At 55.0% G+C, this 141006-nt stretch overlaps 10 non-coding genes and 2 pseudogenes across 10 annotated transcripts; 7 read left to right on the top strand and 5 right to left on the bottom strand.

Annotated features, from left to right (window-relative positions):
* The first annotated feature begins 25550 nt into the window (after positions 1-25550).
* Positions 25551-25725, top strand: LOC144273078 (U2 spliceosomal RNA; annotated as a pseudogene).
* A 1572-nt stretch (positions 25726-27297) lies between these two features.
* Positions 27298-27371, top strand: TRNAN-GUU (transfer RNA asparagine (anticodon GUU)). Its single transcript has one exon. It is a non-coding gene; the product is annotated as a tRNA-Asn (tRNA).
* Positions 27372-33474: 6103 nt separating this feature from the next.
* TRNAS-AGA (transfer RNA serine (anticodon AGA)) lies at positions 33475-33556 on the bottom strand. The gene has a single exon. It is a non-coding gene; the product is annotated as a tRNA-Ser (tRNA).
* A 6210-nt stretch (positions 33557-39766) lies between these two features.
* On the top strand, positions 39767-39840 carry TRNAN-GUU (transfer RNA asparagine (anticodon GUU)). The gene has a single exon. It is a non-coding gene; the product is annotated as a tRNA-Asn (tRNA).
* A 4557-nt stretch (positions 39841-44397) lies between these two features.
* Positions 44398-44471, top strand: TRNAN-GUU (transfer RNA asparagine (anticodon GUU)). Its single transcript has one exon. It is a non-coding gene; the product is annotated as a tRNA-Asn (tRNA).
* Positions 44472-54438: 9967 nt separating this feature from the next.
* TRNAS-AGA (transfer RNA serine (anticodon AGA)) lies at positions 54439-54520 on the bottom strand. Its single transcript has one exon. It is a non-coding gene; the product is annotated as a tRNA-Ser (tRNA).
* An 8500-nt stretch (positions 54521-63020) lies between these two features.
* On the bottom strand, positions 63021-63093 carry TRNAF-GAA (transfer RNA phenylalanine (anticodon GAA)). The gene has a single exon. It is a non-coding gene; the product is annotated as a tRNA-Phe (tRNA).
* Positions 63094-67393: 4300 nt separating this feature from the next.
* TRNAQ-CUG (transfer RNA glutamine (anticodon CUG)) lies at positions 67394-67465 on the bottom strand. The gene has a single exon. It is a non-coding gene; the product is annotated as a tRNA-Gln (tRNA).
* A 4141-nt stretch (positions 67466-71606) lies between these two features.
* TRNAS-AGA (transfer RNA serine (anticodon AGA)) lies at positions 71607-71688 on the top strand. The gene has a single exon. It is a non-coding gene; the product is annotated as a tRNA-Ser (tRNA).
* Positions 71689-81190: 9502 nt separating this feature from the next.
* TRNAS-CGA (transfer RNA serine (anticodon CGA)) lies at positions 81191-81272 on the top strand. The gene has a single exon. It is a non-coding gene; the product is annotated as a tRNA-Ser (tRNA).
* Positions 81273-90361: 9089 nt separating this feature from the next.
* Positions 90362-90434, top strand: TRNAF-GAA (transfer RNA phenylalanine (anticodon GAA)). Its single transcript has one exon. It is a non-coding gene; the product is annotated as a tRNA-Phe (tRNA).
* Positions 90435-129548: 39114 nt separating this feature from the next.
* LOC144273066 (C-type lectin domain family 2 member D-like) lies at positions 129549-138157 on the bottom strand (annotated as a pseudogene).
* Positions 138158-141006: the final 2849 nt, after the last annotated feature.

Below are 141006 nucleotides of genomic sequence, written 5' to 3'. Positions count from 1 at the left end.
AGCCGCTCCTCAGACCGCCCCACGAACTCCAACTGCCGGAGGAGCCAGAGCCGCTCCTCAGACCGCACCACAAACTCCAACTGCCGGAGGAAGCAGAGCTACACCTCAGACCGCCCTGCGAACTCCAACTGCCGGAGGAACCAGAGTCACACCTCAGACCGCCCTGCGAACTCCAACTGCCGGAGGAGCCAGCGCCGCTCCTCAGACCGCCCTGTGAACTCCAACTGCCGGAGGAACCAGAGCCGCTCCTCAGACCGCCCTGCGAACTCCAACTGCCGGAGGAGCCAGAGCCGCCCCTCAGACCGCCCCGCGAACTCCAACTGCCGGAGGAGCCAGAGCCGCTCCTCAGACCGCCCTGCGAACTCCAACTGCCGGAGGAGCCAGAGCCGCCCCTCAGACCGCCCCGCGAACTCCAACTGCCGGAGGAGCCAGAGCTACACCTCAGACCGCTCCGCGAACTCCAACTGCCGGAGGAGCCAGAGCCGCCCCTCAGACCGCCCCACGAACTCCAACTGCCGGAGGAGCCAGAGTCACACCTCAGACCGCCCCGCGAACTCCAACTGCCGGAGGAGGCAGAGCCGCTCCTCGGACCGTCCCACGAACTCCAACTGCCGGAGGAGCCAGAGCCGCTCCTCAGACCGTCCCACGAACTCCAACTGCCGGAGGAGCAAGAGCCGCTCCTCAGACCGCCCCACGAACTCCAACTGCCGGAGGAGCCAGAGCCGCTCCTCAGACCGCCCCACAAACTCCAACTGCCGGAGGAACCAGAGTCACACCTCAGACCGCCCTGCGAACTCCAACTGCCGGAGGAGCCAGAGCCTCTCCTCAGACCGCCCTGTGAACTCCAACTGCCGGAGGAACCAGAGCCGCTCCTCAGACCGCCCCGCGAACTCCAACTGCCGGAGGAACCAGAGCCGCCCCTCAGACCCCCCTGCGAACTCCAACTGCCGGAGGAGCCAGAGCCACCCCTCAGACCGCCCCGCGAACTGCAACTGCCGGAGGAGCCAGCGCCGCCCCTCAGACCACCCCACGAACTCCAACCGCCGGAGGAGCCAGAGCTACACCTCAGACCCCCCGGTGAACTCCAACTGCCGGAGGAGCCAGAGCTACACCTCAGACCGCCCCACAAACTCCAACTGCCGGAGGAGCCAGCGCCGCCCCTCAGACCGCCCTGCGAACTCCAACTGCCGGAGGAGCTAGAGCCGCCCCTCAGACCGCCCCGCGAACTCCAACTGCCGGAGGAGCCAGAGCCGCTCCTCAGACCGCCCCGCGAACTCCAACTGCCGGAGGAGCCAGAGCCGCCCCTCAGACCGCCCCACGAACTCCAACTGCCGGAGGAGCCAGAGCCGCTCCTCAGACCGCCCCACGAACTCCAACTGCCGGAGGAGCCAGAGCCGCTCCTCAGACCGCACCACAAACTCCAACTGCCGGAGGAAGCAGAGCTACACCTCAGACCGCCCTGCGAACTCCAACTGCCGGAGGAACCAGAGTCACACCTCAGACCGCCCTGCGAACTCCAACTGCCGGAGGAGCCAGCGCCGCTCCTCAGACCGCCCTGTGAACTCCAACTGCCGGAGGAACCAGAGCCGCTCCTCAGACCGCCCTGCGAACTCCAACTGCCGGAGGAGCCAGAGCCGCTCCTCAGACCGCCCCGCGAACTCCAACTGCCGGAGGAGCCAGAGCCGCCCCTCAGACCGCCCCACGAACTCCAACTGCCGGAGGAGCCAGAGCCGCTCCTCAGACCGCCCCACGAACTCCAACTGCCGGAGGAGCCAGAGCCGCTCCTCAGACCGCACCACAAACTCCAACTGCCGGAGGAAGCAGAGCTACACCTCAGACCGCCCTGCGAACTCCAACTGCCGGAGGAACCAGAGTCACACCTCAGACCGCCCTGCGAACTCCAACTGCCGGAGGAGCCAGCGCCGCTCCTCAGACCGCCCTGTGAACTCCAACTGCCGGAGGAACCAGAGCCGCTCCTCAGACCGCCCTGCGAACTCCAACTGCCGGAGGAGCCAGAGCCGCCCCTCAGACCGCCCCCCGAACTGCAACTGCCGGAGGAGCCAGCGCCGCCCCTCAGAGCACCCCACAAACTCCAACCGCCGGAGGAGCCACAGCTACACCTCAGACCGCCCAGCGAACTCCAACTGCCGGAGGAGCCAGAGCCACACCTCAGACCGCCCCACAAACTCCAACTGCCGGAGGAGCAAGCGCCGCCCCTCAGACGGCCTTGCGAACTCCAACTGCCGGAGGAGCCAGAGCAGCCCCTCAGACCGCCCTGTGAACTCCAACTGCCGGAGGAGCCAGAGCTACACCTCAGACCGCCCCACAAACTCCAACTGCCGGAGGAGCCAGCGCCGCCCCTCAGACTGCCTTGCGAACTCCAACTGCCGGAGGAGCCAGAGCCGCCCCTCAGACCGCCCGGCGAACTCCAACTGCCGGAGGAGCCAGAGCCACACCTCAGACCGCCCCACAAACTCCAACTGCCGGAGGAGCAAGCGCCGCCCCTCAGACCGCCTTGCGAACTCCAACTGCCGGAGGAGCCAGAGTCACAGCTCAGACCGCCCCGCGAACTCCAACTGCCGGAGGAGCCAGAGCCGCCCCTCAGACCGCCCTGCGAACTCCAACTGCCGGAGGAGCCAGAGCTACACCTCAGACCGCCCCGCGAAATCCAACTGCCGGAGGAGCCAGAGCCGCTCCTCAGACCGCCCCGCGAACTCCAACTGCCGGAGGAGCCAGAGCCGCCCATCAGACCGCCCCATGAACTCCAACTGCCGGAGGAGCCAGAGCCGCCCCTGAGACCGCCCTGCGAACTCCAACTGCCGGAGGAGCCAGAGCTACACCTCAGACCGCCCCGCGAACTCCAACTGCCGGAGGAGCCAGAGCCGCTCCTCAGACCGCCCCGCGAACTCCAACTGCCGGAGGAGCCAGAGCCGCTCCTCAGACCGTCCCACGAACTCCAACTGCCGGAGGAGCCAGAGCCGCTCCTCAGACCGCCCCACGAACTCCAACTGCCGGAGGAGGCAGAGCCGCTCCTCAGACCGCCCCACAAACTCCAACTGCCGGAGGAACCAGAGCTACACCTCAGACCGCCCTGTGAACTCCAACTGCCGGAGGAACCAGAGTCATACCTCAGACCGCCCTGCGAACTCCAACTGCCGGAGGAGCCAGAGCCGCTCCTCAGACCGCCCCACAAACAACAACTGCCGGAGGAACCAGAGTCACACCTCAGACCGCCCTGCGAACTCCAACTGCCGGAGGAGCCAGAGCCTCTCCTCAGACCGCCCTGTGAACTCCAACTGCCGGAGGAACCAGAGCCGCTCCTCAGACCGCCCCGCGAACTCCAACTGCCGGAGGAACCAGAGCCGCCCCTCAGACCCCCCTGCGAACTCCAACTGCCGGAGGAGCCAGAGCCACCCCTCAGACCGCCCCGCGAACTGCAACTGCCGGAGGAGCCAGCGCCGCCCCTCAGACCACCCCACGAACTCCAACCGCCGGAGGAGCCGGAGCTACACCTCAGACCCCCCGGCGAACTCCAACTGCCGGAGGAGCCAGAGCTACACCTCAGACCGCCCCACAAACTCCAACTGCCGGAGGAGCCAGCGCCGCCCCTCAGACCGCCCTGCGAACTCCAACTGCCGGAGGAGATAGAGCCGCCCCTCAGACCGCCCCGCGAACTCCAACTGCCGGAGGAGCCAGAGCTACACCTCAGACCGCTCCGCGAACTCCAACTGCCGGAGGAGCCAGAGCCGCCCCTCAGACCGCCCCACGAACTCCAACTGCCGGAGGAGCCAGAGTCACACCTCAGACCGCCCCGCGAACTCCAACTGCCGGAGGAGGCAGAGCCGCTCCTCAGACCGTCCCACGAACTCCAACTGCCGGAGGAGCCAGAGCCGCTCCTCAGACTGCCCCACGAACTCCAACTGCCGGAGGAGCCAGAGTCACACCTCAGACCGCCCCGCGAACTCCAACTGCCGGAGGAGCCAGAGCCTCTCCTCAGACCGCCCTGTGAACTCCAACTGCCGGAGGAACCAGAGCCGCTCCTCAGACCGCCCCGCGAACTCCAACTGCCGGAGGAACCAGAGCCGCCCCTCAGACCCCCCTGCGAACTCCAACTGCCGGAGGAGCCAGAGCCACCCCTCAGACCGCCCCGCGAACTGCAACTGCCGGAGGAGCCAGCGCCGCCCCTCAGACCACCCCACGAACTCCAACCGCCGGAGGAGCCAGAGCTACACCTCAGACCCCCCGGTGAACTCCAACTGCCGGAGGAGCCAGAGCTACACCTCAGACCGCCCCACAAACTCCAACTGCCGGAGGAGCCAGCGCCGCCCCTCAGACCGCCCTGCGAACTCCAACTGCCGGAGGAGCTAGAGCCGCCCCTCAGACCGCCCCGCGAACTCCAACTGCCGGAGGAGCCAGAGCCGCTCCTCAGACCGCCCCGCGAACTCCAACTGCCGGAGGAGCCAGAGCCGCCCCTCAGACCGCCCCACGAACTCCAACTGCCGGAGGAGCCAGAGCCGCTCCTCAGACCGCCCCACGAACTCCAACTGCCGGAGGAGCCAGAGCCGCTCCTCAGACCGCACCACAAACTCCAACTGCCGGAGGAAGCAGAGCTACACCTCAGACCGCCCTGCGAACTCCAACTGCCGGAGGAACCAGAGTCACACCTCAGACCGCCCTGCGAACTCCAACTGCCGGAGGAGCCAGCGCCGCTCCTCAGACCGCCCTGTGAACTCCAACTGCCGGAGGAACCAGAGCCGCTCCTCAGACCGCCCTGCGAACTCCAACTGCCGGAGGAGCCAGAGCCGCCCCTCAGACCGCCCCCCGAACTGCAACTGCCGGAGGAGCCAGCGCCGCCCCTCAGACCACCCCACAAACTCCAACCGCCGGAGGAGCCACAGCTACACCTCAGACCGCCCAGCCAACTCCAACTGCCGGAGGAGCCAGAGCCACACCTCAGACCGCCCCACAAACTCCAACTGCCGGAGGAGCAAGCGCCGCCCCTCAGACGGCCTTGCGAACTCCAACTGCCGGAGGAGCCAGAGCAGCCCCTCAGACCGCCCTGTGAACTCCAACTGCCGGAGGAGCCAGAGCTACACCTCAGACCGCCCCACAAACTCCAACTGCCGGAGGAGCCAGCGCCGCCCCTCAGACTGCCTTGCGAACTCCAACTGCCGGAGGAGCCAGAGCCGCCCCTCAGACCGCCCGGCGAACTCCAACTGCCGGAGGAGCCAGAGCCACACCTCAGACCGCCCCACAAACTCCAACTGCCGGAGGAGCAAGCGCCGCCCCTCAGACCGCCTTGCGAACTCCAACTGCCGGAGGAGCCAGAGTCACACCTCAGACCGCCCCGCGAACTCCAACTGCCGGAGGAGCCAGAGCCGCCCCTCAGACCGCCCTGCGAACTCCAACTGCCGGAGGAGCCAGAGCTACACCTCAGACCGCCCCGCGAAATCCAACTGCCGGAGGAGCCAGAGCCGCTCCTCAGACCGCCCCGCGAACTCCAACCGCCGGAGGAGCCACAGCTACACCTCAGACCGCCCAGCCAACTCCAACTGCCGGAGGAGCCAGAGCCACACCTCAGACCGCCCCACAAACTCCAACTGCCGGAGGAGCAAGCGCCGCCCCTCAGACGGCCTTGCGAACTCCAACTGCCGGAGGAGCCAGAGCAGCCCCTCAGACCGCCCTGTGAACTCCAACTGCCGGAGGAGCCAGAGCTACACCTCAGACCGCCCCACAAACTCCAACTGCCGGAGGAGCCAGCGCCGCCCCTCAGACTGCCTTGCGAACTCCAACTGCCGGAGGAGCCAGAGCCGCCCCTCAGACCGCCCGGCGAACTCCAACTGCCGGAGGAGCCAGAGCCACACCTCAGACCGCCCCACAAACTCCAACTGCCGGAGGAGCAAGCGCCGCCCCTCAGACCGCCTTGCGAACTCCAACTGCCGGAGGAGCCAGAGTCACACCTCAGACCGCCCCGCGAACTCCAACTGCCGGAGGAGCCAGAGCCGCCCCTCAGACCGCCCTGCGAACTCCAACTGCCGGAGGAGCCAGAGCTACACCTCAGACCGCCCCGCGAAATCCAACTGCCGGAGGAGCCAGAGCCGCTCCTCAGACCGCCCCGCGAACTCCAACTGCCGGAGGAGCCAGAGCCGCCCATCAGACCGCCCCATGAACTCCAACTGCCGGAGGAGCCAGAGCCGCCCCTCAGACCGCCCTGCGAACTCCAACTGCCGGAGGAGCCAGAGCTACACCTCAGACCGCCCCGCGAACTCCAACTGCCGGAGGAGCCAGAGCCGCTCCTCAGACCGCCCCGCGAACTCCAACTGCCGGAGGAGCCAGAGCCGCCCCTCAGACCGCCCCATGAACTCTAACTGCCGGAGGAGCCAGAGCCGCTCCTCAGACCGCCCCACAAACTCCAACTGCCGGAGGAACCAGAGTCACACCTCAGACCGCCCTGCGAACTCCAACTGCCGGAGGAGCCAGAGCCTCTCCTCAGACCGCCCTGTGAACTCCAACTGCCGGAGGAACCAGAGCCGCTCCTCAGACCGCCCCGCGAACTCCAACTGCCGGAGGAACCAGAGCCGCCCCTCAGACCCCCCTGCGAAATCCAACTGCCGGAGGAGCCAGAGCCACCCCTCAGACCGACCCGCGAACTGCAACTGCCGGAGGAGCCAGCGCCGCCCCTCAGACCACCCCACGAACTCCAACCGCCGGAGGAGCCAGAGCTACACCTCAGACCCCCCGGCGAACTCCAACTGCCGGAGGAGCCAGAGCTACACCTCAGACCGCCCCACAAACTCCAACTGCCGGAGGAGCCAGCGCCGCCCCTCAGACCGCCCTGCGAACTCCAACTGCCGGAGGAGCTAGAGCCGCCCCTCAGACCGCCCCGCGAACTCCAACTGCCGGAGGAGCCAGAGCCGCTCCTCAGACCGCCCCGCGAACTCCAACTGCCGGAGGAGCCAGAGCCGCCCCTCAGACCGCCCCACGAACTCCAACTGCCGGAGGAGCCAGAGCCGCTCCTCAGACCGCCCCGCGAACTCCAACTGCCGGAGGAGCCAGAGCCGCTCCTCAGACCGCACCACAAACTCCAACTGCCGGAGGAAGCAGAGCTACACCTCAGACCGCCCTGCGAACTCCAACTGCCGGAGGAACCAGAGTCACACCTCAGACCGCCCTGCGAACTCCAACTGCCGGAGGAGCCAGCGCCGCTCCTCAGACCGCCCTGTGAACTCCAACTGCCGGAGGAACCAGAGCCGCTCCTCAGACCGCCCTGCGAACTCCAACTGCCGGAGGAGCCAGAGCCGCCCCTCAGACCGCCCCCCGAACTGCAACTGCCGGAGGAGCCAGCGCCACCCCTCAGACCACCCCACGAACTCCAACCGCCGGAGGAGCCACAGCTACACCTCAGACCGCCCGGCGAACTCCAACTGCCGGAGGAGCCAGAGCCACACCTCAGACCGCCCCACAAACTCCAACTGCCGGAGGAGCAAGCGCCGCCCCTCAGACGGCCTTGCGAACTCCAACTGCCGGAGGAGCCAGAGCAGCCCCTCAGACCGCCCTGTGAACTCCAACTGCCGGAGGAGCCAGAGCTACACCTCAGACCGCCCCACAAACTCCAACTGCCGTAGGAGCCAGCGCCGCCCCTCAGACTGCCTTGCGAACTCCAACTGCCGGAGGAGCCAGAGCCGCCCCTCAGACCGCCCGGCGAACTCCAACTGCCGGAGGAGCCAGAGCCACACCTCAGACCGCCCCACAAACTCCAACTGCCGGAGGAGCAAGCGCCGCCCCTCAGACCGCCTTGCGAACTCCAACTGCCGGAGGAGCCAGAGTCACACCTCAGACCGCCCCGCGAACTCCAACTGCCGGAGGAGCCAGAGCCGCCCCTCAGACCGCCCTGCGAACTCGAACTGCCGGAGGAGCCAGAGCTACACCTCAGACCGCCCCGCGAAATCCAACTGCCGGAGGAGCCAGAGCCGCTCCTCAGACCGCCCCGCGAACTCCAACTGCCGGAGGAGCCAGAGCCGCCCATCAGACCGCCCCATGAACTCCAACTGCCGGAGGAGCCAGAGCCGCCCCTCAGACCGCCCTGCGAACTCCAACTGCCGGAGGAGCCAGAGCTACACGTCAGACCGCCCCGCGAACTCCAACTGCCGGAGGAGCCAGAGCCGCTCCTCAGACCGCCCCGCGAACTCCAACTGCCGGAGGAGCCAGAGCCGCCCCTCAGACCGCCCCATGAACTCTAACTGCCGGAGGAGCCAGAGCCGCTCCTCAGACCGCCCCACGAACTCCAGTTGCCGGAGGAATCAGAGCCGCCCCTCAGACCGCCCCATGAACTCTAACTGCCGGAGGAGCCAGAGCCGCTCCTCAGACCGCCCCGCTAACTGCAACTGCCGGAGGAGCCAGCGCCGCCCCTCAGACCACCCCACGAACTCCAACCGCCGGAGGAGCCAGAGCTACACCTCAGACCGCCCGGCGAACTCCAACTGCCGGAGGAGCCAGAGCCACACCTCAGACCGCCCCACAAACTCCAACTGCCGGAGGAGCAAGCGCCGCCCCTCAGACCGCCTTGCGAACTCCAACTGCCGGAGGAGCCAGAGCCGCCCCTCAGACCGCCCTGCGAACTCCAACTGCCGGAGGAGCCAGAGCTACACCTCAGACCGCCCCACAAACTCCAACTGCCGGAGGAGCCAGCGCCGCCCCTCAGACCGCCTTGCGAACTCCAACTGCCGGAGGAGCGAGAGCCGCCCATCAGACCGCCCCGCGAACTCCAACTGCCGGAGGAGCCAGAGCCGCTCCTCAGACCGCCCTGCGAACTCCAACTGCCGGAGGAGCGAGAGCTACACCTCAGACCGCCCCGCGAACTCCAACTGCCGGAGGAGCCAGAGCCGCTCCTCAGACCGCCCCGCGAACTCCAACTGCCGGAGGAGCCAGAGCCGCCCCTCAGACCGCCCCACGAACTCCAACTGCCGGAGGAGCCAGAGCCGCTCCTCAGACCGCCCCACAAACTCCAACTTCCGGAGGAACCAGAGCTACACCTCAGACCGCCCTGCGAACTCCAACTGCCGGAGGAACCAGAGTCACACCTCAGACCGCCCCACGAACTCCAACTGCCGGAGGAACCAGAGAGGCTCCTCAGACCGCCCCACAAACTCCAACTTCCGGAGGAACCAGAGCTACACCTCAGACCGCCCTGTGAACTCCAACTGCCGGAGGAGCCAGAGCCGCTCCTCAGACCGCCCCGCGAACTCCAACTGCCGGAGGAGCCAGAGCCGCCCCTCAGACGGCCCCACGAACTCCAACTGCCGGAGGAGCCAGAGCCGCTCCTCAGACCGCCCCACAAACTCCAACTTCCGGAGGAACCAGAGCTACACCTCAGACCGCCCTGCGAACTCCAACTGCCGGAGGAACCAGAGTCACACCTCAGACCGCCCCACGAACTCCAACTGCCGGAGGAGCCAGCGCCGCTCCTCAGACCGCCCTGTGAACTCCAACTCCCGGAGGAACCAGAGCCGCTCCTCAGACCGCCCCGCGAACTGCAACTGCCGGTGGAGCCAGCGCCGCCCCTCAGACCAGCCCACGAACTCCAACCGCCGGAGGAGCCAGAGCCACACCTCAGACCGCCCCACAAACTCCAACTGCCGGAGGAGCAAGCGCCGCCCCTCAGACCGCCTTGCGAACTCCAACTGCCGGAGGAGCCAGATCCGCCCCTCAGACCGCCCTGTGAACTCCAACTGCCGGAGGAGCCAGAGCCGCCCCTCAGACCGCCCTGTGAACTCCAACTGCCGGAGGAGCCAGAGCCGCTCCTCAGACCGCCCCACAAACTCCAACTTCCGGAGGAACCAGAGCTACACCTCAGACCGCCCTGCGAACTCCAACTGCCGGAGGAACCAGAGTCACACCTCAGACCGCCCCACGAACTCCAACTGCCGGAGGAGCCAGCGCCGCTCCTCAGACCGCCCTGTGAACTCCAACTCCCGGAGGAACCAGAGCCGCTCCTCAGACCGCCCCGCGAACTGCAACTGCCGGAGGAGCCAGCGCCGCCCCTCAGACCAGCCCACGAACTCCGACCGCCGGAGGAGCCAGAGCCACACCTCAGACCGCCCCACAAACTCCAACTGCCGGAGGAGCAAGCGCCGCCCCTCAGACCGCCTTGCGAACTCCAACTGCCGGAGGAGCCAGATCCGCCCCTCAGACCGCCCTGTGAACTCCAACTGCCGGAGGAGCCAGAGCCGCCCCTGAGACCGCCCTGTGAACTCCAACTGCCGGAGGAGCCAGAGCTACACCTCAGACCGCCCCACAAACTGCAACTGCCGGAGGAGCCAGCGCCGCCCCTCAGACCGCCTTGCGAACTCCAACTGCCGGAGGAGCCAGAGCCTCCCCTCAGACCGCCCCGCGAACTCCAACTGCCGGAGGAGCCAGAGCCACTCCTCAGACCGCCCTGCGAACTCCAACTGCCGGAGGAGCCAGAGCCGCCCCTCAGACCGCCCCGCGAACTCCAACTGCCGGAGGAGCCAGAGCCGCTCCTCAGACCGCCCTGCGAACTCCAACTGCCGGAGGAGCCAGAGCCGCCCCTCAGACCGCCCCGCGAACTCCAACTGCCGGAGGAGCCAGAGCTACACCTCAGACCGCCCCACGAACTCCAACTGCCGGAGGAGCCAGAGTCACACCTCAGACCGCCCCGCGAACTCCAACTGCCGGAGGAGGCAGAGCCGCTCCTCAGACCGTCCCACGAACTCCAACTGCCGGAGGAGCCAGAGCCGCTCCTCAGACTGCCCCACGAACTCCAACTGCCGGAGGAGCCAGAGTCACACCTCAGACCGCCCCGCGAAGTCCAACTGCCGGAGGAGCCAGAGCCGCTCCTCAGACCGTCCCACGAACTCCAACTGCCGGAGGAGCCAGAGCCGCTCCTCAGACCGCCCCACGAACTCCAACTGCCGGAGGAGCCAGAGCCGCTCCTCAGACCGCCCCACAAACTCCAACTGCCGGAGGAACCAGAGCTACACCTCAGACCGCCCTGTGAACTCCAACTGCCGGAGGAACCAGAGTCATACCTCAGACCGCCCTGCGAACTCCAACTGCCGGAGGAGCCAGAGCCGCTCCTCAGACCGCCCCACAAACTCCAACTGCCGGAGGAACCAGAGTCACACCTCAGACCGCCCTGCGAACTCCAACTGCCGGAGGAGCCAGAGCCGCTCCTCAGACTGCCCCACGAACTCCAACTGCCGGAGGAGCCAGAGTCACACCTCAGACCGCCCCACGAACTCCAACTGCCGGAGGAGCCAGAGCCGCTCCTCAGACCGCCCCACGAACTCCAACTGCCGGAGGAGCCAGAGCCGCTCCTCAGACCGCCCCACAAACTCCAACTGCCGGAGGAACCAGAGTCACACCTCAGACCGCCCTGCGAACTCCAACTGCCGGAGGAGCCAGAGCCTCTCCTCAGACCGCCCTGTGAACTCCAACTGCCGGAGGAACCAGAGCCGCTCCTCAGACCGCCCCGCGAACTCCAACTGCCGGAGGAACCAGAGCCGCCCCTCAGACCCCCCTGCGAACTCCAACTGCCGGAGGAGCCAGAGCCGCCCCTCAGACCGCCCCGCGAACTCCAACTGCCGGAGGAGCCAGAGCTACACCTCAGACCGCTCCGCGAACTCCAACTGCCGGAGGAGCCAGAGCCGCCCCTCAGACCGCCCCACGAACTCCAACTGCCGGAGAAGCCAGAGTCACACCTCAGACCGCCCCGCGAACTCCAACTGCCGGAGGAGGCAGAGCCGCTCCTCAGACCGTCCCACGAACTCCAACTGCCGGAGGAGCCAGAGCCGCTCCTCAGACTGCCCCACGAACTCCAACTGCCGGAGGAGCCAGAGTCACACCTCAGACCGCCCCGCGAACTCCAACTGCCGGAGGAGCCAGAGCCGCTCCTCAGACCGTCCCACGAACTCCAACTGCCGGAGGAGCCAGAGCCGCTCCTCAGACCGCCCCACGAACTCCAACTGCCGGAGGAGCCAGAGCCGCTCCTCAGACCGCCCCACAAACTCCAACTGCCGGAGGAACCAGAGTCCCACCTCAGACCGCCCTGCGAACTCCAACTGCCGGAGGAGCCAGAGCCGCCCCTTAGACCGCCCCGCGAATTCCAACTGCCGGAGGAGCCAGAGCCGCTCCTCAGACCGCCCTGCGAACTCCAACTGCCGGAGGAGCCAGAGCCGCCCCTCAGACCGCCCCGCGAACTCCAACTGCCGGAGGAGCCAGAGCCGCTCCTCAGACCGCCCTGCGAACTCCAACTGCCGGAGGAGCCAGAGCCGCCCCTCAGACCGCCCCGCGAACTCCAACTGCCGGAGGAGCCAGAGCTACACCTCAGACCGCTCCGCGAACTCCAACTGCCGGAGGAGCCAGAGCCGCCCCTCAGACCGCCCCACGAACTCCAACTGCCGGAGGAGCCAGAGTCACACCTCAGACCGCCCCGCGAACTCCAACTGCCGGAGGAGGCAGAGCCGCTCCTCGGACCGTCCCACGAACTCCAACTGCCGGAGGAGCCAGAGCCGCTCCTCAGACTGCCCCACGAACTCCAACTGCCGGAGGAGCCAGAGTCACACCTCAGACCGCCCCGCGAACTCCAACTGCCGGAGGAGCCAGAGCCGCTCCTCAGACCGTCCCACGAACTCCAACTGCCGGAGGAGCAAGAGCCGCTCCTCAGACCGCCCCACGAACTCCAACTGCCGGAGGAGCCAGAGCCGCTCCTCAGACCGCCCCACAAACTCCAACTGCCGGAGGAACCAGAGTCACACCTCAGACCGCCCTGCGAACTCCAACTGCCGGAGGAGCCAGAGCCTCTCCTCAGACCGCCCTGTGAACTCCAACTGCCGGAGGAACCAGAGCCGCTCCTCAGACCGCCCCGCGAACTCCAACTGCCGGAGGAACCAGAGCCGCCCCTCAGACCCCCCTGCGAACTCCAACTGCCGGAGGAGCCAGAGCCACCCCTCAGACCGCCCCGCGAACTGCAACTGCCGGAGGAGCCAGCGCCGCCCCTCAGACCACCCCACGAACTCCAACCGCCGGAGGAGCCAGAGCTACACCTCAGACCCCCCGGTGAACTCCAACTGCCGGAGGAGCCAGAGCTACACCTCAGACCGCCCCACAAACTCCAACTGCCGGAGGAGCCAGCGCCGCCCCTCAGACCGCCCTGCGAACTCCAACTGCCGGAGGAGCTAGAGCCGCCCCTCAGACCGCCCCGCGAACTCCAACTGCCGGAGGAGCCAGAGCCGCTCCTCAGACCGCCCCGCGAACTCCAACTGCCGGAGGAGCCAGAGCCGCCCCTCAGACCGCCCCACGAACTCCAACTGCCGGAGGAGCCAGAGCCGCTCCTCAGACCGCCCCACGAACTCCAACTGCCGGAGGAGCCAGAGCCGCTCCTCAGACCGCACCACAAACTCCAACTGCCGGAGGAAGCAGAGCTACACCTCAGACCGCCCTGCGAACTCCAACTGCCGGAGGAACCAGAGTCACACCTCAGACCGCCCTGCGAACTCCAACTGCCGGAGGAGCCAGCGCCGCTCCTCAGACCGCCCTGTGAACTCCAACTGCCGGAGGAACCAGAGCCGCTCCTCAGACCGCCCTGCGAACTCCAACTGCCGGAGGAGCCAGAGCCGCCCCTCAGACCGCCCCCCGAACTGCAACTGCCGGAGGAGCCAGCGCCGCCCCTCAGACCACCCCACAAACTCCAACCGCCGGAGGAGCCACAGCTACACCTCAGACCGCCCAGCGAACTCCAACTGCCGGAGGAGCCAGAGCCACACCTCAGACCGCCCCACAAACTCCAACTGCCGGAGGAGCAAGCGCCGCCCCTCAGACGGCCTTGCGAACTCCAACTGCCGGAGGAGCCAGAGCAGCCCCTCAGACCGCCCTGTGAACTCCAACTGCCGGAGGAGCCAGAGCTACACCTCAGACCGCCCCACAAACTCCAACTGCCGGAGGAGCCAGCGCCGCCCCTCAGACTGCCTTGCGAACTCCAACTGCCGGAGGAGCCAGAGCCGCCCCTCAGACCGCCCGGCGAACTCCAACTGCCGGAGGAGCCAGAGCCACACCTCAGACCGCCCCACAAACTCCAACTGCCGGAGGAGCAAGCGCCGCCCCTCAGACCGCCCCGCGAACTCCAACTGCCGGAGGAGCCAGAGCCGCCCCTCAGACCGCCCTGCGAACTCCAACTGCCGGAGGAGCCAGAGCTACACCTCAGACCGCCCCGCGAAATCCAACTGCCGGAGGAGCCAGAGCCGCTCCTCAGACCGCCCCGCGAACTCCAACTGCCGGAGGAGCCAGAGCCGCCCATCAGACCGCCCCATGAACTCCAACTGCCGGAGGAGCCAGAGCCGCCCCTCAGACCGCCCTGCGAACTCCAACTGCCGGAGGAGCCAGAGCTACACCTCAGACCGCCCCGCGAACTCCAACTGCCGGAGGAGCCAGAGCCGCTCCTCAGACCGCCCCGCGAACTCCAACTGCCGGAGGAGCCAGAGCCGCTCCTCAGACCGTCCCACGAACTCCAACTGCCGGAGGAGCCAGAGCCGCTCCTCAGACCGCCCCACGAACTCCAACTGCCGGAGGAGCCAGAGCCGCTCCTCAGACCGCCCCACAAACTCCAACTGCCGGAGGAACCAGAGCTACACCTCAGACCGCCCTGTGAACTCCAACTGCCGGAGGAACCAGAGTCATACCTCAGACCGCCCTGCGAACTCCAACTGCCGGAGGAGCCAGAGCCGCTCCTCAGACCGCCCCACAAACTCCAACTGCCGGAGGAACCAGAGTCACACCTCAGACCGCCCTGCGAACTCCAACTGCCGGAGGAGCCAGAGCCTCTCCTCAGACCGCCCTGTGAACTCCAACTGCCGGAGGAACCAGAGCCGCTCCTCAGACCGCCCCGCGAACTCCAACTGCCGGAGGAACCAGAGCCGCCCCTCAGACCCCCCTGCGAACTCCAACTGCCGGAGGAGCCAGAGCCACCCCTCAGACCGCCCCGCGAACTGCAACTGCCGGAGGAGCCAGCGCCGCCCCTCAGACCACCCCACGAACTCCAACCGCCGGAGGAGCCGGAGCTACACCTCAGACCCCCCGGCGAACTCCAACTGCCGGAGGAGCCAGAGCTACACCTCAGACCGCCCCACAAACTCCAACTGCCGGAGGAGCCAGCGCCGCCCCTCAGACCGCCCTGCGAACTCCAACTGCCGGAGGAGATAGAGCCGCCCCTCAGACCGCCCCGCGAACTCCAACTGCCGGAGGAGCCAGAGCTACACCTCAGACCGCTCCGCGAACTCCAACTGCCGGAGGAGCCAGAGCCGCCCCTCAGACCGCCCCACGAACTCCAACTGCCGGAGGAGCCAGAGTCACACCTCAGACCGCCCCGCGAACTCCAACTGCCGGAGGAGGCAGAGCCGCTCCTCAGACCGTCCCACGGACTCCAACTGCCGGAGGAGCCAGAGCCGCTCCTCAGACTGCCCCACGAACTCCAACTGCCGGAGGAGCCAGAGTCACACCTCAGACCGCCCCGCGAACTCCAACTGCCGGAGGAGCCAGAGCCGCTCCTCAGACCGTCCCACGAACTCCAACTGCCGGAGGAGCCAGAGCCGCTCCTCAGACCGCCCCACGAACTCCAACTGCCGGAGGAGCCAGAGCCGCTCCTCAGACCGCCCCACAAACTCCAGCTGCCGGAAGAACCAGAGTCACACCTCAGACCGCCCTGCGAACTCCAACTGCCGGAGGAGCCAGAGCCTCTCCTCAGACCGCCCTGTGAACTCCAACTGCCGGAGGAACCAGAGCCGCTCCTCAGACCGCCCCGCGAACTCCAACTGCCGGAGGAACCAGAGCCGCCCCTCAGACCCCCCTGCGAACTCCAACTGCCGGAGGAGCCAGAGCCACCCCTCAGACCGCCCCGCGAACTGCAACTGCCGGAGGAGCCAGCGCCGCCCCTCAGACCACCCCACGAACTCCAACCGCCGGAGGAGCCAGAGCTACACCTCAGACCCCCCGGTGAACTCCAACTGCCGGAGGAGCCAGAGCTACACCTCAGACCGCCCCACAAACTCCAACTGCCGGAGGAGCCAGCGCCGCCCCTCAGACCGCCCTGCGAACTCCAACTGCCGGAGGAGCTAGAGCCGCCCCTCAGACCGCCCCGCGAACTCCAACTGCCGGAGGAGCCAGAGCCGCTCCTCAGACCGCCCCGCGAACTCCAACTGCCGGAGGAGCCAGAGCCGCCCCTCAGACCGCCCCACGAACTCCAACTGCCGGAGGAGCCAGAGCCGCTCCTCAGACCGCCCCACGAACTCCAACTGCCGGAGGAGCCAGAGCCGCTCCTCAGACCGCACCACAAACTCCAACTGCCGGAGGAAGCAGAGCTACACCTCAGACCGCCCTGCGAACTCCAACTGCCGGAGGAACCAGAGTCACACCTCAGACCGCCCTGCGAACTCCAACTGCCGGAGGAGCCAGCGCCGCTCCTCAGACCGCCCTGTGAACTCCAACTGCCGGAGGAACCAGAGCCGCTCCTCAGACCGCCCTGCGAACTCCAACTGCCGGAGGAGCCAGAGCCGTCCCTCAGACCGCCCCCCGAACTGCAACTGCCGGAGGAGCCAGCGCCGCCCCTCAGACCACCCCACAAACTCCAACCGCCGGAGGAGCCACAGCTACACCTCAGACCGCCCAGCGAACTCCAACTGCCGGAGGAGCCAGAGCCACACCTCAGACCGCCCCACAAACTCCAACTGCCGGAGGAGCAAGCGCCGCCCCTCAGACGGCCTTGCGAACTCCAACTGCCGGAGGAGCCAGAGCAGCCCCTCAGACCGCCCTGTGAACTCCAACTGCCGGAGGAGCCAGAGCTACACCTCATACCGCCCCACAAACTCCAACTGCCGGAGGAGCCAGCGCCGCCCCTCAGACTGCCTTGCGAACTCCAACTGCCGGAGGAGCCAGAGCCGCCCCTCAGACCGCCCGGCGAACTCCAACTGCCGGAGGAGCCAGAGCCACACCTCAGACCGCCCCACAAACTCCAACTGCCGGAGGAGCAAGCGCCGCCCCTCAGACCGCCTTGCGAACTCCAACTGCCGGAGGAGCCAGAGTCACACCTCAGACCGCCCCGCGAACTCCAACTGCCGGAGGAGCCAGAGCCGCCCCTCAGACCGCCCTGCGAACTCCAACTGCCGGAGGAGCCAGAGCTACACCTCAGACCGCCCCGCGAAATCCAACTGCCGGAGGAGCCAGAGCCGCTCCTCAGACCGCCCCGCGAACTCCAACTGCCGGAGGAGCTAGAGCCGCCCATCAGACCGCCCCATGAACTCCAAATGCCGGAGGAGCCAGAGCCGCCCCTCAGACCGCCCTGCGAACTCCAACTGCCGGAGGAGCCAGAGCTACACCTCAGACCGCCCCGCGAACTCCAACTGCCGGAGGAGCCAGAGCCGCTCCTCAGACCGCCCCGCGAACTCCAACTGCCGGAGGAGCCAGAGCCGCCCCTCAGACCGCCCCATGAACTCTAACTGCCGGAGGAGCCAGAGCCGCTCCTCAGACCGCCCCACAAACTCCAACTGCCGGAGGAACCAGAGTCACACCTCAGACCGCCCTGCGAACTCCAACTGCCGGAGGAGCCAGAGCCGCTCCTCAGACCGCCCTGTGAACTCCAACTGCCGGAGGAACCAGAGCCGCTCCTCAGACCGCCCCGCGAACTCCAACTGCCGGAGGAACCAGAGCCGCCCCTCAGACCCCCCTGCGAACTCCAACTGCCGGAGGAGCCAGAGCCACCCCTCAGACCGCCCCGCGAACTGCAACTGCCGGAGGAGCCAGCGCCGCCCCTCAGACCACCCCACGAACTCCAACCGCCGGAGGAGCCAGAGCTACACCTCAGACCCCCCGGCGAACTCCAACTGCCGGAGGAGCCAGAGCTACACCTCAGACCGCCCCACAAACTCCAACTGCCGGAGGAGCCAGCGCCGCCCCTCAGACCGCCCTGCGAACTCCAACTGCCGGAGGAGCTAGAGCCGCCCCTCAGACCGCCCCGCGAACTCCAACTGCCGGAGGAGCCAGAGCCGCTCCTCAGACCGCCCCGCGAACTCCAACTGCCGGAGGAGCCAGAACCGCCCCTCAGACCGCCCCACGAACTCCAACTGCCGGAGGAGCCAGAGCCGCTCCTCAGACCGCCCCACGAACTCCAACTGCCGGAGGAGCCAGAGCCGCTCCTCAGACCGCACCACAAACTCCAACTGCCGGAGGAAGCAGAGCTACACCTCAGACCGCCCTGCGAACTCCAACTGCCGGAGGAACCAGAGTCACACCTCAGACCGCCCTGCGAACTCCAACTGCCGGAGGAGCCAGCGCCGCTCCTCAGACCGCCCTGTGAACTCCAACTGCCGGAGGAACCAGAGCCGCTCCTCAGACCGCCCTGCGAACTCCAACTGCCGGAGGAGCCAGAGCCGCCCCTCAGACCGCCCCCCGAACTGCAACTGCCGGAGGAGCCAGCGCCACCCCTCAGACCACCCCACGAACTCCAACCGCCGGAGGAGCCACAGCTACACCTCAGACCGCCCGGCGAACTCCAACTGCCGGAGGAGCCAGAGCCACACCTCAGACCGCCCCACAAACTCCAACTGCCGGAGGAGCAAGCGCCGCCCCTCAGACGGCCTTGCGAACTCCAACTGCCGGAGGAGCCAGAGCAGCTCCTCAGACCGCCCTGTGAACTCCAACTGCCGGAGGAGCCAGAGCTACACCTCAGACCGCCCCACAAACTCCAACTGCCGTAGGAGCCAGCGCCGCCCCTCAGACTGCCTTGCGAACTCCAACTGCCGGAGGAGCCAGAGCCGCCCCTCAGACCGCCCGGCGAACTCCAACTGCCGGAGGAGCCAGAGCCACACCTCAGACCGCCCCACAAACTCCAACTGCCGGAGGAGCAAGCGCCGCCCCTCAGACCGCCTTGCGAACTCCAACTGCCGGAGGAGCCAGAGTCACACCTCAGACCGCCCCGCGAACTCCAACTGCCGGAGGAGCCAGAGCCGCCCCTCAGACCGCCCTGCGAACTCGAACTGCCGGAGGAGCCAGAGCTACACCTCAGACCGCCCCGCGAAATCCAACTGCCGGAGGAGCCAGAGCCGCTCCTCAGACCGCCCCGCGAACTCCAACTGCCGGAGGAGCCAGAGCCGCCCATCAGACCGCCCCATGAACTCCAACTGCCGGAGGAGCCAGAGCCGCCCCTCAGACCGCCCTGCGAACTCCAACTGCCGGAGGAGCCAGAGCTACACGTCAGACCGCCCCGCGAACTCCAACTGCCGGAGGAGCCAGAGCCGCTCCTCAGACCGCCCCGCGAACTCCAACTGCCGGAGGAGCCAGAGCCGCCCCTCAGACCGCCCCATGAACTCTAACTGCCGGAGGAGCCAGAGCCGCTCCTCAGACCGCCCCACGAACTCCAGCTGCCGGAGGAGTCAGAGCCGCCCCTCAGACCGCCCCATGAACTCTAACTGCCGGAGGAGCCAGAGCCGCTCCTTAGACCGCCCCGCTAACTGCAACTGCCGGAGGAGCCAGCGCCGCCCCTCAGACCACCCCACGAACTCCAACCGCCGGAGGAGCCAGAGCTACACCTCAGACCGCCCGGCGAACTCCAACTGCCGGAGGAGCCAGAGCCACACCTCAGACCGCCCCACAAACTCCAACTGCCGGAGGAGCAAGCGCCGCCCCTCAGACCGCCTTGCGAACTCCAACTGCCGGAGGAGCCAGAGCCGCCCCTCAGACCGCCCTGCGAACTCCAACTGCCGGAGGAGCCAGAGCTACACCTCAGACCGCCCCACAAACTCCAACTGCCGGAGGAGCCAGCGCCGCCCCTCAGACCGCCTTGCGAACTCCAACTGCCGGAGGAGCGAGAGCCGCCCATCAGACCGCCCCGCGAACTCCAACTGCCGGAGGAGCCAGAGCCGCTCCTCAGACCGCCCTGCGAACTCCAACTGCCGGAGGAGCGAGAGCTACACCTCAGACCGCCCCGCGAACTCCAACTGCCGGAGGAGCCAGAGCCGCTCCTCAGACCGCCCCGCGAACTCCAACTGCCGGAGGAGCCAGAGCCGCCCCTCAGACCGCCCCACGAACTCCAACTGCCGGAGGAGCCAGAGCCGCTCCTCAGACCGCCCCACAAACTCCAACTTCCGGAGGAACCAGAGCTACACCTCAGACCGCCCTGCGAACTCCAACTGCCGGAGGAACCAGAGTCACACCTCAGGCCGCCCCACGAACTCCAACTGCCGGAGGAACCAGAGAGGCTCCTCAGACCGCCCCACAAACTCCAACTTCCGGAGGAACCAGAGCTACACCTCAGACCGCCCTGTGAACTCCAACTGCCGGAGGAGCCAGAGCCGCTCCTCAGACCGCCCCGCGAACTCCAACTGCCGGAGGAGCCAGAGCCGCCCCTCAGACGGCCCCACGAACTCCAACTGCCGGAGGAGCCAGAGCCGCTCCTCAGACCGCCCCACAAACTCCAACTTCCGGAGGAACCAGAGCTACACCTCAGACCGCCCTGCGAACTCCAACTGCCGGAGGAACCAGAGTCACACCTCAGACCGCCCCACGAACTCCAACTGCCGGAGGAGCCAGCGCCGCTCCTCAGACCGCCCTGTGAACTCCAACTCCCGGAGGAACCAGAGCCGCTCCTCAGACCGCCCCGCGAACTGCAACTGCCGGAGGAGCCAGCGCCGCCCCTCAGACCAGCCCACGAACTCCAACCGCCGGAGGAGCCAGAGCCACACCTCAGACCGCCCCACAAACTCCAACTGCCGGAGGAGCAAGCGCCGCCCCTCAGACCGCCTTGCGAACTCCAACTGCCGGAGGAGCCAGATCCGCCCCTCAGACCGCCCTGTGAACTCCAACTGCCGGAGGAGCCAGCGCCGCTCCTCAGACCGCCCTGTGAACTCCAACTCCCGGAGGAGCCAGCGCCGCCCCTCAGACCAGCCCACGAACTCCGACCGCCGGAGGAGCCAGAGCCACCCCTCAGACCGCCCCACAAACTCCAACTGCCGGAGGAGCAAGCGCCGCCCCTCAGACCGCCTTGCGAACTCCAACTGCCGGAGGAGCCAGATCCGCCCCTCAGACCGCCCTGTGAACTCCAACTGCCGGAGGAGCCAGAGCCGCCCCTCAGACCGCCCTGTGAACTCCAACTGCCGGAGGAGCCAGAGCTACACCTCAGACCGCCCCACAAACTGCAACTGCCGGAGGAGCCAGCGCCGCCCCTCAGACCGCCTTGCGAACTCCAACTGCCGGAGGAGCCAGAGCCGCCCCTCAGACCGCCCCGCGAACTCCAACTGCCGGAGGAGCCAGAGCCACTCCTCAGACCGCCCTGCGAACTCCAACTGCCGGAGGAGCCAGAGCCGCCCCTCAGACCGCCCCGTGAACTCCAACTGCCGGAGGAGCCAGAGCCGCTCCTCAGACCGCCCTGCGAACTCCAACTGCCGGAGGAGCCAGAGCCACCCCTCAGACCGCCCCGCGAACTCCAACTGCCGGAGGAGCCAGAGCTACACCTCAGACCGCCCCGCGAACTCCAACTGCCGGAGGAGCCAGAGCCGCCCCTCAGACCGCCCCACGAACTCCAACTGCCGGAGGAGCCAGAGTCACACCTCAGACCGCCCCGCGAACTCCAACTGCCGGAGGAGGCAGAGCCGCTCCTCAGACCGTCCCACGAACTCCAACTGCCGGAGGAGCCAGAGCCGCTCCTCAGACTGCCCCACGAACTCCAACTGCCGGAGGAGCCAGAGTCACACCTCAGACCGCCCCGCGAAGTCCAACTGCCGGAGGAGCCAGAGCCGCTCCTCAGACCGTCCCACGAACTCCAACTGCCGGAGGAGCCAGAGCCGCTCCTCAGACCGCCCCACGAACTCCAACTGCCGGAGGAGCCAGAGCCGCTCCTCAGACCGCCCCACAAACTCCAACTGCCGGAGGAACCAGAGCTACACCTCAGACCGCCCTGTGAACTCCAACTGCCGGAGGAACCAGAGTCATACCTCAGACCGCCCTGCGAACTCCAACTGCCGGAGGAGCCAGAGCCGCTCCTCAGACCGCCCCACAAACTCCAACTGCCGGAGGAACCAGAGTCACACCTCAGACCGCCCTGCGAACTCCAACTGCCGGAGGAGCCAGAGCCTCTCCTCAGACCGCCCTGTGAACTCCAACTGCCGGAGGAACCAGAGCCGCTCCTCAGACCGCCCCGCGAACTCCAACTGCCGGAGGAACCAGAGCCGCCCCTCAGACCCCCCTGCGAACTCCAACTGCCGGAGGAGCCAGAGCCACCCCTCAGACCGCCCCGCGAACTGCAACTGCCGGAGGAGCCAGCGCCGCCCCTCAGACCACCCCACGAACTCCAACCGCCGGAGGAGCCGGAGCTACACCTCAGACCCCCCGGCGAACTCCAACTGCCGGAGGAGCCAGAGCTACACCTCAGACCGCCCCACAAACTCCAACTGCCGGAGGAGCCAGCGCCGCCCCTCAGACCGCCCTGTGAACTCCAACTGCCGGAGGAGATAGAGCCGCCCCTCAGACCGCCCCGCGAACTCCAACTGCTGGAGGAGCCAGAGCCGCCCCTCAGACCGCCCCGTGAACTCCAACTGCCGGAGGAGCCAGAGCCGCCCCTCAGACCGCCCCGCGAACTCCAACTGCCGGAGGAGCCAGAGCCGCCCCTCAGACCGCCCTGCGAACTCCAACTGCCGGAGGAGCCAGAGTCGCTCCTCAGACCGCCCTGTGAACTCTAACTGCCAGAGGAGCCAGAGACACACCTCAGACCGCCCCACGAACTCCAACTGCCGGAGGAGCCAGAGCCGCCCCTCAGACCGCCCCGCGAACTCCAACTGCCGGAGGAGCCAGAGCCGCCCCTCCGACCGCCCTGCGAACTCCAACTGCCGGAGGAGCCAGAGTCGCTCCTCAGACCGCCCCGTGAACTCCAACTGCCGGAGGAGCCAGAGCCGCCCCTCAGACCGCCCTGCGAACTCCAACTGCCGGTGAAGCCAGAGCTACACCTCAGACCGCCCTGCGAACTCCAACTGCCGGAGGAGCCAGAGCCGCTCCTCAGACCGGCCCACGAACTCCAACTGCCGGAGGAGCCAGAGCCGCCCCTCAGACCGCCCCGCGAACTCCAACTGCCGGAGGAGCCAGAGCCGCCCCTTAGACCGCCCCGCGAACTCCAACTGCCGGAGGAGCCACAGCCGCTCCTCAGACCGGCCCACGAACTCCAACTGCCGGAGGAGCCAGAGTCGCTCCTCAGACCGTCCCACGAACTCCAACTGCCGGAGGAGCCAGAGCCGCCCCTCAGACCGCCCCGCGAACTCCAACTGCCGGAGGAGCCAGAGCCGCCCCTCAGACCGCCCCGCGAACTCCAACTGCCGGAGGAGCCAGAGCCGCTCCTCAGACCGCCCTGAGTTAAGCAGGGCTGTCCCCTCAGCCCCATCATCTTTAACCTCGCCATGGAGTCGTTGCTGCGAGCGATCTCCAATGGCGCACATGGCTTCAACCTCCACGGTGAGAGGGTGAGCATCCTGGCTTATGAGGATGACCTGGTCCTGACCGCGGATGACCCAGAGAACCTCTAAAGTATTCTAGATGCCACCAGTGAAGCTGCCGATTGGATGGGGCTCCGCTTCAATGCAAAGAAGTCCGTATCTCTCCACATCGACGGCAGCAAAAGGGACTCGGTGCAGACGACAGGGTTCCAGATCCAGGGCGAGCCCGTCATCCCCCTGGCAGAGGGGCAGGCCTACCGGCACCTCCGCACGCCGACAGGTTTCCGTGTCCGGCAGACACCCGAGGACACCATCCAGGAGATCTTGCAGGATGCCGCCAAGTTCAACGCCTCACAGCTAGCACCGTGGCAATAGATAAATGCCCTGAACACCTTCCTGATCCCCTGCATCTCATTTGTCCTAAGGGGATCCGCCGTCGTGAAGGTACCCCTCAACAAGGCAGACAAGATCATCCGGCAGCTGGTGAAGAAGTGGCTGTTCCTTCCCCAGAGAGCCAGCAACGAGCTGGTGTATTTCACCCGCAGGCATGGCGGTGCCAATCTCCCCCACATGGGTGACCTGTGTGACATCGCGGTGATCACCCACGCCTTCCACCTGCTGACGTGTCCCGACGCCATGATAAGGAACATCGCAGCAAACGCCCTCCATGATGCAACAAAGAAGCGATCGGCAGAGCCCCCTCCAACCAAGAAACCGCCAGCTCCCTGAGCGGTTCCCTGGATGGCGAATTCGGACGGGATGGGCGCGACATCGCTTCACTGTCGTCCCGCGCTCGCAGTGCCACGCATCACCTGGGGAAGCGCATCGGCTGCCGCTGGGAGTGGTGCGAGGAGCGCCAGGAGCTGGGAGTCCTGGGGCCGCAGATCAGGTCTGAGGACAACACCATCGTCACCCCGAACGCCAGGGGCATGCTGGAGAGGACCCTGAAGGCGGCCATCCACTCACTGTACATAGAAGCTCTGAAGCATAAACCAGACCAGGGTAAAGCCTTCGACTGACCAGTGGGACGCCAGCAGCCACTTCCTTGCCTGGGGGCGGCTTCACCCGTTTCCGTGACTGGCGGTTCAGCCACTGCACCCGGCTCAACTGCGTCCCGCTCAACGGAGCTGTCCACCACGGGAACAGAGACAAGCGTTGCAGGAAGTGCGGCTACTCCAACAAGACCCTGCCCCACATCCTGTGCAGCTGCAAGCCCCACTCCAGAGCCTGGCAGCTGCGCCACAACGCCATCCAGGACCACCTGGTGAAAGCCATTGCACCAAGCCTGGGGGAGGTTGCCATGAACTGCGCTGTCCCCGGCACTGACAGCCAGCTGCGACCCGACGTGGTAGTCACCGACGAGGCCCAGAAAAAGATCATCCTCGTCGACATCACGGTCCTCTTCGAGAACAGGACCCCGGCCTTCCGAGAAGCCCGAGCTCGTAAGCTGGAAAAATACGCCCCTCTGGCCAACACCCTGAGAGCGAAGGGCTACGAGGTGCAGATGGACGCCCTGATCGTCGGAGCCCTGGGCGCTTGGGACCCCTGCAACGAGCGTGTGCTGCGGACCTGTGGGATCGGTCGACACTACGCGCGGCTCATGCGGCGCCTCGTGGTCTCGGACACCATCCGATGGTCCAGGGACATCGACATCGAACACATCACCGGCCACCGACAGTACCAGGAGGTGTGAGCTGGTTCGACATCGTGCATCCACTATGGGAAAGGGACTGAGAGGCTTTTTCCATTGGACCGTATGAACTGGAATCATAAACTCCCTGAACATTAAATCCCACCAAATGAGGGTAGATCCATCCCCATCATCGTATCCGCTCATTATACTCCACACCTGAACATAGCCATTATATGGACAACATACCCCCATATCTCGATGTCTGTACTTTGATCAGTTAAACTTTTACCCCCAATCAGAGAGATTGCAGATTATGTATTCCTTATGCCACCAGCTCCTAAACCGAATTTCGCACCCCTTGATAATCTGTACCTTATCCCCTCATAACCAGAAAGTTCTATGCTTGAACCCTGTACCGTTTTCTTTTTATTTCAACATTATCTTAATAAAATTATTAAATCTGTTCTTATCAGTTTAATAGCTGATATGTCCTTTATTTGAGGACTGTCTATTAAATTGATTTTTGAAACAGGGGGATGGACTAGGAGCTTGCTCTGTCCACCCCACGCATCGGCCTGGTATTGCAGTGTCTCCAGGAACGGTGCAGCTCCTTTTGGGGAGAATCTTCTGGTTAGAAAAGCAGAAAGTTTTACTGTGACAAGGCTTCTTGAGAGCAGATTTCTTCAAGGGGCTGGAAAAAATTGGAACCTTCTAGTGCTTTACTTTCTTTATGACAAACTATTGTTACAATTTCTTGGGAGTGTTTTGCGAATCGATAGACGTGAGGTTCTTTGTCTTGCTAGAGGATTGTTTAAGAAGTTGGGATCTTTCTCTCTCATAACACTCAGACCTGGGGCTGAGAGTTTTGAGAAAGACTTGGAGAGTTGGAGGGCAGAGAGTGAAGAGTTGGAGGGCATAGTCTCCCCACCTTTAAAAGTTGGGGGCCAGGCCCCACTCCCTCCCCTGCATTCCAGCACCTCTGCTTCTGGGACTATTTTATTCTTCAGCAATCTCTCTCAATTAACCATTTCCCTCCTTCAGCTCAGTGACAGCCCCACACTCTTTGCTTCCTACACGCAAAGATTGACACAGAGACCTTGCAAGGAAAACCTCCCCAAGGAGTCAGAAGCACCTGAAGTGCTGGAAAATAGAGGAGATTTGACAGTGGGACCCAGAGAGGTTCCCCAGCAGATGAAGGGGATCCCCTGCTGCCCAGGATCACCAATTGTAGGGAAGAACCAATTGGGTTTGCTTTTGGGAAGCTGCCAGGAATCAGATCTAAAATCATTTTTCAGTCTGAGATGTGGTTACAGCATTCACAACCCCAGTGTCACAACTCTTCAAATAGCTAGAACCTTATATTTTACCAGCCACAGAATGAAAGGGATTTGAATTAAACCCCTGTTCAGAGTCAAAGAGGAGTGAGGGATCTTGGGGCTTTTCATTTCTTAGCCTCTGGCACCATCGCATGGCCATTTCAGTTTACTCTTTATAACAGTGGTCACCACCCATCGATTGCGATCAACTGGTCGATCCTGGAGCCTCAGCCAGTCGATCCCGATCTCTGGGCCGCTAAAAGTCCAGCAGCGCAGCGGGGCTCAGAGGCTGCCTGCCTGCCCTGACCCCGGGCCCCTCCCAGACCCGGCTGGCTGCTGGCACATCTCTGGGGCCTGTGGGGAAAGTGGGGGGTTAGGCAGCTCCATGCCCTGCCCCCACTTCCAGAACTGTCCCCGCAGCTCCCATTGGCTTGGAACCGGCCAATGGCAGCTGTAGGGGCGGTGCTTGCAGGTGTGGTCAGCGCATGGAGACCCGCTGCCCCCCTCCCTCCCAGGTGTCGCATGCACAGACGTGCCAGCAGCCAGCTCCTGACTGGGAACCACCTGTGGTAAGCACCTCCTAGCCGGAGCCTGCACCCCAAACCCCAGCCCGGGGCTCCCTCCAGACCCTGCACCCCAACACTCTGCCCCGGCACGGAACCCCTCCTGCACCCAAATTCCACCCCCAGAGTCCACACCCCACAGCTCCTCCTACAACCCAACACTCTGCCCCAGCCCGGAGCCGGCTCCTGCACCAAGCTCCCTCCCAGAGCCTGCACCCCTCACTGCCTCCTGCACCCCAACACTCTGCCCCACACACGCACGCTGCTAGGCACCAGCTTTGGTAACAGCACATCAGTCTCTAGGTGTCTCTGTGGCGCAAGGGGTCAGCGCGTTTGGCTGTTAACCAAAAGACTGGTGGTTCGAGCCCACCCAGGGACGGTGATAACCCTGTGCTACTTCTTTGCTCCTCAAGACCTGCTGGGAGCCTCAAAGTTTCCCTTTTGCCACCTGAAAACTGCCCCTCTTGGCCTCAGTGGTTTCAGCTGGTGGCCCTCAGAGTGCACTGGATGTGACCCAGAATCCCCTCTCCCCGCAGCCATACCAGGAGCTTGGGCTCAATCCTCACAGCAGAGTGCAAAACCTTGAACCTGGTATGTTTCGCTCCCTTCCCACCTCCACTCAAGCGGCAAGTGAGAAACGGATGAGACGCGCCGGCTCGAAGACGCCTCTCTCCCACTTCCCTGTTGGCCCCCGCCTCAGCGACCTCCGGCCTCATGGCCTAGGCTCTTGGCGCTCTGCTGGTTGCTGCCTCGCGTGAAGGCCCAGAGCAAAAAGAAACAAGTGCAGCCCTAGCAGAGGATGGTTTCGATCCACCGACATCTGGGTTATGGGCCCAGCATGCTGCCGCTGCGCCACTCTGCTGTGCCTTCAACCACAGCCCCCAGCATCTAGATTTAGGGGCACATTAACCTTTTGTGGGCCCTGGTGCCAAGCATATTTGTGGGCCCCTATGTCGTCATTGTGGGCTCCGAGCATGGGCCTGGTGTGGCAGGGCCATTGGTGACCTAGTGTCCCCGGTCCTGAATCTCAGAGACATTTTTCATTTTGATCACACACCTCTACATGACTAGCTGCATTGCCATACACAGCTCCCTCAGCCCCCAGTTCTTCTCACTGAGCTCTACCCATGTGGGTTTACCAGTGTCCACAGTGAACAGAACTTTCAGAGTGATCAGGGAAGCTCCCCACAGATTTATCTCCTTCCTCATTCAGAACTTCTATAGCCACGTCTCCAGTGCCACCCCATGTCACCAGTCACTGTGTGTGGTCCCACTCTCAGCTCAAAGATCCAAAGCCAGCAGATACCTGGTCAGTTCTGACAAATCCCCTCCCCAGCACCCATCCTGCCATTCGAGCAAGCCCCTTGCAAACACCATTTCCCCAAAGTGAAGACTTAGCCCTTGGGAATCTGAACACACCAGCCTTTCTCCCTCTGCTCCCATCTACAGGCTAGTCTACTGCTTGGTCACCACCACCTCTCCCTATGCTTGTTTCCTTTTTACTTTGGACATGCTCCCCAACCAGCTGGGACTATTCTCCCACTGCAAGCCTCACCTGCTTCCTCTTTCCCTAATCCCCTTGACATTCCTTTCCTATGGGTGACCTCTGTTCCTTGAGGTTAATTTCAGTTTCTTTATCCGCTCCTAGCTTAATGTCCCCCAGTAGTCACAGAGCCACCTGCAGCTTCTCTGACTATAGCCATGGGGCCAATTGTCAGAGGCCAGCCTTAGATAGCCGCAGCTACCAGTCAAGGGAGAGGTGGCAATTCCAAGGCTGAGCATGCTTTAACCTAGCAACGGCCGCACTAGGGCCTCTAAATCCTCAGCACTGGCCCTAGGCAGCTGCAGACTCTGCAGTTAAGCGCTTCCCTCCTCTAGGCCATGGCTTTAAGTAGCTGAGATGCCCATCACCTGCAGCAGAGGCCACCAATTCCCACACACCCCTCAGCTAGCACGTAGTCATGCAGAAAGTGCAAGCTGGATGATTTTGGAGGCTGGGGTACCAGGAAGTTCCCATCCCTGAGCAGCAGCTCTGCAACAAGCTCACATGGCCCCCCTCCGCTGTGGGCCCAGGACCCTGGGAAGACAGCAGAGTTACCCTGTGTATAACCAGTTCTGTCCAAAGCTTGTTGAAGTGAGTGGGAGTCTTTTCATTATCTTTAATGGGCTGCGTACAGAATCAAAGGACCCCATTCTCGACTCTGGGAGCAAAGCGCATTCTGTGCTGTACTGGTTTACTATGGTAACAGGAAGGTCTCACACTCCCCAGTGAATAAGCAACACCTTCTACAACACCTAACTTTTTCTGAGAGGCCTCCTGCCCAATTACGAAATGTAAACCTGCTTCGCTTACAAGGGCTGAAAATATCTGGTAGTGTGGTCACAAAAGCAAGGCCCTTCTGAATTCAGGAGGAATTTTTGATGTGCACAGAACACAGACGGGACTGGTCCCTGCACGGTTACAGAACTGTGGTAAAGTGGAACAATTTTCAGCTTGTGTGTTTGGAGGATATCTGGATCCATATGATAAGACCGTCCTACATAAATGAGGAAAAAGTGAGGTGCTTTTGTTATTCTCTTGTTCCACTCTTTGTTTCTGTGGGGAATTTGCCAGTGCAATATTACTGTCTTCCCTTTCAACAATCAAAACTAAAACAAATGAGAATGGCTGTTGAAAATAGCAATTCCAGTCCGAGTTAGCACTGGGGAGATGCCAGCATTTGTTGCTCAATTTTATTCTACTTTTTCCACAGCACGTTTCAGTGGATCAGCATATTTGATTGAGGAGAAATGAAGTAACAAGCACCCCAAATTGAGCTTGAGCACTCCTGAGTTTTGAGAATGTTCAAATGTGGAAGGCAGGTGCTCGATTCCCTTTCTGAATATTGGATAAATCAAGAAAGGAAAAGCCAATTTCTGCTTCCCTGGTGTAAGCAGTGTCAGGATGAGCTCCACCCTGACATCTGGTGGTGAGGTGTGGCAAGTTGTGGAAAAGAACTTCAGGGGCCGATCTCATTTGCATAGGCACACCCACCACGCCTAGAATGAGACCATAGCTGCTCAAATGGTCACTTTGGCTGCTGTGGGATCCCCAGCGTCTCTGTTATTGGGGCAGGAAGAATAAATTGTTATTACCCTGATTATGGGAACTGTGCTTGGAACTGTACGTGGCCTTTTGTTATGATGGAGGGATTCACCATCAACTAAGTAGCACTCGCTAGGCAAGGGTCATGGGTTCCAAAACTGTGTGAATAGAGAGAGGCTGGGGGCAAGTATTAATACTTGGTGGCATGGGCCCCTTGGTGAGGGCCTTACATGCTAATTGCATTTCCTCCTCTCTCCACTGTGGAATATCAGAGCTAATTTTGATTTCATTAGAAGTTTAGTTATAGGCTGCTGAGCTCACTTTGGGCTGACAGTGCACCAGCACTGGGGCTCCCCTACTACAAGCTGAATTCACCTAAGAGCTGAAATCACTGAGTGTTGTGTTAAGTAGTGGGGGAGCCTGAAGATATATTGTGGAGCAGTTTGACGCGGAGCAGTGTGTGGATGGCAGGAGCTGCTTGTGGGTCGTGGAGCTGAGCGAAGGAGTTCGTGGGGCAGCTGGCGGAGCGGAGCGCCGCTGAGCGAAGGAGTTCGTGGGGCGGCTGGCGGAGCGGAGCGCCGCTGAGCGAAGGAGTTCGTGGGGCGGCTGGCGGAGCGGAGCGCAGCTGAGAGAAGGAGTTCGTGGGGCGGCTGGCGGAGCGGAGCGCAGCTGAGAGAAGGAGTTCGTGGGGCGGCTGGCGGAGCGGAGCGCAGCGGAGCGAAGGAGTTCGTGGGGCGGCTGGCGGAGCGGAGTGCAGCGGAGCGAAGGAGTTTGTGGGGTGGCTGGCGGAGCGGAGCGCCGCTATGGAGCTATGGGGCGGTCAGCTTCAGATCATGTAAGGTGCCTCTTACCCCCGTCCCATTTCCACCCAGGTTGGGAGGTAAAGCTCCGCAGATAAACTTTCGAACTCTGGGGCTGCCCTGACCAGGGACAGAGACTTTTGGGGCATTGGACTTTTGGGACTTTGGGTGATTTGGGGTTGCTGGACTCAAGAACCAAAGGGAAAAGGGCATGCCCCAATTTGCCTGGGGTGGGTTTTTTTTTGCTCATGGGTTGTGTTATGAATCCTGTTGGTGGTGTTTCCCCAACATAATGCCACATTGTTTCTCTCTGTTATTAAAAGGCTTTTGCTACACTCAGACTATGTGCTTGCAAGAGGGGAAGTATTGCCTCTTGGAGGCGCCCAGCGGGGGTGATATATATTTGTCCCAGGTCACTGGGTGGGGGCTCGAGCCGGTTTGCATTGTGTTATTGGAATGGATCCCCTAGATATTGAACCCGGCTCTTGTTGCTGCCAACTCTGACGGGCAGAAGGGTTACACTGGCTCAGAATGGAAATCCTCCTACGGGCCTGGTACTGTATCTACAGCTGCCCAGGTCCTCGAGTAGAGCCTCCCCTCCCTTACTTTTCATTTTCACTTCTTGTGGGATCCACAGACCCCCCCTTGCTAGGCTTCAGACAGAGAGGGGCACTGTCCATTCAGTCCACCCAGTTCCTCCTTTGGGGGCTGCCAGGCGAGGTCACACCAGCATCCCTCATCCAGCCTGGGGAAATCTTTGAGGGTGATATTCGGACCAAAGCCTTCTACTCCTTGGGCACACTTGTTCCCCATTCACAGCGCCACCCCCTTCGAGCAGCCAGCTCCCCATTCACAGCAAGCTGCAGTGCATGGGGTCTCAGCTTCCCCACTCCCCCCACTCCCTTTTCTGTGGATAGTGGCCAAGGGAATGCTGGGAAATGTAGTTCCTTCCCTGCTCCAGGGCTGGCTCTCTAGGCAGGGAGCTGGCCAAGGAACTACAGCTCCCAGGGTCCCGTGGGCTCTCAGCTCCCAGGCTGGATCCCTGCTGCTCCGAGGCTCCACTTCGGCAGCGCTGCGAGAGGGGAGGAAGTGAGTGTTATGGGCCTGTCTGAGCTTGGGCCTGGCACGGTGGAGCCATTGGTGCCACGGTGAATCCGGTCCTGTCCGGACTAGTGCCTTGCAAGCTCTAGCATGGGCAGGAGATCTGCAGGCTGCACAGCCTTGGTAACAGCAGCTAGGTGTCTCTGTGGCGCAATGGGTCAGTGCATTCGGCTGTTAACCGAGAGGATGGTGGTTCGAGCCCACCCAGGGACGCTGGTAACCTCGTGCTATTTCCTTGCTCCTCAAGATGTGCTGGGAGCCTCAAAGGCCTCTTTTTGCCACCTCAAACCCGACTCTCTTGGCCTCAGGGGGTTCAGCTGGTGGCCCGCAGAGTGCGCTGGGTGCGAGTCAGAAACCCATCTCCCAGCAGCCATGCCAGGGGCTCAGGCTTAATCCTCAAGGCCTAGTGCAAAACCTTCAGCTGGGCACGTTTCGCTCCCTTCCCGCCTCCCCCCAAGCAGCAAGGGAGAAACGGACGAGACGCGCCAGTTCGAAGACGCCTCCCTCCCATTTCCCTGTTGGCTGCACACAGCCCTTGGCGTGTCTCATGGCTCACCAGGGAAGCACGGCCATGCTGCCCCAGCCTGAGTCCCGGCCGCAGCCTGGCGCTTTCCCCAGGTCAGCTCCAAAAGTTCTTCTAGAGACGCGCTCGGTTCCCTCATGCCTCGCTGGGAACTAAAGTGAACCTCCCCTCCCCCGCCAGTGCTGCCCTTAGCTCCAGGCTGATTTTTCTGGGGAGGGGACGTGGAATTGACTCGTTTGCTGCTGAGAAGTGCGTCAGGCCAGTTCTTTGGAAGGCGAATGCAGAGCAGTTACACTGAAGGTGCACAGACCTGCAGTGGGGGCACAGTGGAAATTAATAATGGGAAGATCATTTGTTAAATTAGTCGTCACTGACAAGATTTGTCTGTGTTTCTATTTCAAGTAATGGTGTTATTTGGAGGAATCAGTACATATTTTTACTGTAGTAATGAAACCCTTAACTTTATTTAATCAAGCCAAAAATTTAGTTTCACTTATTTTTTCTCTGTCCTAGCAGGAATGAATTCAATTTTGTGACTTTCTTGAAAGTGCAGAGAGATTAACTGTGGGGAATTCAGTCTCTGTGTTTGTGAGCTGATGTTTTCCTCTCACAGTTCAGTGAATGCACTGCAATACTCAGAGGGATCTAAGGGCTGGTGTACGCTGGTCACTTAACTGGCAGAGCTATGTGTCTCAGGGTGTGAAAAATCCACACCCCCAAACCAATAGAGTTAAGCTGACCTAAGCCCTGGTTAGATAACGCTAAATAAAAGGAAGAATTGTTCTGTCCCTGTCGCTATTACAGGGATGGGAAAACCCCTCCAGTCAGTGTAGTGACTGTCTACCCAAGGTGCTAGAGAAGTGTCACAGCAACATTTTAAGTGTAGACAGCCAAAGAGACCAGAACTGCCTTCAGTTCACACTGTGGATGCTCAGGCACTAAGACTACAGTAATAATAACAGCCCAGTGCTTCCGTAGTTGGCAGGATTTGAACCTGCGCGGGGCGACCCCAATGGATTTCTAGTCCATCGCCTTAACCACTCGGCCACAACTACTGGATGTACAGCTGTTCCACTACACTATGATTCAGTTCTCCCAGAATTGTCACTTCAAATGGTTTGCTCAGACCAGCTTCCCCAGCACACTCAAGGCTGTGCATTAGTGTAAGTGTGTCCATGGCTGAACAGCGAGAATTCCTGCCCATTTCCCTTCCGGCCGGAGCATGATGAGAGCGTGTTTGTGTTAACGACATTGCTGTAGATCATTGTTCATTCCCCACGTTGACAAGCAAACAGTCCCTTTCCTAGTCAAATCTCCAGCACATCGTTCCAATAGCAGGGGTCAGGTTTTCTCTGGGGCATGGAAACTTTTCAGGGGGTTGGTGCGTGAACTCAGCCTTGCATTCCATCCTTGATGTTTCATGGACTAACAAGAGCAGCATAAAGAAAGAGCCGAGCCAATGTCTCCCCGGCAGGGACGCAGGTGGCTACGTCCCTCTGTCTGACCATTGCTATTGCAGGTTCACTGGAATTGAGTGCCCTGGCTCAGACAAGAGACACAAGGAGGTTTTGCTGTTCATGGAACTGTGCAAAGGAAATAGAATCATAGAATCATAGAATATCAGGGTTGGAAGGGACCTCAGGAGGTCATCTAGTCCAACCCCCTGCTCAAAAGCAAGACCAATCCCCAATTAAATCATCCCAGCCAGGGCTTTGTCAAGCCTGACCTTAAAAACTTCTAAGGAAGGAGATTCCACCACCTGCCTAGGCAACGCATTCCAGTGTTTCACCACCCTCTTAGTGAAAAAGTTTTTCCTAATATCCAACCTAAACCTCCCCCACTGCAACTTGAGACCATTACTCCTTGTCCTGTCCTCTTCTACCACTGAGAATAGTCTAGAACCATCCTCTCTGGAACCCCCTCTCAGGTAGTTGAAAGCAGCTATCAAATCCCCCCTCATTCTTCTCTTCTGCAGACTAAACAATCCCAGCTCCCTCAGCCTCTCCTCATAAGTCATGTGTTCCAGACCCCTGATCATTTTTGTTGCCCTTCGCTGGACTCTCTCCAATTTATCCACATCCTTCTTGTAGTGTGGGGCCCAAAACTGGACACAGTACTCCAGATGAGGCCTCACCAATGTCGAATAGAGGGGGACGATCACGTCCCTTGATCTGCTCGCTATGCTCCTACTTATACATCCCAAAATGCCATTGGCCTTCTTGGCAACAAGGGCACACTGCTGACTCATATCCAGCTTCTCATCTACTGTCACCCCCAGGTCCTTTTCCGCAGAACTGCTGCCTAGCCATTCGGTCCCTAGTCTGTAGCTGTGCATTGGGTTCTTCCGTCCTAAGTGCAGGACCCTGCACTTATCCTTATTGAAGCTCGTCAGATTTCTTTTGGCCCAATCCTCCAATTTGTCTAGGTCCCTCTGTATCCTATCCCTGCCCTCCAGCGTATCTACCACTCCTCCCAGTTTAGTATCATCCGCAAATTTGCTGAGAGTGCAATCCACACCATCCTCCAGATCATTTATGAAGATATTGAACAAAACCGGCCCCAGGACCGACCCCTGGGGCACTCCACTTGACACCGGCTGCCAACTAGACATGGAGCCATTGATCACTACCCGTTGAGCCCGACAATCTAGCCAACTTTCTACTCACCTTATAGTGCATTCATCCAGCCCGTACTTCTTTAACTTGCTGACAAGAATACTGTGGGAGACCGTGTCAAAAGCTATGCTAAAGTCAAGAAACAATACATCCACTGCTTTCCCTTCATCCACAGAACCAGTAATCTCATCATAGAAGGCGATTAGATTAGTCAGGCATGACCTTCCCTTGGTGAATCCATGCTGACTGTTCCTGATCACTTTCCTCTTCTCTAAGTGCTTCAGGATTGATTCTTTGAGGACCTGCTCCATGATTTTTCCGGGGACTGAAGTGAGGCTGACTGTCCTGTAGTTCCCAGGATCCTCCTTCTTCCCTTTTTTAAAGATTGGCACTACATTAGCCTTTTTCCAGTCATCCGGGACTTCCCCGGTTCGCCACGAGTTTTCAAAGATAATGGCCAATGGCTCTGCAATCACAGCCGCCAATTCCTTCAGCACTCTCGGATGCAACTCGTCCGGCCCCATGGACTTGTGCACGTCCAGCTTTTCTAAATAGTCCCTAACCACCTCTATCTCCACAGAGGGCTGGCCATCTCTTCCCCATTTTGTGATGCCCAGCGCAGCAGTCTGGGAGCTGACCTTGTTAGTGAAAACAGAGGCAAAGGTACTCACTGTTGCAGCAGGGCAGGAGATTTTACTCCAAGAGGCTTTTACCCAGCTGGGGAGAAGCAGAGAAACACCCAGCTCCCAAGGCGCTATTTAGCCCCCTCAAGCACAGGGACAACCGCACATTTGGAGGAGGGAAACTGCTCTACACGCTAGCCCGGGCATCTGCCCATTTACTTTGGCAAGTCAGGAATGGCAAAGGCTAGACTGGACGCACCTGGGGCTCACGCCCTAGCCTTTGTGACGCCCAAACCCAACTCCTTCCCGGGGGTCTAGCTGAAGCCAGAGCATTGGCCTGAGCAGCCAAGAAGAGGATCCAGCCCTGAAGAAAGCAGGACTTTCAGCACAAAGGGAAAACTGCACAAGTCCAACCGCGAAGGGACTCGAACCCTCAATCACTTCATCCAAAGTCAGATGGCTTATCCATTAGGCCACATGAGAGAAGCCTCTCCATAGAGTTCTTTGGAAAAGGTGGACACTGAGTGTCATAAATATAAAGGGAAGGGTAAACCCCTTTAAAATCCCTCCTGGCCAGAGGAAAAATCCTCTCACCTGTAAAGGGTTAAGAAGCTAAAGGTAACCTCGCTGGCACCTGACCAAAATGACAAATGAGGAGACAAGAGACTTTCAAAAGCTGGGAGGAGGGAGAAAAACAAAGGGTTTGTGTCTGTCTGGGTGATGCTTTTGCCGGAGACAGAACAGGAATGGAGTCTTAGAACTTAGTAAGTAATCTAGCTAGCTAAGTGTTAGATTATGATTTCTTTAGATGGCTGAGAAAATAGCTGTGCTGAATAGAACGAATATTCCTGTCTGTGTGTCTTTTTTGTAACTTAAGGTTTTGCCTAGAGGGATTCTGTATGTTTTGAATCTAATTACCCTGGAAGGTATTCACCATCCTGATTTTACAGAGATGATTCTTTTCTTTTTACTTCAATTAAAAGTCTTCTTGTAAGGAAACTGAATGCTTTTTCATTGTTCTAAGATCCAAGGGTTTGGGTCTGTTGTCACCTATGCAAATTGGTGAGGATTTTTACCAAACCTTCCCCAGGAAGTGGGGTGCAAGGGATGGGAGGATTTTGGGGGGAAAGACATGTCCAAACTCCGTTTTTTCAGGAACCCAGATAAAGTTTGGTGGTGGCAGTGGAAATCCAAGGGCAAAGGGTAAAATAATTTGTACCTTGGGGAAGTTTTAACCTAAGCTGGTAAAAGTAAGCTTAGGAGGTTTTCATGCAGGTCCCCACATCTGTACCCTAGAGTTCAGAGTGGGGAAGAAACCTTGATACTGAGTTTTTCAGGTCAGTTACTGAGGGGGGCAGAGGCTCTCTGGGCACAAGAAGTCGAGTTCCCAGCGAGATGTGAGACTTAATTCTATGGAGCCAGGTGCAGGACTTTGGCAGGAAGGCTTAGGCATGGGGGATTGGGGTGCAGCAGATGGGCTGGCTGTCTAGGTGTAGAGATTTATTGACCCTGAGGTGCAGGAGGGAGGAAGAGGAGGAGGAATTGGCAGTGGCCGTGGAGGAAAAAGCGGACGGGGAGAGGCTCTCAGCAAGCCTGGCCAGCTCAGTCCACAGAGCATCAGGCTCTTAATGGGTGGGACCAGGGTTCAAGCCCCTGTCCAGGCAACTCAGCCCTTGTGTGCCAGGAGCCAATCATTCCTGGTGCTGTCCAGAGCCATGTGTGGGAAAGGGAGGCTTAGACTTGTGCACCCTGCTCTGTGGCAGGGATCCTGGTAGCTCAGACTCAGGTGTTGTATCATATTAAAGAAGTTCTGTATTAAAATCACAAATGAGTTTGATTCCCCATAGTTTAAATTCCAGGGTATTACTAATTAAGAGGTGTCTTGGTTTCTGGTACTGTTTCTCTCCCTCTCTGTGTGAAACTTGCAAGCTGCTAATTGTGTTAGTACATTCTAAGACAGAGTCTATTCTCAAAGCAATTCTTTGTAACAACAACTACTCACACAGAAAAAGACTCAAAGCAATATTCTGTAAGAACAGAAACAGCACCCAGAGACTCCCAGCCCTTTTGTTGTATTCATCTCGCTTTGTTAACAATTGTGATTAAAATAGAGATAGAGGATGTATGTGGATGGATGCTTGGTGTGGATAATAACTGAATGATCAGGGAGGTGCCAGCCTAAGAATCCAGTGTCCATCGGCTGAAGAAGGCGTCAAGTGGAAATAACCAGAGGACCCCCGGAGGGCAGACTGGAATCCACCCAACAGCCTCAAGGATGGGAGAACCAAAGAACAAGATAACATCTGGCAGCACGAAGCCATCAGGAATGTGCCATCTGCTGATTGATTCAGCAACAGCATGATGAAGCAATTCCCATAGACTGGCATAGGAAGAAATTCCTATAAAAATGGACTCTAGAAAGTGAGAACTTTGGGGTCTGATTCTGCAAACCAACTTCCAGGAGCGTCAGATGAGCATCTGACAAGGCCCTGCTCCCTTCTCATGTCCAGGCCACCTGGCCAGTGGCTTGGCATGAGCAACTCTAAGGCTGGTAACTATGATAACAACCTTGCAGAACCTCTGTGTGTGGGGGAGTGTGTGTGCGTATGAATGAATGTGTGAATAAATATGAAATTGAATGGAATGTTATAGCTATAACTAACTGCTTACTATGATTCTTTCTGTATTCACAATAAATGTGGCATTTTGCCTTTTCCCCTTTAATAAGATCCTGCTGGTTTTTATTTTACTGGTATAACACAGGGAAGGCTTCTGTACTCAGAGTGCTGACTTTGAGAGTTCCTGGGGTTTGCTTGACTCCTGCTCCATCTCAGGCCCTGCTCCCCACCCCTGTCCAGTCTCTTGCCATGCCGCCCTATTTCTTCCTCTCCCCCCTCCTCCCACACACCTGATCAATGGCAGGTGGGAGGAGCTGAAGGAGAAGAGGAGGAGGTTGTGAGCCAAGCCGGCTAGCAGGTGGGGGGTGCGGGCAGGAGCTGGCTGCCAGTGGGCGCTGAGTACCTAAAACAGTAGCCTGCTAATTTTTTGTCATCCTTGTGGGCCGGAGGTGCAGAAGCCCCCTAAAAGTGTGCGGGCCACAGGCACCCAAACTATGGCCCAACCCTTCCCCCTGACCCCCCCATTCCCCCAAGATCCCAACCCCGCATCGCCCCATCTCCCCAAGACCCTGGCCCCCGCTTGCTCATCTCCACCCCCTCCTGCAGTCCCTTGTCCTTAGGGCTGGTAAAGAGTTTGAGGGCATAGTCTCCCCAACCTTTAAAAGTTGGAGTCCAGGCCCCACTCCCTCCCCCGCATTCCAGCACCTCTGCTTCTGGGACTATTTTATTCTTCTCCCACCTCTCTCAATTAACCATTTCCCTCCTTCAGCTCAGTGACAGCCCCACACTCTTTGCTTCTAAAAGTCCAGCAGCGCAGCGGGGCTCAGAGGCTGCCTGCCTGCCCTGGCCCCAGGCCCCTTCCAGACCCGGCTGGCTGCTGGCACATCTCTGGGGCCTGTGGGGAAAGTGGGGGGTTAGGCAGCTCCATGCCCTGCCCCCACCTCCAGAACTGTCCCCGCAGCTCCCATTGGCTTGGAACCGGCCAAAGGCAGCTGTAGGGGCGGTGCTTGCAGGTGTGGTCAGCGCATGGAGACCCGCTGCCCCCCTCCCTCCCAGGTGTCGCATGCACAGACGTGCCAGCAGCCAGCTCCTGACTGGGAACCACCTGTGGTAAGCACCTCCTAGCCGGAGCCTGCACCCCAAACCCCAGCCCGGGGCTCCCTCCAGACCCTGCACCCCAACACTCTGCCCCGGCACGGAACCCCTCCTGCACCCAAATTCCACCCCCAGAGTCCACACCCCACAGCTCCTCCTACAACCCAACACTCTGCCCCAGCCCGGAGCCGGCTCCTGCACCAAGCTCCCTCCCAGAGCCTGCACCCCTCACTGCCTCCCACAACCGAACACTCTGCCCCACACACGCACGCTGCTAGGCACCAGCTTTGGTAACAGCACATCAGTCTCTAGGTGTCTCTGTGGCGCAAGGGGTCAGCGCGTTCGGCTGTTAACCGAAAGGCTGGTGGTTCGAGCCCACCCAGGGACGGTGGTAACCCTGTGCTACTTCTTTGCTCCTCAAGACCTGCTGGGAGCCTCAAAGTTTCCCTTTTGCCACCTGAAAACTGCCCCTCTTGGCCTCAGTGGTTTCAGCTGGTGGCCCTCAGAGTGCACTGGATGCGACCCAGAATCCCATCTCCCTGCAGCCATACCACGGGCTTGGGCTCAATCCTCACGGCAGAGTGCAAAACCTTGAACCTGGTATGTTTCGCTCCCTTCCCACCTCCGCTCAAGTGGCAAGGGAGAAACGGATGAGACGCGCCGGCTCGAAGACGCCTCCCTCCCACTTCCCTGTTGGCTGCACACAGCCCTTGGCCTGCCTCATGTCTCGTCAGGTAAGCGCGGCCATGTTGCCCAGGCCTGAATCCCGGCCACAGCCTGGCCCACCCCAGCTGACAGAGTGCAGAGCCCCGTGAGTCAATGGCAGGTCAAGTCGGGAGCCTCGGCTCTTTCCCCTGACAGCCGCACAGAGCTGTGTAGTGTCCCGAGAGCCTCACTTCTGTTCTACGAAGAAGCCGCCTGCCGGTGCGGGTGGGAGAAGGGGACGAGGAAGCACGGCTGTCTCAGGCTGGGACAGGAGCCCTCACCACATGCAGGCCTCTTGCCTTCAGCCCAGGCAGTCAGAGGTTCCAGGGAGCTCCCTGGCAGGCCCCTGCCTCAGCCACCTCTGTCCTCATAGTCTAGGCTCTTGGGGCTCTGCTGGTTGCTGCCTCGCGTGAAGGCCCAGAGCAAAAAGAAACAAGTGCAGCCCTAGCAGGGGACGGTTTCGATCCACCGACATCTGGGTTATGGGCCCAGCACGCTGCCGCTGCGCCACTCTGCTGTGCCTTCACCCACAGCCCCTGGCATCTGGATTTAGGGGCAGATTAACCTTTTGTGGGCCCTGGTGCCAAACATATTTGTGGGCCCCTATGTCTTCATTGTGGGCTCTGAGCATGGGCCTGGTGTGGCAGGGCCATTGGTGCCCTAGTGTCCCCGGTCCTGAATCTCAGAGACATTTTTCATTTTGATCACACACCTCTACATGACTAGCTGCATTGCCATACACAGCTCCCTCAGCCCCCAGTTCTTCTCAGTGAGCTCTACCATGTGGGTTTACCAGTGTCCACAGTGAGCAGAACTTTCAGAGTGATCAGGGAAGCTCCCCACAGATTTATCTCCTTCCTCATTCAGAACTTCTATAGTCACGTCTCCAGTGCCACCCCATGTCACCAGTCACTGTGTGTGGTCCCACTCTCAGCTCAAAGATCCAAAGCCAGCAGATACCTGCTCAGTTCTGACAAATCCCCTCCCCAGCACCCATCCTGCCATTCGAGCAAGCCCCTTGCAAACACCATTTCCCCAAAGTGAAGACTTAGCCCTTGAGAATCTGAACACACCAGCCTTTCTCCCTCTGCTCCCATCTACAGGCTAGTCTACTGCCTGGTCCCCACCACCTCTGCCCACACCTGTTTCCTTTCTACTTTGGACATGCTCCCCAACCAGCTGGGACTATTCTCCCACTGCAAGCCTCACCTGCTTTCTCATTCCCTGATCCCCTTGACATTCCTTTCCTATGGGTGACCTCTGTTCCTTGAGGTTAATTCCAGTTTCTTTATCTGCTCTAGCTTTATGGCCCCCAGTAGTCACAGAGCCACCTGCAGCTTCTCTGACTATAGCCATGGGGCCAATTGTCAGAGGCCAGCCTTAGATAGCCGCAGCTACTAGTCAAGGGAGGGGTGGCAATTCCAAGGCTGAGCATGCTTGAACCTAGTAACGGCGGCACTAGGGCCTCTAAATCCTCAGCACTGGCCCTAGGCAGCTGCAGACTCTGCAGTTAAGCGCTTCCCTCCTCTAGGCCATGGCTTTAAGTAGCTGAGATGCATCACCTGCAACAGAGGCCACCAGTTCCCACGCACCCCTCAGCTAGCATGTAGTTGTGCAGAAAGTGCAGCCTGGATGATCTTGGAGGCTGAGGTACCAGGAAGTTCCCATCCCTGAGCAGCAGCTCTGCAACAAGCTCACATGGCCCCCCTCCGCAGTGGGCCAAGGACCCTGGGAAGACAGTGGAGTTACCCTGTGTATAACCAGTTCTGTCCAAAGCTTGTTGAAGTGAGTGGGAGTCTTTTCATTATCTTTAATGGGCTGCGTACAGAATCAAAGGACCCCATTCTCGACTCTGGGAGCAAAGCGCATTCTGTGCTGTACTGGTTTACTATGGTAACAGGAAGGTCTCACACTCCCCAGTGAATAAGCAACACCTTCTACAACACCTAACTTTTTCTGAGAGGCCTCCTGCCCAATTACGAAATGTAAACCTGCTTCGCTTACAAGGGCTGAAAATATCTGGTAGTGTGGTCACAAAAGCAAGGCCCTTCTGAATTCAGGAGGAATTTTCGATGTGCACAGAACACAGACGGGACTGGTCCCTGCACGGTTACAGAACTGTGGTAAAGTGGAACAATTTTCAGCTTGTGTGATTGGAGGATATCTGGATCCATATGATAAGACTGTCCTACATAAATGAGGAAAAAGTGAGGTGCTTTTGTTATTCTCTTGTTCCACTCTTTGTTTCTGTGGGGAATTTGCCAGTGCAATATTACTGTCTTCCCTTTCAACAATCAAAACTAAAACAAATGAGAATGGCTGTTGAAAATAGCAATTCCAGTCCGAGTTAGCACTGGGGAGATGCCAGCATTTGTTGCTCAATTTTATTCTACTTTTTCCACAGCACGTTTCAGTGGATCAGCATATTTGACTGGGGAGAAATGAAGTAACAAGCACCCCAAATTGAGCTTGAGCACTCCTGAGTTTTGAAAGTGTTCAAATATGGAAGGCAGGTGCTCGATTCCCTTTCTGAATATTGGATAAATCAAGAAAGGAAAAGCCAATTTCTGCTTCCCTGGCTCAGAATGGAAATCCTCCTACGGGCCTGGTACTGTATCTACAGCTGCCCAGGTCCTCGAGTAGAGCCTCCCCTCCCTTACTTTTCATTTTCACTTTGTCATAAATATAAAGGGAAGGGTAAACCCCTTTGGAGTCCCTCCTGGCCAGGGGAAAGCTCCTCTCACCTGTAAAGGGTTAAGAAGCTAAAGGTAACCTCGCTGGCACCTGACCAAAATGACCAATGAGGAGACAAGATACTTTCAAAAGCTGGGAGGAGGGAGAGAAAGGAAGGGTCTGTGGGTCTGTCTATATGCTGGTCTTTGCCGGGGATAGACCAGGAATGGAGTCTTAGAACTTTTAGTAAGTAATCTAGCTAGGTATGTGTTAGATTATGATTTCTTTAAATGGCTGAGAAAAGAATTGTGCTGAATAGAATAACTATTTCTGTCTGTGTATCTTTTTTGTAACTTAAGGTTTTGCCTAGTGGGGTTCTCTATGTTTTTGAATCTAATTACCCTGTAAGATATCTACCATCCTGATTTTACAGGAGGGATTTCTTTATTTCTATTTGCTTCTATTTTTATTAAAAGTCTTCTTGTAAGAAAACTGAATGCTTTTTCATTGTTCTCAGATCCAAGGGTTTGGGTCTGTGATCACCTATGCAAATTGGTGAGGCTTTTTATCCAACATTTCCCAGGAAAGGCGGGGTGCAAGTGTTGGGAGGATTGTTCATTGTTCTTAAGATCCAAGGGTCTGGGTCTGTAGTCACCTAGGCAAATTGGTGAGGCTTTTTACCAAACCTTGTCCAGGAAGTAAGGTGGAAGGTTTTGGGAAGTATTTTGGGGGGAAGGACGCGTCCAAACAGCTCTTCCCCAGTAACCAGTATTAGTTTGGTGGTGGTAGTGGCCAGTCCAAGGACAACGGGTGGAATATTTTGTACCTTGGGGGAAGTTTTGACCTAAGCTGGTAAAGATAAGCTTAGGAGGTTTTTCATGCAGGTCCCCACATCTGTACCCTAGAGTTCAGAGTGGGGGAGGAACCTTGACACACTTCTTGTGGGATACACAGACCCCCCCCTTGCTAGGCTTCAGACAGAGAGGGGCACTGTCCATTCAGTCCACCCAGTTCCTCCTTTGGGGGCTGCCAGGTGAGGTCACACCAGCATCCCTCATCCAGCCTGGGGAAGTCTTTGAGGGTGATATCCGGACCAAAGCCTTCTACTCCTTGGACACACTTGTTCCCCATTCACAGCGCCACCCCCTTCGAGCAGCCAGCTCCCCATTCACAGCAAGCTGCAGCGCATGGGGTCTCAGCTTCCCCATTCCCTCCCACTCCCTTTCCTATGGATAGTGGCCAAGGGAATGCTGGGAAATGTAGTTCCTTCCCTGCTCCAGGGCTGGCTCTCTAGGCAGGGAGCTGGCCAAGGAACTACAGCTCCCAGGGCCCCACGGGCTCTCAGCTCCCAGGCTGGATCCCTGCTGCTCTGAGGCTCCACTTCGGCAGCGCTGCGAGAGGGGAGGAAGCGAGCGTTATGGGCCCGTCTGAGCTTGGGCCTGGCACAGTGGAGCCATTGGTGCCACGGTGAATCCGGTCCTGTCCGGACTAGCGCCTTGCAAGCTCTAGCGTGGGCAGGAGATCTGCAGGCTGCACAGCCTTGGTAACAGCAGCCAGGTCTCTAGGTGTCTCTGTGGCGCAATGGGTCAGCGCGTTCGGCTGTTAACCGAGAGGATGGTGGTTCAAGCCCACCCAGGGACGCTGGTAACCTCGTGCTATTTCCTTGCTCCTCAAGATGTGCTGGGAGCCTCAAAGGCCCCTTTTTGCCACCTCAAACCCGACTCTCTTAGCCTCAGGGGGTTCAGCTGGTGGCCCGCAGAGTGCGCTGGATGGGAGTCAGAAACCCATCTCCCAGCAGCCATGCCGGGGGCTCGGGCTTAATCCTCAAGGCCAAGTGCAAAACCTTCAGCTGGGCACATTTCATTTCATTTCATTTCATTTCATTTCATTTCATTTCACTCCCTTCCCGCCCCCGCCCCCATGCTGCAAGAAACCAACACACACACAATCTCTCCCTAACCTGTTTGCAAACCCTTGGCGCACGTTCCCCAAGCTGGGCAACGTGCTCCCAGCTGAAGGTGACCACACACCCTGCCAGGGGCAGGCTCTGCTCAGCCAGGCTCTGCACTGCCTGCACTAGACAGGTGGGTCCCAGCCCCAAAATTTACTCACATTTCACCCCAAGGGCCCCAAACTGCTGCTTTTAATATGCAAATAAGGAGCAGCCACGCTCAGGCTTCTCCCCAGCTCTCCAGGGCAGCCTGCAGGCAGAGAACAAGGTGAGATTTAAATTAGCCAGGATGAAAAGGAGGACTTGCGGCACCTTAGAGACTAACCAATTTATTTGAGCATGAGCTTTCGTGAGCTACAGCTCACTTCATCGGATGCAAACCGTGGAAACTGCAGAAGACATTATATACACACAGAGACCATGAAACAATACCTCCTCCCACCCCACTGTCCTGCTGGTAATAGCTTATCTAAAGTGATCATCAAGTTGGGCCATTTCCAGCACAAATCCAGGTTTTCTCACCCTCCGCCCCCTCACACACAAACTCACTCTCCTGCTGGTAATAGCCCATCCAAAGTGACCACTCTCTTCACAATGTGTGTGATAATCAAGGTGGGCCATTTCCTGCACAAATCCAGGTTCTCTCACTCCCTCACCCCCCTCCAAAAACCACACACACAAACTCACTCTTCTGCTGGTAATAGCTTATCCAAAGTGACCACTCTCCCTACAATGTGCATGATAATCAAGGTGAGCCATTTCCAGCACAAATCCAGGTTTTCTCACCCCCCTACCCCCATACACAGACACACAAACTCACTCTCCTGCTGGTAATAGCTTATTCAAAGTGACCACTCTCCCTACAATGTGCGTGATAATCAAGGTGGGCCAGTTCCAGCACAAATCCAGGCATTCTCACCCGCCGCCCCCCCCCCCGCCCCCGGAAACACACACACACACACACAAACTCACTCTCCTGCTGGCAATAGCTCATCCAAACTGACCACTCTCTAAGTTTAAATCCAAGTTTAACCAGAACGTCTGGGGGGGGGGGGGGTGGTAGGAAAAAGCAAGGGGAAACAGGCTACCTTGCATAATGACTTAGCCACTCCCAGTCTCTATTTAAGCCTAAACTAATAGTATCCAATTTGCAAATGAATTCCAATTCAGCAGTTTCTCGCTGGAGTCTGGATTTGAAGTTTTTTTGTTGTAGGATAGCGACCTTCATGTCTGTAATTGCGTGATCAGAGAGATTGAAGTGTTCTCCGACTGGTTTATGAATGTTATAATTCTTGACATCTGATTTGTGTCCATTTATTCTTTTACGTAGAGACTGTCCAGTCTGACCAATGTAAATGGCAGAGGGGCATTGCTGGCACATGATGGCATATATCACATTGGTGGATGTGCAGGTGAACGAGCCTCTGATAGTGTGGCTGATGTTATTAGGCCCTGTGATGGTGTCCCCTGAATAGATATGTGGGCACAGTTGGCAACGGGCTTTCTTGCAAGGATAGGTTCCTGGGTTAGTGGTTCTGTTGTGTGGTATGTGGTTGTTGGTGAGTATTTGCTTCAGGTTGCGGGGCTGTCTGTAGGCAAGGACTGGCCTGTCTCCCAAGATTTGTGAGAGTGTTGGGTCATCCTTCAGGATAGGTTGTAGATCCTTAATAATGCGTTGGAGGGGTTTTAGTTGGGGGCTGAAGGTGACGGCTAGTGGCGTTCTGTTATTTTCTTTGTTAGGCCTATCCTGTAGTAGGTGACTTCTGGGAACTCTTCTGGCTCTATCAATCTGTTTCTTCACTTCCGCAGGTGGGTATTGTAGTTGTAAGAAAGCTTGACAGAGATCTTGTAGGTGTTTGTCTCTGTCTGAGGGGTTGGAGCAAATGCGGTTGTATCGCAGGGCTTGGCTGTAGACGATGGATCATGTGGTGTGGTCAGGGTGAAAGCTGGAGGCATGTAGGTAGGAATAGCGGTCGGTAGGTTTCCGGTATAGGGTGGTGTTTATGTGACCATTGTTTCTTAGCACTGTAGTGTCCAGAAAGTGGATCTCTTGTGTGGACTGGACCAGGCTAAGGTTGATGGTGGGATGGAAATTGTTGAAATCATGGTGGAATTCCTCAAGGGCTTCTTTTCCATGGGTCCAGATGATGAAGATGTCATCAATATAGCGCAAGTAGAGTAGGGATTTTAGGGGACGAGAGCTGAGGATGCGTTGTTCTAAATCAGCCATAAACATGCTGGCATACTGTGGGGCCATGCGGGTACCCATAGCAGTGCCGCTGATTTGAAGGTATACATTGTCCCCAAATGTGAAATAGTTATGGGTGAGGAAAAGTCAGAAAGTTCAGCCACCAGGTTTGCCAGGATGTCGCTCACTCAATTCCCTCTTCTCTCCAGCAGGTGGCGCCGGAGAGCGCCGAGCTCGCTCACTTCCTTTTCTCATGTCAGCTCACCCCGAGTTCAAGGCCCCAGCCCAATCTACTCCACCAGCTCCCAGCCCTGGCGCTCTGCTTCCCGCCGCAGGTGAGTGCTGGAGCCGGGAGACCTTTGTGCTAGGGACTTTTGCACTCACTACAGGCTTGTATCTATGTCTCTCTGTGGCCCAATGGGCCAGTGCGTTTGGCTGTTAACTGAGAGGATGGTGGTTCGAGCCCACTCAGGGACGGTGATAAGCCTGTGCTACTTCCTTGCTCCTCAAGACCTGCTAGGAGCCTCAAAGGCCCCTTTTTGCCAAGTCAAAACCATCCCTCTTGGCCCCAGTGGTTTCAGCTGGTGACCCTCAGAGTGCGCTGCATGCAACTCAGAAGCCCATCTCCCGGGGGTTCGGGCTTAATCCTTAAGGCCGAGCGCAAAACCTTCAGCCGGGAACGTTTCACTCCCTTCCCACCTCCCCCCAAGGAGAAGGGAAGGGAGAAATGGATGAGACGCACCAGCTCAAAGACGCCTCCCTCCCACTTCCCTGTTGGCTGCACACAGCCCTTGGCATGTCTCATGGCTCACCAGGGAAGGGCGACCATGCTGCTGCAGCCTGAGTCCCAGCCGCAGCCTGGTCTGCCCCAGCTGACAGAGAGCAGAGCCCCGCAACTCAATGGCAGGTCGAGTCAGGGCCACGTAACCGGCCTCCCGGTGCTCCGGGGCTGGGGCGGCTGAGGCCGTGCAGCCCACTCTGGGGCTGGGAGGAAGCCTGGGGGCACAAGCCTCTGGCAGGAGCTGAATGCTGCAGTGGGGGGGCGGCTCTGGGCTCCAGTGGGGTTTGTGGAAGGGGCGGGGCCTCAGGTGGCAGGGGCGGGGCAAGGGGTTAGTCTCCCCCAGATGGTGGTTCATGCCCCACCCCTGGTGTTGCAATGAAAGAAGCTGCCCACTATGCAGTTGTAGCGAGGTTCCCCCATTGCGTGGCCGTGCTGAGGCTGCAGGAGACAGGCGGGTGATGGCAGGGGAAGGGGCGACGTGGGAGATGGGAGGGTGATGGCAGGGGAAGGGGTGACGTGGGAGATGGGAGGGTGATGGCAGAGGAAGGAGTGACACAGGAGACAGTCAGGCGACAGCAGGGGAAGGGGCGAGGCAGGAGACAGTCGGGCAACGGCAGGGGAAGGGGCGACGCGGGAGACAGGCGGGTGATGGCAGGGGGAGTGGCAACGCAGGAGACAGGTGGGCGACGGAAGGGGAAGGGGCGATGCAGGAGACAGCAGGGGAAGGAGCGACCTGAGAGATGGGAGGGCGACAGCAGGGGAAGGGGTGACATGGCAGATGGGAGGGTGATGGCAGGGGAAGGGGCGATGTGGGAGACAGGAGAGCGACGGCAGGGGAAGGGGCAACGCGGGAGACAGGCGGGCGACGGCAGGGGAATGGGCGATGCAGGAGACAGGCGGGTGATGGCAGGGGAAGGGGCGATGCGGGAGATGGGCGGGTGATGGCAGGGGAAGGGGCGACGTGGGAGACAGGTGGGTGATGGCAGGGGAAGGGGTGACATGGGAGACGGGCGGGTGATGGCAGGAGAAGGGGCGACGCCGGAGACGGGCGGGTGATGGCAGGGGAAGGGGCGACACGGGAGACAGGCGGGTGATGGCAGGGGAAGGGGTGACGTGGGAGATGGGTGGGTGATGGCAGGGGAAGGGGTGTTGCGGGAGACAGGCGGGTGATGGCAGGGGAAGGGGTGACATGGGAGACGGGCAGATGATGGCAGGAGAAGGGGCGATGCGAGAGACAGGCGGGTGATGGCAGGGGAAGGGGTGACATGGGAGATGGGCGGGTGATGGCAGGGGAAGGAGCGACGCGGGAGACAGGCGGGTGATGGCAGGGGAAGGGGTGACATGGGAGATGGGCGGGTGATGGCAGGAGAAGGGGCGACGCCGGAGACGGGCGGGTGATGGCAGGGGAAGGAGCGACGCGGGAGACAGGCGGGTGATGGCAGGGGAAGGGGTGACGTGGGAGATGGGTGGGTGATGGCAGGGGAAGGGGTGACGCGGGAGATGGGCGGGCGACGGCGGGAGAAGGGGCGACGCGGGAGCTCCCAGCAGCAGGGAAACGACAATGCCGTGGAGCAGCAGTGACGCAGAGAGAACAGGGCAAACTGAGAGCCAGTTGAGGGAGTGGCAGCAGCAGAAGCTGAGGTATCGCTTGATGCCTTCCCCTCCCTCCCCCACCCCTGGGGTTTGCTGACCGTGGGGAGTGGGGGTTAGGGGAAGGAGCGCGGCGCGGGGGGGTCTGTTAAAGGAACATTGGATGGGACTGTCACACAGCAAGGGGAGAAACTGAGGAGAAGGACACTGCCCAGCGTACTCTGGGGTGGGAGTTTTGCTTATGATGTAGATTTGAATTTGCGATTGTAGATTTGAGTTAACTGCAATTAATCGACAGCCCTCATTTTTACTATATTAATTAGACCCATAACTTTATTTACTCAAGCCTAAGAATTAGTGTCACTTAATGTTTCTCTGTCCTAGCAAGAATGAACTGGATTTTGTGACTTTCTGGAAAATGCAGTGAGATTAAATGTGGGGAATTCAGTCTCTGTGTTTGTGAGTTGATGTTTTCCTCTCACGGTTCATTGCACGCACTGAAATGCTCAGAGAGATCTAAGGGCTGATGTACTCTGGACACTTAACGGGCAGAGCTACGTCTCTCCGGGTGTGAGAAATCCACCCTCCTAACCGATGTCGTTCAGCTGACCAAAGCCCTGGCGTGGATAGCGCTAGGTGGATGGAAGAATTCTTCTGTCAACCTGGCTACTACGGCGATGGGAAAACGCCTCCGATCACTGTAGCAACTGTCTACTCCAACGTCCTACAGCCATGTTTTAAGTGCAGACAGCCTACGGGCAGGTCTACATTACGGGGCTCAGTCGACCTAAGTTACGTAACTCCAGCTACGTGAATGATGGAGCTGGAGTTGATGTAGCTTAGATCGACTTATTGCGGTGTCTGCGCCGTGCTGGGTCGACGGGAAAGTTTATCTTATGACTTACCTTATGCTTCTCCTTCCGGTGGCATACCGGAGTCGACAGGAGAGCGATCAGGGGTCGATTTAACAGGACTTCGCTAGACCCACTAAATCGACTGCCCCCCCGCCGCGGTGGATTGATCGCCATGCATCGATCCACCGGCACATAGAGACAAGCCCTAAGAGTGAGACCAGCTCTGGGTCCCGTTGGCACTGTGGATGCTCAGACACTGACCCTGCAACAAAGAGATCACGCTAATGCTTCCGTAGTCGGCAGGATTCAAACCTACGCAGGGGGACCCGAGTGGATTTCTAGTCCATCCCCTTAACTGACTTTTCAGTTTTTCCTCACTACATTATAGTTCTGTACTCTGGGAGTTCTCACTTCCCGTTGTTTGCCCAGACCAGCTCCCCCAGCACACTCACTGCTGTGCCATTCTGCACCTGTGTCCAGGCTGAAGAGCGAGAATTCCTGCCCATTTCCCATCTGGCTGGAGCACGATGAGAGTGTGTTTATGTTAATGCCATTGCTGTAGACTGTTCATTTCCAATTTTGACCATTCACACAGTCCCTTTCCCATTCAAATCTCCAGCCACTCAGGGATTCCAATAGCAGGGGTCAAGTTTTCTCTGGGGCACTGAAATGTCTCAGGGCACTGGTGCGTGAACTCAGCCTTGCGTTCCAGCTTTATTGTTTCACAGACTAACAGCAGCAGCAGGAAGAAAGAGCTGAGTGTTCCTGCTCTATACAGCAAAGTTTGATTTTGCTGCTTTCAATCCTTGGGCTCCACCGGGAGAAGGAACAATTCAGATGTCACTGAACTGAAGGTGGGAGATAATTTGCTGATAGGGACGGCTGACTCCTATTAAAGGTGTTTATCTGGTACCGTGTAGCAGGCAGGTCTTGTTCCCAGGTCTCTCTGAGGAAATAAAGTTTCTATGCAAAATACCACAACTTGTAACGGAGAGGAGGGAAAGGCGATGGGACCAGGACATAAGGGATGAAACATAACATGGTTCTTCCATGTGCATTAACTCTGAAAAGGGATTGATCTCCACTCCATTGTATTTGAAGGGATGTTTAGTTTTACCCTGGGTAAAATACAAGGCTGAAGCCATTTTATGGGGGGTGACACTAGGATTCAAGGGTTAGTTAGTGTGATAAAATGGATTTAAAAAAGTCAGTTTAAATGTGAGCTGGCTGTTATTAAAGGCATTTTCCCCAGGTCAGCTCCAAAATTTCTTCTAGAGACACCCTGGGTTCCCTCATGCCTCATTGGGAACTAAAGGGAACACACACACCTCCCGCCACCGCCAGTGCTCCCCTTAGCTCCCGGATGATTTTTCCGGGGAGGGGACATGGAATTGACTCGCTTGCTGCTGAGAAGTGAGTCAGGCCAGTTCTCTGGGCACCAGAACTTCCAGCATCTTCCCAGCCCAACCCAGGCTGCTGCCCTGCCCCAATGGGGCCCTGCATTTTGAATCTAGAGCAGCATACCTCAAATTCAGGGATTTTTCTACAGCCAGGACAGCCTCCTGGGCAGAGATGTAGGTGGGGGGAAAGCAGCAGCAGCCCCTCCCTGTTGCTCCTGGATGCACTGCTGTCAAGGTTCCTTCCCTACTCTGAACTCGAAGGTACAGATGTGGGGACCTGCATGAAAACCTCCTAAGCTTAATTTTACCAGCTTAAGTTAAAACTTCCCCAAGGTACAAAATTATTTTACCCTTGGATTTCCACTGCCACCACCAAACTTTATCTGGGTTTACTGGGAAACGTAGTTTGGACACATCTTTCCCCCAAAAATCCTCCCAACCCTTGCACCCCACTTCCTGAGGAAGGCATGGTAAAAATCCTCACCAATTTACATAGGTGACCACAGACACAAACCCTTGGATCTTAGAACAATGAAAAAGCATTCAGTTTTCTTACAAGAAGACTTTTAATAGAAGTAAAGGAATCACCTCTGTAAAATCAGGATGGTAAATACCTTACAGGGTAATTAAATTCAAAACATAGAGAATCCCTCTAGGCAAAACCTTAAGTTACAAAAAAGACACACAGACAGGAATAGTCATTCTATTCAGCACAGCTCTTCTCTCAGCCATTTAAAGAAATCATAATCTAACACATACCTAGCTAGATTACTTACAAAGTTCTAAGACTCCATTCCTGTTCTGTCCCTGGCAAAAGCATCATACAGACAGACACAGACCCTTTGTTTTTCTCCCTCCTCCCAGCTTTTGAAAGTCTCTTGTCTCTTCATTGGTCATTTTGGTCAGGTGCCAGCGAGGTTACCTTTAGCTTCTTAACCCTTTACAGGTGAGAGGATTTTTCCTCTGGCCAAGAGGGATTTTAAAGGGGTTTACCCTTCCCTTTATATTTATGACAACTGCCTTGGTGTTTGCTGGCACTACCAGCAGGGGATCGGCGTCATGTACCACCCAGCCCCTTGGGGCTCCAGGCAGCGCCTCTGCATGCATGTGGGGCTGGGGATGTTCTTGATGGGGTAGGAAACTTCAACTGCACAAGCAGCTGGTGAGTTCTCAACTCACCTACCAGGGGGCTGAGAGGCTCTGGGGGAAGACTTTGGGCTCCAGCTTGCCAGGGCTAGAGGAGTGGGCTTGGGCTTTTTATAACAGGCAGCTCAAGAATGGCATCAGATGAGCAGACTATTGCTTTAACTACTAGGCCACCTTGCCCGATGAATGGACTCTTATTTCCTTGTTTCTAAGGTCTCTGCTTCCTGCAACCTTTTCCCCAAGTTCATTGGCTGGCTGGGCACGGGAGGGTCTGTACTATTTGAAAAGACCAAGTGCCAGGGACAAAACACTCCAACCCCGCCTGGTGCGGGGAGCCGGGTTTGCTCTTCAAATTCTGTCGTTCGTAAATGTCCAGGTCTGGGAATGTCCCACAGAAGCATTTCTAATATACAGCTGGCTGCAGAACAGTTAAACTGCACAGAGCTTCTGTGGAGCACAGATGGGAATTAGAAACATTTTGAGGATCATTTGGGAAATTAGCCTTTGCAGACAAGGCTTGTCTCTGTTCCTATTTCACCTTCCAGTGTCATGCAGAGGGATCTTTGGCATATTTTTGCGAGCTTAATAACTATCTCCGAAACTTTATTTACTCAAACTTCAAAATTGGTGTCACCTGATTTTTGCATTGCCCTGTGAAGAAACAACGAACACGTGGGGCTTTCTACAGGGCGTCATGATGCTAAAGTTGAGGAATTCAATCGCTGTACTTGTGTGTGTGGGCGTTGCTTCTTTACAGCTGACTCAGAGCTTCCAGCCTCGGGCTGCCCCTGCCTCACTGCCAGGCACACCGGGCTGTTAGCTGCACCAACTGTCCTTGCCAGGGGTCCCTGCTGAACCCTGCGGGTGACTCTACAGGTGGAGAAGGTGCTGTGTTGCGATGTAGAGCAGGTGCAGGAAGGAGCCAGGGTCACTATTCAAATTCTGAATTGCACAATTTTCCAAAGTTGGGAATGTCCAAAACCAATTCTAACAGGAAGGCGAATGCAGAGCAGTTACACTGGAGGGGCCCAGACCTGCAGTGGGGGCACAGTGGAAATTAATAATGGGAAGATCATTTGTTAAATTAGTCATCACTGACAAGATTTGTCTCTGTTTCTATTTCAAGTTATGGTGTTATTTAGAATAATCGGTACATATTTTTACTGTAGTAATTAAACCCTTAACTTCATTTAATCAAGCCAAAAACTTAGTGTCACTTATTTTTTTTCTCTGTCCTAGCAGGAATTAATTGAATTTTGTGACATTCTGGAAAATGCAGAGAGATTAACTGTGGGGAATTCAGTCTCTATGTTTGTGAGTTGATGTTTTCCTCTCACAGTTCAGTGCCTGCATGGAAATCCTAAGAGGGATCTAAGGGCTGGTGTACGCTGGACACTTAACTGGCAGAGCTACGTGTCTCAGGGTGTGAGAAATCCACACCCCCAAGCCAATATAGTTAAGCTGATCTAAGCCCTGGTTAGATAGCTCTAAATAAAAGGAAGAATTGTTCTGTCCATGTAGCTATTACAGGGATGGGAAAACCCTCTAGTCTCTGTAGTTACTGTCTACCCAAGGTGCTAGAGAAGTGTGAGAGCAGAGTTTTAACTGTAGACAGCCTAAGAGGCCAGATCTGGCTCCAGTTCACACTGTGGATGCTCAGGCACTAAGACTACAGTAATAATAACAGCCCAGTGCTTCCGTAGTTGGCAGGACTTGAACCTGCGCGGGGCGACCCCAATAGATTTCTAATCTATCACCTTAACCACTCAGCCACAACTACTTGATGTACAGCTCTTCCACTACACTATCATAGAATCATAGAATATCAGGGTTGGAAGGGACCTCAGGAGGTCATCTAGTCCAACCCCCTGCTCAAAGCAGGAACAATCTCCAACTAAATCATCCCAGCCAGGGCTTTGTTTCCTTAAAAACGTCTAAGGAAGGAGTCTACCACCTCCCTCGGTAACACATTCCAGTGTTTCACCACCCTCCTAGTGAAAAAGTTTTTCCTAATATCCAACCTAAACGTCCCCCACTGCAACTTGAGACCATTACTCCTTGTCCTGTCATCCGCTACCACTGAGAACAGTCTAGATCCATCCTCTTTGGAACCCCCTTCAGTAGTTGAAAGCAGCTATCAAATCCCTCCTCATTCTTCTCTTCTGCAGACTAAACAATCCCAGTTTCCTCAGCCTCTCCTCATAAGTCATGTGTTCCAGTCCCCTCATCATTTTTGTTGCCCTCCGCTGGACTCCTTCCAATTTTTCCACATCCTTCTTGTAGTGTGGGGCCCAAAACTGGACACAGTACTCCAGATGAGGTCTCACCAATGTCGAATAGAGGGGAACGATCATGTCCCTCGATCTGCTGGCAATGCCCCTACTTATACATCCCAAAATGCCATTGGCCTTCTTGGCAACAAGGGCACACTGTTGACTCATATCCAGCTTCTCGTCCACTGTCACCCCTACGTCCTTTTCCGCAGAACTGCTGCCGAGCCATTCGGTCCCTAGTCTGTAGCGGTGCATGGGATTCTTCCGTCCTAAGTGCAGGACTCTGCACTTGTCCTTGTTGAACCTCATCAGATTTTTTTTGGCCCAATCCTCTTACTTGTCTAGGTCCCTCTGCATCCTATCCCTACCCTCCAGCGTATCTACCTCTCCTCCCAGTTTAGTGTCATCTGCAAACTTGCTGCGGGTGCAATCCACACCATCCTCCAGATCATTTATGAAGATATTGAACAAAACCGGCCTCACCCGGGGGCTATGCAGCACCTGGTGCAAAAGGGGAAATCCCCTGACCTCGTCTGGGAGCTGTGCAGCACCCGGCACATTAGGGGTGGCCCAATCTCAGTCAGGGCTGGTGTAGCACCCAGCGTGAGGGGGACACCCAGTGTCAGCCAGGGTCCATGCAGTGCCCCATGGCTGGGAGCAGGCCCCTTATGCCACCGGCATGGGAGGACCCCTGTGCAGCGGGGAGTTTCAGGGGGCCATGCTTGGCACAAAGGGGCTGGCAGGTGAGTGAGAGTCAAACCCTGTGCATGGGGGACTGGCAGGGAGGGGGATTAACAAGGAGCCTTGGACATTCTGGGCCCTCTGCACATTTAATACAGAGGGAGGTTTTCAGCAGCCAGCAGGGGGAGCTGAGTGTCTTGGGGTGGTAGGGGGCACTGGGGAACAGGGCTGGGAATCGAGGGCGGGAGCAGCTTTTGGACAGACCCTGCTGCGCCCGTCACAGCTGGTAAATGGCTGCTTCTGGCCTGACAGTGCCCGGTGGTTCTGAGCTTCTGTCAGTTTCATTTCTGCTGTCTCTGCTTTGGGGAGTCTGTGCAGAGCTGGACAGGCCCCATGGGACTGACGGGGGGAATGGAGGCTTCCTTCCCACTCTGGGATGAGTCCCGCTATTTGCTTCCTGATGGGGCAAAAGGCAGGGCTGGATTAACTTTTTGTGGGCCTGGCACCAAACATATTTGTGGGCCCCCCTAGGGAATGAAGAGGTCGGGGCAAGAGCACAGCGGGCCCGGTGGATTTGATTTAAATCACTCGTCAGGAAGACTCCATTTAATCATGGTTTTCTACATAAAAGTGCATTCTTGTTGGTTGTTATAACCTTAATACATATTCTTCACAATTCAGAGATTGATATAGGTTTTTAGAAGGGAAACACTATACATTTTTAAACCGTGATTTATTTTGAAAACTTTTCAGATGAGTTTTACAGCTATGTCACAACATGAATGAGTGTTTGGTTATTTCATTTACCAAAGGTAACTGAAGCAGATATTTAGGAAGTTATTGGGAGGTGAACTCTCTCCAATTCAACAGGATAATCATTAATAATATTTGGAGTATTTTCTTGCTAGGCTGTATTAGGAAGAGAACATCACCAGACAGATATTTAAATTGTTTTATTTAACTAAAACAACAACGTGAAGTATTCTGGATATTTTTCTTCAACAACAAACATAATAGTTTCACAAAAAGCATATGTCCCTCAGTTCTCACATTTATCTCCGGACTTCTTTTCCTTGTCCAGATCTCTTCCGCCCCCAACCATCTTCTATTCATTGAACTTTTTGAAACTTCACTTTTAAAGAGAGGTAAGGGGTTGACCCTGTGTCCACAAATTTGCAGAGGGACAGCTGAGTTGAGGTCTGTTATTTCTCACCTCTCTATATTATTTATTTATTTAAAACCTTTTTGCTGTTAAGAAGCATGTTACCTCTGGAGACACAAATCCACAGTTTGAGAACTGCAAAACTAAGCATCTCTGATGGTATCTTCCAGTCTGAACACTGAGTCCCATTGGGTAGATAGAAAAATTAACCTAAATAAACTATACAGAAGCCTGTGGAATCCCAGAAGATTGGGTCCCTAATCCATGAACTATTGGAACTCATTTACAAAACTTTTCTTAAACATGACATGAATCTATTTTTTCATACTATAGAATTAAAATTTATAATCCCTATTTCATAATGAGATATAATGTATCTTAATTAAAACTATCTTTAGATATTTTTTCCTCAAAAATCCAATTTAAATTAAAAAAATCAGATTATTTGATTTTTTTTTAAAAAGTCATTGATTTTTATTCACCCTGACAGTTGGGTATGGGGGGCGGGGGGGAAGGATTGGTCCCCAGCTGGAGTGAGGCAGGGGACAGGGGCAAGATGAGCACAGCGGGGGATGGGGGGAGGACTAGTCCCTGTTGACTGGAGCAAGACAGGGGCTGAGGGCAAAAGCACAGTGGGGCAGGAGCTAGGATTGGTCCTTGGAGCAAGAGAGGGGCTGGGGGTAAACTGCAAGCACAGCAGGGCTGGGGAGGGGGTAAATAGGATCCCCCCCACTCCTGTCCACATAGAGTGGGTACCTACCTTCGTCCTGGTTCTAGCCCATTCTCTTCATCTCGCTCTGCACTGAGCTGAGGGTGGGGGTGCACTGAGCACAGGGCTGGGTGTGAAGGAGCAGGCTGGGGGTTGGGGTGCAGGGTCTGAACAGGAGGTAGAATGAGGGAGGGGGCTCAGGGTTGGGGCAGGAGGTTGGGGGTGTGGAGCGCTTACCTGGGGCAGCTCCCATTCGGTGCGAGGGGTGCAGGTTGGTATGTGGGGGGGGAGGGTGCAGGAGCTCCCGTTTTGTGCTCAGGGTGGGGGTGGGGATGTGGGGAGGGGTGCAGGAGTCAGGACTAGAGACTGGGTGTGTGTGAGGGGGATGCAGGAGTCAGGGCTGGGGTTGTGGGGGGTACAGGAGTCAGGGCAGGGGGCTGAGGGTGTTCGTGGGGGGTGCAGGAGTCAAGGCAGGTGGCTGGGTGTGTGTGGGGGGGTGCAGGAGTCAAGGCAGGGGGCTGGGTGTGTGTGTGGGGTGCAGGAGTCAGGGCAGAGGGCTGGGGGGGTGCGCTGGGGTCGTGGGGGTGCTCCCAGCTCTCCTGAGCGGCTCATGGCAGGGGGCTGGAGAGGCGCCTCAATTCCACCCCCTTCCCCAAGGCCCCGCCCCTGCCTCTTCCCCTCTCCCCCCTCCCTGGCTCTAGCAGACAGCTGAGGGGCAGCAGGGGGAGGGAGGGAAGTAGCAAGCTGGGGGAAGAGGCGGGGGAGGGGGAGCTTGGTTGCTGGCAGAGCCTGCCATGCCGGAGAGGGCAGAGGGGAGAGAAGAGCGGCTGGCTGGGGCCCCTTCGGAGCATGGGCCTGGTGCCAGTGGTGCCATGGTAAATCCGCTACTGGCAAAAGGGGAATCAGCCCCAGGAGCTCGGTTTACAGTTTTGTAAAATGCAGGTTCTAATAGGATATCACACACATCCTGGGCCCCACAAACTGATCCTAGATCTCCTGAGCCCCTAGCCCCAGCCCTGCCAACTTGCATTCCAGCTCCTAGGCCCCACAGGCAGAACCCAGACCCCCTATCCTGAATCCACACAGCCTCCAGATCCCCTATAGACCCTAGCTCCTCTTGCAGCCCAAAAAGGACCCCAGATTCCCCACCCTGTGTCCCAATCCCCACAGATCCTTGATGCCCTGCCATGCACCCCATAGAGCCCCCCTTGTACCCCCAAACAGACCCAGACCCCCATCATGCACCCCTGCTGAAGAGATCATAGAATCATAGGGTTAGAAGGCACCGCAAGGATCATCTAGTCTGACCCCTGCCAAAATGCAGGATTTGTTGTGTCTAAATCATTCAAGACAGATGGCGCCAGCCTCCTTTTGAAAACCTCCAGCGAAGGAGCTTCCACAACCTCCATACGCGTCTGTGCCATTGTCCTACTAGTCTGACAGTTAGGGAGTTTCCTCTGAGATTTAATCTGAATCTGCTGGGCTGTAGTTTGGACCCATTGCTTCCTGTCCTGCTCTCTGTGGCAAGGGAGAACAACTTATCTCTATCTTTTTTATCTCAGCCTTTCAAGTATCTGAAAACTGCTATCATGTCCCCCTTCATCTCCTCTTTTCCAAACTAAATATACCCCGTTCCTTCAGCCTTTGCTCACATGGCTTGCATTCCATCCCTTTGATCATCTTTGTCACTTGTCTCTGGATCCCTTCCAGTTTCTCTACATCCTTTCTATACATTGGTGACCAAAACTGGACACAATACTCCAGCTGAGGCCTAACCAGAACAAAGCAGAGTGGTGTGATCACCTCCCGTGACTTCCATGCTATGCCTCTGTTAATGCAACCCAGAATTGAATTTGCTTTTTTTGCAAGAGCATCACATTGCTGACTCATGTTGAGGTTCGGCTCCACCACAACTCCCAGATCCTTCTCAGCAGTGCTGCTGCCAAGCCAGTTACTCCCTATTCTTCATTTGAGCTGTCAAGATTCCTTCCCCTCTCTGAACTCTAGGGTACAGATGTGGGGACCTACATGAAAACCTCCTAAGCTTACTTTTACCAGCTTAGGTTAAAACTTCCCCAAGGTACAAACTATTTTACCCTTTGCCCTTGGAATTCCACTGCCACCACCAAACTTTATCTGGGTTCCTGAAAAGACGTAGTTTGGAAATGTCTTTCCCCCCAAAATCCTCCCAACCCTTGCATCCCACTTCCTGGGGAAGGTTTGGTAAAAATCCTCACCAATTTGCATAGGTGACCACAGACCCAAACCCTTGGATCTTAAGAACAATGAAAAAAAGCATTCAGTTCTTGAAAAGAAGAATTTTAATAGAAGTAACAGTAAAAAAGAAGTAACAATAAAAAGAATCACCTCTGTAAAATCAGGCTGGTAAATACCTTACAGGGTAATTAGATTCAAAACAGAGAGAATCCCTCTAGGCAAAACCTTAAGTTACAAAAAGAGACACAGACAGGAATATCCATTCTATTCAGCACATCTTATTTTCTCAGCCATTTAAAGAAATCATAATCTAAAGCATATCTAGCTAGATTACTGACTAAGTTCTAAGACTCCATTCCTGTTCTGTCCCCGGCAAAAGCATCATACAGACAGACCCTTTGTTTTTTCCCTCCCCCCAACTTTTGAAAGCATCTTGTCTCCTCATTGGTCATTTTGGTCAGGTGCCAGCGAGGTTATCCTAGCTTCATATGTGAACATGTGACTTGCCCACGTGACTTCAAACACTATCTTGTCACCTGTAATTTTCCATTAGCTGTGCTGAGGGCTTTGTTTGAAACAATGGGTTTCCCACCACATGGCAGAAGATATAAAAGGCCCTGGAAACCCCTCCATTTTGACTCTTTCCTGCTGAAACCTCTGGAATATGGACTATCCAAATGGGAGCATTCTAACAAAGGGACTGAGGTCCTTCCAATGATTTGGAAGCAGCCAGAGACTTGACATAAGCCAGCAGTTTATTTAATCACTGCTACAAAGCCTGAACCAAGAACTTTGCAATTCCTGTATGTATTTGATTCCTTTAATCAATTTGAACTCTCACCTTTCTTTCTTTCTTTCTTTTTATGAATAAACTTTTAGATTGTAGATACTAAAGGATTGGCAACAGCGTGATTTGTGGGTAAGATCTAAGTTATATATTGACCTGGGTGTGTGGCTGGTCCTTTGGGATCGGAAGAACCTTTTATTTGAAGAGATTGGTTTTAAAGGACCACTCGTCTCTAAGTCTAGTGTTTTCGATGGTAATACAAGAACTGGAATGCCAGAGGAAACTGCTTTCATAACTTCTTGTTAGCCAGAGTGGTGAAACAGAAGGTTGCTTTTGTTGCTGGTTTGAAATATCCTATGGGGGGATTAGCCACCAGTCTTGGGGTGTATCCAGTGATGAGCTGCCAAAATCTTAACAACTGGTTCCCTCCTCACCCCGTGAGGGGGTCGTTGCCCACCCCCGCCCCCCCAGGACTCCTGCCCCATCCAATCCCCCTGCGTTCCTTGACGCCCCCCCCAGGACCCTTGCCCCATCCATCCCCCTCCCCTGTCTGTCCCCAGAACCGGGCAGGAGGGTCTTATGGGCCACTGTAGTGGGAGTCCACCCCACCCCTAAGAGCCAGAGGGACCTGCCGGGGGGTGAGGTGGGGAGTCCCAGCAGGGCTTGTTAGGATATAGATATTCAGGCCTGCCTGTAAAGGCCTGTACTTTAAGAATTTAGGTGTATTCTTATCACTTGGCTAGTTAGAGGTATAAAAGAAAGAATCAAAATCACTGTCTGCCAATGTAAGGTCCTTCTCTTACTGTGACAGATTGAAGCCCTGTTCTTAGGCTAAGGCCTTTGGCTGAGCAGCTGAGGCAGCCATAAGCTGGGAAGCGAACGGTCACATCCTCACATTCCAAACTAGTCACATTGAAATAAGGTGCTATTGGGCTGTCAGGCGCTATCAGGACAGGATTGTATCCTATCACCTCCAGAGAAAGGGAAGTGCCTAGAAAATGTAAAAGGAAACTTAGTTTGATAGCATCCTGTCTGGCAAGAACTCACTTATCAATACTGGGATGTGAAATCCTCACTTCTGTATTGTCTTGTCATTATAGTTCCCACTTTGCTATTGTTTGTCTGTATAATCTCTGTCTGGTTCTGTGATTGTTCCTGTCTGCTGTATAATTAATTTTGCTGGGTGTAAACTAATTAAGGTGGTGGGATATAATTGGTTACATAATCATGTTACAATATGTTAGGATTGGTTAGTTAAATTTTAGTAGAATGATTGGTTCAGGTATAGCTAAGAATATTACTATATAAATTAGGGGCAAACAGGAAGTAAGTTGGGATTCAGAAATAAGGAAAAGGAACTTGTATTTAAGCTTGCTGGAAGTTCACCCCAATAAACATCGAATTGTTTGCACCTTCGGACTTCGGGTATTGTTGCTCTCTGTTCATGTGAGAAGGACCAGGGAAGTGGGAGAGTGAAGGAATAAGCTCTCTAACAGGGCTTACCTGGGGCAGCTCCCAGGAAACATCCGGCAGGTCTCTCTGGCTCCTAGGGGTGGGGGAGCGTAGCTGGGGGGAGCAGGGGGAGCGGCTGCTCCCCCCACTGATCACATCAAAAGTGGAGCCTTAGACGCCAACTCCGTGGGTGTGCCGGGGCTGGAGCACCCACGGGGAAAATTTGGTGGGTGCAGAGCACCCACCGTAGCTCCCCACCCCACCCCCAGCTCACCTCCACTCTGCCTCCTCCCCTGAACGCGCCACCCCGCTCTGCTTCTCTGCCCCCACCCGGCTCCCCATGAATCAGCTGTTCGGCAGGAAGCTGGGGAGGGCTGAGAAGCAGGCCGCGGCTTCACACTCAGGCCCAGGGAGGCGGAGGTGAGCTGGGGCGAGGAGCGGTTCCCCTGCGCGCCCCCCCGTGTTACCTGCTGTGGTGCGGGCGGCCCTCCTTGCACCCCCACACCCCAGCTCACCTCCACATCCCTGGGCCTGAGCGCGAAGCTGCCGCCTGCTTCTCGGCCCCCCGGCTTCCTGCGCGAACAGCTGATTCGAGGGAAGCCGGGGTGGGGGGGTCGGAGAAGCAGAGCGGGGCAGTGTGTTCAGGGGAGGAGGCAGAGGCAGAAGTAAGCTGGGGCTGGGGGTGGGGTGGGGAGCTGCCGGTGACTTTTACGAAAAATACCTGTGATTAAATCGTCACCTTACTCATTGTCAGTGATATAAAATGAAACACTTCCGCCTGCAAGTGGATTTAGCCCAGGACCCTCAGAGTCAGCAGCTGTTACACCCCCCACTGAGCTCTCTGTCAGGTATCCCAGTGCTGGAAACCTCCTGTTTACATCCTAAGGTAACGTTTTTGCACCGGGGGGCTGATATTTTGGACTGGACACTGTAGCAGGTAAAGGTGCTGCTGTGCTCCAGAAAACAAGCCACCTCTGCACAAAGAAGGAGAAAAGGACCTGCCAAAGCCCAGGATTGAACCAGGGACCTTTAGATCTTCAGTCTAACGTGCTCCCAACTGAGCTACTTCAGCAGCTGCATGGCTCCCCTTTGGCCTGCTGCTTCTCTGTCAGGGATGTTTTGTCAGCCATGGCACACAAAAAGGACATCATTGTGAGAGGCCCATGAAGGCAAGATGCACTTTTGCCTGCCTTGCTCAGCTTGACTTGCTGCCTCACCCCGTTCCTGACTTAGTTCCTGGGTTGATCTGGTGGCAGAAGTGGACTAGGGGGCCAGTGGCGCAGGGAGGAAGTTGAGCTGGACCCTGAGCTAGACTAGACCCTGGTGGTGAGAGTCTGGCCACCACTTGCCACCCCACCCTGTTGTCCTGGCTTCCCCTGTCTCCTGTCGGGGCTTCCCCCCATAAACCACCCTGCCCCAACCAGCTAGCTGGGCTCCCTTGGTCACCTGATGGCTGGTCACCCCAGTCGGTGCTGAGCACCCCTCTTCTTCCCCCTGGTGCTCCAGCCCCAGAGCACCCACAGAGTTGGGGCCTCTGCCCAGATTAGGATCAGCTGCCTCGGGGTGAATCTGGAGTCACCCCCTGAGTGTGGAGCCAGCCTGAGTCCCGCGGAGATGCCAACCGGGAGCTACCTGAGCCAAGCGCCACCCGGCTGGACCCCGAACCTCCAACTGCCCCGCCCTCCCACCCCAAAACCCCTCCTGGAGCCTGCGCCCCACAACCCCCCCTGCCCCCAAACCCCTCCCCGTCCTCAGTGCCCCGCCCCCAACCTCCTCCCTCCTCCCCCATTCTCAGCACCCTGCCCCGACCTCCTCTTCCCCCTGTCCTCAGCACCTCGCCCCGACCTCCTCCTCCCCCCATCCTCAGCGCACCTCCCCCGACCGCCTCCTTCCCCGCCCTCAGCACCCATCCCCCAACCTCCTCCTCTTTGCACCATCCTCAGCACCCCACCCCCGACCTCCTCCTCCCCCAAACTTTAAAGACTGGGTAGGGAGAGATGTAATTGAATAGAGCTTTGAAATGCAAGTCTGCATTGTTAGAGGTAGAAGAGTAGATGTTTGCTCAGGTCTTGTGATGTAAGCAAACAAGTCTTGTCTAGGGCCAGAGCTTTGATTCAAAGATCAAAAAAGGAATATTAACATTTAGGAAGACTCTTGAGTGACATAGTATTATTGTCTATGTCTCTTTGAAGGTTGTGATCACCTGTATCTGAACTGTTTAATGGATAAATTATCCTGTGCTAATTGCCATGATGTTTGGAAGAAGGAAAGTTAAGCCAATTGTTTTCTCAGCAGGAAATATATAAAAACCTTGGGACATGATCCTTCTTCATCTCAGACCTGCTTTGGGTTTCAAGAGGGGGAAACCCTGAGCCATAAGGATTGAGATCCCCAGTCATTGACTGGAGTCACCCTGAATATGGACATCGGACTGTAACCTGTGGACTATTTCTAAAAAGACTTTTGGCGACTACAAGCTCATCTCTGATGTGTGTCTGAACCTCAAGAATTGAACTCAAGTCTGTCTGTATATTGATCTTTTAACCAATTCTCTCTCTTTTCTTTTTTAATAAATTTTAGTTAGTTAATAAGAATTGACTGTAAGCGTGTATTTGGGGAAGATCTGAGTTCTCATTTGACCTGGGTCTGGGGGTTGGTCCTTTGGGGTCAGGAGAACGTTTTCTTTTGTGTGATGAAAGAAGATTTTCAGAATTGATCATCATATGCTTGACATGTGTGTCTGGATGGAGGCCTGAGGCTGGGCACCTTAAGGGAACTGCATTATTTGGACGTCTGAGTAACCAGGGAGGTGCTATAGCAGCTGTTTTGGGCTGGCTGGGTAAATCTAACTATTGGAATATCCACCAGTGTTTGGGGTTTGTCTGCCCTGGTCTGTTTGCAGTTCACCGTGATTGAGTGACGTCAGCTGGCTCTCACAGGCAGCACCATCACAGCTGGGTGTGGGTGTTAATCTTTTCCTGTCTGGTGTGTGCTGGGTTCACAAGGCTTTTTGCTCCCTCGGGGTGGGGCCTGGTGTCCTGGTTTGGGAGCCCTGTGGATGCGATGCGGTGTCTGGAATGGGGCGTGTGTGGTCCCACGGTGCTCCTTCCCCTCTGCCTGCGGAGCTGAGGACAGATGGGTCTGAGGAGCAGAGCAGGAGCTCTGGGACGGAGAAGAGCAATATGAAGATGGCGTCTAAGATGAGGCCAGGTGACTTCTGTGGAGAGAGACATGCTGGACAACGCCAAGGATTCAGGAGACACCCAGGTGTGAGCCCAGGGCGCAGGGAAAGCTGGGGGAGCGTGTCTGTGTTATACTAATAAAATAAGACCAACAGGATCTTGTAAAAGGGAGAAGGCAAAATGCCACATTTATTGTAAATATAATAAAAATATAGAAAACACACACAGCTATGTCACTACTTATTCCTTACGTATCTACAGATACTTTCATACATTGAGTCATACAAGTTCTGCATAGAGGTTATAGTGACCAGCCTAGATGTTGCCCATGACAGAGCACTGGCCAGGTGGCCTGGACACGAGAATGGAGCCATGTCCGTGTCCGATGCTCCTGGAGGGTGGTGGCAGAACCGGAGACTGAAAGTTCTCAGTTCTCAGAGTCCATTTTTATAGGAATTTAGTCCTATGCCAGCCGCGCCAGTTAAGGGCTTTCCGCGGTTGTTGTTACAAAAAGTGCCAATCTCCATTACAAAGTATCAGTTTACAGAGTAGAGTCAATTGAGCAGAACCAATTGAGGAAGTCAAATCAATTGAGCGGTTTGCATTCATAAGCGTTGTCATAAATATAAAGGGAAGGGTAAATCCCTTTAAAATCCCTCCTGGCCAGAGGAAAAACCCTTTCACCTGTAAAGGGTTAAGAAGCTAGGATAACCTCGCTAGCACCTGACCAAAATGACCAATGAGCAGACAAGATACTTTCAAAGCTGGAGGGGGGGAGAAACAAAGGGTCTGGGTCTGCCTGTGTGATGCTTTTGCCGGGGACAGTACAGGAATGGAGTCTTCGAACTTAGTAAGTAATCTAGCTAGATATGCGTTAGATTCTGATTTCTTTAAATGGCTGAGAAAATAAGCTGTGCTGAATGGAATGGATATTCCTGTTTTTGTGTCTTTTTGTAACTTAAGGTTTTGCCTCGAGGGATTCTGTATGTTTTGAATCTAATTACCCTGTAAGGTATTTACCATCCTGATTTTACAGAGGTGATTCTTTTTACTTTTTCTTCTGTTAAAATTCTTCTTTTAAGAAACTGAATGCTTTTTCATTGTCCTTAAGATCCAAGGGTTTGGGTCTGTGGTCACCTATGCAAATTGGTGAGGATTTTTATCAAACCTTCCCCAGAAAAAAGGGGGTAAGATTTGGGAGGATTTTGGGGGGAAAGACGTTTCCAAACAAACTCTTAACCAATAACTGTTGTTAGGTGTTTGGTGGTGGCAGCGAAAGTCCAAGGGCAAAAGGTAAAATAGTCTGTACCTTGGGGAAGTTTTAACCTAAGCTGGTAAAAGTAAGCTTAGGAGGTTTTCATGCAGGTCCCCACATCTGTACCCTAGCATTTAGAGCGGGGAAGGAACCTTGACAGGGTCAATCTCAATTACAAGCAAGCGAAAGTGTCAACTCAGAGAGAGTATCCAGTGTAGCAGCCGTGTTAGTCTGTATCCGCAAAAAGAACAGGAGGACTTGTGGCACCCTAGAGACTAACCAATTTATTTGAGCATAAGCTTTCGTGAGCTACAGCTCACTGCATCGGATGAAGTGAGCTGTAGCTCACAAATGCTTATGCTCCAATAAATGTGTTAGTCTCTAAGGTGCCACAGGTCCTTCTTTTCCTTTTTCAGAGAGAGTAGTGTCAATTGAGCGGTTTGTGTTGTAAGGTGTCCATGTCAATTACAAAGCATCCCTTAGAGTTAATTAATGGCTTAAAAGGTACTTAGAGTCAAGTGACAGTTTGCAAGCTTTAACACAGACACTGTCAGCAGCTATGGAGAGCTGCAAATCAATATTGCAGAATTATAATTATTTCAAATTACAAATATTAAAAATATGCCTATATAAAATATGCCTACAGCATGGCCCTGGCACTACTTTCTTCAGATGCCATGTGGGAAAGAGGAAAAGTGTGGCAGCAAGTACAAACTTGTGGGCATCAGGTGAAGTGGCGAGAATCCCAACCACCAGGTCAAACCACAGGACTGCAGGCATCAGTAGCCAGTTCTAGAGCCCCAACCCATTGCAGCCATCCCACCCAAAGACCTGGCTCCAGAGGGCAGGAGTCACCCAGTAGGAGGTAAACAACTCGCTCTTGCACAGCCAGAGACAGGGAAGGCGAGGAGTTTGAGCTCCAGGGATTTACCACAAGGTCCCACTGCGATTTGAACTCAGATTGCAGGATTCAGAGTCCTGAGTGCTGACCATTACACCATGGGACCAGCTTCTGCTGCCTTCTCTGGCCATCAGTGACCCTCACGGGGCTGGCTTGTGTAAGGGAACTGTTGGCCCTTTACTAAAACTTTGTGGGTTTTTTTTGTTTGGCTAGTTCCCAGTCCCAATAGAAAGAGGAAGAGTCAGTGGGAAATCAGGACCCTGAGAGTGACAGGGCCCTGGGGCAATGGTCACCAAGTGGTAGGGAACAAGTGAGAATTGGTTGATGGAGAAAAATTCCTGGTGAAAATTGGCAAAGCTGTGGATATTTTGAAAAGTTACAGTGAATTTACACATGAAGATACAAACAGAGAGACAAACACACAGAGAGAAAGAGAAAATCACACACTGCACAGGCCCACACAGACATAAACAAAAACCACACACACACACACACACACACACATAAGGGAAAGCCACTCAAAACATACAAAGAACAAACCCACACCAAAAAACACAGAAAAAGCACACAACAAGAAAACACAAAATCCACATACCAAAAGAATACTAAGCAAAAAAGAATATGCATGCAAAAATCATACACACATGCACACAAAACTGGGGAAGGCATTCACAAAAATCACCCAGGACGCACATGCACATCAACACGACAGACACAAAACTTACCAGTACTCTAGCTGGGGTTTGAACTCACAACTGCAGCATTGCTCTATAAGTCCTGTGCACTAACCCATTGCACCACTGGAGCCCATGTTTAGGGGCTTGTCTCTTTAGCTCATAGATGGATGGGTTGGCGGGGGTTGCATTACTAGACAAATCCATAGGAAAGGCTGCAGGACAGCAGCAACAGAGGTGGGGAGCCTCCTTCTGTGTGATCGAGCTGGTTCCCACCTTCCGCTGCTGAGGGGAAGGTTGGTGCTTTGAGCCACCTGGTGCTGGAACTTCTCCTGGGTGAGGTTAATGAGACTCTGAAGAAGCGAAGGGAAGACTTTTCTATTCCAGCCGATCTCCATCTGTCTCCTCTGGCCCTTCAGGCTCTCTGCTCCCCTGTTGGGGCGATGCAGAGGCAAGTCCTGACCTGGATGAGTCACGGAGAGGCTGTGTCCCATGCCATGTGTGTGTGGGAGAGGGGTAGGGCAGGGTTGGGGTGGGCTCCAGGGGAAAAGGTTGGGTGTGACAGTGTGTGGGGGAGGGGGAAGGGTGTGTTTCTTAGGATATAAATGAGGGCAAACACAGGGGTAGCGACAGTGAAGCCCCGGGTCTGAGTGTTATGACCCTGTGCGGTGCTGCCATTCACCTTCCCCTCCTGTGGTCTCAGCTGTCATTGGAATCCAGCATTTTTCACCTGTCACCCCCCCAGAGGTGTCACACATGCCCCAAATACAGAGTGTCCCTCTTGGAGACGCGAGGACAGGAGAGGATTTCAGCTGCTGGACTGCTCTGCTGGGTTTTCTGCATTCGCAAGGGGAACTGCTGAGTGTTTACAATCATTTCAAGCATCCCCATTCAGCGGACTCCTGAACACACTGGAGATGGGTCTGGAAATTGGTTTTCATTTGAAAAGGTTTTTAAAGGGAAGCGCTTGGATTTGAACTAGGAACCCATTGCCCTGCAGGCAACTATTCAACCAGTGAGCTACACTCTCAATAAAGACTGCCCTGTATAGCCCAGAGCAGGAACGGCTTTGAACCTGGGGGTTAGTGAACTTTATCTCTACACAAACCCCACGGCTTACAAGATCCCCACACCCGTCCTGTGTCACCAGAACACAACAACAACTTTCCTTGGAGCACACACTGCTCCCCAGCTCTGTGCCCTTCCATCTCCCCAGCATTGCTCCAATCCCTTAAAGCAGGGTCTCAAACTCACTTTCCCTTAGGGCCAGTGTCAGTCCTCAAATTCTCCCAGTGGGCCAATAATGTCATTTATGCTGCCCAGAACCCACTCCCCAAAACTCCACCCCCCAAAAAACTCCACCCCCCCCCCACCTGCCTAAGGCTCTGGGAGGGAGTTTGGGTGGGAGAAGAGGTCTTGGGTAGGGGATTGGGGTGCGGGCTCTGGAAGGGACTTTGGGTGCAGAAGGGGTGAGAGGTTGGGCTCTGGGAGGGAGTTTGGGTGGGAGAGGGGGGTCTGGGGTGCAGGTTCTGGGATGCAGTTCAGGTCCTGGGTGCAGGCTCCGGACTGGGGCAGGGGGTGGGGATGCAGGCTCTGGGAGGGTGTTTGGGGTCGGGAGGGGGTGTGTGGGAAGGGGATGCAGGCTCTGGGAAGGAGTTTGGAGGCTCGGGGGGTGTGCGGAGGAAGGGGGTGCAGGCTCTGGGAGGGAATTTGGAGGCTGGGGGATGTGATATAGGCTCTGGGAGAGAGTTGGGGATGGGAGGGGGTATGTGGGGTGGGGATGCAGACTCTGGGAGGGGGTTGGAGGTGCGGTGCTTACCTGGGGCTCCAAGGTGGGGGGGAGCCTTCGCAAGCTGTTGGCCGTAGGCACCACCCCCACAGTGCCCCATTGGCCGCAGGGGCGTTCAGGGAGGGGCAGCACGCGCAGGCACAGCCCCCCCCTTGCCCTGGGGCCACAGGGAGGGGCCAGCAGCCTCTGGAGCGAGCAGGAAGACGCCGCTCAGCTCCGCTGCACTGCCGGGGCCCCTGGAGTCGGGGGGCGGGGGGAGTGTCTGGGGGAAGCAGGTGGGGCCAAGGGAGAGACCTGGCGGCAAAACCGCTAAGGCTCTGCAGGCCACATTCGGGAGGTTCGCGGGCCGCAAATGTCCCGGAGGCTGGGAGTTTCAGACCCCAGATATAATTGCTTCAGCCTCATAGTTTCCCAAGTCCAAAAGTAAACATCTCTTCAAATCCAAGGGAGTGGAGATCAGTCGATGTTCAGAGTCATCCCACGTGAAAGCACCACGTTATGGTTCATGCTGGCCCCATCGTGTGGCCATCACCTTTCCCTCCTCTCCCTTACAAGTTTTGGTATTTTGCATAGAAACGTTCTTCCCTCAGGAGAGACCTGGGAACCAGGGTTGCCAGCCAGACAAACACCTTTAAGAGGAGGTGTCCCTCTCCTAGTCAAAAAATCATCTCCCGCCTTCAGTTCAGTGACAGCCTGAATTGTTCCTTATCCCGCCAGAGCCGGAGGATTGAAAGCAGCAACATCAAACCCCTGTGTAGCTCACAGGAATGAACACAAACACTCCCTGGTATCTGAAGAGATGTTTTGTTTTACCCTTGGTCAAACGCAAGGCTAAAGGGAAAGGCGGTGGCCCCAGATACAAAGAGTGAAACACAACACATCATAACTATGCCCACAGTGACTGCAAAATCTTTTTACATACTTCTTATTACCTGAGTGTATTGTTTTCTCTGGAGTCTAGACCTTGACTGTACCTTGACCAAGAAATTTGAATCTTGATAAAAAGAATCGACTACCCCTGGTTAAGGCCATGGACTTGACACGCACCGGGTACACAGGTACCAGTACTAACAGCAATGGCCCCCTTTTAGCCATAGTTTTTAATCAGGGAAATAATTGAAACAAACCCCTGTTAAATCATTTCTCAGCCTGAGCCCTTCACCCAGAGCCGTAGGGCATTGGGCCACCATGTGGATGTTTCATTTCCCTCCTCAATTTCACACAGAGACACAATTTCCTTTGCACAGATCCATGAACAGCAAAACCTCCCTGTGTCTCTTGTCTGAGCCAGGGCACTCAATTCCAGTGAACCCTTCTCTCCTGCAATGGCAATGATCAGACAGAGGGAAGTGGCCCCCTGCGTACCCGTTGGGGAGAAATTGGCTCGGCTCTTTCTTTATGCTGCTGTTGTTAGTCCATGAAAAATCAAGGATGAAATGCAAGGCTGAGTTCACACACCAACCCCCTGAAAAGTTTCCATGCAACAGGGAAAACCCGACCCCTGCTATTGGAATGATGTGCTGGAGATTTGAATAGGAAAGGGACTGTTTGCTTGTCAACGTGGGGAATGAACAATGATCTACAGCAATGTCGTTAACACAAACACACTCTCATCGTGCTCCAGCCGGAAGGGGAATGGGCAGGAATTCTCACTGTTCAGCCATGGACACACTTACACTAATGCACAGCCTTGAGTGTGCTGGGGAAGCTGGTCTGAGCAAACCATTTGAAGTGACAATTCTGTGAGGACTGAATCATAGTGTAGTGGAACAGCTGTACATCAAGTAGTTGTGGCCAAGTGGTTAAGGCGATGGACTAGAAATCCATTGGGGTCGCCCCGCGCAGGTTCAAATCCTGCCAACTACGGAAGCACTGGGCTCTTATTATTACTGTAGTCTTAGTGCCTGAGCATCCACAGTGTGAACTGGAGCCAGATCTGGTCTCTTTGGCTGTCTACACTTAAAATGTTGCTGTGACACTTCTCTAGCACCTTGGGTAGACCCTCACTACACTGACTGGAGGGGTTTTCCCATCCCTGTAATAGCGACAGGGACAGAACAATTCTTCCTTTTATTTAGAGCTATCTAACCAGGGCTTAGGTCAGCTTAACTCTATTGGTTTGGGGGTGTGGATTTTTCACACCCTGAGACACGTAGCTCTGCCAGTTAAGTGACCAGCGTACACCAGCCCTTAGATCCCTCTGAGTATTGCAGTGCATTCACTGAACTGTGAGAGGAAAACATCAGCTCACAAACACAGAGACTGAATTCCCCACAGTTAATCTCTCTGCACTTTCTAGAACATCACAAAATTGAATTCATTCCTGCTAGGACAGAGAAAAAAATAAGTGACACTAAGTTTTTGGCTTGATTAAATAAAGTTAAGGGTTTAATTACTACAGTAAAAATATGTACCGATTATTCTAAATAACACCATAACTTGAAATAGAAACAGAGAGAAATGTTGTCAGTGACGACTAATTTAACAAATGATCTTCCCATTATTAATTTCCACTGTGCCCCCACTGCAGGTCTGGGCCCTCCAGTGTAACTGCTCTGCATTCGCCTTCCTGTTAGAATTGGTTTTGGACATTCCCAACTTTGGAAAATTGTGCAATTCAGAATTTGAATAGTGACCCTGGCTCCTTCCTGCACCTGCTCTACATCGCTACACAGCACCTTCTCCACCTGCAGAGTCACCCGCAGGGTTTAGCCGGGACCCCTGGCAAGGACAGTGGGTGCAGCTAACAGCCCGGTGTGCCTGGCAGTGAAGCAGGGGCAGCCCGAGGCTGGAAGCTCTGAGTCAGCTGTGGAGAAGCAACCCCCCCACACACAGGTACAGCGATTGAATTCCCCAACTTTAGCATCATGACGCCCTGTAGAAAGCCCCACGTGTCCGCTGTTTTTTCACAGGGCGATGCAAAAATCAGGTGACACCAATTTTGAAGTTTGAGTAAATAAAGTTTCGGAGATAGTTATTAAGCTCGCAAAAATATGCCAAAGATCCCTCTGCATAACACCGGAAGGTGAAATAGGAACAGAGACAAACCCCTTGTCAGCAAAGGCTAATTTCCCAAACGATCCTCAAAATGTTTCTAATTCCCATCTGTGCTCCACAGGAGCTCTGTGCAGTTTAACTGCTCTGCAGCCAGCTGCCCATTAGAAAGGCTTCTGTGGGACATTCCCAGACCTGGACATTTACGAACGACAGAATTTGAAGAGCAAACCTGGCTCCCCGCACCAGGCGGGATTGGAGTGCTTTGTCCCTGGCACTTGGTCTTTTCAAATAGTACAGACCCTCCCGTGCCCAGCCAGCCAATGAACTTGGGGAAAAGGTTGCAGGAAGCAGAGACCTTAGAAACAAGGAAATAAGAGTCCATTCATCGGGCAAGGTTGCCTAGTAGTTAAAGCAATAGTCTGCTCATCTGATGCCATTCTTGAGCTGCCTGTTATAAACAGCTGCTTCCCTACTTCAGTTCCAACAGCTCTGCTAGAAACACCCCCAGGTCCCTGCTTACCCCAGTGGGAGCAAGTTGAGAAATCCCCAGTGGGTGCTGCCCTTAGCCCCAGGCTGCTGTCTCAGGGGTCGGGGGGATTGATGGTTTGCTGCTGAGAAGGGAGACAGGACAGCCCTTTGGGGCTCTGCTCTGAGCATCTGCCCAACCCAGGCTACCCGCTGGCCTTAGCTGCTGCCCCTCCATGCTCTGGAGCAGGGGTTCCATCACCATTTTTTTGGTGGCCTCCGAGTGCGGCCACCAACTTTTGCTGGTGGCAACTGTGGCAATTTTTCCAAGCCGGAGCCCCACTGCCCCGGGGGTTGAAGTCTGAAGCCATAGCCCATGGGCTGAAGCCCAGAGCCCTCTGCTGAAGCCCTGTGGCTGGAGCTGGGGAGGGCTGGAGGTGGGTAGGCTAAAGCCCAGAGCCCTGGGGCTGACACGAGGGAGGGAGGGGCCCTGAAACCCCAAGCCCACTCCTGGAGCCCTGGCAAGCTAGAGCCCAAAGTCTTCCCCCAGAGCCTCTCAGCCCCCCGGTAGGTGAGTTGGGAACTCACCAGCTGCCTGCAGAGTTGAAGGTTCCTACCCTGTCAAGAACATCCCCAGCCCCACATGCCTGCAAATGTGCTGCCTGGAGCCCCAAGGGGCTGGGAGGTACATGACGCCGATCCCCTGCTGGTGGCACCAGCAAACACCAAGGCCGTGCATCCAGGAGCAACAGCTGGGTGCTGCAGGGAGAGGCTGCTGCTTTCCCCCCACCTGCATCTGTGAAGGTGGGAGATGATTTGCTGACAGGGACGGCTGTCTCCTATTAAAGGTACCGTGTAGCAGGCAGCCCTTGTTCCCAGGTCTCTCTGAGGAAATAAAGTTTCTGTGCAAAACACCACAACTTGTAACGGAGAGGAGGGAAAGGCGATGGGACCAGGACATATGGGATGAAACATAACATGGTTCTTTCATGTGCATTAACTCTGAAAAGGGATTGATCTCCACTCCATTGTATTTGAAGGGATGTTTCGTTTTACCCTGGGTAAAATGCAAGGCTGAAGCCATTTTATGGGGGGTGACACTAGGATTCAAGGATTAGTTAGTGTGATAAAAATGGTTTAAAAAAAGTCAGTTTAAACGTGAGCTAGCTGTTATCAAAGGCGTTTTCCCCCGGTCAGCTCCAAAAGTTCTTCTAGAGACAGCCTGGGTTCCACTGCAGCAGCCAGCTCCCGCCAGAGGCTTGTGCCCCGAGGCTTCCCCCCAGCCCCAGAGTGGGCTGTGCGGCCCCAGCCTCCCCAGCCCCGTAGCACGGAAAGGGCAGGTTATGCGGCCCTGACTTGACCTGCCGTTGACTCGCGGGGCTCTGCACTCCATCAGCCGGGGCCGGCCAGGCTGCGGCCGGGACTCAGCATGGCCGCGCTTCCCTGACGAGGCATGAGACACACCAAGAGCTTTGCACAGCCAACAGGGAAGTGGGAGGGAGGCGTCTTCGAGCTGGCATGTCTCGTCCATTTCTCCCTTGCTGCTTGGTGGAGGCAGGAAGGGACCAAACATTCCTGGCTCAAGGTTTAGCCCTCAACCTTGAGGATTAAGGCCGAGTACCCGGCGTGGCTGCTGGGAGATGGGTTTCTGATTCGCACCCAGCGCACTCTTCGAGTAACCAGCTGAACCCCCTGAGGCCAAGAGGGATGGCTTTGAGGTGGCAAAAAGGGGCCTTTGAGGCGCCCAGCACATCTTGAGGAGCAAGGAAATAGCACGAGGTTACTAGCGTCCCTGAGTGGGCTTGAACCACCATCCTCTCGGTTAACAGCCAAATGTGTTGACCCATTGAGCCACAGAGACACCTAGAGACTTGTCTGCTGTTACCAAGGCTGTGCAGCCTGCAGATCTCCTGCCCACGCTAGAGCTTGCAAGGCGCTAGTCCGGACAGGACCGGATTCACCGTGGCACCAATGGCTCCATCGTGCCAGGCCCGAGATCAGACGGGGCCCATAACACTCGCTTCCTCTCCTCTCACAGAGCTGCAGAACTGGTCCTGGTCCCAGAGCGGAGGGGGGACATGTGAGCTTGTTGCAGAGCTGCTGCTCAGGGATGGGAACTTCCTGGTACCCCAGCCTCCAAAATCATCCAGGCTGCACTTTCCGCACGACTACGTGCTAGCTGAGGGGTGCGTGGGAATTGGTGGCCTCTGCTGCAGGTGATGGGCATCTCAGGCACTTAAAGCCATGACCTAGAGGAGGGAAGCCCTTAACTGCAGAGTCTGCAGCTGCCTAGGGCCAGCGCTAAGGATTTAGAGGCCCTAGTGCTGCCGTTGCTAGGTTCAAGCATGCCCAGCCTTGGAATTGCCACCCCTCCCTTGACTAGTAGTTACGGGTATCTAAGGCTGGCCTCTGACAATGGGCCCCATGGCTATAGTCAGAGAAGCTGCAGGTGGCTCTGTGACTATTGGGGGCCATTAAGCTAGGAGCAGATAAAGAAACTGGAATTAACCTCAAGGAACAGAGGTCACCCATAGGAAAGGAATATCAAGGGGATCAGGGAATGAGAAAGCAGGTGAGGCTTGCAGTGGGAGAATAGTCCCAGCTGGTTGGGGAGCATGTCCAAAGTAGAAAGGAAACAAGCATGGGGAGAGGTGGTGGTGACCAGGCAGTAGACTAGCCTGTAGATGGGAGCAGAGGGAGAAAGGCTGGTGTCTTCAAATTCCCAAGGGCTAAGTCCTCACTTTGGGGAAATCGTGTTTGCAAGGGGCTTGCTCGACTGGCAGGATGGGTGCTGGGGAGGGGATTTGTCAGAACTGAGCAGGTATCTGCTGGCTTTGGATCTTTGAGCTGAGAGTGGGACCACACACAGTGACTGGTGACATGGGGTGGCACTGGAGACGTGGCTATAGAAGGTCTGAATGAGGAAGGAGATAAATCTGTGGGGAGCTTCCCTGATCACTCTGAAAGTTCTGCTCACTGTGGACACTGGTAAACCCACATGGTAGAGCTCAGTGAGAAGAACTGGGGGCTGAGGGAGCTGTGTATGGCAATGCAGCTAGTCATGTAGAGGTGTGTGATCAAAATGAAAAATGTCTCTGAGATTCAGGACCGGGGACACTAGGTCACCAATGGCCCTGCCACACCAGGCCCATGCTCGGAGCCCACAGTGACGACATAGGGGCCCACAAATATGCTTGGCACCAGGGCCCACAAAAGGTTAATCTGCCCCTAAATCCAGATGCCAGGGGCTGTGGGTGAAGACCCAGCAGAGTGGCCAGCGGCAGTGTGCTGGGCCCATAACCCAGAGGTCGGTGGATCGAAACCGTCCCCTGCTAGGGCTGCACTTGTTTCTTTTTGCTCTGGGCCTTCAAGTGAGTCGGCGACCAGCAGAGTGCCAAGAGCCTTGGCCATGAGGCCAGAGGTGGCTGAGGAGGGGGCCTGCCAGGGAGTTCCCCGGCACCTCTGGGTACCTGGGCTGAAGGCAAGAGGCCTGCATGTGGTGAGGGCTCCTGTCCCGGCCTGAGACAGCCGTACTTCCTCGTCCCCTTCTCCCACCCGCACCGGCAGGCGGCTCCTGCAGGAGAACATGAGGGAGGCTCTCGGGACGCTGGGCAGCTCTGGGCAGGTCTGTGTGGCTGTCTAGGGAAAGAGCCGAGGCTCCCGACTCGACCTGCCATTGAGTCACGGGGCTCTGCACTCCATCAGCCGGGGCAGGCCAGGCTGCTGCCGTGACTCAGTCTGGGGCAGCATGGCCGCACTTCCCTGACGAGGCATGAGGCAGGCCAAGAGCTTTGCACAGCCAACAGGGAAGTGGGAGGGAGGCGTCTTCGAGCTGGAGCGTCTCGTCTGTTTCTCCCTTGCTGCCTGGGTGGGAAGGGAGTGAAATGTTCCCGGCTGAAGGTTTTGCACTTGGCCTTGAGGATTAAGCCCAAGCCCCCAGCATGGCTGCTGGGAGATGGGATTCTGGGTCGCATCCAGCGCAATCTGAGGGCCACCAGCTGAAACTGCTGAGGCCAAGAGGGATGGTTTTGAGGTGGCAAAAAAGGGCCTTTGAGGCTTCCAGCACGTCTTGAGGAGCAAGGAAGTAGCCCAGGCTTATTGTCCTCCCTGGGTGGGCTTGAACCACCATCCTCTCGGTTAACAGCCGAACGCGCTGACCCCTTGCACCACAGGGACACCTAGAGACTGATGTGCTGTTACCAAAGCTGCTGCCTAGCAGCCTGCATGTGTGGGGCAGAGTGTCGGGGAGTGAGGGAGTGAGGGGTGCAGGCTCTGGGAGGGAGCTTGGTGCAGGAGGGGGCTCCAGGCTGGGGCAGAGTGTTGGTGTTGGTGACACTGGGCATGGCCACTAGGTAACTCGAGGGGAAGGAAGACCACGAGTGTCGATGAAGCCCCCTCGCACTAGGCCCAAGTGTCCTTGGCCCCCGCCTGGAGGCACTCGCAGCAGTTATGCTGAGGATCTGCAACAATAAGTTGCAGAGTCAGACTGCCTGAAACTAACCAAGGCCAAACAGGGCAGATATGGAAGAACTATGCTGAATAAAGCAGCTTTATGTATGGTTTAACAGATGGTACAGAGAACAAGGGAACTAGCTGGTAACTGGATTGGCTGGCTATATGGATACTTAGGGCAGCTTGCTATTGGATAAGTATGTCGAAGAAAGGATGTATAAAAGCCTGTGTAACTTCCTGCTCTGTGTGCAGGATTTGAGATTCTATTCTCCCTGTACCTTCTTTGAAGCTTCGAATAAACTTTTCTGCTTCTCCATCCCGCTGTGATTATTGGGTGATGCACACTGGGCAACGAACCCCTGCTCTTGCTTGCCTCTGGCACTGGGTGCCGGCAACATTGGGGTGTAGGAGGGGCTGTGGGGTGGAGGCTTGGGGGGGCGGAATTTGGGTGCAGGAGAGGTTCTGGTCTGGGGCAGAGTGTTGGGGTGCGGGGACTGGAGGGAGCGCCGGGCTGGGGGTTGGGGTGCAGGCTCCTGCTGGGAGCCGTTTACCACAGGTGGCTCCCAGTCAGCAGCTGGCTGCTGGCATCTCTGTGCGTGCGGCCTCTGGGAGGGAGGGGGGCAGCAGGTCTCCATGTGCTGCCCGCACCTGCAACGCTGTCCCTACAGCTCCCATTGGCCAGTTCCAAGCCAATGGGAGCTGCGGGGACAGTTCTGGGGGTGGGGGCAGCGCGTGGAGCTGCATCATCCTCCCCTTTCCCCATGGGCCGCAGAGATGTGCCAGCAGCCAGCCTGGTCTGGGAGGGTCCCAGGGCCAGGGCAGGCAGGCAGCCTCTGAGCCCCGCTGTGCTGCTGGACTTTTAGCGGCCTGGAGATCGGGATCGACTGGCCGAGGCTGCAGGATCGACGGGTGCTGAGCACTGTTATAAGGAGTAAACTGAAATGGCCACGTCATGGTGCCAGAGGCTAAGAAATGAAAAGCCCCAAGATCCCTCACTCCTCATTGACTCTGAACAGGGGTTTATTTCAAATCCCTTTAGTTCTGTGGCTGGTAAAATATAAGGACCAAGCGATTTCAAGAGTTGTGACACTGGGGTTGTGGATGCTGTAACCGTATCTCAGACTGAAAAATGATTTTAGATCTGATTTCTGGCAGCTTCCCAAAAGCAAACCCAATTGGTTCTTCTCTACAATTGGTGACCCTGGGCAGCAGGGGATCCCCTTCATCTGCTGGGGAACCTCTCTGGGTGCCACTGTCAGTTCTCCTTGATTTGCCAGCACTTCAGGTGCTTCTGACTCCTTGGGGAGGTTTTCCTTGCAAGGTCTGTGTGTGAATCTTTGTGTGTAGGAAGCAAAGAGTGTGGGACTGTCACTGAGCTGAAGGACGGAAATGGTTGGTTGAGAGAGATGGGGGAGAATAAAATAGTCCCAGAAGCAGAGGTGCTGGAACGGGTGGGGGAGGGAGTGGGGCCTGACACCCAACTTTTAAAGGTGGGGGGACTATGCCCTCCAACTCTTTACCAGCACTAAGGAAAAGGGACTGCAGGAGAGGGTAGAGAGGAGCAGGCGGAGGGCAGGGTCTTGGGGAGATGGGGCGATGTGGGGTTGGGATCTTGGGGGGAGAGTGGGAGCTCAGGGGGAAGGGGTGGGCCACAGTTTTTGTGCCTGTGGCCCCCAGACTTTTAGAGGGCTTCCGCAGCTCCTGCCCACAAGGATGACAAAAGATTAGCAGGCTATTGTTTTAACTACTCGACCACTTTGTGAGGTGGGCTTGTTGTGACCTAACTGTTTCTAAGGTCTCTGCTGTCTGTAACCTTTTCCCTGTTCATTGGCTGACTGAGGATGGTGTAGGGATGGTTTGGCTTTTGAAAAATATTTCTCTGTGGTATTATAAAGGAGTAAGTGACAGGAAGACACACACACCCCCCCCGCCCCGGCCCTTGGTGCAGGGAGCTGGGTTTGCTGCTCAAATTCTGTATTTCACCAGTGTCCAGGTCTGGGAATGTCCAACAAGAGCAATTCTAATGGGAAGATGGATGCAGGGCACTTAACCTGTACAGATGTCCTATGGCGGTGGGTGGGAATTAAGAATATTTTGAGGATCTTTGGGGAAAAGAGACTTTACTGACAAGGTTTGTCTCTGTTCCTGTTTCACCTTGCGGTGTTTTGTCCAGAAATTACTGTTAATTTTTCTATTATATTAATAAAACTCTAAACATTATTTAATCAATCGTAAACATAAGTGTCACTTGAATTTCCCCTCTGCTAGCAAGAATGAACTGAAGTTTATGACTTTCTGGGAAGGGCAGAGATAGTAAATTGGGGGATTCCAATGGTGGGTGGGTGTTTTACGCTCCCATCTCAGTGCAAGGAGTGAAATACTCAGGCAATGTCTGTACTGCACAGTTATGTCACTGGAACCGACACAGTTATTACATTGCTTGGGTGTGTGCCCACTTGGCTCTTTGTGTCAGCAACGCGCATCCTCGGTCAACTGCTGCGAGATCCAGCTAGGTCGGGGCTGTCCTGGGCTCTGTGTGGGGAGGGCTCAGCCGGGAGAAAGGGCAGACTAGGGGAGTTTGTCTCTGATATATAAGGGCTTTGTCAGCAGGAAGCTGTAGGTCACATGCCGGGGGTGACAGTGGGGTTTGAGCTGGGGCAGCAGCATCAGGGGAGCAATGTATGTGTGTGTTTGTGTGTGCGTTGGGGGGGGGGGGGTTCACTTGGTAAAAATGAACCTGCCAAGCCTCTCCTGCTGCTGGAGCAAAAGCCTCTCATTTATCGCCTCAACTCCCCTCATGAAAATCTCCACCCCTCTCCCGGCGCTGAAGGACCCCCTCACTCCCATGGAGATTTTTAATTGTTCTAACTTGTCCTTGCCCTTGTCCAAACAGTTTTCTCAGACAAATTATCAAGAACATTTCAAATGAGAAAAACAAACCAAACCAAATGCAAACCCCAGAAACCCCCACCACACACAGTTTGGGTCTGAATTTTTCTACTGAAATTTGGAGACAATAAAACTCATCCCTCTGTTGGCCAGAACCCAAAGCTAGACCTCCCCCCGATCTCTGTGACTTCTGCTACCAAACCACGAATGCACTAATGCCTCTTGTGAGACATTTTCCTGCACAGTCCTGCTGCTATTCCATGGTTCCATGTGTCACTAGTTTCTCTAGCACAGGTCAGTCCCTGGCCCTGTGGTCCAGACATCCTCATTCACATCAAGCTGCAAGTTGAGAATCATTTCCCATTCCCGCTTTGTGGGAGGGGAGACTTTTGAAAGCCCTCTGTGTGCGACTGCACATGGCAAAGCAAAGAGAACAAACCCCAAATCCCCCCTGTGCTTTCGGAGCCAGGTTTGCTGTGGGAATTCTGTATTTCAGATGATGTCAAGCCTAGGCATTGCGATTATTTACCAGTTTCTGTGGCATTCAAGCACAAGTGTGCTCGCAGCTGTGATGGCCGAGTGGTTAAGGCGTTGGAGTCGAAATCCAATAGGGTTCCCCTGCGCAGGTTCGAATCCTGCTCACAGCGAGGCCTGTGTTTTAGCCAGTGTCAAGGTTCCTTCCCCACTCTGAACTCTAGGGTACAGATATGGGGACCTGCATGAAAACCTCCTAAGCTTACTTTTACCAGCTTAGGTTAAAACTTCCCCAAAGTATAAACTATTTTACCCTTTGCCCTTGGACTTCCACTGCTGCCACCAAACATTTATCCGGGTTTATTTTATTAGGAAAGCGTTGTTTGGAAATGTCTTTCCCCCCAAAATCCTCCCAATCCTTGCATCCCACTTCCTGGGGAAGGTTTGGTAAAAATCCTCACCAATTTGCATAGGTGACCACAGACCCAAACCCTTGGATCTTAAGAACCATGAAAAAAACATTCAGTTCTTGAAAAGAAGAATTTTAATAGAAGAAACAGTAAAAAAAAAGAATCACCTCTGTAAAATCAGGATGGTAAATACCTTACAGGGTAATTAGATTCAAAACATAGAGAATCCCTTGAGGCAAAACCTTAAGTTACAAAAAGACACACAGACAGGAATAGTCATTCTATTCAGCACAGCTTATTTTCTCAGCCATTTAAAGAAATCATAATCTAATGCACATCTAGCTAGATTACTTACAAAGTTCTAGGACTCCATTCCTGTTCTGTCTCCGGCAAAAGCATCACCCAGACAGATACAGACCCTTTGTTTTTCTCCCTCCTCCCAGCTTTTGAAAGTATCTTGTCTCCTCGTTGGTCATTTTGGTCAGGTGCCAGCGAGGTTATCCTAGCTTCTTAACCCTTTACAGGTGAAAGTATTTTTCCTCTGGCCAGGAGGGATTTTAAAGGTGTTTACCCTTCCCTTTGTATTTATGACAGCCAGTCTCTAACCCGGGCAATACTCTCTACAACCCCTGAGATGCTCTCAATTCTCTCCCCACCCCAAGTAAATCTTGTTCTGCTCCTTTCATAGAGATCCCTGGGACACCACCTCACACTGTGCCCCTGAGGTGTCAGGCAAACTCTCAGCACCTGAAGCCTCTGCCACTCACCTAACACCCCCTGCCCCATAGATCAGCCGTAACCCTGGTTCTGTTCCTCCCTCTAGAGTGTGAAAGGAGCCGTCAGTGCAGCCAGAGGCGCTGACTCCCTGGGTGCTATGGGGCTGCAACACGAACAGAAACAAAAAAGCAGGTGCTCAGCACCCACTGGCAGCCAGCTCCCCACCAGCACCTCCTACCTGCTAGCAGGCCTGGCCCACAAGCTCCTCCTCTTCTCCTTCAGCTCCTCCCACCTGCCATTGATCAGGCGTGCGGGAGGACTGGGGAGAGGAAGAAATAGGGTGGCATGGCAAGAGACTGGACAGAGGTGGGGGCAGGGGTCAAGCAACCCCCAGGAAGTCTCCAAGTCAGCACCTCTGAGTACAGAAGCCTGCAGGTCTGGGCCCCTCCAGTGTAACTGCACTGCATTCGCCTTCCCGTTAGAATTGGTTTTTGACATTCCCAACTTTGGAAAATTGTGCAATTCAGAATTTGAATAGTGACCCCGGCTCCTTCCTGCACCTGCTCTACATTGCTACACAGCACCTTCTCCACCTGCAGAGTCACCCGCAGGGTTCAGCCGGGACCCCTGGCAAGGACAGTGGGTGCAGCTAACAGCCCGGTGTGCCTGGCAGTGAGGCAGGGGCAGCCTGAGGCTGGAAGCTCTGAGTCAGCTGTGGAGAAACACCCCCCCACACACAAGTACAGCGATTGAATTCCCCAACTTTAGCATCATGACGCCCTGTAGAAAGCCCAACGTGTCCGCTGTTTTTTCACAGGGCAATGCAAAAATCAGGTGACACCAATTTTGAAGTTTGAGTAAATAAAGTTTCGGAGATAGTTATTAAGCTCGCAAAAATATGCCAAAGATCCCTCTGCATAACACCGGGAAGGTGAAATAGGAACAGAGACAAACCTTGTCAGCAAAGGCTAATTTCCCAAACGATCCTTGTTAGAATAGAAATATTCAGGCCCGCCTGTAAAGCCTATACTTTAAGAGTACAGGCTTTTTTTTATCACAGTGTATTTTTACTGTGTGTTTTCATCACTTAGCTAGTTACGGGGTGCAAAACAAAGAATCAAAATCACAGTCTGCCTGTGTGCGGGCCTTCTCTCCCAAGGAGAGTCTGAGGCTGGGTTCTTAAGCTAAGGCCTTTGGCTAAGCTGCAGGGGCAGCCATAAACTGGGAAGCGAACCGTCACATCCTCACATCCCCGACCCGTCCCATTGAAATACAGTGATACTGGGCGGCTAGGAAGACGATTCTGTCCTGATAGTGCCCATCACCACCAGATACAGAAACAGATCTTAAGAGAGCCTCCTGTCTGGCAAGAAGAAAAGGAGTACTTGTGGCACCTTAGAGACTAACCAATTTATTTGAGCATGAGCTTTCGTGAGCTACAGCTCACTTCATCGGATGCATACCGTGGAAACTGCAGTAGACATTATATACACAGAGAGACCATGAAACAATACCCCCTCCCACCCCACTGTCCTGCTGGTAATAGCTTATCTAAAGTGATCATTAAGTTGGGCCATTTCCAGCACAAATCCAGGTTTTCTCACCCTCCGCCCCCCCCCCCCAAACTCACTCTCCTGCTGGTAATAGCCCATCCAAAGTGACCACTCTCTTCACAATGTGTATGATAATCAAGGTGGGCCATTTCCAGCATAAATCCAGGTTTTCTCACCCTTGTTAGGCCTGCCTAACAAAGAAAATAACAGAACGCCACTAGCCGTCACCTTCAGCCCCCAACTAAAACCCCTCCAACGCATTATTAAGGATCTACAACCTATCCTGAAGGATGATCCAACACTCTCACAAATCTTGGGAGACAGGCCAGTCCTTGCCTACAGACAGCCCGCAACCTGAAGCAAATACTCACCAACAACCACATACCACACAACAGAACCACTAGCCCAGGAACCTATCCTTGCAACAAAGCCCGTTGCCAACTGTGCCCACATATCTATTCAGGGGACACCATCACAGGGCCTAATAGTATCAGCCACACTATCAGAGGCTCGTGTGAGCAACATGAGGCTTTCTTCCGGCAACTCATGGAAGTTACTAGATTGCAAGCCCTGCTTCTCATGGGAGACTTCAATCACCCTGATATCTGCTGGGAGAGCAATACAGCGGTGCACAGACAATCCAGGAAGCTTTTGGAAAATGTCAGGGACAATATCCTGGTGCAAGTGTTGGAGGAACCAACTAGGGGCAGAGCTCTTCTTGACCTGCTGCTCACAAACCGGGAAGAATTAGTAGGGGAAGCAAAGGTGGATGGGAACCTGGGAGGCAGTGAGCATGAGATGGTTGAGTTCAGGATCCTGACACAGGGAAGAAAGGAGAGAAGCAGAATACGGACCCTGGACTTCAGAAAAGCAGACTCCCTCAGGGAACTGATGGGCAGGATCCCCTGGGAGAATAACATGAGGGGGAAAGGAGTCCAGGAGAGTTGGCTGTATTTTAAAGAATCCTTATTGAGGTTACAGGGACAAACCATCCCGATGTGCAGAAAGAATAGTAAGTATGGCAGGCGACCAGTTTGGCTTAACAGTGAAATCCTTGCTGATCTTAAACTCAAAAAAGAAGCTTATAAGAAGTGAAAGATTGGACAAATGACCAGAGAAGAGTATAAAGGTATTGCTCGGGCATGCAGGAGTGAAATCAGGAAGGCCAAATCACACCTTGAGGTGCAGCTAGCAAGAGATGTTAAGAGTAACAAGAAGGGTTTCTTCAGGTATGTTGGCAACAAGAAAAAGTCAAGGAAAGTGTGGGCTCCTTACTGAATGAGGAAGGCAGCCTAGTGACAGGATGTGGAAAAAGCTAATGTACTCAATGCTTTTTTTGCCTCTGTCTTCACGAACAAGGTCAGCTCCCAGACTACTGCACTGGGCAGCACAGCATGGGGAGGAGGTGACCAGCCCTCTGTGAAGAAAGAAGTGGTTCGGGACTATTTAGAAAAGCTGGACGAGCACAAGTCCATGGGGCCGGATGTGCTGCATCTGAGAATGCTAAAGGAGTTGGCGGATATGATTGCAGAGCCATTGGCCATTATCTTTGAAAACTCATGGTGATCAGGGGAAGTCCCAGACAACTAGAAAAAGGTGAATGTAGTGCCCATCTTTAAAAAAGTGAAGGAGGAGGATCCTGGGAACTACAGGCCAGTCAGCCTCACCTCAGTCCCTGGAAAAATCATGGAGCAGGTCCTCAAGGAATCAATTCTGAAGCACTTAGAGGAGATGAAAGTGATCAGAAACAGTCAGCAAGGATTCACCAAGGGCAAGTCATGCCTGACTAATGTAATTGCCTTCTTTGATGAGATAACCGGCTCTGTGGATGAGGGGAAAGCAGTGGACGTGTTGTTCCTTGACTTTAGCAAAGCTTTTGACACAGTCTCCCACAGTATTCTTCCCAGCAAGTGAAAGAAGTATGGGCTGGATAAATGGACGATAAGGTGGATAAAAGTTGGCTAGATTGTCGGGCTCGAAGGGTAATGATCAATGGCTCCATGTCTAATTGGCAGCCAGTATCAAGTGGAGTGCCCCAAAGGTCGGTCCTGGGGCCAGTTTTGTTCAATATCTTCATAAATGATCTGGAGGATGGTGTGGATTGCACCCGCAGCAAGTTTGCAGATGACACTAAACTGGGAGGAGAGGTAGATACACTGGAGGGTAGGGGTAGGATACAGAGGGCCCTAGACAAATTGGAGGATTGGGCCAAAATAAATCTGATGAGTTTCAACAAGGACAAGTGCAGAGTCCTGCACTTAGGACGGAAGAATCCAATGCACCGCTACAGACTAGGGACCGAATGGCTTGGCAGCATTTCTGCAGAAAAGGACCTAGGGGTGACAGTGGACGAGAAGCTGGATATGAGTCAACAGTGTGCCCTTGCTGCCAAGAAGGCCAATGGCATTTTGGGATGTATACGTAAGGGCATTGCCAGCAGATCGAGGGACGTGATCGTTCCCCTCTATTCGACATTGGTGAGGCCTCATCTGGAGTACTGTGTCCAGTTTTGGGCCCCACACTACAAGAAGGAAGTGGAGAAATTGGAAGGAGTCCAGCGGAGGGCAACAAAAATGATTAGGGGACTGGAACACATGACTTCTGAGGAGAGGCTGAGGGAACTGGGATTGTTTAGTCTGCGGAAGAGAAGAATGAGGGGGGATTTGATAGCTGCTTTCAACTACCTGAAAGGGGGTTCCAAAGAGGATGGCTCTAGACTGTTCCCAGTGGTAGCGGATGACAGAACAAGGAGTAATGGTCTCAAGTTGCAGTGGGGGAGTGTTAGGATAAAGATATTCAGGCCTGTCTGCAAAGGCCTGTACTTTAGGAATTTAGGTATATTCTTATCGCTTGGCTAGTTCTAGAGGTATAAAAGAAAGAATCAAAATCACTGTCTGCTGGTGTAAGGGCCTTCTCTTACTGTGACAATCTGATGCCCTGTTCTTAGGCTAAGGCCTTTGGCTAAGCAGCAGAGGCAGCCATAAGCTGGGAAGCAAACGGTCACATCCTCACATTCCAAACTAGTCACACTGAAATAAGGTGCTATTGGGCTGTCAGGCGCTATCAGGACAGGATTGTATTCCTATCACCTCCAGAGAAAGGGAAGTGCCTAGAAAATGTAAAAGGAAACTTAGTTTGATAGCATCCTGTCTGGCAAGAACTCACTTATCAATACTGGGATGTGAAATCCTCACTTCTGTATTGTCTTGTCATTATAGTTCCCACTTTGCTATTGTTTGTCTGTATAATCTCTGTCTGGTTCTGTGATTGTTTCTGTCTGCTGTATAATTAATTTTGCTGGGTGTAAACTAATTAAGGTGGTGGGATATAATTGGTTACATAATCATGTTACAATATGTTAGGATTGGTTAGTTAAATTTCAGGAAAATGATTGGTTAAGGTATAGCTAAGCAGAACTCAAGTTTTACTATATAATCTGTAGTCAATGAAGTGAGTGGGTGTGGAAGGGAGGGTGGGTGTGGGAGGGAGATGGGAACAGGGGTAAGAAAATTGGAATCATGTTTTGCTAAAGGGGGAAATGGGAACAGGGAATGGGAGTAAGGAAGTTGGAATCATGTTTGGCTAAGGGTAGGAATGGGAACAGAGACACAGGTGTAAGGCTCTGTGGTGTCAGAGCTGGGAAGGAGGATACTAAGTAAGGAAACTGGAATCATGCTTGCTGGAAGTTCACCCCAATAAACATCGAATTGTTTGCACCTTTGGACTTCGGGTATTGTTGCTCTCTGTTCATGCGAGAAGGACCAGGGAAGTAAGTGGGTGAAGGAATAAGCTCCCTAACAGGGAGGTTTAGGTTGGATATTAGGAAAAGCTTTTTCACTAGGAGGGTGGTGAAACACTGGAATGCGTTACCTAGGGAGGTGATGGAATCTCCTTCTTTCGAAGTTTTTAAGGTCAGGCTTGACAAAGCCCTGGCTGGGATGATTTAGTTGGGGACTGGTCCTGCTTTGAGCAGGGGGTTGGACTAGATGATCTCCTGAGGTCCCTTCCAACCCTGATATTCTGTGATTCTATGATTCTATGTGCAGCCAGCTGAACTAGCCAGGCCGCCTAAATGTATTCACCCGTCCACCACAAGAGCAAGCCCTGGGTGCTTCTCAGAAGCTGGGGAAAACCCTCTTCGGGAAATATCTCCTGTGCCACCGCCAAAAGGACCCCTTGAGTGGGAATGGTCAGAGGCCTCACTGGGGGGCTGGCTGTGCTTTCCTACCACCTTGTGATGCTGGCCGCAGAGAGAATGCTGGTCTGTGGGTGGCCTTCACTGAGGGTGCTGGGCAGTGGGGAGGTTTGTGTGTTTTGGGGGGCTATGCGGTGGGGGCCTGTTGGGGGGTGCTGGGCAGTGGGGGAGAGCTGTGTGTGTCAGGGCACTGGGCAGTGGGGTCTGTGGGGGACATTGTGTAGTTGTGGCGGTGGGGCTGTGGGGAAGGGCACTGGGAAGGAGGAGAATGTGTGTGTATTGGGAAACGAGCGAGTCGGGGGTTCTGGGTGGGGTGCTGGGCAGCTGTGGTGGGGCCGTGGGCAGGGGGGCGCTGGGCGGGGTGTGTGTGCGCACAGCACTGTGCGTTCGTGGTGGAAGGGTTGTAGGGGGGCTCTGGGCATAGTGGATCCGGGGTCGCTGGGCAGGGGAGCTGTGTGGCGCAGCGTGGGCCCACCCCCAACTGGAAGGGGCACGCTGGTAGCACAGGGACCGGCAGACCAGTGCTCTGGCTCCGGTCGGGGCTGTGCACCTGTGTCTGTCTTTCTCCCCCCCGACCCGGTCACCCAATGTGTCCTGATATTTCACTCTTGTGAGCTGGTCACCCTAAGTGGGCTTGCCGCACGTCTGCCGGGAGAGCTCAGGAGCGAAAGCTGGGGCTGCCGAGCACTGGGTGCCCCCGTCCTGTGGAGAGGCTGGATGGACGTGGCTGTGGGAGGCCAGAGGGATCCTCGCTGTGCTGCTACCAGGACAGTCAGATGGACCTTTTCCCTCTCTCTTCGGGGGGCAGAATGGATCCCTCTTCTCCAGCCAGCTGGGCTGCCGCCTTCCCCTCTGCCATACGTTCATCAGGGAAACCAACAACTTCTGCGTGACGACCAGTGCTTGGGGCATAGATACCAGATGTGGCAGCCGGATCCCACCCCGGGCCAGGATGTGTGTGTTAAAAGGCCCCATCGTTGCAGTGGGCAGCATGCCAAGGGTATGAGTTGGCTCAGTCTGGTTACCTAATGGATCCGGCCACGGCACCCCCCCATCCCAGGGCAGTCCCATCAGAGAGCCTGAGCACCAGGATTCCTGGCGTGACATTCCCCTCCTGCAACGACAGGGGGTTGAGCAGGGGGGAGTCGGGGAGTGGCCAGGGGCAGAGGGGGGTCGAGCACCCACCGGCGCCAGCAGAAGTCGGCGCCTATGCCATCTTCAGGTGGTTGGAATCATCAGCTTTTCAGCTACCAGCCACAGTTGATAACCACAGACTCAGATAACTGCCCACTTCCCAGGTTTGTTTCGGCAGCACCTACAGGGTGCATCTGGCAAGGGCAGGGGGATGCACTGCTGGGGCTGTGAGTCCAGGCCTCGCCCACAGCATCAGTGTTCATGAGCCATGTCACTTCCCCCACTGACTTTCTCTCATTCACCTAGAAAGTGCCATTCGGGGGGTGATGGCAGTAAATTCTCAACTCTGAACTGCGGAGGTTGGCCCCTAGACTGGGATCAGGATGGGTCTGAAAAGAAAAAGCTCCAAGAGTATAAAAACGGCCAGTCTCCAGGGGCAGGTATGGTACAACTCCTTCACAGGGAGCCATTGGTGGGAGGGGGTTTCCCTTCCCCTGTCAAATGTCCTGAGAGGTATTTCAAGATGAAGACAACACCCTGGTTAGCAGTTGACTGGCACGTCCCGGCTTAAAGAAAGAAAGGGCCCTAGGGTTCATAGTCTGAAGTGTTTGTGTCACCAGCCCTGTCAGTGTCTGACCCCGCTTCAGTTGGGAGCAGGTTTGTACGTTGCTGTGTGGAACACAGACCCATGGAGAGCAGTGGCAGCTGTTTCCATGGCAGAGAGCCTGGCCCTTAGGAGACGGGAAATGCAGCCTGGAGCCGAGGGGGAGGCGGCAGCTGCTGTTCCCACTCCTCGGGGACAGGCCTGTCAGCCAACAGCTAAGGGCGTCGGGTTCCTCCAGTGGGAGTGTGGAGCAGCCATTCGTTTTCCTCTTCACACTCCTCTGCGGTATGAAAATCGGGAGGGGAGGCAGAAGCCCCACTTCCCTCCCTAAATGACGTCCAGTAGGGGAAGCCAGGACGACAGGGTGGGGTGGCAAGTGGTGGCCAGACTCTCGCCACCAGGGTCTAGTCTAGCTCAGGGTCCAGCTCAACTTCCTCCATGGGCGACTGGCCCCCAGTCTGCTTCGGCCACCAGGTCAACCTAGGAACTGAGGCAGGAATGGGGTGAGGAAGCAAGTCAAGCTGAGCAAGGCAGGCAAAAGCAAGTCTTGCCTTCATGGGCCGCTCACAACAAAGTCCTTTTTGTGTGCCAAGGCTGACAAAAACATCCCGGACAGAGCAGCAGCAGGCCAAAGGCACACTATGCAGCTGCCGAAGTAGCTCAGTTGGGAGAGCGTTAGACTGAAGATCTAAAGGTCCCTGGTTCAATCCCGGGCTTTGGCAGGTCCTTTTCTCCCTCTTTGTGCAGAGGTGGCTTGTTTTCTGGAGCACAGCAGCACCTTTCCCTGCTACAGTGTTCAGTCCAAAATATCAGCCCCCCGGTGCAAAAACGCTACCTTAGGGTGTAAACAGGAGGCTTCCAGCATTGGGACACCTGACAGAGAGCTCAGTGGGGGGTGTAACAGCTGCTGACTCTGAGGGTCCTGGGCTAAATCCACTTGCAGGTGGAAGTGTTTCGATTTATTTCATTGACAATGAGGAAGGCGACAATTTAATCACAGGTATTTTTCGTAAAAGTCATGGGCAGGTCACAGGCAAGAAATAAAAAATCATTGCCCGTGACCTGTCCATGACTTATACCATAGATACCCCTCATTGAATCTTGCAGGGAGGGGATCCCAGGGAGTCTGCAGCACCAGCTGTGGGGGGAGGGAGTCTGGGGGGGCCCCATAGCACCAGCTACCAGGGGAGAAGCCCCGGGGTCCGGCTGCCACCACAGGGGGGGAGCCCAAGGGGCTGAGCAGCTGCTCCCACTGCCCCCAGGACAGCTGCCGGGAGCCACTGAGCTGCAGCTGCTCCCGCTGCCTCCAGGACCACTGCTCAAATGGTCCCCAGGGCCAGCTGCATTGGCCGCTGCTCTGGTGGTCCCTGGGGCCAGCTGCTTGGGCGGCCCTCGAGTCAGCCACGCTGGCCACTGCAGAAGTCGTGGAGGTCACAGGAAGTCACAGAATCCGTCACTTCCACAACCTCCCTGAGGGTCACGGATCCTTAATAATGAGACAGGGAACTGTGTGTTTCATTGTAAATCCACCTCTGCCTGCAGCCCCTACTGTCCCAGCCTTGGGATCCCCAGTCACTGCCTGCCGGTGCCCCTCACTCACGACCCACAGCCCCTACTGTCCCAGCCCTGTCCCCCCGCAGCTGTTCAATGCCTCTCCTTCCTTGTCTGGGCCCAATCCTTTCCTCTGGTACAGTCCTTGTTAGTTCCAGCAGGCATCTTAGGTGAATAGCAGGGGCTTTCTCATGACTGGGACCCCCCTTGTTCTGCTCCACTCCCTTTTATAGCTTTGGCCCAAAGCGGGACCCCTTTATCTCTCTGGATCCCCACCCCTCCTTCAAAATGGAAAAGCACCAGGTTGAAGATGGATTCCAGTATCCTGTTACAGGGTCACATGTCCTGTGAGCCCCCTTGTCTCCACTCTTCCAGGGCTAGCCCGCACCAAGTGAACAGAGCCATTTACAACCAATTGTCCCAGTCAGTGGGAGCCATCAAGCTTCCAAACCATCATCAATGGCCCACACTTTCCATAATTACAACAGGACTTCAGAGTCATACTTCATATTTCTAGCTTCAGACACAAGAATGACACGTGTACAAGAATGATACAGATAGGATGACCACACTCAGGAGATGATAAGCCTTGTAATGAGACCTTACCAGAGACTTTTTTGCATAAAGCATAATCCATAATTACATCATATTCACACTTATAAGCATATTTCCATAAAACATATAGACTGCAGAGGTGTGGGGGGAGCCCAGGGCTGAGATAGCAGGTCATGCGGGTCGGGAGTGAGGGGCACCAGCAGAGCGGCGAGTGGGGAGCTCAGGGCTAGGACAGCAGGGGCTGCGGGTCGGGAGTGAGGGGCACCGGCAGAGCAGTAAGTGGGGAGCTCAGGGCTGGGATATCTGGGGTTGCGGGTCAGGACAGGCAGTTTTGCACAGAGTGTTCAGAGCTGCCCTGTATCTGCCCTTTCTCTAGACAATCCTGTTCCCAGAATGCACCAGGCCCTGGTCTGAACTCTTCCCCTGCGGGCTGAGCTGGTTTTGTTCACTGTGATCCTGTTGGATGGGCGGGCGGGGGGGAAGTGACAGTCCCACCCCAGAGCCGACACCCACCTGTCACCCAGCACCCTCAGCCCCGGCTCCACCAGCCTGGTCAGACGGGTTCATCCTCCCTGTCTGGGGAAGAGAAACCAATGACTTGCCAAGGAGCTGTGGGTGTGTGTCTGTCCGTCCGTCCGTCCGTCCCCCCAGCGCTCAGTGGCACAGGTCAGCCCGCCCCCAGTCCGAGTCTGCGCCCCCTGACCCCTTCCCCCAGTGCGCTCCCTCAGCCCCCCTTCCCCAACGCCTCCCACAGTCCCCCCCCTCAGTCATTGGCCCCCGACACCCCTCCAGACCCCCCGCGGGCCCCTCCAGCCCCCATCTACCCCAGCCCTGCCCTCCATCCAGGGGGTCCCTCAGACCCCACTCCCCAAACTCCCCCCAGTTCACCCAACCCTTTTCCTCATCCCTCGGCCCCCAGCGTCCCCCGAAATGTGCTGCCACCCCAAGCTCCTCCCCCGTCCTCAGCACCCCGCCCCAACGGACTCCCACCCGTTTCCCCATTGCTGGCTCCCCTTTCCCATCACCACTCCCCCCGTCCATCCCCTGTGTGCCAGGTTCCTCATCGCCAATCTCTGCTACCCCCCAACCTGCCGGGTTCCCCTTTTCAGCCACCGTGGGGCTCTCAAACACGAGCGCCACCCGTCCCCTCCGGGGTCTCTAAATCCCCTATTCCTACAGTGCACCTTGGTAACCCTTCCCTCCTCTACCTCGAATCCCCCTATTCCCTTCCCTTGGGTCCTCCTGGACACCTCAACCCCACAGTCCGCCCCCCACATATATCCTGGTCCCTCATTCACATACTGAGCTAGTCCTTCAGGGGCCCCCACAGCCCACCAAACTTCTCCATCCATGAGCCCCGTGGCCCTGTGGCCGGGAAGGGGTTGGGGGGCAAGCTCCCAATGTGGCTGGGCTGGGTGTGGATGTGAATCTTTTTCTGTCTGGTGTGTGCTGGGCTCACAAAGACTCTTTGCTCTCTTGAGGTGGGGTGTGGTTTTTGGCCGAAGGTGACACCGTTTGGGAGCCCTGTGGATGCCATGGGGTCTCTGGAATAGGGCGTGTGTGATCCCACAGTGCCCCTTCCCCTCTGCCTGCAGAGCTGAGGACAGATGGGTCTGAGGAGCAGAGCAGGAGCTCTGGGAAGGAGAAGAGCAATATGAAGATGGCGTCTAAGACGAGGCCAGGTGACTCTGTGGAAGTGTTGCTGGCACCCAGTGCCGAGAGGCTGAACAACCGCTTGAGTTGGTTCGCTACCCAGTGTGCTACACCCAATAATCACAACGGGGTGGAGAAGCAGAAAAGTTTATTTGAAGCTTCAAAAAGGTACAGGGAGATTTGAATTTCAAATCCTGTACACTGAGCAGGAAGTTACACAGGCTTTTATACATTTTTTTTTAGCATACTTATTTAATAGCAAGATGCCCTAAGTATTCATATAGCCAGCCAATCCAGTTCCCAGCTAGTTCCCTGGTTCTTTGTATTATTTGTTAAACTATACATAAAGCTGCTTTATTTAGCATTGTTTTTTTATATTTGCCCTGTTTGGCCTTGCTTAGTTTTAGGCAGTCTGACTCTGCAGCATATTGCAGATTCTCAGCATAATTGCTGTGTGCGCCTCCAGGTGGGGGGGCCAAGGACACTTGGGCCTAGCACGCAGAGCTGCTGCGAGTGCCTCCAGGCAGGAGGGGGGGAGGCAAGGACACCTGGGCCTAGTGCGAGAGGGCTTCATTGACACTCGTGGTCTTCCATCCCCTCGAGTTACCTAGTGGCCATGCCCCAGTGTCCCCAACAGAGGGAAACATGCTGGACAATGCCAAGGATTGGGGAGACAACCAGGTGTGAGCCCAGGGCGCAAAGAGAGCTGGGGGAGGGTGTCTGTGTCTGTAACACTTCCCTGTCCTCTCTCACAGATGGAGTCCAAGAGGGATAGGAAGGAGAGGACGAGCGCCCCAGTACTCAAGAATAATGAGGTGCATCCTAGCTGGGCCTGGGGCTCTGCGGGGTTAAGAGCAGTGGAAGGGACAAGAGTCTCCTGTGCAGAGTGACGATTTTGGTGCAGGGGCACTGGGGTGCTTCTAATTGTAGCTCCCAGAACATCATGGGAAGGGGGTTCAGGGTAGAGCCCTGGGGTGTGGGAGATGCAAGAAGCAGAGCCTCGCCATCACGGCAGAGTGTGACGATAACTTTTGTTTTTCCTTCTTGCGTTGTGTTTGGCACCAAGGGAAAAGAAGTGTGTAAGTGTGTGTGTGTATGTTGGAGGGTGAGGGGGGCGGGGACAGAGTCCATCCTGGTGGAGAGATGGAAAGCGAGTGAGAGCGCAAACACTGTTAATGCCAGGCAAGACCTGTTCAGCTGGGAGTGGAGCAGCTGTCTCTGTCTGTGAGAGGAGTGCTTGGTTTGGGGACTGCTCATCTCTCTTGGTGGGAGTGGTGTGTCCAAGCCCAGCAGGAGGTTGGTTCCAGGAGGCTGACTCCGGGTGCTGAGTTACTTTAATTTCTCCTATTCCCCCTCTCTCTCTGTCTTGTCTTCTGTGCTGGACAACGCCCCTTCTCTCTGTCTTTGTCGTGCCTCCTGCCGCAGGCCATGGGCAGGAGAAGTGCGCATTGATCCCCACAAGCTTGGTCTCGAGAGCCTGCACCATCTGGCAGGAGGGAAGAGAATCATAGCGGGTCCTGGAGGTGACAGTGGGGGAGGTGGGGTGACTGGCCACGCAGCCCGTTGGCTCTGTCTCTTTCCTTCACGTGGGGCTGCTCTAGATCATGTGGGAGACGGAGGGAGGCCGAGCTCTCGCGCACCAGTAGAGCTGTGGGCAGGGCTGTCTCGCTCATCGGTTATTTCCTGCGCTTGCAGATGAGTCGCCCAGGAGCCCCAGGCAGAGGAGAAGCTGGAAGAAGTGGAGCTGAGCAGGCTGGACATCCCGGGAAGCAGAGATGAACAGTCCTGAGCTTTCTGCCTTTCCCAGCACTGGGTGTGAGTCAGTGGTGACGGCACTCTCCTCCTCAGCTCTTCCCAGGTTACTTTTCTTCAGAGGCCGTGAGCTGCGCGTGGTATTAAGGGCAGGGGAAGAGACAATCGTCTCCTGTGCAGAGTGACTCCTTTGGGTGCAGGTGCAGAGGAGGGATTTCTAATTGTATCTGTGATGGCATAATGGGAGGAGGGTTGAAGCCAGAGCCCTGGGGTGCGGGAGGAGCGAGAAGAGGAGCCTCGCCACCATTGCTTTTTCTTTCCCTCTTGTGTTGTGTTTAATACCAAGGGGAAAGAAGTCGTGAGGACGGAGTCCAGCCCCGAGGTGAGATGGAAAGTGAGCGAGAGCAGTGACAGCGTGAATCCTGTTGATGCCAGGCAAGACCTATCCAGCTGGGAGCGAAGCAGCTGTCGCTGTCAGTGAGGTAAGTGTCTGGTTTGGGGAGGGCTCTGGTCACAGCCCCCCTGGCTCCAAGCAGGGACTTCCCGTTAGCTGGATGTGGGTTTCCTGACTAGCTGTGGCTTCAAGGGAGATGATGTTGCCATTTGCAGGGGATGATTCTCTCTGGCCAGGAGTGGGGTGTGCTTCCCAGGAGAAGGTTGGATCCCTGAGGGTGACTCCCTGTTCTGAGTTTCTTTCCTTCCTCCTAGGTTTCTTTCTCTCTCTCTCTCCATCTTCTCTATTATGTTGGCCAACTCACACTCAAACTCTCTCTCTCCTTTCATGAACACCTGTCATGTTCAGTTGTCTGCATCCTCTTCCTCTGCTCCCCCTCTCCCAGTCTCCTCTGGGCTAGGCTGGGTCTATCTGCGTATGGGCATGGTCTCTGCCCTACTGGGAAGGATGCGTACTGCCTGCCAAGCTACGGGGGTTGCTCCTCCCACTCCCTATCTTCTTAGAGAGTCTGGGGAGACTTCATTGGTGTAACTGGGTCACAGCGTGAGTGGCCAATCATGCCTTTTGGGCTCTGGGGTCTGAGACAGAGAGGGGTGGCTCGCTCTCTTTGGGCGACTTTGGGCACAGGAGAAGTGGGGCTGGGATTAGAGATGCCAAGAACCCCCCTAATCACTCTCTAGTTCCATTACTACATCACCCAAAAGCCTCGCTCAGGGTCCACGCCCAGTACTGGGTTTCTGATTAATCTTTGGTGGGCCTGGTGCCAACATATTTGTGGGCGCCCCATGGGGGCAATGGAGCATGGCACGGGGGGGGTCAGTCCTCAGAGCGAGGGGTCAGTCAGGGGCAATATGGCATGGCAGGAGCAGCCCCGCTCTACCCAGCACAAGGGCGCTATTTACGAACCAGCAGTTGTCAGATGCACAATGGCCCACCCAGCCCCGTGCCCCTTCCCCTCGGGGGTGGGCCCATGCTGTGCCACACAGCCCCCCTGCCCAACACTTGAACATCCCCCCTCCAATTCCCTATGGCCAAAGCCCCCCCAGACCCACTATGCCCAGCGCGCCCCCCCCCAGACCCTGCCAAATATGCACAGCGCCCAGCACAACACCACAACTGTCCAGCACCCCCAACAGAACCCCCACTCCCTAGTGCCCCAACACACACATGTTCCCTGCCCCCTCACAGCCCAGCATCCCCCGGCTCCAGGCCCTCTAGTGACCCACTCCCCCAAGCCCTGCCTCCTGGCCCCACTCACTGGCCCTGCTGGGAGGTGACTGTGTCAGCCGGGCTGAACCGCCAGAGCTGGATCTGGGGCGGGGAATCGCTCTGGCCCCTCGGAAGTGGGGCAATCAGCCAGCACAGGGCTGCCCCTGCCGGGCTCCCTCAGGACCCATTTGCCTGGAGGGGCCCAGTCAAGCCCCTCCCCCCGCACTGCCCTCCCCCAACCAGCCAAGACTGGCCAGGCTTCTGCATCAGTCCCAGGCAGCTCAGCTCCGGGGAGACAGGTGGGGCCCGACAGGCTTGCAGCTGGCGGTGCACTGGGGTCCTGCCAGGGGACAGAAAGAAGCTGCAGGGGGGCCACGGGGTGGAGAGGAGCCCTTGGCCGGCCATGGAGCAGGCTGAGAGGAGTAAATGATGGGCGGGGGTGGGGACCAGTGGGGTCTCGGGGTGCAGTGCATGTGGAGTAGGCCAGGGCCCCTTCTGAGCATGGGCCCGGCTCCATGGAGCCAATGGTGGTATAATTAACCTGGCACTGCCCATGCTTCGAAGGGGCCGTGGCCCTGCCCCTTCCACTTGCCATGTGCCCCCACGTCCCCCTGCCCGCTGGCTCGTCTCCCCTCCCCCTGTCCACTGCTCGCTCCTCTCAGCTGGCCAGGCCCGGGGCTCCTCTCCTCCCCCTTCCCCCCACCTCCCTACCCCCCCCACCACTGCTGGCTCCTCTCCGCCGCGGGTGGTGGAAGCTCTACGGCGAAGGCTCTTTTATCGAGCACTAGCTCTCTTAGCTCAGGGCACGGGGCTCCCACTGGTGTCTCTAGACTTCGTCCTCTGCCCCGTCTCTCCGAACTCCCCAAGTCTTGTGGAAACGAGCCTGCTCCTCTCGCAGGTGGCTGACAAAGGAGGCTCTGGCCCGGTGAGGCTCTGGCATTGTGCAGACCACGGTGCAGGGGGAGTTAACACTAGGGCCATAGATCTTCCTTCCCAGAAACAGGACGTACGTGCTGGAAAATGGGGCAGCTCCCCCTGCCCCCCCAGTGCAGCGCAAGGTCAGTGTTTGTCAACAGGGAGCAGCAGGAACTCCTACCCCTGCATGGGCTGGGATGGATACCTGGCTGGCCTGGGCCCCTAGAGCTGTGAGAGCAAAGGGAAGGTTTGTTTGTGGATTTTCCCCTTCGGGGAACCAAAGGAGCTTTTTCTCTGAGAGCTGCATGGGAGGAAGTGAAGGCTCAACCCTGGGCTGGAGGCTGGCAGTGATATTCTGCTCAGGGCTGGTGGGGGGAAGCTCCCCGCAGTGAGGCTTAGAGGCTCTCTGCTAAAATCTGGCCTGGAAGGTGTTAGTGTTGAGATATTTGTTCAGTGCTGATTGACTGGCTGTAGGAGCTCTGCTGGAAAGAGAGCCACCCCCAGCTCTCAGTTCTGCTGACTTTGCAGGTGGACGCTGCCTTTTGGGTCCTTGTGCCTGTCGGGCTCCCCGTCTGCGTGCTGGGAGGAGCCATCCTGTTCTCTGTACAGCAGTGAGTGCGTGTGCTGGGGCAGGGCGGGGTGGGGGGAGCGGGGGGAAATAAGCCGTAGGGAAGGAAGGGGGTGGGATGAGGAGGGCTGGGGCAATGGGGAAGGAAGGGGGTGGGATGAGGAGGGCTGGGGCAATGGGGAAGGAGCACGGGATGGGGAAGAGAAGGGGATAGAGGAAGCGGGGACAGGGGGAAGCGGGGGCCCGGCATGCAGCATCCCCTTGGCAGCAGCTGAGGCTCCCCATTAAGCAGGCCCATCGAACCCTCACCCTGACAAGCCCCCACCTCCCCTGCACCTGGACCACCCCGATAAGCCCCCCGGACACACACCCCACAGAGCCCCAGCCTGCTGCACTTGGACCCGCACTCCAATGAGCCCTACCTCCCCTGCACCCGGACCCGTCCTGCGCTGAGCTCCCCACACCTACACACCTCCTGCTGAGCCCCAACCACCTTCACTTGGAGCCCTCTGCAGAGTCCCACTGCGCTTGCACCTGGAGGCCCCCAACAAGCCCCTGTGCATCCAGATCCCGCAGTGAGCCACCTCACCCCGACTGCTCCACACAGAACCCTCTTACCCCACCTGGATCCCCTCACACTGAGCCCCTCCACACTTCGATCCTGCCAGGCTGAGGCTGTCTGCCCACACCTGGCGCAGGGGCAGTGGCCAAGAGTGTTTCTGGGGCAGGTTTATCCCTTACACCGTGTCAGGGTCGGGTGCAGCCTCACGGCCGAGTCCCTATCCCGGGAGGGGAGGGGGAAGGCTGCAGGGTGATCTCCCACCTCCACGCAGCCAGTGGCCTCTGCTCCCCACTGCCAGGCCGGAGCTTCCACTTTCATTTATTGACAAATAAGATTTGCAGAATTTTAAAATAGTGCACAGAATTTTTAATATTTTGGTGCTGAATTTCCTCAGGAATATGGGGTGCTGGGCAGTTGTGGGGGGGCTGTGAGAGGGGCACTGGGCAGTGGGGAGTGTTGGGCACAGGGAGCTGTGAGCCAGATCTCTGGGTGAGGGGGCACTGGGCATGGGAGTTGCTGGGCATAAGAGGGTGGGGAGCAATGGGCAGGGGGGTGGTATGGCAGAGCACGCTGGCAGCGCAGGGCTGGGTGGGCCACTATGTGTCTGGTGGCTGCGGGTTTGCAAACAGAGCCCCTGTGTGGGGCTGTGCAGACCGGAGCTGTGTCTCCCTCCCCCCACCTCCCCGTGCCTTACCCCTGGCCGGCCCCTGGCTCTAGTGATTAACCCCCTCCCCCCCTTGTGCCATACCCCATTCCCCCATGGGGACCCACATATATGTTTGGTGCCGGGCTCACAGAAGGTTAATCGGGCCCTGTCCACACCTCCTTGTGCTGGGCACTACACGGACACCCAGGGGGCCGGCAGGACGCATGAGGAGATAGATGAGTGTGTGAGGCAGATGGGTGAAGGGCTGTATGTCGCATACAGTGGGGGTGGATGGGGGGCTTTAGGGTTGGATGGACAGCGGGACAGGTGGAGAGCTGCAGGGGCGGGTGGTGATGTCACGGGCCAGAGGTGTGATGGGTTCAGCTCATGGCCGCTGGCCCTATCATCTCCTGCCCCCATCTGCCCTGGACTCTGCCCCATCTCTTGCAGGCAGCACTCAGCAGAGTCAGGCCCTGTAGCGTCACACTGGTGCCTCCGTCCCGTGCGTACACCTGTGCACAGGGTGCTGCTGGAGAGCTCAGGCCTGGACAAGCCAGCGGGCTCACGGCTGCTGAACCAGCTCCTCCAAAGACTGCCCCAGATCTCCCCCTCCTTGGGCAGCAAGACCCTGGCTGGAGGGGCTCCTTGTCCCTCCTTGCACCCAAAGCAGCCTGCTCGGCAGAGAGACTGAGGTCACCTGCCTCCGCCCAGCCTCTTGCTGGAGCTGCTCCGGCCCCGAATTGCTGGTATCCCAGCCTGGCTGGAGTTGGTGTGATGTCCTCGTGGAGTCAGTTCTTTCTCCCTGATAGATTATGATTTTCCCCTCTGCAGTTAGTTGGTCTTTCTCTGCTTCCCCAGAACCCCTCCCCAGAGTCTGTCATTGCTTCACCTAAAAGCTGCTTCCCCTTTGGGTCTCTGTGTTCTGAGGTCTCTGCTGTCATCGGGGACGCTGCTCTGGCTATGGGCAGGTGCTCAGCAAGGTGACCGTTGTAAGTCAGAGCTTTCACCATCAGAAATTTAAATAAAATTAGCCTTTGCCTCATTCCTTAAAGTGCAGAGTAACACACAGGCACACACCTGCTCCCCAGGGATATGTGTGGGTCGGTGTCAGGATGCAGGGCCCCCTGGTGCCCAGGTGAGGCAGTGCATGGTGAATATCGCTCCTGTTGGGGCATTGACCCCTGCTGGCCAGGTGGGATAGTGCCCTATGTGTATCTCCCCCCCAGCACTGTGATAGTGACCCCTGCTGGCCAGGCACGGGAGTGCCCTGTAGGTGCCTTCTTGTTGGAGCAGTGACTCCTGGTGGCCAGGAGCGGCAATGCCTGGCATGTATCCCCCCTCTCATTGCTGCAGCGACCTCTGATGGTCACTGAGGGCAACTGCCTATGTGACCCCACCACTACCATTGTGACCAGCCTGCAGAGTAAAGGTGCGGCCGCGGAAAGACGAGGGCCACCCTGACGGCACACGGAATGCCCCCTTTCCCAGTGCTGCCACAGCACCTGCTTGGAACGCTGGTGCCTGGAGCCGGCCCTGCGGGGCTGGAATTGAGGGGGAGACGGGGGCAGCAAAGCAATGGCTCTTCCCCGGGGGCTGCCTGCAGGGGTTGGTCCCTACCCACTTCCAGAGTCATCAGCCCTGTAGGAGCAGGCAACCGGTGGGAGTTCCAACCTTCCCAGGTGCGGTGGGGCTTGGGCTTCAGGCTTCTGCCCTGGGATGGGGGGCGGGGGAGCTCAGGCAAGATCCATGGAACGTGGGCTGGCGGGGGGAGAAGTCTGTAACTCGTGCAGTTATCGATATATGTGTGACCTCAAATATTACCAATCTGCCCCCCCTCACCAAAAAACTCCCCAAACCCAACCATCCATCTCCCCAACAGACTCTCCATCTGGAAAGCATTCATCCCTCACACTGATGAAAAGACGCACAGTAGAAAGACGATCAGCTTTTAAAACAATCCTCCTGCAAGACAAAGAAACTCACATCTTTAGACACAGAAAACACACCCAAGAAACGTTAATAACATGTTGTCATGAAGAAATCAAAGGGACGGGGTCTGAGGCACTGGAAGTGGCTGCGGCAGCCCTCTCCCGGCTGCCCTCCCCCTGGACCTGGGGCGACGGTCCGGTTCTGACACGGGGGAGCCGGAGCGGAGTGGGGGGTGGCTGTGGACAGAAGGCCGGGCCTGGCCTTTGGGGGCAGGGGAAGGGGTGTGCTCCATGTGTAATTCTGGGGGGTGGGGCTGAAGGGACACCCCAGGGGTGTGTGATGAGGGAGGAACTGGGGGAGGGGAGACTGGCGGTTAAGGGGGGGCTGCAGTGAAGGGGAGTATGTGGTAGCAGTTGGGGGGCTGAGGCTATTTGCGGTGGGGGGATCTGGGAGCCTGACTAAGTGGGATGCGGAGGCTGTGGTGTGGGGGGGTCACAGAATTGTCTGGTGGGCTTTGGGGGAGGACTCCATAGCTAGCGGGGCCCAGAGTGCCACAGCCAGTTTCTAGTTCTGGGGGGTCTAGGTCTGGGATCCAGTGGCTCCTGTGAGGTGCCCCAGGGCTATAGTGACTGGCAGGGGGCTGGACAGCAGCACCACGGTCCTTGAGGAGGGCTGGGAATGAGGACACTGAAGGCTTTGATGGGGGAGGGGAGCCCGGACAGCACCATGGCCATTGCAAGGGAGGTTTGGGGGGGTGGGGGCATTGGAGAGTCTGAGGGGGTTGTTGCTTAGGGAGGTGCTGTGGGTGTGCGGTTGCCAAGAGGGACCCCCCACCTTCCACAGCCATTGCTGGGGAGCTTGTGGGGGGACCACAGGGAGCAGGTTTGTGCTGAGGTGATTGGCGCCAGAAGGGGCTGGGGCTGTAGGGATTGGAGCAAGGCAGGTGGGGGCAGTGTGGTGGGGAGGGCACTGAAGCCATTGGGGGAAGAGGGACCTGGAAGGAACTGGGTCCGTAGGGAGGGGGGTAAAGGGGTGCGGAGGTTGTAGCAAGTGTGGGCCGGGGTTCCTTTGGTCAGTAGCGGGGATTGGGGGTGCGTGTGAGACTTGTGCCATCCCCACTGAGAAGCTGACAGGAGGGGACATATAGGAGAGGTAGGGAGGCAGAAGCATCTGCCCCAGGGGAGGTAGCAGAGAGTTTGGGTGGGGTGGGGGAGCAGTCTGGAGGTGAGGTTGGCTCTGGTGCAAACTAGTGTGTTGGGAGGAAGAGAACGCACGTTTAAACACTGATTTAAATTACACAAGTGCCACTTTGTCCTGCAGCCAACCCTAGGGGCCTCATTGACAAGAAAAGGATTTACAAGTAGGAAAGTGAGATTGAAACGACAAAGGTTAGCAGGGGGATGCTGAGCTTAAGACCTGAAATGTATCCGTGTGGTTCCCAGGATCAAATCTCAAGAAATGCTCTTACAGTCGACAACCAAAATGCACCCAGCTGAAGCTCTGGGCAGCCCTTCACAAGCTGTTCTAAAAAATACTTCAACAGAAACTCTAGACTGGAGCCTGCCCCCGGATCAGAGCAGGAGCCCCAACGCACCTCTGCTCATTGACCCCACCCCACCAGCCCTAGCAGGAAATTTAACTGTCACAGCAGCAGCCGCGTTGAGTTTGCTGTGGCCATAAGTCCAACTAAAGCAAAAATGTGTTTGGGAATCACGGGACTGGATGACAACAGCCTAGTGGCATTAAAATCCCTGGCTGGTTTAATGCCTTTGACCCCTCTCAAAAGAAGCTGCTCGCAGGGTAAGAGGCTCCTGTGACACTTGAAAACATGCAGCAGTTCTACTGCTGGAAGGGCAGTGGCAGAGGAGAGGCCCAGCAACCTGCCCCAGGATTTGGCATTTCCTCAGGATTATGGGACCTTCACTGAACACTGTTAGATGCATTAATTGATTTTATTGGGGGTGGGGGGGACTGTTAGTCATTTACAGTTTTTCTCTTTATAGACTTAAGCAACCAAATACAATATTGTAAACTGCAGAATTCTGTAGCTCTGGTCCCTGTTGCTGCTGCCCCATTCTGTAGCCCTTGGTCCCATTTTACTCCTTTCTTGCTGTCTCCATTGGATTGGTCTGTAGGATGAGCTCATGGGCAATACGGAGCCAACTGGGCTTGCCTGAAGAACAAGTGGAGCTCTACAAGGTATCTGCAACCCTAGCTCCCCTCCCAGGGACTACAGCTGGCCAGGACAGCCCATTAACTGCATTGGAGGCTTGCTCCTCCTGCGTATTTCCTCTCCAGGTAGCTTTTCTTGCTAGCAGGGTACCAATGTCATGCAATGAGTGACATCTGGTCTGTGCTGCCTCTGCCCTCATCAATCTGCCGCAATGCTGTCAGTGCAATATTGTAACTGCTCAAGCTGTGGCCACTGTGAAATTGCTATGACTGCATGGGCAGACAGAGCAAAAATACATTGGAGAACTGCTCATCTAGGCACTTCTTCAATTCAGGTAATTATGGATCTAAATCCCCATGACTGCTCTGAAAGTCTCAGCCTTCGTATTGCCACCACGTGATTTTATCATGGGTCTCATGGTGTTTGGGGTTTCCAAGAGCCCAGCTCCTGGCGTCCAATGGCTAGATGAGAACTTTGGCTTTCATTTAAGAAAAATAAAGTTAAGTTTCTAGCCCTAGTGGATGCAGAGAATTGAAAATGTGACCTCATTCCACCCGAAAGGCTCAGGAATCAAACAGCAAAGAGTGCCCCTTACATGAAGGGGGACCCTGGGGAAGAGCAGACCCCCAGCCCAGCATTAAAACACAAGACTATATCTATAGAAGGCTCAGTGGGGTGAGGTGAATCAACTTTCTGGTCTAGACAGGTTCTCATAACATGCTCGGTAGCTTTCCTGCCTTTTGTCTCTTCTCACACAGCCCAGTTCTCTTCACCCCAAGCCCCATTTCTGCTGGGTGGAGTGATAGTGATCCTTGCTCTTCTCCCCTCATTCCCTCCACCGATCCCCAATGTCTCCCCTCACTCCCCGGAGTGTTTCTAGGGCCTATCAGATCAAACCCCAGGAGTTTGGCTTTGACACCCAAACAAACACAGGACTTTGGCATCCAAAATCTGGAGGCCTGTTTGTGATGGGGTGTACCTGGCCCCTTGTGGCCTCCTCCTGGTGGCCCTGCAGTCCTACTCCCTGCCCCAGGAAGGAGCGGCAGAGGGGGCTCCTCTAGGCTTGCCTAGAGAAGCCTCATGGAAGCAGCCGGTCAGAGCCCAGCAGCCTCCTATAAAAAGGAGTTGCAGGACCTCAGCTGCTCAGTTCATTGCTGGGGGTGGAGGAGCAAAGAAGGGTGCTCAGCTCTGGCCAAAAGGCATTTGATAGGCTGCATGAGCTAAACTGGGGAGTGAGAGGAACCGAAACCGTTACGAGGTAGAGGTGGGGAGAGGCCCAGGAAATGTAGCAGGAATTAATTAAAGGAAGCAGTAGGCGCTTGCTGTTGACAAGATCCCTGGGCTGGAATCTGGAGCTGTGAGTGGGCCTTGGTTCCCCCAGTGATGAAGTGGCCTGAGCCCTGGGCAGGGGACAAGACTCCTCCAGAAACCTGAGCAAAGGGCTGGATTTAAAGGGCCCTGAGATGGGGCTGAAGACCCTGGTGAGAGCAGGCAGGCAGGCAGACAGCTCGCTGAGCTCTTTGCTACCCGGGAAGGGGTTCATTTTTGACTGTGAGACCTGGCTGGAGGTGTGAGTCACTGCACACATGCCTTGTGAGGTCAGCAACATACAGGGGGCACCAGGAGTGGGGGAAAGATTGCAGTACCACAGCCAACTACTAGCAGCCACTCAAGAGACAAATACCACTCTGTTCCACTGTGGATAAGTGCTGAAATAATCACTGGGCCAGAGAACGTGAAGGACTCTGTAGTCCAGTGGTCAGGGCATCCATCTGGGAGGAGACCCTGGGTCTAGTCTGCCTGCTCCAATCACTCTTTCATTATTTATCCACAGGAGAACAGCTTCAACAGGAGAAACAGAGGGAGCCTCAGATCAGAATATCCCAGTGGTTAGAGCACCTTCTGAGACATGGGAGACTCCTGTTCAAATCCTCTCTTTCCCTCTGGCAGACAGGACAGAACGGAATCTGTGTCTCCCAGGTCCCAGCCGAGTGCTCTGAGCACAGAGCTAAACAGTGTGAAGTGGGGACCACACCATCCTGCAGAGTTGTTGCAAGTTTGTTACCTCACTTCTGTTCATAGTTCTGGTCATAGTAAAGGGTTTATCGAGACACTGAGCTACTCATCACTCATGCTACATCGACACTAGAAGATGCTCTAAGCTCCTCCCATCAGCTTAATTGCCCCACTCGCCATGAGAGGCGTAGCTCTGTCAGCGGGAGAAGCTCTCCTGCTGACATAGCACTCTTCTCAACAGCTCTTCGATCGGGATCACTTACGTTGCTCAGGGGAGTGGATTATTCACCCCCGAGCGCCATAAGTTATACCGAAGTCAGTTCTAGTGTAGACAAGGTCTAAGATACCAGAGCAACTGCTGCTGCTATTTCAACAGGAAGAGAAAGAGGAGGTTGCAGGATGGTGAAGGAGAGAAAATCAACACTGCAGGAGCAAGAGAAGGTAAAGACCAGGAGAATCCAGAAGCCAAGTCACCAGAGAGGCACAGGGAACCAATCTGCAACCTCCCCAAAACTCTCATTTGAAGAGGGGTGTGGACTGTGGAATATGGAGCTTTCTCCCAAAAAACATAAAGAAATAGCTTTGAGCTCTGAAGTGCTATGTAAGGTCAGTTCTTTGATGGGGTTAGTGAGGGGTTCGGTGCCATTTAACTAATCCACTTTCAAGTCACACCTTCTACTAATCAAAATTCATTTTGCTGAGTGTCCCCCTGTTCGCAAGCCCTCAATTCTCCGCGCTGACCCATCCCTTCAAGGCCCTGGATTTGTGGTACAGGAAGGGCTTGATCACTTTTTATAGTGGGGGAGCTGAAAGCCGGCTAGCTGGACTCGCGTGTGTTCACAAGCAGTGTGAAAAAGCACAATTCCCGCTCACACTACTCAGGGGCAGCACAGCTCCGGGGTTGTCAAGGATCACACAATAATGCTAGTTTCAGAGGTGTGCGCACGGGGTGGGCCCAGGCACACCCGAATCAGGGTCTCCCCAAACGCAAAAAAAAAGGGGGGGGCGGCCGGACTGCTGCAGATGGGGGGCGAGGGAGTCTGGGGTAGGGGGGCCCCGGCCCAGCCACTTTTCTCCGCCCCCGCTCTCTCCTGCGGGGGAGAAGCTTGGTGGGGCTGCGCCCCGGGCTCAGTCCTGCTGCTCCGAGGCTGCAGGCAGCCAAGTTCCCGCCTCGCTGCAGACTCGCCCCACCTCCGCCCCCTGCCCCCAGTCTGCGGTGTGCCAGGCAGAGAGAGGGGGACGTGGAGAAGAGGCAGGGACAGGGCCTTGAGGAAGGGGGTGGAATCGGGGTATACCCCCTCCAGCCCCCTCCTGTGAACCGCTCAGGGCAGGGGCCTGGGAGCACCCCCACAACTCCAGCGCACCTGCCCAGCCCTGAGCCCTGCAGCCCTCTCCCACACTCGCAGCCCTCTGCCCTGACTCCTGCATGCCCCAGCCCTGACTCCTGCACCCCCCTCACACACCCTGCCCTGACTCCTGCACCCCCCTCACACACACCCAGTCCCCAGTTCTGACTCCTGCACCTCCCACACATCCCCACCCCCACCCTGAGCACCAAACTGGAGCTCTTGCACCCTCCCCTCCCACATACCAACCTGCACCCCTCGCACCAAATGGGAGCTGCCCCAGGTAAGCACTCCACACCCCCAACCTCCTGCCCCAACCCTGAGCCCCCTCCCTCATTCTACCTCCTGTTCAGACCCTGCACCCCAACCCCCAGCCTGCTCCTTCACACCCAGCCCTGTGCTCAGTGCACCCCCACCCTCAGCTCAGTGCAGAGAGAGACGAAGAGAATGGGCTAGACCAGGGCTAAGGTATGTAACCACCCTATGTGGGCAGGAGTTGGGGGGATCCTGTTTACCCCCTTCCCAGCCCTGCTGTGCTTGCAGTTTACCCCCGGCCCCTTTCTTGCTCCAAGGACCAACCCTAGCTCCTGCCCCACTGTGCTTTTGCCCTCAGCCTCTGTCTTGCTCCAGTCAACAGGGACTACTCCTCCCCCCATCCCCCGCTGTGCTCATCTTGCCCCTGTCCCCTGCCTCACACCAGCTGGGGACCAATACTTCCCCCTGCCACCACCACCACCATGCCCAATTGTCAGGGCGGATAAAAATCAATTACTTTTTTTAAAAAAATCAAATAATCGGATTTTTTTAATTTAAATTGGATTTTTGAGGAAAAAATATCTAAAGATAGTTTTAATTAAGGTACATCAGAGATGCTTAGTTTTGCAGTTCTCAAACAGTGGATTTGTGTCTCCAGAGGTAACATGCTTGTTAACAGCAAAAATGTTCTAAATAAATAAATAATATAGAGAGGTGAGAAATAACAGACCTCAACTCTATTGTCCCTCTGCAAATTTGTGGACACAGGGTCAACCCCTTACCTCTCTTTAAAAGTGAAAAGTTTCAAAGAGTTCAATGAATAGAAGATTGTTGGGGGCAGAATAGATCTGGACAAGGAAAAGAAGTCCGGAGATAAATGTGAGAATGAGGGACATATGTTTTTTGTTAAACTATTATGTTTGCTGTTGAAGAAGAATATCCAGAATACTTCACGTTGTTGTTTTAGTTAAATAAAGCAATTTAAATATCTGTCTGGGGATATTCTCTTCCTAATACAACCTGGCAAAAAAATCCTCCAAATATTAATGATTAACCTGTTGAATTGGAGAGAGTTCACCTCCCAATAACTTCATAAATATCTGCGTCAGTTACCTTTGGTAAATGAAATAACCCACGCATTCATGTTGTGATATAGCTGTAAAACTCATCTGAAAAGTTTTCAAAATAAATCACGGTTTAAAAATGTATAGTGTTTCCCTTCTAAAAATGAAACCTACATCGAACTCTGAGTTGTGAAGAATGTGTATTAAGGTTATAACAACCAACAATTATGCACTTTTATGTAGAAAACCATGATTAAATGGCGTCTTCCTGATGAGTGATTTAAATCAAATCCACCCTGCCCGCTGTACTCTTGGCCCAGTCTCTTCATTCCCCAGGGGGGCCCACAAATATGTTTGGTGCCAGGCCCACAGAAAGTCAATGCTGCCCTGTTCCTAGAATGAACCCTCATTGAGTGGGGCGATCCCCAGGGAGCAGCTCCAACCTCCAGAGTGTCTGGCCAGCGACAGGACATGAGCACGGCAAGGGAAGAGGGTAGCAGTGACATCACACAGGCCTTTTGCAGGAGCTCAGCCGATTGGTCAAAGGTGGTGGGGAGGTGGTGACCTCACAGACAGATGCTGACATCAGCCAGGCAGGTTGGGGAGGGGCCAGGGAAGTCTCCTTCTCAAGGTCTCTCCATGAGGACTCAGAGGGGATCAGGGGTCACGTCCGTGAGTGCCAGGAGGAACCTCTGTCGACTTTTCTCCTTTCCTTTCATTGATCTGACGAGAAAACAGATGTCCCTGTTGAGAAGGTAAGAGCCTGCTCAAGGCTGAAACCTCTTCAGTCGGATCCGTCTGGTGACAATTGAATTCTAGGCGTGGAAAACACAAGCTTAAGGAGGCAGAATTTTATTCCGCACCTAGAATTTTGTCCCTTAGAATCACTGGAGACATGAGGGTTTGTCTGTTTTATTTCACCTTTTCCTCCATCCTTCCCTCCTTTCTCTTCTTCTCTTGCATCTTTTGTCCTTTCTCCTCTTCCCCTCCCAACACCAGGAGGGGTGTGTGTGTGACGGGAGAGTGCTCTGCAGCTCATGTCCTGGGAGGTCCGCCCAAAAATGTGGGGCTGAAATTGTGCTCGGGCAGTGATCCCCACCAGTGACCTGGGCCATCCTTTGGGCTCTCTGGTGAGAACTCTCAGCCTCCAGTCCTCAGCCTCTACCCTGATTGGCTGAGCAGGGGGTTATTGACAGGGAGCAGACTCAGGTCCTTGTTGTTCTCTTTTAAGACCAAGTAAGTTAGTAAGTGGCAACCAGTCATATGGTTGACAAATTTTGCTGCTTCTCTGCATTAATTGTCTCTGAGCAGTTCATGATTCTCTTGAACATTCCAGTTCCCCTCAAATACTTGCTGAATCATTCCTGTGCACTCTTGTTGGTCTGGAGCTCATCTGAGAGCACTTTATTCAGGTCATTCAGTGTATGAAATTGAAGATCCGATGGTTAGTTTGAAAATCAGGGCTCTTGGGTCCTATTCCCAACTCTGCCACTGACTGGCTGTATGACTTAAGACAAGTCAATTCTCCTTTCTCAGTCTTAACTTCTCCCTCTTCCAAGTAGGGATAATAACGGTCCGCTCCTACCTACCTCACGGTGGGTGGAGGATGCGGCTCCATTGGAGAGTGTCACTGGGAGCAGTGCAGAATATGAGGTGTCCTATCACGTTTACTCAGATCAGATTATGGCATCATAGAATAGCTGAAATAGTCTATTTTATTTGTATTTTCTTATCTAATTTTTGAGATCTAAGTATCTCCTCTTTGTGTGTGTAACCCTTCTGCCCGTCAGAGTTGGCAGCAACAAGGCCTGGTTCAATATCTAGGGGATTCATTCCAATAACACAATGCAAACCGGCTCGAGCCCCCACCCAGTGACCTGGGACAAATATATACCACCCCCGCTGGGCGCCTCCAAGAGGCAATACTTCCCCTCTCGCAAGCACATGGTCTGAGTGTAGCAAAAGCAAGAAAATTGGAATAATGTTTTGCTAAGGGCAGGAATGGGAACAGGGACGCAGGTGTAAGGCTCTGTGGTGTCAGAGCTGGGAAGGAGGATACTAAGGAAGGAAACTGGAATCATGCTTGCTGGAAGTTCACCCCAATAAACATCGAATTGTTTGCACCTTTGGACTTCGGGTATTGTTGCTCTCTGTTCATGCGAGAAGGACCAGGGAAGTGAGTGGGTGAAGGAATAAGCCCCCTAACATCTTTGTGCCGGTGACTCGAATGCATCGCATTGGATGGCTGAGTGGCAGCCTGTAAGTCCCCCTCCCCAACAGTCCACGCAGCTGCTTGGAGGGAGTATCGCGAACTCTCGTGATGGTAGTTGCAGGTTCTGGCAAGCCAGGGTAAAGGATTTTTTGGATAAATGGATAAGGAAGAACCAGGGCTCAAACCAGGTGCAGGGGTCAACCTGGGATGAGATTAAAAAGGAAATGGAGGCAGTGTTAGGGGACCCAGAGGAATGGCGGGTGGCTGAGGAGCCCACCCTCCTTGGTATATGGGTAGTGGAAGAAGGTCCCTGCCCATGGGGACTGAATGCCTTCCAGGGAAAGGAGGCACTTCAGTCTGCTTGTGAGAGGTTTGAAGTAAGGGCAGCATTATGGGAAGCTGCCAGTAACCTTTCAAGTTTAGTGCTGCTTCAGCAAGGGCTCCTGAAGGGTTGTAAATTAGTTAGGGGTAGTTAAAGATGATTTGGCACAAAAGGTTTTAAAGTCAAAAGCAGAGTTAGCAGACCACCTTTAGAGACTGGATCTGAGACTTAGTCCTGTGGGAGTGGAGAGAAAAAAAAGGTTTCAAAGTGCAACCTGCCTTTCCACACTTGTTTTTCTGAAGTTTTAATGGAGGGTATTTTGGATACTTATGTGAGATGTCAAGAAAGAAGTTTTTTTTAATGATAAAACCCAGTTATATAAATGTAACTGTATGTGCAACTCTGTGCAGTCACATTGGATGGAAACTTGGTAATTAGATTATCCAAGGGGGTCAGGTAGAGTGGCTACTAACACCACTATGCTTCTGTCCCCAGAAGCCTTTATAGCTATTCTGAGGGAAAATGGGCCCTTTTCCCACAGAAATGGTCTATAGGAGACTGCTGCAGGCAGCAGGCAGAGAGAGAATCTGATCAAAATTATTTGACTTTTGGGTAATGTAATCAAAATCACTAAAGGATGGAAGGGGTTTCTATTGGAACTTAACTTGGCTGCCCCTGGTTGTGTCTAGCTGTACAAGATGGAAGTGTAATTGGGGTACAGTTGTGTAAAAAAGAGTAATTACAGTGCAAGAAATGTTAGGCAAAAGAGAATTTTGTGTGGTAAAAGAAAAGGAAAAGGGGAGGAATGATGGGAACACTGAGTCTTGGGGTGGCTCTGGGGGATCAGATTGTTGCTTTGGTGGGTGCACGAAAACTCTGTGGGCATAGGGGAGGCAGTTACACTTTGTGTAAAATTAATTTGGCTAATATGATGTTATGGAGGCTAAACTATATGGAAGGAATTTGCATTTTCCCAGGACATGTGCAGTGTATATTGGAGAAGGGGTAAAAGAAATGCAAATAAAACATGGTACTTAATTAAAATCCTAATAGGGCTCCAAAAGGAGCCACAATAGGTTGTGCTTTCTTTTTCAGATCTCTGTGTTTTGGAGCAGGAGATGAAAGTGGAAAGTAATCAGAACTCTAGTGGAAGTGGAATGTTTCCCTTTTAAGACACTCTCTAAACTGCTAACAGCTTTGGATCCAGAAGCAAGCTAGTAAGCCTCTGTGTGTAAATGCAAATTACCTAGCTGATGGGCACAAAGGAGCTGCAAATAATGAATACATCTGGTCAGCAAACAAGCTACTAGAAGACTCAGATTATGGCCCTCCAGGAAGGGGAGGTGAAAAAAACAAGTCAAGCCTGAAAATAAGGGGGACAGGTTAACCTTGGGGGGGGGGTGTGTGTACAGTGCTAAAATCTGAAGCTGTGTCTCCGCTATTACCTGAGAATAAACTTAATGCTTGGTACAACAGAGAAACTATTGCAAACATGGTCTGTTGCACAAGAGGGGAAACTGAGGCACACCACCTCATGAATTTCATAAATGACGAGTGAGTGGGGTAATTCACTAGCCTGACTATAGAACAAAATAAGGACAGCCTGGAGGTAATTCTTCTGTTTTTCCTGCAATTAGCAAGGAAATTTGTAAAAGAAAGTGGTATTATTATTATTAAGCAATAATCTGTCCCCATGTGGGTGGAAATTGTTTCTTTTGTTTTTCAGACACTCTACAAGCAAGCTGGCGCCAGCAGAAGAATAACTCAGAATACCATGGATCTATGTTTTGTGTTGTTTGTCTGTGGTGTTTGTCTTGTTGCTAGCATTGCTGTGTTTTAATGAACAGAAAATCTCATGACATGGGTGGGGGATGGCTTCAAAAGGCTGACCTTGGGGGGGGAAGATGTGTATGGGAATGCAAAATGCTCAACTAGGAGGCCAGCACCTGTGTAATAGCTACCATGGTACCTGGAAATGGAATGGCAATCAAGGTGTTCCCCACAAGCCCTATGGAACTAATGAGAAGAGGAGAAGCTCACTGGGAATCAATGGAGGGGTGTGTAAAATAGTGTAAATCAATAGAAGATGTTTGGATGTGCCCCTCTTCTATGACTATAGAGGAGCAGGATCAATGGCCTATGCAAGGGGTGGACAATTGGGTGTACTGTGTATAAGGTGTTTTGCTGAGAATGTACATATTACTGGGGGCACAATTACAACAGCCCATAACCAAACTACACCCATCTATATGCTGCTATCTGGACTTTGGTGCACAAATGGATCTGTGAATCTTATTGCTGTGAATAATCCAGGGCATACTGCCTGATTCCATACCAAGTGGTCAAGCTGGTTTGGACAATATCCCATTTCTCTGTGAACATTCAATGGACTTATGATATGGACAAAAGCAAGCAAAATCTGCAGGGGCAGCTTGTTGCAACTGCCAGCACCTGGACACATAAGATTGTGACCTCGTCGAAGGAGGAGAGGCAGTGTTTTGGGGGTGTCTCGGATGTTGGACCATACTGCAGTGGTCAGGACTCGGTGTTGCTGTGGATTTTGTATTGTTAACTGTACTTGTGTTACGTTGCATAGGGAGATAACCTATAAGTAATGTAATAAGCCCTCCAAACCCTGCAGTGTACTAGACAACCCAGACTCAACCTTCTCGGGCCCACTATACTGGGAAGTCTGGAACACTAATTGGAATAGGTGTGGTATGCCCGTACGAGAGAAGGTGCAGGGCATGGTACTACCCAAGGGGCAGTGGGACAGATGGAATATCGACACCTTCCACCTTGATGCCTGGCCCTATCAGGAAATGTGTCGCCATATGTCCTATGCTTTTCCAGGGATACCTGGGCAGGAGGATCCCAAAAGAAAAAGAAAAAAAAGGGGTGGAGTGCTAGGATATAGATATGCAGGCCTGTCTGTAAAGGCCTATACTCTTAAGAATTTAGGTGTATTCTTATCACTTGGCTAGTTATAGAGGTACAAAAGAGAATCAAAATCACTGTCTGCCGGTGTAAGGGCCTTCTCTTACTGTGACACTCTGAGGCCCTGTTCTTAGGCTAAGGCCTTTGGCTAAGCAACAGAGGCAGCCATAAGCTGGGAAGCAAACGGTCACATCCTCACATTCCAAACTAGTCACATTGAAAGAAGGTGCTATTGGGCTATTAGGAATACAGTCCTGTCCTGAGAGTGCCTATCACCTCCAGAGAAAGGGAAGTGCCTAGAAAATGTAAAAGGAAACTTAGTTTGATAGCATCCTGTCTGGCAAGAACTCGCTTATCAATAGCTGGGATGTGAAATCCTCACTTCTATATTGTTTTGTCATTATAGTTCCCACTTTGCTATTGTTTGTTTGTATAATCTCTGTCTGGTTCTGTGATTGCTCCTGTCTGCTGTATAACTAATTTTGCTGGGTGTAAACTAATTAAGGTGGTGGGATATAATTGGGTACATAATCATGTTACAATATGTTAGGATTGGTTAGTTAAATTTCAGGAAAATAATTGGTTAAGGTATAGCAAAGCAGAACTCAAGTTTTACTATATAGCCTGCAGTCAATCAGGAAGTGAGTGGGTGGGGGAGATGGGAACAGGGAATGGGGGTGAGGAAATTGGAATCATGTTTTGCTAAAGCGGGAGATGGGAACAGGGAATGGGGGTAAGGAAATTGGAATCATGTTTTGCTAAAGGGGGAGATGGGAACAGGGAACGGGGGTGAGGAAATTGGAATCATGTTTTGCTAAAGGGGAAAATGGGAACAGGGAATGGGTATAAGGAAATTGAATAATGTTTTGCTAAGGGCAGGAATGGGAACAGGGACACAGGTGTAAGGCTCTGTGGTGTCAGAGCTGGGAAGGAGGATACTAAGGAAGGAAACTGGAATCATGCTTGCTGGAAGTTCACCCCAATAAACATCGAATTGTTTGCACCTTTGGACTTCGGGTATTGTTGCTCTCTGTTCATGGGAGAAGGACCAGGGAAGTGAGTGGGTGAAGGAATAAGCCCCCTAACAGCATTATGTTGGGGAAACACCACCAACAGGATTCGTAACACAACCCATGAGCAAAAACCCACCCCAAGCAAATTGGGGCATGCTCTTTCCCTTTGGTTCTTGAGTCCAGCAACCCCAAATCACCCAAAGTCCCAAAAGTCCAATGACCCAAAAGTCTCTTTCCCTGGTCAGGGCAGCCCCAAAGTTCAAAAGTTTATCTGCAGAGCTTTACCTCCCAAGCTGGGTGGAGATCGGGGGGGGGGGGGGGGAAGAGAGGTAAGGGGCACCTTACGTGATCTGAAGCTGACCACCCCACAGCTCCATAGGCCTTCACTCTGCTCTGCCAGCCGCCCCACAAACTGCTTTTCTCAGCTCCGCTCAGCTCCGCTGCCCACAAGCAGCTCCCGCCATCCCACAAACTGCTCCACCAGGCGGTCCACAAACTGCTCTGCTCCACATCCCACAAGCAGCTCCCGCCGTCCCACGAACTGCTCCACCAGCCTGTCCACAAGGCACTCCAGCCGTCCCGCAAACCGCTCCACACTATATCTTCAGACTCCTCCACTACTTAACACGATGCTCAATGATTTCAGCTCTTAGTCAGATCAGCTCTTTGGTGAATTCAGCTTGTAGTAGGGGAGCCTCAGTGCTGGTGCACCATTAGCCCAAAGTGAGCTCAGCAGCCTGCAACTAGACTCCTAATGGAATCAAAATTAGCTCTGATATTCCACAGTGGAGAGAAAAGGAAGTGCAATTATCATGTAAGGCCCTCACCCAGGGGCCCATGCCACCAAGTATTAATATTTGTCCCCAGCCTCTCTCAATTCACAGAGTTTTGGAACCCATGACCCTTGCCTAGCGAGTGCTACTTATTGGATGGTGAATCCCTCCATCATAACAAAAGGCCAAGTACAGTTCCAAGCACAGTTCCCATAATCAGAGTAATAGCAAGTTATTCTTCCTGTCCCAATAACAGAGACACTGGGGTTCCACAGCAGCCAAAGTGACCATTTGGGCATCTATGGCCTCATTCTAGGCGGGGTGGGTGTGCCTATGCAAATGAGATTGGCCCCTGAAGTTCTTTTCCACAACTTGCCACACCTCACCACCAGATGTCAGGGTGGAGCTCATCCTGACACTGCTTACATGTGCCATGACACAATTTAACACACTGTGACGAAGAGGAGATGCTTCTGTTTGGCAACAAAATCTTTTTGCAAAGAACTCTCATCCCACTTGTTATGATTTCCAGGAACAAACTGGTTTAGTCTGAATGGGATTTTCTGACAGAAACGGTTTCAATGAAATTTCCCACCATCTCGATTCCTGGACTCTATCCCTGCCTCTTGGGGGTTTGTTGTCCGTTAGGAGTCAGGAATGGTGGCTTCTTTTTCTGACTCCTACACAGCAAGGCGGTCACAGCAAGGGTAGGTCACTTCCCTTCTCTGTACCTCAAGCTCCTCCCCATCTGTTCAATGAGAACAGGGACAATTCTCCAACTCTGGGCAGTCGTGATCCTGAGTGAGATAAAGGGCATTAAAGCCCTCTGGGAAGGAGAAAGGGGAGTTTCACGGTGTTTAGCACCAAGGAATTCTAAAGTTTGCTAAAATGTCTAGTCTGTGGAAACAAGAAATGGTCAGGGCCAAATTTTTTAACCACTGCCTTTTTTAAAGCCCATTCAGGGATGTGAGTCCCTGCCTTTTAGGTGCCTGGGGTTCTTTGCCAGCAGGAGAGAAGAGGTTCCTGCCTCTAGTTTTGTGGCCTTAACGAACCAGGTGCTGTGCCCCAGTTCTCGTCTGAGATCCCTGAAAAAGAACATCTTCCCGTCCAGTAACAAGACAGGACCTATTTTTAAAAGGGGAACAAAGAGAACCCTGGGACTTACAGACTAGCTATCTTCACTTCCATAGCTGGAAAGATCCTGGAATACATTCTTAAACAATCCGTTTGTCAGCACCTACTGGATAATTCGGTTCTTAGGACTAGTGAGCATAGATTTGTCAAGAACACATCATTCCAAACCAAACCTATTTCCTTCTTTAGTAGGGTTACAGGCCTCGTGGAGATGGGTAAACAGTAGATGTGATCGATCTTGGTGTTACTAAGGACATTCTCACAAGCAAACTAGGGAAATGTGGTCTAGATGCAATTAGTGTAATGTGGGTGCAGAGCTGGTTGAAAGCCCGTCGTCCAAGAGCCCTTCTCCATGTTTGGCTGTCCAACAGAGAGGGTGCACCTAGTGGGTCTGGCAGGGCTCAGTCCAGGGTCTGGTACTATTCAATATTTTCATTAATGATTTGGAAAATGGAGTGGAAAGTATGCTTCTAAAATATGCAAATGACACCAAGCACTTTGGAGCACAGGACTGGAATTCAAAAAGCTCTTAGGAAATTGGAGAATTGATCTTCTTGAACCAAACTCCATGACTGGGCCCCTCTCTATAGACTGGGCTGAAGTGAAACCCCAGAGCCGAACGCTTCTCCTCCCGGGCAGTGCGCTCCGACCTTTAATGGGCAGATGCTGCTTGGCACTGTCAGAGCAGCTTTTGCTGGGGGATTCTCCCAGCACTGTCCAATCATGGAAAGTATTACATCCCCATTTGACTGCTGGGGACAGAGCCATAGAGGGGGAGCAACTTGCCCAAAGTCCCACAGGAAAAGGAAAACAACCAGCAATGGAACCAATAGGAAAGCCAGCAATGGAACTCAGGAGTCCTAGCTCCCAATCCCCTGGCCCAGTCACTCCAGCAGAGCACACTCCCTCTCAAAGGCAGGGGGAGTGGACACGAGGGCCTGGTTGTAATTGCCAGCTGTGGGAGGGAGTGTGCAGCAGTGGTTAGTGAAGGGGCCTGGAAATAAGGACTGCTGGGTCCCATCCCAGGCTCTGACACTTGGTGTGACCCTGAGCCAGTAGCTTCCCCTCCCCAGGCCTGTTTCTCATCAGTCGGGTTGGGGTCGCAGTCCCTACAGCCCAGGGGGGCTGGGAGGCTCCAGGAAGGTGTGTAAAGTGCTGGATCCTGGAGGCTCTGTCACCTCCACACCAGCGCGGTGTACTGCACCCCCTGCTGCAGGCCGAGTTTCTCTGTCCCTTGGCAATAAGACAGACTCTTGTTTTCACAGCCAGTCGATCGCCCAGTGTCATCACCCTGCCTGCTGGCTGGGCGGGGTAACTCCTCAGGTCACCAGCACCCTCTCCAGCCTGCCTCGGGCTTAGAGAGTGAGGAGATGGGTGACAGACGACACTGAACATCCTCCATCCATCGCTCCATCACCAGAGCAAGTGAGTGCCATTAGGGTTCCTCTGCGGCGTTCCCTGCCTGTCTCGGGAGAGGCAGAAAGAGGGGGAGAGAATCTCTCCCAAAGGAGATTGGATTTGCAAACAGCCCCCGGGAGTCCCTGGCTCTCAGACCAGGGAAGGAGTTCTCCAGAGCCATCTCCAGTGTGTTTGGAAAGGTCCCAGCAATGGGGCTCCCAGCCCTTCCCTTGTGGGAGACTGTTCCCCAGGCTGAGAGTCTCTGAGCTGGGCCTGACACTGTGAGCTGGTGAGCATGGAAATCAATGGGAAACAACGAGACCCTGACCTTGCTATGCCGAGGGAAGTGTGGAATGGTTTGAAGTGGGGAATGGTTTCCCAGGAGAAGTCCAGACTCCTGGGTTCTGTTCCTGCTCTAGCCTGGGTGGGGGCACAGGGGGGAGATGGGAGTGTGGCCTGTGATGGCAGGAGGGAGCTGCTTGTCCAAAGTAACTGATAGTCTTTGTGCCTGACCCCAGTGCTCGAGAGGAGGAGACTCTCCAGTTATTGCAGCACCAGGGATGACGAGGGGGAAAGTTGGGAGCAGATCATGCAATGAACTTCTGCCAGTGTGTGTAGCTTGCACTCCCTGTACCCCTTTGGGGGGAGGGAGGGAAGGAGCTCCTCTGGCTGAGGCAGGGACCAAAAAGGCTGGTTAGTGAGAGGCTGCCTTGAGCCCAGACTCACGACTGCTCCCCGCTTGGGTCCAGGGTGGCCAGGCTCCTGAGGGTGTTCAGGAAGAAGGCTCTGCAGGTGGCCCCAGAGCCTGAGGGAAGCAGCTGCCATCTTCCCCAGGAGCAGAGCGGCCCCTCCGTCCCCGCTGGTGGGGAACGAGCTCCCGGCCGGGCCAGGAGGTGGAAGTGCCCGGCCTTCTGGCAGAGGAAACCCGCTCCTGGCACAGATGCTGAGGTGGGAGAGGCAGTGGCCAGGCCAAAATGGAGCTGGCCCAGGATGCAGCTGGGCAGGCAGGACCCAGCCCAGGAGGGGCGCCGGGCAGGGTGGCTCTGGGGCTTGCATGGGCAGCATCAGCCCCAGGAGCCCAGCCCTGATTTCCAGCACGAGGCATCGCCCTGCCCGGTCACTGAGGACCTTCCAGCCTCCCCAGGGCAGGAGGTGGAGGATCCCTGTCCCAGCACCAGCAGCTCGGCCCGCTCCCCATGGGACAGCAGCAGCGCCTGGGACTCGAGCAGCAGCCAGGCCAAAGGACGCTTCTGCTTTGTTCCAGGTGAGGAGCCAGGCTGGGTGAAGAGGGGGCTGTGAACACTCTGGGCCCTGGCCCTCGACCAGCGCTATGGGTGGCAGGTCCCCAGCACAGGTGTCTGGTCTGAGCCACGTGAACCCCAGTGACACAAGATGCTGCCACTTGGGTCCATGGTGCTCCATTGGGCGTGGCAGGGGGGAGGCACCTCCCAGGGAGCCCAAGACAGTGGTTGAGGGGGTCTCTTTGCTATGGAGTCTAGAAGGAGTTGGGGGCTGAAGGCATCCTTGAGAAGGGGGAGTGTGGGCAGGGAGGTCCCTGGCTAACTGGCTCTCTCCCGCCTAACCCCACTCCTGGTGGGCGCAGGATGAGGCCCAGCAGCTCGCGTTCCTGCATGCCATCTACCCCACGTGTCTCGCTGCACACCAGAGAGGGCAGGACACACTGGGGCCGCACTGCTGCAAGGTGGCTGTGGTGGAGAGGATTGTGGTGAGCAAGACACGGCGCCCGGCAGCTGGAGCCAGCTGGGGGATGGCTGGTGCTGGAGGGACAGCTGAGGGCAGGGATTGCTGGGGTGAAGATGGGGAGAAGAGACGGGAGAAATAGTGGGCAGGAATTGGAGGAGTGGGAGGAAGGTGGGGGGATCCTGCTGGCTGGGTGGGGTGCTGGCTGTGTAATCTTCTCATTGGAAAGTGTCAGTGAGGCCCGAATCTCACACGCTCCTTTGTCTCCTTTGGGTTTCACAGGAGCTCATTGAGGAGCTTCCTGATGACTCTCCACCCGGCGCCATCCTGGCCAACTGCCTGATTGCTGTGGGCAACCTCAGGTACCGAGACTCTCTTGCCCAGTTCGCCTCACCCCAGTGCTGCTCAGGTCCATGGCTGGCAGTCACTGCCCCTCCCACTCCCAGGTCACCTCCAGAGGGTGAGTCCTCTGGCAGAGGTGACGGGAAGGTTCACACGCTCCTGGCTGGGCTGTTCTTTTCATTCCAGTAACAGTGCAATGGCTTTTGGGAGAGGCTGACTCCCAGGATCAGATACAGGAGGGGCAGCAGGGTCCAGGGAATAGGCGCTATTCCTGCCCTGCCACTGTCTGTCTGGGAAACCTTGGTCTTATAATTCCCTGGCTTGGTGCCTCAGTTTCCATTCTCGCCAGCCTCTGCCTATTTCCCTGCAGTTTCACGTCCGTGTTGGTGCCAGTCCCACCCCTGCCCTGAACAGTCTAATACCGGCTCCTCTCTCTCTTGCCAGCACCATGACACGCGCCCTGGAGCCAGAGCTGGAGACCCACCTCCTTCGTGCTGCCCTTCATGCCGTGTTCACCCTGAGCATGGAGAAGGACCCCACCCAAGTCCAGGTAGATTATGCTAAAGTCATAGTTTGAAGAGCTTGTTGTCATCCTGCCACGAATCCTTGCTAATTGCCTGCAGTGGGATGTGAATGAGAGAGGCCAGGATATGTGTTTGGGGGTCTCACCACTGCTTCCCACATACCCCTCTTCCTATCCTGTGGCAGGTGTAGCCCCAGTTTCCCTAACTCTGACCCATGACTCTCCCTTGCTTTGCAGGATCTGCGTAGGGTCTTGCCAGACATCCTGGATGCCATGCTGGGGAATCTGCTGGCAGAGTCCCCAGGCACCAACAGGCTCCACTACATCTTGGAGGTGAGTGTGATGAGAGGGGTGGGGGCAATTTTACCTTAACTCTTAGATCCTTTTTGCAGTCTGTCCTCCTAGCTGGGCCCGCAGTGGGCCATCCTTGGTCAGGGTAGTTAGTGCAATGCAGTGTCAGGCCCTTCCTCCTGGAAGGACAGAGGAAGGAGCTGGGACTTCAAGCCAGAGGTCTGCCTGGTTCTGTTCAGCACTAACCACAGGGCCCCTGGCTGGCTTGGGGAGCGAGAGTCTGAACCCCTCCTGTGAGAGCCAGAAGACGGTCCTCAGAGAAGAGTCACAGGCTCGTTCCTAGAGAAACAGGAGGACCCCACACAATCAGCCCTTGTCTCCGAGGGGCCCTGAGATTCCTGGGGGGATTGTGCTCACACTCAGTCCCTTCACCCAACCAAGGACTTGAAAGCCAGGGAGGGGGAAGGGGTCTGTCTCTTTCCTGGTAAGCTGTTCAGGAATCAGGAGTTCAGGGAGGATGGGAGCAGCCCCAACACCGAGCATTGTCCCAATCTAGAGAGACAGTGACAAGTTGTGACCTGCAGGATACAACCATCATCCTGGGGCAACAATCCCCTTCTGAAGCTCTGCAATCAATGAATTAGATATTCCACCCCACACACAATGTCTCAGCCCCCTGGGGATGGGGAGGGGCTCATTAGCACAACACATGCACCTACCCATTGATCCTGAGCTGCCTCCTTTCCCCACAGCACATTAACTACTGGATCATGTCCAGGGTGTCGCGAGAGAGAGCCAGGGCCATTAGGAGCAGCACGGCCCTGCTCAGATCCACCATCACCAAAACCAAATCTCCCCCTAAGTCCATCCCGCAGAGGTGGGCAGGCGCTGGGTGCAAATGCCGCTGGTTCCAGGTGCCCTTAATCCCCCCTGATTCCTCGTGGGCATCTGAGTCTATGACAGGTTCTCGATCCCTTGCAGCAGGAAGCCGTCACGGCCAATATTAGGAACCAGGTCCACATCATCCGGCACTTGCGCCAGGTGCCCGAGGCACTGGAAGGGCTGTGCCTCTGAGGCCACCAGCAACTCCCACTCCCTGCTGCAGGTACTGCTCTGGTCCCTGTAAGTGGGGAGCTAGTGGAAGGGGAAATGGAGCCCCCTGGCACTCTCTCCCCTCTCAGATTCCTTCCTCTGGGACAGGAGCTCTTTCCCTCACACCCATCCCCATCCCATTCCCCCTGCTCCCAGGCAGAGCTCTCCCTGCCCCATATGGTGCAGAAAGGCTGTTGTGTCAGGGCCACGGCCCCAGCCCCACTGAAGCTCGGAAAGCTCCACTTTTGAGGAGTTGGGGGTTGGACAGAGGCTCAGGGCTAGCTTCACCTCCTGCCATTTATTCTCCCCTTGGCCCTTCTATGGGGTCTCTGAGTGTGAAATAAATAGGAGCCTACTTCCCAGCTCTCTCCCAGGCCCTGGGATCTGGCACAGCCTCTGGGCCCTGGGCTGCTACCAGTGTCAAAGAAGGGGGCATACATGCACCCAGAAAGGGTTACCAAACACAGCAAGGGGGCTGCAGGCTGAGCAAGAGCCCCACCGAGGGCACAAGGGCTTCTTTCTGTGGAAAGACCTCTTTGGACTTTTAGTGTGAGGCAAGCTGGGCCCTGGAAGGGTGGACTATAGGTGGTGACCTGGCCAGAGACTGAGAAACTGCCATGGTGCTCGAGGGACCATCAGTGGGGGATGTTAGGCCAGGGAGAGGGTTGTGATTCTGTGCTTGGTCACCAGGGAGCATGTAACGATGAACAGATTTGTTTATGATTTGCATAGTCGGCAGGATTTAATTCCCCCTGTGATCCGTGAGGGCTGATGGAAGTCTTGCTTGCTGAAGGAAGGTCTGTCCTTCCAAGCGGGCCTATTGAGGGACCAAGCTGGTCGCTGGATTTTCCACTTCAGTTCCAGGAACTGGTTAAGCAGCCAAAGCAGGTCTAGGGGTTCTCCAGAAGCTCCTAGAAAACCAAGAGAAGCAGTAGGAAGTGCAGAAGAGCTACAGACGCAGCTGCCAATCTCCATGGAGTAGCAGCAACACCTGTCAGAGATCCTGCAAAGGGAAATCAGCGCAGGACGTGCTCTGCCCATTGACAAAAAGAGCATGCCCGGGCTGTGGTGAGAAGGTTAGCCCAGGAGAGCAGGGCATGCGACAGTGCACTTATGCCTAATACTTAAAGCCTGATCCCAAGATGGGGACAATGACCTCTTGGAGGTAAGAGCTATTTACTCTTTGGGGCATGTGGGTCTCTTGGGGGAGAAATGGGATCCCCGATGCATAGCCTGGCTGGGAGCTTCCGCCATTCCTGGCTCCCTAGCTCTGGGACAGACATCTCCATCATCGTACCACCCTGATTTTGTTCCTAGGAAGGAGCTCCCCAGAGAAGTCCTTGAACCTTCACTCTTGAGAGCGTTTCTGGGAGGAGGCTCCAGCCTCTTGGGCATGAAGAGAGCATCAGATAATCTTGTTCACATGGTATCTCCAGTCTCCAGCTCCACTTCCCACAGCAGGGCAAACGAACCCATCATCTCCCAGAATCCCAATCCTTTGACTTCCTTCTGCTCAGCAGTGGGGTTTCTCCAGCTCCCTCACCACACCTGTCACCCTCTGAATGATGAAGGGCCTGAATGTCAGAGTCACCAGAACAAGCAATCTCCAGTTCCAGGCAGTGGGGCTTGTGTTACTTGGACCCTCTGGAAACCAGGTCTGAAATGGGGAAGAAGGACCCCAGGCCAGTAAGAGTAGGAGTGGGCAGAGCAGGCCTGTAACAGGGTGCTTTCCCCTGGTCTGCAGCCTGGGGCCTAGCCAAGCTGATTACAGAATGAGCCTGGAGCTAGGCCAAATGGATTAGAGAGTGCGCTCCAACTGTTTCCCTCCTCTCCAAGGGTATCTGGGAGGTATCTGGGCCTGTGGATCCCTGGTGTGATTCCGGTGCAATGAACTGTAGTCTGTTGGGGTTCTTGGGGCAGTTGGCCTTTACGTGCCCCAGATCGTTACATTTAAAACATCGTCCAGCTGACGGGTCACTGGGGTGAGGCGGGTTGCTGGAGAATGGGGTGGTGGGACGATAGGGTGTCTGGAGGGTTCTTTGGGAGGTAGGTGGGGCCTTGGGCGGCCCCCGGTAATAGCGTGTGTTCTGGCATTGTCCCTTCTGGTCTCCGCTCCAACTGCGACCAGTTTTCTTCTTCTCTGCCACCTCCACCCATCTGGCTCCAATCTCTCCTGCCTCGATTACAGTTTGGGGCACTTTGGAGGCTCTTGTGGCTGCAAAACAATCAGCTGGTGGCTGCATTTGAGAAATACTGTTTCACAATGTGGTAGGCATGTCGGGTAAACGACACATCTAGTTTCCACCTTAGGGTTCTGAACCTCCGACGAGACTGCTCGGGTGTTATCCCCACTTGCTCCTGATATCCAGGCATCCCAATGTTTCACAAGGTGGTAGGCATGTCAGGTAAAAGATACGTCTGGTTTCCACCTTAGGGCTTTGAACCTCCGATGAGAATGCTCGGGTGTTATCCCCTTTCTGACTCTCGCCTTGGATTTAAACAGTTCATACTTCTTCATGTGTTCTTTAGGCATTTCAGCCACCACCACAGCTAAGGGTCCACTGAGCTGCGGCCTCAGCTCTACCATGTATTGTTCGGTAGAGATGCTGTACCCAAAGCAGGCCCTTTCTAAGTTTTCTAAGAAGGCCTCCGTATCATCGACTGCCTTGTAGGTGGGGAACTTTCTAGTATGGGAAGTGGTACCTGGAGAATGATACGGAGGCCTTCTTAGAAAATTTTGAAAGGGCATGCCTTGGGTACAGCATCTCTATCGACCAATACATGGTAGAGCTGAGGCCGCAGCTCAGTGGACCCTTAGCTCAAGTGGTGGTTGAAATGCCTAAAGAACACATGAAGAAGTATGAACTGTTTAAATCCAAGGCGAGAGTCAGAATGGGGATAACACCCGAGTATTCTCATCGGAGGTTCAAAGCCCTAAGGTGGAAACCAGACGTATCTTTTACCCGACATGCCTACCACCTTGTGAAACATTGGGATGCCTGGATATCAGGAGCAAGTGTTGAATCTCCAGTAAATTTGCCCTTCCTAATGCAAATGGAACAATTCTTAGAGGGTGTTCCTGAGGAAATAGAAAGCTACATCCTAGATGGGAAGCCCAAAACTATAATCGAGGCAGGAGAGATTGGAGCCAGATGGGTGGAGGTGGCAGAAAAGAAGAAAACAGGTCGCAGTTGGAGCGGAGACCAAAAGGGAAAACTCTAGACCACCATATGAAAATTCGCAAAAAGAAAAGGAGTATTTGTGGCACCTTAGAAGACTAACCAATTTATTTGAGCATGAGCTTTCATGAGCTACAGCTCACTTCATCGGATGCATACTGTGGAAACTGCAGAAGACATTATATACACAGAGAGCATGAAACAATACCTCCTCCCACCCCACTGTCCTGCTGGTAATAGCTTATCTAAAGTGATCATCAAGTTGGGCCATTTCCAGCACAAATCCAGGTTTTCTCACCCTCCGCCCCCACACACACAAACTCACTCTCCTGCTGGTAATAGCCCATCCAAAGTGACCACTCTCTTTAAAATGTGTATGATAATCAAGGTGGGCCATTTCCAGCACAAATCCAGGTTTTCTCACCCCACCCCCCCCCTCCAAAAACCACACACACAAAGAAAGTTATTCCTCCTCAGGTCTCCTGATATAGTTCTCCTGCAATCATGCACCAAAAAAACAATTGTATTATCTCTTCAGGATTTGGTAAAGCTCGCTTTGTGAAAATGACTAAAAATGAGGAAATCATTCTTTACAAGTACTAGTGATAAAGACTCCAGCAATCATCTTCCACCTGTCCAAGTCAGATTCAGGACTCACTGAATTTGTCAGGCCACTCTGTTTATTAGCAAAACGCTTTGCCAAGGCACCCAGATAGATGTGAGCCTCCTGCAAAAGCTCAAGCAAACTTATTTATATAGAGAAACCAAAGCCACTTTAACATAGGAGACAAAAGGAAGCGGAAACTGACAAATATACAAACATATCATATTTGCATACTAACGTTTACCAATCTCCTAGGTCAGTAGGAGCTCTAAGTTAATGGCTGCCTCTGTTGCTTAGCCAAAGGCCTTAGCCTAGGAATAGGGCCTCAGAGTGTCACAGTAAGAGAAGGCCCTTACACCGGCAGAGAGTTATTTTGATTCTCCTTTGTAACTCTATAACAAGGTAAGTGATAAGAATACACCTAAATTCTTAGAGTTTAGGCATTTACAGACAGGCCTGAATATCTATATCCTAACACTCCAACCCTTTTGGGTTTTGGTGGATGGTTCCATGAGAAGTAGGTCAGGATACCTGATTACGAATGACTTTCTCATCTGGAGTAATTTTCACGAACTGCTCTGTACCATATGAGGAGAAGTGAATCCTCTTTGCTTTCAGGAAGATTCCTTCTCAGACTTATCTGTCGCACACATCAAAGATGAATTTCTCATTTTGAGTCTATTTCAGGACCTGATTTTTTCCAAGTCAACAGGAGCGATTTGAGATGTACCAAGGAGGATCATTATGTGAGGAAAGAATGACTGGCACTAAGCCGTTAAGAATTTCTCATGTTTCGGAATTTTCGAGACTCGACCTCTAACAAATCACCAGAAGCAAATCTGAAAGGATTTTGGAGGATCATTCCAGATGTAGTTAATGACTAGCGGTGATCAGTAATAACTGTCTCAATGTTAGTAATTTTCATGAACCGATCTCTACCAAAGCATCAGAAGAGAATCCGAATGGCGCTTCGAGGAAGAGTGCATGAGACATCAACGGATACATCTCATTCGTAAGGAATGTCTCATTTTCAGCAATTTACACTACCCATCTGTACCAAGTGACCAGCAGAGTATCTAAAAGGTCTTTGGAGGATGATTCCATGAGGTATTAATTATAAGCAATGATCAGTAATAAATGTTTGCTTTTTTAGTAATTTTCATGAACCAATCTCTACAAACTCAGGAGGAGAGAATCTGGATTGCTGGAGTCCTTACCACTTGGTGCTTGGAAAGAATGATTTTCGTACTTTGAGTAGTTTGCACAAACCGATCTCTTCCAACGCACCAAGAGAGAATGCAATTGTTTTTCCGGTGGATGATTCCATGGGAAATTCATCAGAAGACAGATGAGGAATGAATTGTCTCATTCCTAGTCATTTTAATGAATCGATTTTATTCCAAATCACCAGGAGCTAATTATGAATATAGGACGGAGGATGAGTCCAAGTGTAATTAACTGCTAACATTGATCAGAAAGAACTGCCTCCTTTTTAGTCATTTCTACCAAATCATCAACTGATATCTACCTAATCACAAGGAGCCAATCTGAAAGGCTTTTGGAGGAGGATTCCATTTGTCATTGATTATTAGCATTGATCAGTTATCACGTTCTCTTTTTTAGCAATTTTCACGATAAATCTCTGCCAAATGCCGAAGAGAGAATAGACTTGCTTTTTGGAGCATGGTTCCATGAGCAAGACATCAGGATAGCTGATTACGAATGACGTTCTCATTTTGAGTAATTTTCGCAAACTGCTCTGGACCGTCTGACGAGAAGTGACTCCTCGGGGCTTTCAGGAAGATTCCCTCTCAAATTTATCTGTCGCACAGCTCAAAGATGAATTTCTCATTTTGAGTATATTTCAGGACCTGATTTCTTCCAAGTCAACAGGAGCGATTTGAGATGTCCCGAGGAGGATCATTATGTGAGGAAAGAATGACTGGCACTAAGCCGTTAAGAATTTCTCATGTTTCGGAATTTTCGAGACTCGACCTCTAACAAATCACCAGAAGCAAATCTGAAAGGATTTTGGAGGATCATTCCAGATGTAGTTAATGACTAGTGGTGATCAGTAATAACTGTCTCAATGTAAGTCATTTTCATGAACCGATCTCTACCAAAGCATCAGAAGAGAATCCGAATGGCGCTTCGAGGAAGAGTGCATGAGACATCAACGGATACATCTCATTCGTAAGGAATGTCTCATTTTCAGCAATTTACACTACCCATCTGTACCAAGTGACCAGCAGAGTATCTAAAAGGTCTTTGGAGGATGATTCCATGAGGTACTAATTATAAGCAATGATCAGTAATAAATGTTTGCTTTTTTAGTAATTTTCATGAACCAATCTCTGCAAACTCAGGAGGAGAGAATCTGGATTGCTGGAGTCTTTACCACTAGGTGCTTGGAAAGAATGATTTTCTACCTTGAGTCATTTGCACGAACCGATCTGTTCCAACGCACCAAGGGAGAATGCCTTTGCTTTTCTGCTGGATGATTCCGTGGGAAATTTATCAGAAGACGGATGAGGAATGAATTGTCTCATTCCTAGTCATTTTAATGAATCGATTTTATTCCAAATCACCAGGAGCTAATTATGAATATAGGACGGAGGATGATTCCATGTGTAATTAATTGCTAACATTGATCAGAAAGAACTGCCTCCTTTTTAGTCATTTCTACCAAATCATCAACTGATATCTACCTAATCACAAGGAGCCAATCTGAAAGGCTTTTGGAGGAGGATTCCATTTGTCATTGATTATTAGCATGGATCAGTTATCACTTTCTCTTTTTTAGCAATTTTCACGATAAATCTCTGCCAAATGCCGAAGAGAGAATAGACTTGCTTTTTGGAGCATGGTTCCATGAGCAAGACATCAGGATAGCTGATTACGAATGACGTTCTCATTTTGAGTAATTTTCGCAAACTGCTCTGGACCGTCTGACGAGAAGTGACTCCTCGGGGCTTTCAGGAAGATTCCCTCTCAAATTTATCTGTCGCTCTGTTTGTCAGAGGGTGAAGATGGATGGCAGGAGAGAGATCACTTGATCATTGCTTGTTAGGTTCACTCCCTCTGGGGCACCTGGTATTGGCCGCTGTTGGCAGACAGGATACTGGGCTGGATGGACCTTTGCTCTGACCCAGTCTTATGTTCTTAGCCAAAGAATACACTTTGCGACTTCAAAGAAAACCACACCGATGTAGCTCAGCTCTGCTGGCATGGTACTATTTAAAAGGGATCGCGCATTAGGATTTATGGCATTTAGAAGGCACCTTTAATACTTAACATCTCAGCAATTCTTGGGGCACTTTGGAGGCTCTTGTGGCTGCAAAACAATCAGCTGGTGGCTGCATTTGAGAAATACTGTTCTGGAGTCTAAACGAACAAGGCCTTCCCTTCTCTCATTTCCCCAGCGTATGGCTGAGACTCCTTCTCATGAGATCACTCCCTCTCAGCTGCAGAGAAAAGCTTGACAATGTGACCCTGAGTTTAAAGGTTCAAGAGCAGAAGGCACATATGAAGAATCCACAGTTTAAACGAGACACACTTAATGCTTGAGGGCCCCGCTGCCTGATTTTGAGATCCTGGCCAGGCTGACGAATGGGGACTTGGCTCGTTCAAGTAGGTGTGAGTTGGATCAGTGTCACTTCTAGGAATCTCATTTCGAGCCCCCTTCCAGTGCAGTCTCTTTTCCCATCACATACACCTCAGGTTTGCTACAGATCCACCGTCTTCACGGTGAGCTGCTGACCCCTTTCTCGTTGTTAAGATATGCGCAGTCACCTCCTCCTCTTATCTGAAACCTGCAACACAGAAGCCAGGGAGCTGCAGTCAGGCAGAGGCCAGGCATTTCACACCAGTCCCAGCCAGGGGAGCCGTTCTCCACAGTGCAGGCCTGAGTGCGGAGCAGCTACTCTCCCAGCCCCTCAGGAGCAGAGCTCAGGACAGCGGGGGCTTTGCAGAACCGCTGACTGTTCCTGACCCTCTAGGCTGAGCAGCCCACAGGGGTGCTGGAGAATGGAAAGTCCCCAGCAGGACGGAGAGAATTTCTTAGACTGATTGTCAAAAGGGACCGGTCCTCTAACAAGAGGGGCAGACCATCACCAAAACCAGATGACCAAGCAGGAAAAGCGGGGGGCAGGAGGGATCTCACTTCCTTGAAACACACGGAGCAGAACCAAGATGACACTGAAAGAGGAAATTGCATTCAGGGGTTTCCTTTTCAATTGATCTATAACTCTTGAGCTTTCCATTGGGGATGGGGGAAAAGAGAGTGTTGAAGAAGTTCCTTTGTGAAAGCATGTGTGCCTTGTTTGTAATCCTCCCGTGACCCTCCCAGAGTTCATCTGGAGTGGAGGGTGGAGCTCTAGGGACAACATGCCTCTCGGGAGGTTTGGGAGGGTTCAGACCTGGTTTTGGGTCCTACAGCAGATGATCTGCAGTGTCCCACCTCCTAAGGAGGGAACCAGACAGGGAGTCTGTACCCCAGGAGAGGGCCATAGAGGCCCAAACTCGGGACAGGGTCTGGAGGCTATTCAGACCCAGTGAGGCTGGAAGCAGGTGGGATCCAAAGGTTGGGTCCAATACAGCAGAATGGGGACTGTCCATTGGGGAGCCCTGACCCAGCGCCATAACAGCCTGAGTTTTCAAAGTACTGAAGTAACCCAGACCAGGGAAGTGGGGGGTCTCCATCCCCCTCTAATGGCTGGCCTGCATAAGAGCTTTATCAATGGGGGGGATTTCAGTTAAAGAAGTGGATTCTTTCGCTCCTATGGCAGAGGCTCATGCTTCTAGTGCTGAATTCCGGGGTTCAAACCCTGCTCTGGGCTCAAGGTTTTGTGATCACACTTGGAGCCCACTGAAACCCATCGCGGGGTGTTGGCTGGGCAGCCATCCCTACTGTACCCCGTTCCAGTGGGAGCCCCAGGCATCCAGCACCTGTGAACCACAGGCTCCTTTAACATCGGTGCCTTGCTGCGGATTCAGAGGCCTCACCAGCCAAGTCACTCAAACCTGCCGGCTGAAATCCCCAGCGGGACCTGCACCTGCCATGCACTGCTCGACATGCTGCCCTCTCTAGCAGCCACTGTTAACCTGAGCTCCCTGCTGCCTCCTTTCCGCAGGGGAGGTCAGACACCCCAGGGACCTTGCTGAAGAGGGCTGGGGGAGAACAGCGAGTGTCCCACCTGAAATCCCAGCAGGCTGCGAGGGCACCTCTGGCTATGGCGGGCTCTGTCTCTGGCCCAGCTCCGTGCTGCGGGGAGGAGCCGAGAGTTCAGGGACACGCCGGCTCCCATCGGTCTCCGATACACGCAGGACGCGAACGGACCAGGGTCGTGTCTGGTTGTTTCACTAGCACTGAATGGTGGATCTACCTGAGCTCAAACAGCTCAGACACCAGAATCCCCAAGCCCAGGGAATTAGTACAAAGGGGTGAGAGAGACTCACAGGTGGTTGAATTCGCTGTCGTTGGTCCATTTCCAGGGCTGACCCTGCTCCCTCTGGAGGCCAATCCAGCGGTCACGAAAATCCTTATGGTGCAGCAGAAACGCCTTAAAGAAAGCTGAGGGACAGCAGGTATCAGCCCCAGCTCCAGTGCTTCCCCACCCCCACCCCCTAGGGCTCTGTGCTGCAGAGAATCCCAGTCGCATATTCATAGAGTATCAGGGTTGGAAGGGACCTCAGGAGATCTTCTAGTCCCACCCCCATCCCCAATTAGATCATCCAACAGATGTTTGCCCCGTATCCCTAAATGGCCCCCTCAAGAATTGAACTCACAACCCTGGGTTTAGCAGGCCAGTGCTCAAACCACTGAGCTATCCCTCCCCCCATATTGAAGGGTGCTCAGTTTATTTTCGGTGGGGGGGGGGTGTTTCCCCTCCCTTTTGCAAAGTACAAGATCACCCAGGCAGTATTAACCCTCCCCCTGCACAGAGCAGCCCCACCCCGGTGCTCCCAGTCACCCGCACCCCAAGTCCCCCTGGGCTGGGGGCAGCTGCTGGGTCTGAGCTCTCTGAAGAAACGTCTCTTCTCACAGATCAGCCCCCGCTCACCACAGCAAGGCAGGAGGAGGGAGCGAGTCAAGCTGAAGTGGGAGGGGTCAATGTGAGAGGATCCCCTCCTCCCCCGCCTCCTCAGCTGGCTGCTCCTTTCCCATCCCCACAACAGGAGCACTGGCTGGGTTCTCAGTCCCACTCCAGCAGCCAGCAGGCCAGGAGACGCCTGAGCCAGCCCTGCCCTAGGCAGAAGCTGTCTCCCTATTTGGGGAGAGGGGAGCGGAGAATGGGCAATCCCTATGATCACACACTGACAGTAGGGCCCTGGGCCCAGCCAGGGCTGGGATTCAGATCCTGGAAGTTCATTCACTCTGGCCTCCCAGCACGGGAGGGGTCAGAGCTGCTCCTCACCCCGCAGGGGCAGAGCCCAGGTCCTACTGCAGCAGCCGCCGCTGAGCCAAGGCCAGTGTCTGGCAATTCGAGAGTCTCTCACCATTTCCTGCTCACTGTCGATCCCAGCCAGGGAGGCACCCGGGGCAGAGCAGCGGCTCTGGCTGTCGGTCCAGCTCCCTTCCCTCTCGGAGAAATAGTAGCATTTCCCTCGGTATCCGACCCAGCTGTCTGGGCACAAGGGTCCAGCAGGGGGGCATAGATCAGCTGATGAAAGCTTAGATGCCAGCACTGAGAATTAGACAGTCACACGGAGGGTAAGAGTTGCACCTAGAATTGGGCATTTGACTGGTACAAAAATTGGTCAATTGACCAGTCAAATGTGTCAGATAGTGGTCAGATATTTTAAAATACTAAATTTATCAGAACAGTAACTAAAAAGAGCAAGACGTCATTGTCTCCAGTAGGTTTAGCTTTAGATAGATACGGATCTACCTAATTTTTTTTTAAAAATGTACTTCATTGACAGGTTTCAGAGTAACAGCCGTGTTAGTCTGTATTCGCCAAAAGAAAAGGAGTACTTGTGGCACCTTAGAGACTAACCAATTTATTTGAGCATGAGCTTTCGTGAGCTACACCTCACTTCATCGGATGCATATTCCACGGTATGCATCCAATGAAGTGAGCTGTAGCTCACGAAAGCTCATGCTCAAATAAATTGGTTAGTCTCTAGGGTGCCACAAGTACTCCTGTACTTCATTGAGTTATTTTAACTCAGAAAAAAAAGGCAAAACACTAAAACCAAGTTCTGAAAAACACCAGTGAGGCTCCAAGGCGCAATCCGAAAGGCAGGCTGCCTCCTACCCCCAGGGCTCTCGCTGGAGCATTTGATTGCGGCCAAACAGGCAGTCAGTTGACCGGCTTGCCAAGCCTACTGGGATCCCCAGCTGGGGCTGGTCCAGGGCAATCAGACGCAGGGGGACGGAGACGTTTGTCACTGTAAATTTGCCTGGCAAGAAGGATTCCAGGGACACTCCCAGCCTGCGAGGGACTGACACAGCTCAGAGCATTTCACCCCAGGCACAAGATCAACAGCTGGACCTTCAACCTCGCAACAAACAGCAGGTGAACAACTGAGAAGAACGTGGGAACTTTCACTCAGGGACATGAAAGCCACAAGGGGGTGCCAGAAACCACAGCCACGGGAAGTGACCTGTTGCACTGTGGGCCAGGAATGATGTAACTTTATTCACCTCCTACCTGCAGACTTTTCTTTCCCCAAACACAGCAGCAAGAAAGGCACTTTCTGGAAACCCTCACGGCAGTGTAACCCTTTCAGAGCCATGAAAGAGCAGCAGGGGGCTCACCCATAAGTGACACCAAAGAGGATTTGAAAGGCCTGTCTAGTTGAGAGGAGTCGGACTCAAACCCCTCCAGACATTTTTGAGCACATCACTTTTCTTTGCACCACAGTAACTCGGTAGCTGGTTTTCAAGCCTTCCCATGTGGCTGGTGCTCAGCGAGGAACAGACACTCTGAGTCGGGAAGAGTTAGGAAACGTGGCAGCGGTGATCAGAAAATGAGCATGTGTTCACCTCACGCACAAGGCATGTCTGACCCTGTAGATTTAACTGTCCAGTGCACGGTAGCCCACACCCCTGCCCTACTGAACTGAGCAGAGAAGTCAGTGACTAACAGTTGATGGCACAGGCTGTCTCCACCATCCATCTCCAGGTCAGATGCCACATGTTCTGCAGAGCTCCCTGCACCTGCAGGTGTGTAACCAACCCTAAGCTCACAGATTCCCACCTTACACAGTGAGAGCCAATGCTGCCCATTGCAACAGCCTGCCATTACAGCAGGGAGCTGGGATTCAGGGCCCATCTGTATCAGAGCAATCTGCACCGGTATAATCACAGTGACGCAGTGACATCAGGGCAAACACCTCCTGGAGATGCGCTGGAGCAGTGCGGCTCGCTCTGGTAACTTCCTGCAGCGAACTGCACCAAGGCAAGCTGCTTTGTGCACCAGTGCGGTGCGTCTCCTTTAGCGGTTTGCACCAATTCAACTGCACGGATCTCATGACATCGGCACAGAGGATTCCTAATGCAGACAGACCTGGATTCAATCCCCGCTGCTAAACCCTCCTGGGGCCCAGTGAGCAGATCCCAGGGCAATAGAGAAATCCCACCCCCGACAGTCTCCAGCACGCCCTGCCCCAGACGACGGGGGGATACAGCAGGGTTCATGTTCACGGCAAACAGACGCCCTCTGCATGAGCACACGCTGTCTGGGCAGCCGGGGGGTGTGAATGGTGCTACGGGAGCCTTCATGGCCACGTTCAGCGATTGGGGGGTTTCCAGACTGCGCTGGTGGAGGGGTCTAGACTGAGCTCTATGGCTCCTTTCAATAACACGGCAGCACCTGCCGCCCGGCCACAGGCGTGACCTGAAGATCCAGGAAGGCCAGGCTGGTAACCTCAGAGCAACACAGGGAAGGCAAAGGGCTCAGGGTTGCACTGCACCCTGTCCCACTGGACACCCTGGTCAGGGACTGCTTCACGGCATGTGGCAAAGGTGACTTGGACCCAAAGTGCTCAGAGATGGGCTGGGGGGGCTAATTTCAGTCAGATCGTCCCGACACAGAGAGTGCCCAGGTGCAGGGGTCTGGGAGGGAGCAGGAGGAGGGTCGTGGAAGAACATCCCCCAGGAATCCTCTGTCCCAGGGGCAGAAGCCAGACAGGCCGGGAGGAGAGAGGGACTGTGGTAGGTCACGGGGAATGGGATGCATGGAGATTGTAGATGGAGGGGAAGGGAGCAGGGAGGAAGCTGGGAACTCACCTGCCAGAGCAATGATGGCAGCGATCAAAGCAGACGATACAACAATTAGTGGGGGAAGCAAAAGTGGATGGGAATCTGGGAGGCAGTGACCATGAGTTGGTTGAGTTCAGGATCCTGACACAGGGAAGAAAGGTAAGCAGCAGGATACGGACCCTGGACTTCAGGAAAGCAGACTTCGACTCCCTCAGGGAACGGATGGCCAGGATCCCCTGGGGGACTAACTTGAAGGGGAAAGGAGTCCAGGAGAGCTGGCTGTATTTCAAGGAATCCCTGTTGAGGTTACAGGGACAAACCATCCCGATGAGTCGAAAGAATAGTAAATATGGCAGGCGACCAGCTTGGCTTAATGGTGAAATCCTAGCGGATCTTAAACATAAAAAAGAAGCTTACAAGAAGTGGAAGGTTGGACATATGACCAGGGAAGAGTATAAAAATATTGCTCGGGCATGTAGGAATGAAATCAGGAGGGCCAAATCGCACCTGGAGCTGCAGCTAGCGAGAGATGTCAAGAGTAACAAGAAGGGTTTTTTCAGGTATGTTGGCAACAAAAAGAAAGCCAAGGAAAGTGTGGGCGCCTTACTGAATGAGGGAGGCAACCTAGTGACAGAGGATGTGGAAAAAGCTAATGTACTCAATGCTTTTTTTGCCTCTGTTTTCACTAACAAGGTCAGCTCCCAGACTGCTGCGCTGGGCATCACAAAATGGGGAAGAGATGGCCAGCCCTCTGTGGAGATAGAGGTGGTTAGGGACTATTTAGAAAAGCTGGACGTGCACAAGTCCATGGGACCGGACGAGTTGCATCCGAGAGTGCTGAAGGAATTGGCGGCTGTGATTGCAGAGCCATTGGCCATTATCTTTGAAAACTCGTGGCGAACCGGGGAAGTCCCGGATGAGTGGAAAAAGGCTAATGTAGTGCCAATCTTTAAAAAAGGGAAGAAGGAGGATCCTGGGAACTACAGGCCAGTCAGCCTCACCTCAGTCCCTGGAAAAATCATGGAGCAGGTCCTCAAAGAATCAATCCTGATGCACTTGCATGAGAGGAAAGTGATCAGGAACAGCCAGCATGGATTCACCAAGGGAAGGTCATGCCTGACTAATCTAATCGCCTTTTATCATGAGATTACTGGTTCTGTGGATGAAGGGAAAGCAGTGGATGTATTGTTTCTTGACTTTAGCAAAGCTTTTGACACGGTCTCCCACAGTATTCTTGTCAGCAAGTTAAGGAAGTATGGGCTGGATGAATGCACTATAAGGTGGGTAGAAAGCTGCCTAGATTGTCGGGCTCAACGGGTAGTGATCAATGGCTCCATGTCTAGTTGGCAGCCGGTATCAAGTGGAGTGCCCCAAGGGTCGGTCCTGGGGCCGGTTTTGTTCAATATCTTCATAAATGATCTGGAGGATGGTGTGGATTGCACTCTCAGCAAATTTGCGGATGATACTAAACTGGGAGGAGTGGTAGATACGCTGGAGGGGAGGGATAGGATACAGAAGGACCTAGACAAATTGGAGGATTGGGCCAAAAGAAATCTGATGAGGTTCAATAAGGATAAGTGCAGGGTCCTGCACTTAGGATGGAAGAATCCAATGCACCGCTATAGACTAGGGACCAAATGGCTAGGCAGCAGTTCTGCGGAAAAGGTCCTAGGGGTGACAGTGGACGAGAAGCTGGATATGAGTCAGCAGTGTGCCCTTGTTGCCAAGAAGGCCAATGGCATTTTGGGATGTATACGTAGGGGCATAGCGAGCAGATCGAGGGACGTGATCGTCCCCCTCTATTCGACATTGGTGAGGCCTCATCTGGAGTACTGTGTCCAGTTTTGGGCCCCATACTACAAGAAGGATGTGGATAAATTGGAGAGAGTCCAGCGAAGGGCAACAAAAATGATTAGGGGTCTAGAACACATGACTTATGAGAAGAGGCTGAGGGAGCTGGGATTGTTTAGCCTGCAGAAGAGAAGAATGAGGGGGGATTTGATAGCTGCTTTCAACTACCTGAAAGGGGGTTCCAAAGAGGATGGCTCTAGACTATTCTCAGTGGTAGAAGATGACAGGACAAGGAGTAATGGTCTCAAGTTGCAGTGGGGGAGGTTTAGATTGGATATTAGGAAAAACTTTTTCACTAAGAGGGTGGTGAAACACTGGAATGCGTTACCTAGGGAGGTGGTAGAATCTCCTTCCTTAGAGATTTTTAAGGTCAGGCTTGACAAAGCCCTGGCTGGGATGATTTAACTGGGAATTGGTCCTGCTTCGAGCAGGGGGTTGGACTAGATGACCTTCAGGGGTCCCTTCCAACCCTGATATTCTATGATTCTATGATTCTATGATCAGTGCAACCACAACTCCACAGGTTGGACTTTTCTGGCAGTTCCAAGGAGGGTCTGAAACAGAAATACCCGTCAGGCAGGGCTGGGAGGACACGTCTCACTGACAGCACCGGGGCTGGAGCTGCCCTGGAACATGCACCGTTCTGTCGATTGCTCCTTCCCTCAGACGCTCTGGGAGAGGAGCCCGGAGGGTCAGGCAGACCCCCCCACCAAGGGCAGATGGAGGGTCCATGGCTCCCCAGAGCTGCCCTGGGGCTGTTACCAAGATCCGGTTCTGGCTGGGTAGCAGGGCCTCAGAGCAGCAGCCGGGCCATGGTAAGAGCCGCAGCTGTGGGGAACTACAGACCCTCCCCCTGCTCTGGGCAGGGAGACTTGGGGAGGGATACGGACCAGGGGCTGCTCTTGGCCCCCCACCCCAGGCAAGTGGAGGGTCATCCATGGCTCCCTGCAACTGCCTGGACTCCAGCTGCCAGCCAGAGGCGGGGTGGGGGGGACCTCAGGGGGAAGAGAAGGGGGAGGGGCAGGGCCAGTGACAAAAAGTGGGAGGGCCATGCCCCCTTGCAGCACCCGGGGCAGTCTCAGTGTCTCTCTCCAGCCTGCTCCCAGGCAGAGATTCCCCATTACCTGGGTTCCCTCCAGTCTCCCGGTGTCCATTGCCATTAACCACAACTCCTGCAGCGGCTCTTCGCTCTCAGCAGCCCCAGCTGCTGGCCCCATTGTCCCTCTCAGCGACACTCAGGCCACAGATGCTGCTGCAGGTGCTGGGCTGGGGTCGGCTCCTCTCGGTCTGAGTGAGTCCGATTTGGCAGCAGCAAAGCCGAGGCAGAGGTCCTGGCCCTGGCTCCCCGTCCCTGCTCCAGGCTCTCCAGCCGATCTGAAACCGAGACGGACCAAGCAGGACAGGTCAGGGGTGGGGGAGGCGATTTGTGGTTTCTCGTTCCCTGCCCAGCAGCCCAACCCCGTGCCAGAGGCGGTGCCATGATGATTAAAACCCCTTCACTCCCATGGGCCCTTCCGCCCCCCAGGGCCTCAGAGACCTGATCTGCTACAGGCCCCGCTCACCCGTGACTGGCACTCAGCTGGGGGGTGGGGGAGAAGACCCTCCTCACACACACAATCCTCCTGGAAGTAAGTGTGAGTCAGATATCAGAAGGGGTGGGGATGGGGCTCAAAACAGCCCTGTCCCTGGCCCAGCCCCCTCCTTGAAGGACAGGACTTGAACCAGTGCCCTGCACTCCTCTGCCCAGCCCCTCCTTTCCCTTCCGGGGGGGGGCTCTCCCGACCCCTCCCCGCCCTTCGGCCCGGGGCCCGCCCCCCAAATCGCCCCCCTTTGGCACAGAATCCCCGCCCTTCGGCCAAGGACCAGCCACAGCTCTGCCCTCCCCATGCGGTCCCCAGGCACCGCCCGAGCCCCGCCCCCCATTCGGAGCCCCGCCTCGATTTGGTCCTTAGCCCCCACCCGAGCTCGGCCCCCATTCGGAGCCCCGCCCCCCATACGGTCCCCAGCCCCGAGCCCGAGCCCCACCACCCATTCGGGCCCCAGCCCCTCCCCCTCCAGTCCCCGGCCCCTCCCCCTCTGGTCCCCAGCCCTGAGCCCCGCTCCCCATTCGGGCTCTGGCCCCGAGCCCTCCCCATTTGGTCCCTTCCCCCTCTGGGCCTCCGGCCCCGCCCCATTCGGTCCCCAGCCCCTCCCCCTCCGGGTCCCCGGCCCGCCCCCTCCCCATTCGGGCCCGCGGTCCCCCCTCGCCCCAGCCCGGCTGTGGCTGGAACCAGCCCGCAAACCCCGCCGCGCGGTGAGCGAGCCACCACCGAGCAGCCAGCAGCACCCACCGGCCCAGGGACCGGGAGCGTCTCACTCCGCGGGAAGAGCGCCCGGCGCCGAAGCCGGGGGAAGGAGCTGAGGTCCCACCAGCCAGGCTCGACCCCGTTACCCGCTAAGTTTGCAGCCAATCAGAGCCGACCTAAGAGAACAGCTGAGACTTCGGTTCCCAAGTTTCATCACAACAAGGGCTAGTCCCCGCCCTCAGTCCCGCCTCCATTTAACCCGGCTCCCCCTTCTCTATTGCATCCGATACAAACTGCTTGTCTTCGCTTTCAAGGCCCTTCCTGTACTCTCCTCTCCCAACCGGACATCTCTCATTCACCATCCCAAGGTGTTGACTCCCACCTCCAAAACTGTATCTATGCAAACTGAGGCACCTATCCTCCTTTTAGGTATTTTATTCATCCCTTGACTGGTGACACATGTGAACCTCTCCCCTGCACCCTTCGGCCCGGGGCCCGCCCCCCGAATCACCCCCCTTTTGCCCAGAATCCCCGCCCTTCGGCCACAAACCGGGCCCCGCCGTCGCGCTGCCCTCCCCCCCGCCTGAGCCCTGCCCCGCATTCGGGCCCCAGCCCCGAGCCCCAGCCCTCCGGTCCCGAGCCCTTCCCCTGCCCATTCGGTCCCCAGCCCCTCCCCCTCCGGGCTCCCGCCCGAGCCTCCCCCGCCCCCGCATTCGGGCCCGCAGTCTCCCCTCGCCCCAGCCCGGCTGTGGCTGGAACCGGCCTGCAAATCCCACCGTGCAGCGAGCGAGCCACCGCCGAGCAGCCAGCAGCACCCACCCACCAGCGGCCGGGGCAGGGACCCCTGGGACCCGGAGCGTCTCACCCGCGGGAACAGCGCCCGGCGCCGCAGCCGGGGGAAAGAGCTGAGGTCCCACCAGCTAGGCGGGCTCGCAGCCGGATCGCGCCGGGTGAGTTCGCAGCCACAGAGCGGCCGAAGAGCAACCGGCTTCCCTGTGACCCCGCACCAGCTTCGTTTCCACGTGGGTCTGAACAGCGGAAACGTCAGTGCCTGGGTGTCACAATAGCGGCTGATCCCCGCCCTCAGCCCCGGCTCCATTTAACCCCTGGACTCCCGGCCACTCTGCTCCCCACAAACCTTCCCTCTCTCTCCCGGGCTGGCCTGGTGCCCGAGCGGCGTCCCGCCCGGCCCCGGGCAAAGCTCCGATCAGGGCTCAGTCCTAGCCCTTCCTGCCCTGCCCGCCCTCCTCCTGAAACCTTGTCCTCCCTCTGCCCTCCCCTGCTCCCCCGACCCTCTGATCGCTGCTTCCCCCTCCTGCCAGCTCCCCGGGGCCCTTCCACAGGCTCTGTCCTTGGTCCCCTGGGGCTGACCAAATAGTATATAAACACATAGGGCGGGGAGGGTCCTTAATGGTTTGTTTCGGTGTAACAGTGTGTGACAAGGAGGGGGGAGGTCTTGAAAAAAAAAAAAAAACACCAGTATATGTGACATGGTTTATGGCCAGCCTCCCTCTCCTGTTCTCTTCTCCCTCTGCCCCTCCTCTCTGAGTTGTCTCCTCTGTAAACACAAATTCAACTCCCCTCCATGCTGACAACTCACCCATTTGCCTCTCTGCACCAGCCCCATCTCCTGCTGGCCAAACGAACACCTCAGCCTGTCTCTGGGACATCTCCTTGTGCCTACCTAGCTGTCAGCTCAAGCCCAACATGGCTAAAGCAGAGCTCTCTATCTCTCCCCTCCTGTCCAAGCCCTCTCTATTGCCTCCTTTCTCCATCGCTGT

Source organism: Eretmochelys imbricata, chromosome 12, assembly GCF_965152235.1.
Source record: "Eretmochelys imbricata isolate rEreImb1 chromosome 12, rEreImb1.hap1, whole genome shotgun sequence".
Classification (NCBI taxonomy): Eukaryota; Metazoa; Chordata; order Testudines; family Cheloniidae; genus Eretmochelys; species Eretmochelys imbricata.
The sequence above is the reverse complement of the archived record's forward strand: the minus strand, read 5'-3'. Positions and strand labels throughout refer to the sequence as shown.